Consider the following 109,870-nt stretch of genomic DNA (forward strand, 5'->3'; position numbering starts at 1 on the left):
AAATGTAAAATGTCTCAGTACTTTCTATATTGATTACATGTTGAAATAATATTTTAGATATAGTTTGTTAAATGAAATATTTAAAAGTTAAATTCAACTTCTTTTTACTTTTTTAACGTGGCAACCAGAAAATCTGAAGTTAAAGTATATGGCTCATTATCTATGGGGCAGTGCTGATCCAGGTAGTTCAGTATAGCTAAGAAAGCCATCAGAGATTTCAGAGACCCCAAACAAAAGCCAAGAGCTTAGAGTTATTTTAACTATTCTCTGACAATTACTGATCCAATATATTTCTCATTCAGTAGAGACAGAGGTAGATGAAGAGAGAATTGCCTCAGGAACTGGGAAGTTTAAATTTGGAAAGTCTCTTGTTTGTATCCACTTGTCAGTCTAAAATCTATGGAGCATATTCCTGTTCAATACCTGGCTGCCTGGTGAGTACAGCCCACCTCAGAGCTGTTTATGTGCATAGCATTTAGGCAGCACAGTGATATTGCAGATCCTAGGGACCTATGACCAAAGTATTTAAGTTCAGTACTTATTTCCTTAACTACTGGAAGGCCCTGAGCTATAGCGCTGTACAGCTATACATCTCAGTCTAAGGGGTGGAGGTAAGAGGGGAGCAGAGGAGGGCAATATCTCCTGTCTACTGCTTTTACTAACTTTCTCTCCACTGGGTTGGAGTGTGGTAGACAAGTGCTCCCCTCCATTCTGCCATCCTATTTCCTGTTGATACTCTCAATCATGCAGGTATGTAGGTCTGGGGCCTCTCTCAAGTTCTGACAAAGACAAACAATTTCTTTCTTATTTTTCATTGCTTGTGTTTCCATTTGATTTGTAAATAATGAAAATATAATTTAAAAAATGTAAACCACCAAAACAAAAATTCTGTATACTGATTATAACCATAAGGACTTAAATTAATGTAGGCATACATCTTTTAACCCGGAGTTACTGTGTACCTTTGTTCCCGAATGCTACATACCTATAAGTATATTTCAGTCTATACCCCATTTCTACTGTAATAACCTCACACCATTTCCCTTCTCCAGTTTCCTTTCTCCTTCCCCCTGTGCATTTTATATAAGAATAGCCAGCATTAAGTACTGCTAGGCATTTAATATGTGGTATCATAAATTCATGTAACAGTTCTATGACAAAGGTAAAATTATCTCCCTTTAACAGCTGAGAAAACTGAGTTCCGAAACGATAGTAATTAGCCCATGAAAATGCTAGGCATTTAGATTGGAAACAGGGAATTAATAAATCATGGTGCATACACAATGGTGCTCTGTAAACATTAACAATGATGATGGATTTATTTCTGCATGTATGATCAACTAATTTTTGACAAAGGCACCCAAAATACACAATGGAGAAAAGGTAGTCTATTCAACAAATGGTGTGGGAAAACTGGATATCCACATGCAAAAGAATGAAATTGGACCCTTATCTTACACCACACACAAAATTAATACAAAATGTATTAAAAACTTAAACGTAAGACCTGAAACCATAAAACTCCAAGAAAACATAGGCCAAAAGCTCCATGAGATTGATCTTGGCAATGACTTTTTGGATTTGACACGAAAAGCACAAGCATCAAAAGCAAAAATAAACAAGTAGGACTACATCAAACTAAAAAGCTTCTGCACAGTAAAGGAATCCATCAACAAAACAAAAAGGCAAACTATGGAATGGGAGAAAATATTCGGAATGGGAGGCAATATTAACCCCTTATGAGATATTAAAAATATTGGGGCCAGCCCCGTGGCCGAGTGGCTAAGTTCGCATGCTCCGCTTCGGCAGCCCAGGGTTTCCACGGTTCGGATCCTGGGCGCGGACATGGCACCGCTCATCAGGCCATGTTGAGGCGGCGTCCCACATGCCACAACTAAAATATACAACTACGTACTGGGGGGATTTGGGGAGAAAAAGCAAAAAAAAAAAAAAGAATATTGACAACAGTTGTTAGCTCAGGTGCCAATCTTTAAAAAAAATATATGATTTATGTATCTCATAAGGGGTTAATATCCAAAATATACAGGGAACTAATACAACCCAAAGCAAAAAAACAAATACAATTTAAAAATGGGCAAAGAACCTCAAAAGACTTTTCTCAAAAGAAGACAAATGGCCAGCACATACGTGAAAAGATGTTCATTCAGCATCACTAATTATAAGGGAAATACAAATCAAAACTACAAAAAGTTCATAGAGGTATCACCTCACACCTGTTAGGATGACTATTATCCAAAAGTCAAAAGATAAGTGTGGCCAGGACGTGGAGAAAAGGAAACCCTTGTACACTTTTGGTAGGACTGTAAGTTAGTACATCCATTATGGAAAACAGTATGCAGGTTCCTCAAAAAATTAAAAACAGAACTGCCAAATGACCCAGCAATCCCATTTCTGGGTATATATCCAAAGGAAATAAAATCAGGATCTCGAACAGATATCTACACTCCTCTGTTCACTGCAGCATTATTCATAGTAGCGAAGATATGGAAACAAACTTAGTGCCTGCAGACAGATGGATAAAGAAAATACGGGTATATATACAATGGAGTATTATTCACCTTTAACAAAGAAGGAAATCCTGCCATTTACAACAACATGGATGAACCTTGAGGACATTAAGCTGAGAGAAATAAGCCAGACACAGAAAGACAGATATCATATGACTTGACTTATATGTCAACTCTGAAAAAAGTTGAACTCACAGTAACAGAGAGAATGGTGGTTACCAGAGGCTGGGGGATGAGGGAAAGGGGAGATATTTATCAAAGGGTATAAATTTCAGTTATAAGTTCTGAAGACCTAATATACAGCATGGTAACTACACTTACTAAAAATGTACTGTATACTTGAAATTTGCAAGAGAGTAGATCTCAAGTGTTCTCACCATACATGCCAAAAAATGGTTACTATGTGAGATGATGGATATGTTAATTAGCTTGATTGTGGTAATCATTTCACAATGTATAAATATATCAAAACATCACGTTGTGCACCTTAAATACACACAATTTTGTCAATCTACCTCAATAAAGCTGGGGGGAGAAAAAAATGATGGGGAAAAATACATAATGAGTAGGTTATAAAACCCCCAAGGTAAAAATACAGTCATTTTCAAACACTGACACATTGAAAGATAGTCACCAAATTGTTAACTGATTAGGGGTGGCCCTATGGCCGAGTGGTTAAGTTCGTGTGCTCCGCTTTGGCAGCCCAGGGTTCTGCCAGTTTGGATCCTGGGCATGGACATGGCACCACTCATCAGGTCACACTGAGGTGGTGTCCCACATAGCACAACCAGAAGGACCTACAACTAGAATATACAACTATGTACTGGGGGGGCTTCAGGGAGAAAGAAAAGAAGGGAAAAAAAAGATGATTTGCAACAGATGTGGGCTTAGGTGCCAATTAAAAAAAAAAAACAATGATTGCATCTGGAAGTCTACTATATGTGAGCTTCTTTCTGAAGAGAATGGTGAATACAGATGAGACTACCAGTGGCACGCCTGAGGTATAAGGAGGAAATAACTGACAAAAGTAAATATTTAAATGTTCCTTATTTTTTTATTATGAAATAGCTTAAATATATGGAAAAATACAAAGAATAAGAACCTACCTATAAACCCACAACCAGCTTTATCGATTTATAAGAATTGGCCATATCTGCTTATTTTTTAAAGAAATAAATGATTAAAAGATTATCTCCCTTTGCATCTTTTCCTCATTTTTCTCCCTCCCCAGAGGTCACCACTGTTCTGAATTAGATGACAATTTCCATGAATGTTATTACACTACTTCTATATGGTATTTAGCCATGGAAAATGTACACAGCATCGATTTGCATGTCATTAAACTTTATATAAATAAGTGGTATCATATCATACAAAACACTCTCTGGTTCAGTTTCATTAGTATTGTTTTTAAGATTTATCCATGTTGATAGAAGTGTCTCTAGTTCATTCATTTTAACTTGGGTTCTAATATATTCACCCTCATGGTTATTTTGATTGCTTTAAAATTCATTCTCACAAACAAAGCTGAAGTGGACTTTCCTGTACATCTCTCTGAACACAGGAGGAAAGACTCTGTAGAAGTTTAGGTGTGGAATTGCTAGGTCAAAGAGTATGCACATCTTCAATGTCACCAGATATTGCCAAATTATCCTAAACACAACTACTTCCAATAGTACTGTATTAACACCCCCAAATCCATCCTTTCTCTACTGATATGATCCATCTTTATCATATGCAAAATTTCTACACATAGATCAGATTCAATCATTTTCTTGCTGTTCTTAAGAATTCACACTTCACAGATGAACTTCGGAACAAAGTTGTTAGGTTCAAGGGCAAAAAGGCCCACTGAGGAATTTTGGTTTGAATTGCAATGAATTTGTGAATTAGGAATAACTGATAATTATCTTGCAGCTCTTCAACCTAGGCTATATAATACTCCTCAACTTTTTTTTATTACTCTTCAGTTTTCTGGATCTAGAAAATCTGTTGTTTTATATTTAAGTACAAGCATACCTCATAAATATTGCGGGTTCGGTTCCAGACCACCACAATAAGGCAAATATTGCAATAAAGCAAGTCACATGAAATTTTTGGTTTTCCAGTGCATATAAAAATTATGTTTACACTACACTGTAATCTATTAAGCATGCAATAACATTATGTCTGAAAAAAATGTACATACCTTCATTTAAAAACACTTTACTGCTAAAAAATGCTAACCAGCATCTGAGCCTTCAGCAAGTTGTAATCTTTTTGCTGATGGAGGGTCTCATAAAAAATGCAATATCTGCAAAGCACAACAAAACGAAGCACAACAAAATGAGGTATGCCTGTATTAACTATCTCAGCCTCTGGAGCTTAACTCCATGAAGACAGGGTCTTTGATCACCATTGTCTCCTCATGCCTAAAACAGTGTCTGGCAAATAGCAGCTACTCAAAATCACTGAATGAATGAAAACCTATATGTATATATTTGTCTGCAGTTTTCTTCCCTCGATCCCCTTTTGGTTTCAATTTTACAAAAACTGAATAAAAAATTTATAAACTTTATATTTTTTCTATGGTATGGAACAGTTTAAATCCGTTTGACATTTCCTAGATTCACTCATATGATTACCTAGGCCTGGTGCCTTTTTATGGGACAGTATGAATTTCCATGTTTATTGGTTTTTTGGAGTTAATTGTGATATGCTCTATTCATTTCTTGATCTAAATATAAGTTCTGTATTCTTCTCAGTGAATCCTCATTTTAATTGGTTTATTCAATTGATTCTCTTTAGAAACTTCCTAAAACTCATTATAAGTGTTATTAATTCTACTACTTGTGTCTATATTGATTACTCACCTAGAATACAAAGGCTCTCACTTACGTTCTAAAATTTTTAGGTTTTCTCAATTCTGACCTGCTGCTTCCCAGGGATGTTCTTTGTCCACTAAGGAATCTTGTTTTAGCTGTAAGGAGTACGAGTTAATATATGCTGAGCATGTAGAACAGTGCCTGGTGCATAGTAGGCACTCAATACATACGAGCTATTATTATTTATAATGATAGCTGCTATATTTGATGCACTATGTGAAGTACTTTACATGCAAATTTCTTACTTAATATGCATCAATCTACAAGACACTATTTCATTTAATACTCACATTTCTATAATACAGTATCCTTTATTATCCCTATTTTAAAAATTAAAAAACCCCTGAGGTTTGGAAAAGTCAAGCAAATTACTCAAAGTCACACAATGCCACAGCAGTGGTAGAGCTAGGATTTTCCAAATCTAAGCTCTCAGTCCTGGGAAGTGCCTAGTGCCCACAGAGGGAGACTGGAATAAAACAAGGCTGAAAGGTATATAAGACCAGATAATGAAGTACCTCACAGGTAATTTTAAAAGACTGTGGATGTTAGCTTAAGAACAATAGTAAGCCAAAAAAGTTTTAACTGGAGGCAATGATGTATGTATTCTTACACTTCAAAAAGATCAGCGTCGTGGGAAATTAATTTAACAGGACTAAAAGTTGATACAGGAAGACCTGTTAGAAAGTTATAGCAGTGATCTGGGTGAGATGAATTTTAGATTAGGGTGACAACATTAGAGATGGAGAAAAAGTATAAATTCTGGAAATATTGATGAGATAGGGTCTACAGGACTTGATGATTGACTGGATTGGGTGGTGAGAGTGACTCCCCAAGATGGATTCTCTGATGATGAGCAAGGTGTGCATGCTGCCTGAAGGTTTTCTTGCATTCCTTACATTCATAGGGCCTCTCTCCAGTATGAATTCTCTGATGTTGGGCAAGGGATCCACAGTAACTAAAAGCCTTCCCACAAACATTACATTCGTAAGGTTTCTCTCCAGTATGAACTCTCTGATGTTGAGTAAGGGATGAGTCATTGCTAAAAGCCTTCCCACATTTAATACATTCATAGGGTTTCTCTCCAGTATGAACTCTTTGATGCTGAGCAAGGTAGGCAATCTGGCTGAATGCTTTCCTACATTCCTGACATTTATAAGGTTTTTCTCCAGTATGAATTCTTTGATGTTGAGCAAGGTGTGAATTCTGGCTGAAGGCCTTCCCACATTCCTTACATTCATAGGGTCTCTCTCCAGTATGTATTCTCTGATGTACAGTAAGGTATGCACGAAGGCTAAATGCTTTCCCACAGACATTACATTCATAAGGTTTCTCACCAGTATGAACTCTCTGGTGTTGAGCAATGGATGATCTATTGCTAAATGCTTTCCCGCATTCAATACATTCATAGGGTTTCTCTCCAGTATGAACTCTCTGATGTTGAGCAAGGTAGGCAAACTGGCTGAAGGCTTTCCTACATACCTTGCATTCATAAGGTTTTTCTCCAGTATGAACTCTCAGATGTTGAACTAGGTGTGCATTCTGACTGAAGGCTTTCCTACATTCCTTACATTCATAGGGCTTCTCTCCAGTATGAATCCTCTGGTGCTGAACAAGATTTGATCTCTGGCTGAAGGCTTTCCCACAGTCTACACATTTATAGGGTTTCTCTCCAGTATGAATTCTTTGATGAAGAGTAAGGGATGAGCTCTGGCTGAAAACTTTTTCACAGTCATTACATTTCAAAAGTTTCTTCTCTGTATACATACTCTTGGGCTTAAAAGCCATTAAATTTTTTTTAAAGCTTTTCTTATGTGTATTATGTTTATGTACTTTCTCCTCTTTGGGAATTATTTCTTGTGTATGAAGCAGTGTGTTTGGATGGAAAGTTCCCCAAGATTTGTTATATTCTCGTCCTCTTTTATCAATAAGGGCTTCTTCACGAGTGATTGTCTCTTCCTTGAAACATGCCTTCTGAATCAATGGTTGCCTCTCAAAACGGGCCTCACATTTCCATTCTTCTCTCAAACTGGAGTAGTCAAGGCCACAGGTTGTAAGTTTTTCTATTATCTTCTGAGATGATTGTGCATCATAAATGTCCTGCTTTGGGGTTAATTCTTCAGTCTCACACACCGATTCCCAGCCTGAAAAACAATAAGAAAAAAATGTCTCCTCTCTGATGTACCAGAAGGTACATTTACGAATGTACATTCATAAAGTGAAGTATGTGAATTTAATAGCAAATAAAACCCACAAGAACATTGGCTTTCATAGTTGTGAAGTGTACAAGAACAGAAATTGAAAATAGGTCAGACACAAACTTGAGGAGGAATGATCAGAACTATAAGAAAATCAGTAGGTAAATCTCAAGTCAAGAAGGAATTATGGAAGGGGGTGGACTCAGCTATAATTTTGTGCATAAATGAATAATACAGGCACTGCAATAACCTCCATTCTTCTAGTTGCTTCTTTCAAGAAGATTCACTGAGCCTTGTGCTGTTCTAGATGCTTTTGATATCACAGTAAACAAAACAAAGATCCTTACACCTTCATGGACCTTACTTCTTGGGAGAGACAGGAAATACACGCTTAATAAGTAAATTTTATCATATGTTAGAAGGTACTAAGTGCTACAGAAAAAGAAAAGCAAAGTAAAAGAGATCAGGAGTGTTGGTGAAGTCCAAAGTAGGAATTATTAATAAGTTAACATTTAAGCTAAGATTTGAAGGAAATGAAGAAGTTAGTCACTTAGATATTTGGAGAAAGAGCATTCTAGGCAGAAGAAATAGCCTAAAAGTTTGATTTGTTAGATGAATAGCCAGAAGACGAGCGTAGCTGGAGAGGAGTGAGTAGTAGGGGATGAAGTCAGGAGGCAAAGGATAACCAGATTATTTAAGCTTCTTAAGGAATTTGGCTTTTACTCTGAGTGGGATGGAGAGCTACTGAAGTGTTTTGAGTAGAGGAGTGATATCTAGTTATGGTTTAATGAAAATACTGGAAGGTAGGGGCAAGGGGAGAAGCAAAGGGACCTACTGTTGTAGTAATCCAGGTGAGAGATGATGACGATTCAAACTAGAGAGATATCAATGAAGGTATAGCAAGGGAGTGAGATTCTAGGTGTATTTTGTAGGAAAAAACAAGAAAATATTCTGACAGATTAGATATGGAATGGAACAGAAATGATGAGACAATTATGCCTTCCAAGTTTATGGTCTGAGCAACAGAAAGATGGAACAGGCATCAACAGTGATGGGAACAGCAGGTTTAGGTGGTGAGGTAGGGAAGATGCGGAGTTCAGTTTTGAACATAATAAACTTAAGGTATCCTTAGACTTTGAAATGGAAATGTTGAGAAGGCAGATGGACACATAAGACTGAGTTTAAGAGAGAGCTCTGGACTAGAGATTTTAAATTGGGAGTTCCCAGCATATAGATGTACTTAAGGAGGCTATATTACCAAGAGAATGAGTGTGGATAAAGAGAAGAGAAAGGAGCCAGGAACGAACCCTAGAGCACTCCAACATTAAGATATTTGGGAAAAGAGAAGAAAGCAAAAGAGATTAAGAAGGAATAAATGTAAACAACAAAAAAAATCAGGACTGAGAACATTAATACCATGTGATATTAAATTAACGGTTATAATAAAAATCAACTTGTTTGATGATTTATACTGAAAAGAATAAAATACACTACCAAAATTACACAAATACTATTGGAATACATTAGTCAATAAAAGTCACAAAAATAATTAATACTAAGAACAATGGCTAATAAAAGTAACCATTAAAAAGAATTATGTATATGTTATGACTTGCAAAACACCACAAATGAATCATTAGATAAATAAGAGGCACACAATACAAAGTAGAGGCTTTCGGGGAGATATACTATTTGTACATCTTTATTTTTTTCAAATAAGAATGTAGTATGTTGCAATTTTAGAACCAATTTTATTTTACTTTTTTTTTTTTTTAAAGATTGGCACCTGGGCTAACAACTGTTGCCAATCTTTTTTTTTTTTTCTGCTTTATCTCCCCAAACCCCCCCGTACATAGTTGTATATCTTAGTTGCAGGTCCTTCTAGTTGTGGGATGTGGGACGCCACCTCAACATGGCCTGACAAGCGGTGCCATGTCCACACCCAGGATCCGAACCCTGGGCTGCTGCAGCAGAGTGCGAGAACTTAACCACTTGGCCACGGAGCCAGCCCCATAGAACCAATTTTAAAAAGCAATAGAAGGAAGCATAAAGAAAATAACCTCAGAAGATACCTTTAACGTTGACAACAAAAACAAAGAGGGAAAACACCCTAGAAATAAACTTTACAAGAAATGAGCAAAAGCTTTACAGTTCTAATGAGGGGCCCACCTCAAAAAATTTGAATAAAGGGAGAAAATGCACACTTTGCTTTCACATATAAAGAATCAACAATGTAAAGCCATTAATTCTCACTAAATTTATCTATTTTTCATTCAATTATAATCAGAGCCTCATTGTGATTTTTTTAAAGAACTGTGTAATAAAGAATTTAGCAGGCCTTTGTCTCTGGTTCCCAGGAGGTAACCTCTAAACTCATGGAAGGAGTGTCTTTGTTATTCATAGTGAGCCCCTTGGACCACACCTGACAGTTTATACTAATAAGGTGACTCATTATGCACCCTGAGATATTTTTTGCTAATGAGATGACTCAGATGGAGGCTAGCCATGCCAGAAAGACCAAATGATTAGAGGGTTGGAGCTTTGAGCCATCATGATATCAGCCTGACTTTTGGAAAGGGAAGGAGTGCTGGAGATTGAGTCACATTGGGTAATGTTTCACTCAATCATGCCTACATAATAAAACAAACAAAAACACTCTGGACACTGAAGCTCAAGAGAGCTGCCTGGTTGGCAGTGTTCTTTTGAATACTAAGATAAAATGGACAAATTCTAAGAAACACACAATCTACCAAGACTGAATCATAAAGAAACAGAAAATGTGAACAGACCCATAACTAGTAAGGCAATTAAATCAGTAATCAAAAACCTCCCAACAAAGAAGAGGCTAGAACCACACAGTATCAGTGGTGAATTCTATCACACATTTGAAGAAGAATTAACACCAATTCTCCTCAAACTCTTCCAAAAAACTGAAGAGGAGGGAAGATTTCCAAACTCATTCTACAAGGCAAGCATTACCCTGATACCAAAGCCAGACCAAGACAGTATATGAAAACTAAAGACCAATATCCTTTATGAATATTGATGTAAAAATCCTCAACAAAATACTAGCAAACTGAATTCAACAGCACATTCTAAGGATTATACACCATGACCAAGTGGGATTTATTCCTGGAAGGCAAGGATAGTTCAATGAAAACCAATGTAATATACTACATTAACAGAATGAAGCAAAGAAAACTATATCATCATTTCACTTGATGCAGAAAAAGCATATGACAAAATTCAACACCCTTTCATGATAAAAACACTCAACAAACTAGGAATAGAAGGAAATTACTTCAGCCTAATAAAAGCAATATACTAAAACCCCATAGCTAACATCATATTCAATGATGAAAGACTGAGAGCTTTCCTGTAAGATCACAAACGAAACAAGGAGACCTGCTTTCACCACTTCTAGTCAATATGGTACTGGACACTCTAGCCAGAGCAATTATGCAAGAAAAACAAATTTAAAACATCCCAATTAGAAAGGAACAAGTAAAATTACCTGTTCGTAAATGACATGATCTTATACACAGAAACCCTAAAGACTCCACACAAAAAAAACCTGTTAGAACTAATAAACAAATTCAGCAAAGTAGCAGGATACAAAGTTCGCACACAAATCAGTTGCATTTCTAAACACTAACAGTGAACAAACTGAAAAGAAAATTAAGAAAACAATTCCATTTACAATAGCATCAAAAAATAAAATACTTAAGAATTAACCAAAGAGGTGAAAGACACATACAATGAAAACTACAAAACACCACTGAAAGAAATTAAAGATGACATAAATGCAGGCATACCTCGCTTTATTGCGCTTTGCAGATACTGCGCTTTTTACAAGACCCTCCACCAGCAAAAAGATTACGACTCCCTGAAGGCTCAGATATGATGGTTAGCATTTTTTAGCAATAAAGTATTTTTAAATTAAGGTATATACATTGTTTCTTTAGATATAATGCTATTCCACACTTAATAGACAACAGTGAAACATAAACATAACTTTTATATGCACTAGGAAACCAAAAAATTTATGTGACTTGCTTTATTACGATATTCACTTTACTGTGATTGTCTGGAACTGACCCCACGATACCTCTAAGGTATGCTTGTAAATGGAGACATGCCATGTTCGTGGATCAGAAGGGTTAATATTGTTAAGATGTCCATACTACCTAAAGCTACCTACAGATTCAAGGCAATACCTCTCAAAATCCCAAAGATGTTTTTCAAAAACCAGAAACATTGATCCTAAAATGTACATGGAATCTCAATGGACCCTAAATAGCCAAAATAATCTCAAAAAGGAAGAACAAAGTTGGAGGTCTCACACTTCCTGATTTCAAAACTTACTACAAAGCAATAGTAATCAAAAAAGTGTGGTACTGGCATAAAGAGAGACATACAGACCAATGGAAGAGAAAACAGAGAGCCTAGAAATAAACCCTCACACATACAATCAAATGATTTTTGACTAGGATGCAAGAGCTTTCAATAGGGAAAGAACAACTTTTCAACAAATTGTGCTGGGAAAATTGGATATCCACATGCAAAACAATAAAGTTAGACCCTTATTTTACACCGTACACAAAATTTAACCCAAAATGGATCAAAGACCTAAATGTTAAGACCTAAATATTCCAGAAGCAAACACAGAGAAAATCTTCATGACACTGGATTTGGCAATGATTTTTTATGATGATACCAAAAGCATAGGCAACAAAAGAAAAAGTAGACAAATTGGACTTCAAGAAAATCAAAAACTTTTGTGCACTGGAGGACACAATCAACAGAGTGAAAAGGCAACCCACAGAATGGGAGAAAATATTTATAAATGACAAATCTGAAAAGGGGTTAATATCCAGAATAATTAAAAAACTACAACTCAACAAAAACACAATTAAAAATAGGTAAAAGACTTGAATAGACATTTCTCCAAAGAAGATATGCAAATGGAGAACCACCACATGAAAAGATGCTCAACTTCACTAATCATTAGGGAAATGCAAATCAAAACCATGAGACACCACTTTATAGCCATGAGGATGGCTACTATTAAAAAAAAAGAAAAGAAGTGTTGGTGAAAATTTGAAGAAATTGTAACCCTTGTGCACTATTGGTGGGAATATAAAATGGTAGAGCTGCTGTGGCAAACAGTATGGTAGTTCCTCAAAAAATTAAAAATAGCATTAGCCTAAGAACCAGTAATTCCACTTCTGAGTATATACCCAAAAGAACTGAAAGCAAGGTCTCAAGGAGATATTAGTACACCCATGTTCATAGCAGCATTATTCACAACAGCCAAAAGATGGAAGCAACCAAACTGCCCATCATTAGACAGATGGATAAACAAAATGTGGTATATACATAAAATGGAATATTATTCAGCTTTAAAAAAGGTGGAAATTCTGACACATGCTACAACATGAACGAACCTTGAGGACATTATCCTAAGGGAAATAAGCCAGTCACAAAAAGATAAACTGTATGATTCCACTTATATGAGATACCTAGAGTAGTGAAATTCATAGACAGAAAATGGAATGGTGGTTGCCAGGACAGGGGGAAGGGGAGAATGGTGAATTATTGTTTAATGGGTACACAGTTTCCATTTCACAAGATGAAGAGTTCTGTGGAAGGATGCTGGTGACAGCAGCACAACAATATCAATGTAATTAATGCTGCTCAACTATATACTTAAAAATGGTTAAGAGAGTAGATTTTATTACATGTATTTTACCATAATTAAAAAAATTTTTAGTCTGTTTTTAACACAAGAAAAAGAATACAATCCTTAATAAGGAACAAACTTTACAAATAAGCAAAAAGGACAAACAGTCCATTAAAAATAGGGAAATGATACAAAAAGACAACTTTAAAAATAACTTTAGGGGCCAGCCCAGTGGCTGAGTGGTTAAGTTCGTGCACTCTGCTTTGGCAGCCCAGGGTTCACTGGTTCAGATCCTGGGTGTGGACTTACATACTGTTCATCAAGCCATGCTGTGGTGGCATCCCACATACAAAATAGAGGAAGCTTGCCACAGATGTTAGCTGTGGCAACAACAAACAATTGTGGCAAGGACCCACAATCTTTGTCAAGCAAAAACAGGAAGATTGGCAAGAGATGTTAGCTGAGGGCCAATCTTCCTCACACACACACACAAAACTTTAAAAATGGGTAATAAATGCATGTAACAATGACAACCTCATCTATTCAAAGAAATGTAAATCAGGAAAATACACTGTGATATTATATTTAATCTATCACGTTATCAAAAGGTGTGGATGTATTCTTTCTCATTCAGAGGGAATGTATATGGGTATAAAATTAGAGGGAGCAACACAGCAGTGAGTAGCCAGATCCTTTCAGTAGTGCATGGGATCCCTATCCAGCAATACAGCAGATTAGTAATAAAGACAAACCTGCCTGGTTAAAAATAAACTTAAGGGGCCAGCCCAGTGGCCGAGTGGTTAAGTTTGTGGGCTCTGCTTCAGCAGCCCAGGGTTTCGCTGGCTCAGATCCTGGGCGCGGACACGACACTGCTCATCAGGCCATGCTGAGGTGGTGTCCCACATGCCACAACTAGAAGGACCCACAATTAGAAATATACAACTATGTACTGAGTGGCTTTGGGGAGAAAAAGGAAAAATAAAAAATAAAATAAACTTAAAATGTTGTATAAAATATAGAAAATATATTTTTAGATGCGCTGCAAAGCTGGTAAGAAATTAAGGTAAACTTCCAGAGTCAAAAAGACTCCAGAAGGCACTTTCAAGTAAGTAAGGGAGGACTGAAGCTAGGAGCATCAATTTATCCCTGGAGAGTAAGAAGGTCTTAGGGACATCTAACTGGAGTTTTAGGAAGAAAATACAGAGAATAGGGGAGTGGCACTATGTGAAGAAACAACCACTGATAATTACACATAACCCACTAACGACTAGAATGTCAGACACAAAAATCATAATAAATCCCAACTAGAGCAGCTAAAATGAAGTTTACATTTAGATACATCATAGTGAAAATATAAAATAACAAGGACAAAAGAAAGACATTTCCAAAAGTAGCAAGGAAGACAATATTAATGAGAACTGACCTCTCAATAGCAACAACAGAAGCCAGAAAAGAACGGGAATGATATCTTTAAAGTGCTGATAAAAATAATAACCATCAATTTATGATTGTATATATAAAAAAAGGTTCTTGCATCATAGCAAAATAAATTACAAAACAAATGAGCACAGTAATAATAACAAAACAGCTTATAGAAATACTATATCTATTGATAAAGGATTTGATTCAGGAAAAAGTTTTGGGACATAGGAAAGAACTGTGAACAAATAAAATGAAATGTGGGTAAATCTAAATAGCACTTACTAAACAAAATAATGGTCTAATTTTATAACCTCATGAAACAAAACATTAGTTTATGGGAGTAAAAGAAATAAGAACTGAAATGAGGTTAAGTGAAGTTAAACTATTCCAGGGTTCTTACATTTTCAAAGGGAGGAAAATAAAGATAAAGATTAACTTTAGATTTTGGTAAGGTGATTATAAATGTTAAATTTTCTAAGATAACCAATACAAGCATAGAAACAGACTGTATAACTTTCAAATTAGCAGATGGAGAAAAAGTCAAGAAACAAGAAAAAATGGAAAAAGGAGAATTTATAAAAGAAAATAGGATGGTAGCAATAAATCTAATCCTATTAGTAATACCAAAAAGAAGTAACTGACTACCATCATTTAGTTAAAAGATATAGATTATCAGACTGGACTAAAAAATGTTTAGTTATATACTGTTTACAAGAGACATAAAAAGCAAGAGAGTGAAGGGGTGGAAAAAACTATACCAAATAAATATTAACCAAAAAAGGCTAATATAGCTATATTAACACTAAGCAAAATAGTTAAGGGAAGAATCACCACTAGGTTTAAAGAGGATAATAACAATATATGGAAGAATTCACCAGAAAGACAAAACAATTCCAAAAATATATGACCTAATAAAACACTGTCAGAATATAAAGAACCAGTGGTCAGAATTACAAAAACATGTATGTATTCACCATTAGGGAAGAAGTTTTTAACGTCTCCCTGTAATTGACTCAAAGAGATTTTTTAAAAAATCAATAGAGACACAAAAGATTTGACCAGTAAAATTAATGAAGTTAGTCCAATGAACATATATCAAATGCTGAACTCCACAACCAGAAAACAGATGTTATTTTCCAGGACACACAGCATATTCACCAAAATTAACCCCTAAGACAGAAAACAAGTTTCAAAGAATGTCAAAGAATATGTATTAAACAGACAACATCCTCTAACCACAATGTAGTTAAACGAAACAAAAAACTTGAATTTGGAACTTAAAACTTCCAAATAATTCATAGGTCACGAAGAAATGAATAGAAAGTAGAAAATGCTTAGATATACATGATAAGAAAAATACTACATATCAAAACATGCAGAATATACTCCTAATACAGTCTTAAATGCTTATAATAGAAAAGAGAAAGCCTCAAAAACAATGAATTATCTAATTTTAAAAGTTAAAAAGAGAGAATAGCATACATAAATGTAAGAGGAACGAAATAATAAAGAGGAGAAATACATGAAATTTTTTAAAAAGACAGAGAGGATCAGTGAAGTGAAAAATGTCTGAAAACAACTAAAAATTGCTAAACCCCTGGAAAGATCTGTTTCTCCCTTTTTGGAAGGAAAAAGAGGTCATAATTACGTATACTAGCAACTTTAGATAAGAGAAAACAATGGACAACTTTACCTTGTAAATTTGAAAACTTATATGAGAAGTATAATTTTTTAGAAAAAATACCATAACTCAATGACTACAGAGAAATGGAAAACATACAATCTTCTTCTTTTTTTTTTTTTTTTTTTAAAGATTTTATTTTTTCCTTTTTCTCCCCAAAGCCCCCCGGTACATAGTTGTGTATTCTTCGTTGTGGGTTCTTCTAGTTGTGGCAAGTGGGACGCTGCCTCAGCGTGGTCTGATGAGCAGTGCCATGTCCGCGCCCAGGATTCGAACTAACGAAACACTGGGCCGCCTGCAGCGGAGCGCGCGAACTTAACCACTCGGCCACGGGGCCAGCCCCGAAAACATACAATCTTCTAACAACAGAAATTGAATTATTAGTTTAAATTCTTTTCACAAGAAAAATCCTAGGCCAAGATGAACACAGTTCTACCAAATATTCAAAAGACAAATAATTTTCACTTTACACAAATTCTTCTAAGGAAGAAAAAGAAGAATATTTACCAACAGATTTTACGAGGCTAGGACAACCGTGATTCCAAGATCTGACAAGATAAGTACATGAAGGAAAAACTGAAGGCTAACCTCACTGATAAACACAGATGCAAAAAACTTAAAAATATTACAAATGGCAGCCAGTTATGAATGGAAAAGATATAGTGGGCCGGCGGCATGGCCACGTGGTTAAGTTCACGTGCTCTGCTTTGGCAGCCCAGGATTTCGCCGGTTCGAATCTTGGGCACGGACATGGCACTGCTCATCAAGCCATGCTGAGGCGGCATCCCACAACTAGAAGGACCCACAACTTAAAAAAAAATACACAACTATGTACCAGGGGGCTTTGGGAGAAAAAGGAAAAGTAAAATCTTTAAAAAAAAGAAAAGAAAAAGATATATAGATGGGTTTTCTCAGGAATACAAGGTTGGTTCAACATTAAAAACCTAATATGTAAATCACATTAACAAATGAAAAACTAAAAACCATCTAATCATCTACAGATACAGACAACCATTTGATAAAACTCAAAAGCTTTCTACGATCAAAACTCTAGCAAACAGTCATGAAAGGGTATCTATCAAAAACCTTTAATTATCAGAATTATTAACAACAAAATATTAAAGCACTTTCACTGAGACCAGAAGTGGACACGAATGCCACTATCACTACTTCCATTCACACTATACTGGAGATCTCAGCGCAAAAGGAAAAAGAAATTCAGAGTACAGAAATTTAAAATGAAGAAATTGCCATTATTCACAGATACGCCTGCCCACAGAAAAAACTCCAAAGAAATCTAAAAATTACTAGCATTAATGGGAGACCTTGGCAACATTGCTGGATATAAGGTCAATGTATAAAAGGTAACTTCATTTCTATATATGAGCAACAAATGGAAAACACAGACAACATTTAACAGCAACAAAACTAAGATGCCTAGGAATTAATCTAACAGAAGACATGCATGGTCTTTATGGAGAAAATTATAAAACATACTGAAGGAAATTTAAAAATCTAAACAAATGGAGAGAGAAACCTGTTTACAAACAGAAAAATTTCCAAAATTGATATATAAAATAAAATTTGAATCGAAAGCTAATAGCTCTTCATTGTTTTCTGGTGGAAACTGACAAGCTGACCCTAAACTTTATTCAGATGGTCAAAGGGCAAACAAGAAATTCTAAAGAACATAAACAAGGTATAGGGACTTGCCCTAATAGACAGATAACTGAGTTATAATAAACTATTTTAATTAAGCCAGTGTGGTACTGACATGAGGAAACAGAGATCGATGAAATGGAACAGAGCTCAAAATCAGACCCATAAATTTACTATAACCTGATATATTAAGAGGTAACACTCGAACAATGAGCAAAAGAGAGCTCATTTCTTCAAAAAATGTCTGGGACATCTGGTTTTTCATAAAGCACAGAAATTAAATTCTTACTTCAATCTCAAAAATCAATTTTGATTGGATTATGGCCCTAAATATAAAAGGAAAACCTTTAGAAGACAATTTGAGGATATCTATAGGACTTCAGCATACAGAAAGGTTTCTTAAAACAAAATGAAAAATATAAACTACAAATGTATATATAAAAGATGACCTTGCTAAAAATGGGCAAAAGACTTGAGCCAGAACTTCACAGAAGAGGAAATCCAATGGCCATTACAAATATGAAAAGATGCCTGATTTCTTTAGCTATCGCGGACATTCAGATGGCAAGGAAAAGGAGGTAATATTTCATTCACACCAAGTTGGCAAAAGTTTTTTCAATTTGTCGATTCTGTGTGTGGAGCAATAAGTGTTCTCACACACTGCTGTTAGAAATGTAAATTAGCACAAGCACTTTGGAGAGTAAAATAGCATTATCTAGTAAATCCCTAGCTATATTCTCTACATGAACTCCAGCACACGTGCACCAGTAGTCACATATAATAAGGTTATAGCAGTAACATGTATAACAGCATAAAACTGAAGCAACTCAAGTGACCTTCAATGGATAAACTGTGGTTTACACAGTGGAATATGCTACACTTTAGCAGGAAAAAAAATTCAATGAACCACAGCTACTAAAATCAACGTGGATGAATCTCAGGAATATGATTTGGAGTTAAAAAAGTCAAAATTACACGTACAATATGATCCCATGCACAAAAAGCTGAAAATATGCAAATATAAGTATTTTGTTTAGGGATACATGACCCAACTATAAGGAAAAGCCAAGAAATGACAAGCAAAATTGTAGGCTAATGGTGACCCAGGGAAAGGTGGGGATCGGCCATCAGGCAGGGGCCCTCAAGGGCCTAAAATGACTGACAATTTTCTATTTCATAAGCTAAGAAGTAGGTACATGGGCTTTTGTTCTATTATTATTTAAACTACATTTATATGCTAAAATACATTTATGTGCGTATGATTTATTTAATAATTAATAAATAAAATTTAATCATATATTCTTTGACACTACAGTTCCACGTAATTTTTTCTTAGAAAATTGCACAAGGACAAAAAAGACTGGGGAGAGGGAGTGGGGGGGTTGACAGAGGTGTTTACCCTAACCCCAATCTTCTTCTGAACTTTAGTCCTGCATTGACCTTAATGCTTTCTACGTCTGTCTGAAAATCCTTCCTATATGACAAAGCTAAACTCTGAATCTCTTCTCCTTCAAATGTTTTCCAGCTTCTGACCTGTGTTTTTGTTAAAAACCATCATCTCCCGAGTTACCCAGACACCTCTGCCTCTCACTTCTTTCTCTGAGCTCCCTCTATGTCAGCTTTCTTTTCACATACGCCATTTACAGCTATATAGGATCTGCTACTAGCCTTTCAGTTGTTTGCTTATTTATATAGATGTATATATATATTATATACACCCAGAATCTTGCAAGTGCTCTGTTTAAAGTACCAATTCGATGAATGTTGATTAAAGGAATGGAAAAATGAATGAACTAACCATTAAAGAAAAATGAGGCATTTGGACATACACTCCTACCACTACTGCCAAGCGTCACTTAACGCCGGGGATACATCCTGAGATGTACATCGATAGGTGATTTCATCGTTGTAAGAACCTCACAGAGTGTACTTACACAAACCTAGATGGTACAGCTTACTGCACCTCTACTGCACTAATCTCACAGGACCGTCATCACAGATGCGGTCCATCATTGACTGAAACATCACTATGCAGCACATGACTATAATAACAGCAGCTAACAGCTAGTGAGTTCATAACATGAGATACAAACTAATCAAAGCACTTTAAAAGCATTACCCTATTTTACAGGTGACAAAACAAAAGCACAGAGAGGTTAAGTAACTTGCCCAAAATTTTACTGCACATAAGTGTCAAGATTTCACGGTGGTACTCCAGTTACAGCTGTCTGTAGAGCTCAGAAGTTTATCAGATTAGCAAAAGATTTTTTAAAGACTGGAAGACGCTTATGAAACTGGAAAGGAACGGGACTCAGAGAATAGATAAATGAGTTATTAGAAAGGAGGGGGCAAAGTGTGAAAGGGGAGAGAGTTAAAAATAACAAATTTGGGAGAACATTCTAAAAGGTCCACAGTTTCTACTAATACCTAGAACATTTGAGAAGACCATGCCAACAAAGAAGAGTGAAGAGGTGATACCTTTGAGTCAAGCTGAGCTGTCACCTGCAAAGGTTTCTCCTGCCCATTTCCTCTTCACTCACCTGAGCACAAGCCTTTTGCCAGCTCTCTCTTCACCATCCAGGGCTCTTTCCCTTGTTCCAACAACAATATCACACTTGGCTTAGAAAAGCAAAGTCCTGCACAGAAGTAAAGAAACAGAATTTGGTCATGTTGTGGATATCCCAGAACTCACATCCAATCCTCTGATCATAAGGGAAGATGGAGCTCACAAGAAGCCAGAAAAAATGTGGAAAAGACAGGTATTCAAAGGACAGGGAAGCTGAAGCTTCTGACGTAGATTACTAACAGACCTATCCGTTGCTAACACTACAAATATTAAACCATTACTTTGGCAGACATTCAGCCAAGAATTGTAGATGCTATCCAAAAATTACAATGGCGATAGACAGAAAGAGCCCCTGTGCACAGAAGCTCAATTATGCAAGGAGAAGATGTCCTTACCCAGTGATACCAAGATCCTGTAGTTCTCCAACATCACGTTACTGTACAGATGCCTTTGGGAAGAATTTAGACAATCCCACTCCTCTTGGGAGAAGTCTACGGCCACATCTCTGAAGGTCACCAATTCCTGAAATGAAACAAATAAACAAAGTGAAATGACCTCATCTCTCACCATACTCACCTCCTTCATCCTGCCCCAGGCACACTGGCCTCCTGCTGATACTACATCCTCGCATTTGTCAAGTACCTTGCCCCTCAGGGCTTTTACTTCTGAGATCATTCTGTGTAAAAACAGCAATGCTCCTACCCCACTTCCCTATTCTCCTAACCTTGCTTTATTTTTCTCCACAGCACTCAATTGTTATTTATAGCCCACTCCCCAACCTCCACTGAGATGTAAGCTCCACGAAGGCAGAGTACGTTTTTGTTTTGGTCACTGCCATGTCCCCAGTTATGGATCAGTATCAGGCACACGTGAGGCATTCAAATATTTGCCAAATAAACTTAAGTAATAAATGAGTCGCTTGAAAAGTTCAAGAAGCTATAAGAGGATTAAAAATGAGACCAGAGGGGCCAGCCCCGTGGCTGAGTGGTTGAGTTCGCGTGCTCCGCTTTGGTGGCCGGGGTTTCGCCTGTTCGGATCCTGGCGCAGACATGGCACTGCTTATCAAGCCATGCTCAGGCGGCGTCCTACATGCCACAACTAGAAGGACCCACAACTAAAAACGCACAATTATGTACCGGGGGACTTTGGGGAGAAAAAAAGCAGGGAAAAAAAAAAAAAGGTGTTTTTCAACACTCAGTAACCTTTTTTCTTATTTAATTATATGAAGTTTTGTGAATCTCTCCCTCCCTGCCCTAGCAATAACATCCCTCATATGCTGCAAAAACGTTCCTTTTTAGAGTTTGGTTCATACGGTGTATATGCTTCCAAAATGTTTAAAATTTTCTTATATAAGCCTTAGCTTATATATATATATATATATATAATAACTGTATATTTTTATATATGACATACACATTTTTCAACTGATTCTTTGACTTAAGTTAATTTACACCATCAATGAAAACAATTACAATGTCACTATAAGGAGCTTAAATTCTAACCTTAAAATATCTGACCTCTAACAAATGACAATAATACTTAGTTTCAAAATCCATTCATAATTACAGTCAAACCAGTCTGAAGCATAACAAAGCTCCCTCCACCTTTATGCCCTTACAGAAACATGGCTCCCAGCTGAGAGGACTACTTTCCCCGAAGCCCCGGCACTTGCCGACTGCCTTATTTCCCACCTCCCTTGTACCACAGCACTGGAGCTGAGGCAGGTGACCTCTCTGCACCTTATGCTTGTTTCCAGACTATGCTCCTCTCTCCTCCCTAAAAGACACCTATCTCCTGAAGTCAGACTATATCATCACTATCCCTCCTTGTTTCAGTTATCTACCAACGCCAGGAAGATACCAATTCTCCGTCACTCCTTGCACACTTCAGCACCTGGCTCACTGTCACTCTCTCCAATGACGCTGCTATCATAATCTTTGGTCATTTCAAGATCCATATAAATAATCCTCCCAACAACCTGGCCTCTCAGTTCTCCAACCCCCTCTCCTCCAATATGTTGTCCTCCACACTTCTACAGTCATCTGCTCCCATGGTCATGCCCTAGACCTTGTCATTACCAGGAAGTACCAAACCCGCCATAATCTCAACTCTCCCACTCTGACTTCCACCTCCTACTCTAACTTTTGCCCTCTGTTACCCCAATTAGGATAATTCTTTGAACCTTCAGAACCTACAAACCACTGATCTTACCACATTCTCACTGCTTCTTATTCCTGCACCCCCTCACTTCCTAGCACAACCATTATGCATACATCCTCAACTTCCCTACCCTCTCTCACTTAACTGTATTCACCTAGGTAAACCACAGCCATCTCTCAGCATACTCTAGTTAAGTACCCTGAACAGCTAACTTTGCTGTAGAAAATCATACCAACCATGCTAATTGGTCTCACTTTAGATTCATGAGCACTAAGCTCAAGTGGGCCAAAATGCTACCTACATGATACATTTCTCTAGTCCATTCATTACACCACTCTCCTATATGACCATTTGCTACTTTCCCTTCACGATACTTCTACTCCATCCTTACTCTCAGCTGATGACCTTGCTTTCCGTTTCACTGAAAAAACAAAAGTCATTCTAAGAAAATTTCCACAAACTCCCACAACATTTACACATCTACCTGCTTCTGTGCCCATATCCTCTAACTTGTTCCTACTACTATCAAGGAGCAGCCCACTTTCCCAGCAAAGGCCAGTGCCTCCACTTGTACATTAGATCTCAGCTCCTCTCACCTAGGCAAGCACAGTGTTCCAGCAATTCCCTCCTCTCTCCTCTTCATCTTCAAATTTCCTTCTACTGAATCTCATCAGCCTATCAACATATATTCATCTTTAAAAAACCTTGTTGACCAGTTTCTCCTTCAGTTATCACCCATTTCCCTTCTTCCCTTATAGCTAAATTATTTGAAAGAGTCATCTATACTTTCTATTATTTCTATCCCCACCGTGAATAGGAATGACATAATACGATATGTGTAACAGATCACTTTGGCTGCTCTGCTCAGAATAGACTAAGAGAGTAAGAGTGGAAGTAGAAAGACAAGTTAGGAGAGTACAGCAGAAATAATCCAGGTGAGAGATGACAGTTCAGACCAGAACGGAAGCAGTGGTGGTAGTAAAAAAAGTGCTCAGATGCTGGATAATTTTTGAAGGCAGAATAAACAGAACCTCCTGATGGAAGACTTAGCATGAGCAACTGAGCTTGGGGAGGATGTGAGTTTCCTAATCGGTTTCCCTGTTTCTATCTTTGTCCCATTTGTTTTATTCTCAATAGTAGCCAGAGCGATCCCACTAAAATGAGAATTAGATCACGTCATTCCTATGCCCCCAAACTTCCAATGGCTCATTTCAATCAGTGTGAGATGTTTGAGTTTGAGGTATCTATCACATAAGAAAATGAAGATGCTGAGTAGGCGGACAGATATACAAGTCGAGAGTTCAGGAGAGAGGTCTGGGCTGCATACAATTTGGTAGCTGTTGGCATATCGATGGTACCTAAAGCCATAAGATAGGATGAGATCACGAAAGGAGTGAGTGTAGACAGAGCAGAGGACCAAGGACTAAGCCCTCTTACCTACTAGGTGCTTAATAAAAATTTGTTACATAAATGCACAATGTTTGGGCAGAGACTAGAATGAATAAGTTGGTCTGTATCTGGTAGAACAGCATTCCAGGTAGAGGGAACAGCAAGTTCAAGGCCATCAGTTAAGAACATACTCAACCCACTACGAGGAAGCTGGCATGGCTGGAACTGAGAGGGTGAGTTACAGATAGGGTGAGAAAAATTAGATAAGGTCAGAGGGATAGTCAGGGACCAGATTATGTAGGGCCTTGCAGGCCAAGGCAAGGACTTAAGCATTTATCCTGAATGACGTACGAATCCACTGGAAAGTTTTAAGAAGCAACATGACTGGTTACCCAGAAAAGTTTCAGCAGAAGGAAAGTTAATGTCTGCCTTGTTTGGATAAACAGGAAAATATTTCAGAAAAGAGAAAACACCAGCCTACCTGGTACATGGCTTTCAGAAGTCCAACCGCCATTCTTTCCTCCTCTTGGCTCTTCTCTTGGGAAATGGCAATGTCCTTAGATGACTGAGATGGAGAAGAGAACATGAGAAAACAGGCTTTCCTTGCAGCATCCAGAATCACCAGCCTATAATTTTTCGGCTTCACTTTCCTCCTGTTAAAGAGAGGAGCATCCTCTCCAGTAGAGAAAAAGCATAATGGAGACCTAGGAATTTGTCTGCATACGATTTAACCCGTGCCTAAATCACTTCCTAATTTATTATTACAACAATACATTTTCTAGATTTTACAAATAATAACTCCCAGGAATGTAATCATTTACAATAAAGACACACAACTAATAAATAACAGCACCAAGATCAAATAAAGGTCCTTCCGACTCCACAGTCTTTCTCCTGTCCAATGTATCAGCGGTTCTGAAACTTGGTCGCACACTGTCATCACTCCGCTAGCTTTAAGCTACACACGGTTTCACTCAGTCTTCCCGACCCCGGCCCCAATACTCAACAATTCTGAAAAACTACAGCGCCAACCACCGTCTTACACACATCACAGTCAGCGGCCACGGGTATGCTCAAAGTCTCACACGGTCACCGGCTCCCATACCCCCAAGCCTCAAATACTAGGTGTCACAACCGACGGTCTCACACACCTCAGTCACAAAGAGGCCGAGGGCTCGGCAACACCGCCACCCACAGTCTCACACACTGCAGCAGCATCGACTCACTCGCACCCACAGTCACACAGATACGTGAACACGCACATCGGGTGACAGTCTCACAGTGCACGGCATCAACCACGGCGTCACACGTAGAGTCACACAGAGGGCCCGGCGGGCCGGCGTTCAGGCGACCCACAGGCCACTCCTCAGCCCGCTCCCTACCTGCAGGACTGAACTGCTGGCAGATCCCCGCCCCGCCCCGAAGGCTCCGGCAATCTCCACTCCGGCCCACCTCCAGTCCTAGCAGTCGGATGGGCTCCAGCCCCCGTGGGCCCGGAAAGAAGCGACTGGGCCTCCGGAGGACACAAAGGGGCCACCGGCCCGGCGCTCGCAGAGGCCACTGGGAAATGTAGTCCTGCCCAGAAAACGCCGCCGCTGGGGGTTCGTAACGCCGGCCTCTCGCTGGCCCTGCAGGAGCCCAGAAGTCCGGAATCTTCTCAGCTCCGAGCCTGCGTCCGCCACAGGCACGGGGCCGAGCCGGACGCTTGCCGGTTGAGACCAAGTGCGCAGGCACAAGCGCTCGGCCCAGCTCCCTTAGCAACCGGGGCGGAGAACTTCCAGGCGCGGGGCAGCCGCAGGGGGCGGGGTCTGCGTGCGGACGCTGGTGCACGCGCGCCTACGCAAAGTGGGTGGGGGGCGCGTTTCTAGCGGAGCGGAGGTATCCGAAAAAGGGGGCGGGGCGTAGGGTGCGCAGGTGCGCATTAGACTTCCGCCCAGTCCCGCCTCCCCCGGTGAGTTCCAGGTTCCGGACTGGTTTACCTCGAAGACGGACGGGGGCGGGGCAGAGAGTGTCGCTCTCTGCGTGTGGTTCTTGTTTTTGTGTTTTGGCGGTGGTGGGTGAGAGTGTGTCCCCTTTTCCTAAAATGGCTCTTCTGCAGGTATCTTCAAAGTTCCGTTACTCCCTACATTCAGATACAGATGTCGCACCTCCAAAGAGGGCCTGCCCATCACACCTCTCCCCTGGGGCTCCATGGCTTCTTAATCTGACTCTATATCCCCTTAGAACAGTAGTGTTTACATTTTAAGTTTTTGTTTATTATCTCCTCACAACAAGCTTCTGTCACCTGTGATTTTGTGAGTTGCTGCGTGACCCTTTGATTCTGTGATTGTATGTGTATTTTTGTGAGAGTAACTATGTAAAATTCTTCTGTGCGTTGGAGTGTGCATGCTGCGATCCTGTGACCACGTGTGTGCTTCTGTGTTTGACATTTGTGATGTTAACTGGGAGAATGTGCTACGATAGAAAGGGAATGACTGGTGGAGAGTGGAGTAGGAGTGTGATAGTGCGTGGGACACGTTGAGGATTAGACTAATGGATGTGGGTTTCTGTGGGGAATTCTGCCCTGTGGTATCTGATTAGAAAGCTCCTAACTATATGCCAGATGTTGTTTCCGGTGCTGGGATAGACACAGAGAAAATCAACTTAAAAATAGTGAATAGAATATCAGTGAGGGGAAGGGCGACTTCAAGAGGCCTAATATATGTGCAATTGGATAACAAATAGAAATCTGGATCTACACAAAAGAATGAAGACTGCCAGAGATGGTAACTACAGGGTACACATGTAAGACTTTCTTATTATATAAATCTTACCAAAAGATAAAGTACTGTTTAAATAAAAATAAAAAACAATGTAGTTAGGGTTTTTATATCTATCTATCTATACATGTATAGAAGCAAATTGTATGACAACAATAGCACAAAGACCAGGAGAAGAGAAGGAAATGGAAACAAACTATTGTAAGGTTCCTATAGTCTATGTGAAGTAATATGATATCTCTTGAACAAACACTGTGATAAGTAAAAGATGTACATTCTAAGCCTTAAAGCAACCACTAAACTAACAAGAGTTATAGCTAATAATACAACAAGTGAAGTAAAATGGAATCATAAAAAATACTCAGTCCAGGGGCTAGCCAGTGGCCTAGTGGTCAAGTTGGGCATGCTCCACTTAGGTGGCCCAAGTTTGCAGGTTCAGATCCAGGGCATGGACCTACACCACTCACCAGCCATGCTGTGGCATTGACCCACATATAAAATAGAGGAAGATGGGCACAGATGTTAGCTCAGGGCTAATCTTCCTCAGCAAAAAAACAAACAAACAAACAAAACCAAAATTCAATCCAAAAGAAGTCAGAAAGTGCAAAAGGGAACAAATAACAGATGGGAAACAAATCACAAAATGGAAGGTTTATATCAATAATAAGATTAAATATAAGTGATCTGAACATCCCAATTAAGAGGCATTGAATGTTAGATGGGATAAAAAAGCAGGACTCAACCAAATGCTGCCTATGAGAAATTCACTTTAAATATACCTATACCAATAGGTTAAAAGTACAAGGATGGAAACAGATACACTATGCTAATGCTGTGTAAAGAAAGCTGGAATGACCTTGGATTTGGCAATGGATTTTTAGATATATCTGACACCAAAAGCATAAGCAACCAAAGAAAAAACAGATAAACTGGACTTCATCAATATTAAAAACTTTTGTACACAAAGCACATTATCAAGAAAGTAAAAAGACAACCTACAGAATGGGTGAAAATATTTGTGAATCATTTATCTGATGAGGGTTTAATGTCCAGAATACATAAAGAACTCGTAAAACTCAACAACAAAAAGACAAAGAACCCATTCAATAATAAGCAAGGACTTGAACATGTTTCTCTGAAGAAGATATACAAATGGCCAATAAACACATAAAATGATGCTCGACATCATTAGTAATTAGGGAAATGCAAATAAAACCACGAGATACCACTTTACACCCACTAGAATGGGTATTATCAAAACAACTGAAAATAGCAAGTGTTGATGAGGATGTGTAGAACTTGGAACCCTTGTACAACAACAGTGTGAAGATAAAATGGTGCAGCTGCTATGGAAAACAGTTTGGCAGCTCCACAAAAAGCACAGCATAGAATTACCATATAACCCAGCAATTTCACTCTTGGGTTTACACTCAAAGGAATTGAAAGCAGGGACTTGAACAGATACTTGTATTCCAATGTTCATTGCAGCATTATTCAAAATAGCCAAAAAGTAGAAACAACCTAAGTGTCCATCGACAGGTGAATGGATAAACAAAATGTTCTATATTTACACAAAATGGAATATTATTCAGCCATAAAAAGGAATAAAGTTCTCATACATGCTGCATCATAGATGAACCTTGAAAAAATTATGCAAAGTGAAGTAAGCCATACATAAAAGGACAAATATTGTATTATTCTGCTTATATGAAATATCTGGATTAGGCAAATTCATAGAGAAAGAAAATAGGGTGGCGGTTACCAGGGGCTGGGAAGATGGAGGAATTGGGAGTTATTGCTTAGTGGTTACAAAGTATCCATTTGGGATGATGAAAAGTTTTGGAAATAGATAGTGGTGGTGATTGCACGACATTGTGAATGTATTTAATGCCACTGAATTGTACACGTAAAAACTGTTAAAATGGCAAATTTTATGTTATATATATTTTACAATAATATAAAAATTTAATAATGTAATATACCAAAAATCATTGAATCATACTATAAATGGGTAAATTGTATGGTGGTGAATTTTATCTCAATAAAGCTGTTTTTTTAAAAAAAGCTGGAGTGGCTGTATTAATATCTACAAGTAGATTTCAGAGCAAAAACATATTACAGGATAAAGAGGATCGTTTCATAATAATAAAGTGGTCAGTTCTTCAAGGTGAAATAATCGTAAATGTTTAGGCACCTAATAATAGCATCAAAATACAAGAAACAAAAATTGATAAAACCAGAAGGAGAAAGAGACAAGTCCACAATTATAAGTTATAGATTCCAGTACCACTCTCAGTAATTATTAGAACAAGTAGATAGAAAATCAGTTAAAATACAGAAGCTTTTAAAAACACTATCATTTAACCTAATAATTGATATTTATAAAGCACTGCAATCAACAACAGCAAAAAATACTTTTTTCAAATGCACATGGAACATTTACAAAGATAGAACATAGTCTGTGCTGCAAAACAAGCCTCTTTCCACAATGAAATTAAATTAGAAATCAATAACTGAAAGATATCTGGATAATTACCCAATATTTAGAAACATACACATTTCTAAATAACCCATGGACTAAAGAAGAAATCAAAAAGGAAATTAGTATTTTGAACCTAAAGAAAATCAAAACACATTGTATAAAAATCATGGGATGCCACTAAAGCAGTATTCAGGGGGAAATATATAGAATTAAATACCTATATGAGCAAAGAAGAAAGTCTCAAAACAATAACTTCATTTTCTACTTCAAGAAACTAGAGAAAGAAGAGTAAACTAAACAGAGTGTAAGCAAAACAAAGGAAATAAAGATGAGAACAGAAATCAATGAAATAGAAAACAGAAATCAATGAAGCAGAAGCTAATTATTTCAGATTGATAAAGATTATAGCTCTGGCCAGAATGATCAGGAAAGAAAGGGTGATAGCACACACTACCCACATCAGGAGTGAGAGAGATGACATCACTACAGAGTCTACAAATATTAAAAGGATAACAAAGTATATCATAGCAACTTAAATCCAATACATTAAACAAATTAGTGAAATAGATTTCTTGACAAACACAAATTATCAAGATGTATTAAAGAAGTAGTCAACCTGAATAGCCCTGTATCTACAAAATAAATTGAATTTGTAACTAAAACCTTCCTACAAAAAACCACCAGGCCCAGATGTCTTCACTGGGAAATTCTATTAAACATTTCTACTTAATTTTAATTTCTATTAAATATTTAAGGAAGAAATTATAACAATGCTATATAAAGTCTTCTAGAATAGTGAAAAGAGGGAAATTCTTCCCAACTCATTCTATGAGTTATCTAGACAGAAACATTACTCCCCCTAAAACTGCAGACCAATATCCCTCATGAACCTATTTGCCAAAAATTCTTAATAAAATTTTAGCAAATTGAATCCAACAATATATAAAAATGATAAGGCATAATGGCCAAGCAGTGTTTATCCCAGGAATATAAGATTGGTTTAAGATTTGAAGCCCAGAGTAATTCAACATATTAAGAAACTAAAAGAGAAAAACATTATTACCATATCAATGGATGCAGAAAAAGCATTTGACAAAAATCAATATCCATTCCTGATAAGTATACTTAGCAAACTAGAAAAAGAAAAAATATTTCTCAACCCAACGAAGGCCATCTACCAAAACCCTTCAGCTACCATCTCACTTAATACAAAACTGAATACCTTCCCTCCAACATCAGGTGCACAGCAAAGATATCCACTTTGACAGCAAAGTCCCCACTTCCAGTCAATCTTGTATGGAAGGTTTTAGCCAGTGAAATCAGGAAAGAAAAAGAAATAAATAGCATACAGATTTGATAGTGTAATGAAGAGTCTGATTCCATTTTTAGATGTTTGGTTATGTATAGTTGCTTTTTTAAAAAAAATTTTATTTAAACAACAAGATGCTTGACTTGAACGTAAAGCTATCTAGGATTCATTTCTTTTAATTTATCCCTACTCAAAGACAGATTGCCCTACATATAACAGCTATGTACAAAAAACAGTTATAAAATTGCCCTTGGTTTTACAATGATAAATAAAAACATTAAAACTCTCCAACTGAACAAGGTATGCAAGGATTCTTATGTTGTTCTTTTTTGTTAAACTGAGAGCAAAATAAGTTACCAGAATATAAAGATAAGAGCTGAAGGAGCATGCCACTAATAGAAAGGGAGTATTTTCACAGAACCAGTATTTTTCCCCATCCCATCTCCATTTGATGTCAATCAAAACATACCATTGGCTATTTAAAGCAATGTTTTGAAAAAGCAGTATGCTTGTGCACATACACCAGTTACTTTATGTACAATGAAGGAATGGGGAAAGGCAAAATGAAAGACTAGAGAAAACTATACTGTAGTAGTCAGGATGTGGTGGAACCAAATAGTGTTTTTCTAAGTGAGAATGTCTTCTTGGTCTAGAGGACAGAGTTCTGGAGTAAAGTAGCATGTTCCTTTTTTAGCAGACACCTTCTGTCTGCTGCTGGAACACATCCATTGTATCTTCATCCCCCATTTCCAACTGAGCAGGTGTGTTTGTTTCATCGATTGGCTCCCCATCAAAGTGGACTCTGATCTGCCTCATTGACAAACCCTGCCATTCACAATAGGCTGTCATTAGTTTATTCAGTGGCGTACGCCTCTTAATCTTAAACTGCACCACAGGGCCCTCCTGCTCCTCCACCCTCAAATTATTACAGTTGTTGTTGTCAGTTTTGACTCCTTCCTTGGGCTTTTCCTCAGCCGTGGAGAGGGCCTGAATTTCCTCAGCTGCTGTTTCACCAGGTTTGCACGGAAAGAGCACACAAACAGTACTAGGAGCAGCCGCAGAAGCTGCTCACAGCTTTTAAGCTTCACTCCTTCTTCTTTCTCTTATGCCCCATATCTGGGCAAGCTCAGGTGCTCCCTCCCTTGGCACAAGCAGAAGATTTAAACCAAGTAAGCATCTGCCATAAACACTCCATGCCAACGTCTTTTCCTTGCTGTTGCAAACCATTTGCAGACTTTCTAGGGAAGCCTGCCCTGCTTTCCCTAGAAAACTTCATTGTGTGGATAATAAAACTTTTCATACTCTCTTGGGTGTGTGTGTGTGTGTGTGTGTGTGTGTGTGTGTGTGTGTCTGCGCGCGCGCGCGCGCGGTGCATCGTCAGTCTCAACGTCCCAAGCAAATTTTGGGTGGGGGTCCATCCTGTACCTGCAGATTGGAATAGGAATAGGTACCACTATTCACAATAGACAGGAATAGGTACCACTGTCTTTTTTCACAGATGACATGATCATCTATGTAGAAAATCCAATGGAAACTCTAAAACTCTAGTAGAAATACTAAGTGAGTTTAGCAAGGTAACAGACCACAAGGTACAAAAATCACTGGTAGTCTATATATTGGCAATGAATGATTGAAAATTGAAATTAAAAAAAAATACCACTTACAATAGCATCAAAAACTCTGAAATACTTAGGGGTAAATCTGACAGAAGATTGCATTACCTGTACATTAAAAACTACAAAATATTACTGAGAGAAATTAAAGAAGACCTAAGTAAATGGAGATATATACTGTGTTCAAGAGTCATGAGATTCACTATTTGAAAGATGTCGACTCTCCCCAAATTGACCTGTATACTCAACACAATCTCAATCAAAATCCCAGATAGGTGCTTTTCTTTGGTATAAATTGCCAAATTCCTTCTAAAACTTTCCTAGATGCTTACCCGAAAGAAATGAAAATTTATGTTCACACAAAAAAACTATACATGAATTTGCATAGCAGCTTTAGTTATATGAGCCAAAAGCTGGAAACAACCCATATGTCCTCCAATGAGTGAATGGCTAAACCAACTGTGGTATATCCACATGAAATACTACTCAGCAAGAAAAGGAATGAATTATTTACACATGTAACAAGATGTATGAATATCTAGGGAATTATGCTGAGTGAAAAAGCCAATACTCAAATTACACACTTTATGATTCCATTTATGTAATATTCTTGAAAGGAAAAATTATAGAGATGGAGAACAGATTAGAGTTGCCAGGCTTTAAGGAAGGGGCTGGGGGGAAGAGGGAAGTGGGTGTGGCCCTAAATGGACAACATGAAGGATCCTTGTGATGATGGAAATATTCTAAATTTTTACTGTATCAATGTCAATACCCAGGTTGCAATACTGTATATAGTTTTGCAAGATGTTACCATTGGGGGAAACTGGATAAAGGGTACATGGATGTCTCTAAATTATTTCTTACAACTGCATGAAAATCTAGAATTATCTCAAAATAAAAAGTTAAATTTTTTAAAGAGCTAGGTCAAAAAGAAAACAAATTCTAAGGTGGTAGACCAAAATCCAACTACATTTAATGTAAATTCACTAAACATGTCAAATTAAAGAGTAAGATTGTCATATTTATTTAAAATAATGCTGTTTAATGAGACATACTCATTATATATAAATAGAAAAGTTAAAAGTAAAAGAGCAGAGAAAGATAAACCATCTACTAGCCAAAAGGATGGTGAAGATATAGTAATATCGAAATAGAATAAGACAAAAAGTAATATTATAAATCAAGAGTAAATTCCATTATTGCCTATTAGATCAATCCAACAAGAAGCTATCACAACTCTAAATACGTATCATCCATTAAGAGAGCTTCAAAATATAGAAAGCAAAGCTTAACAGAAATAAAAGGAGAAATAGACATCTACAAGTATAAAAAGTGAAATCAGGAAGGTGGATGGACATAGAACAAACTCTGTTCTTGTCTCATTTCTGAACAGAATGATTAGCAGAAAGAATTCTTACAGTAGACAGAAAAATATGTACTGTTGGTAAAGACACATGACAAATAAGCAAAACTTAGATGGAAGACATGTTCTACGTGGTGTTTGATGGGGAGTTTCTTGTCCCTTCCCGGACAAAGATTCACACTACTCTGAAACAGTGATCATTATCATTTAGTGAAAGGAAGGCTGGGAAGAGAAGACTAAGTTCTACCGCATCCTAGAGATAACTCAGTCCTCGGGGCTCGTGTAGGTTGATGGAAGCTTAGGAGCCAGAAGCCCTTGTGATACCTTCAACGACTACAAGTTCCTGGTATTTCACATGCCGTGGTCTGTAGCTTTTTGTTCTCTTTGCCAACACACCATAGCACAAAAGCGTACACTAGTGTTTTCATAGATGCTTTCTCCATTTTAGTCTCTATTGCAATGAGTCTTCAACTGTGTCAATTGTTTTTTAATTCTTCTGAAGTCGGAGCAGAACCCATATGAAATGCCGAAGAAAGAATCAGGTCTTTTAGGGCAGGAGGGACACATAGTCTAGTTTGCTAGATCCTAAGGTATTTGCTCCTGGTTACTTCTCCACTTTCCCACTTACATTTTTCATTCCTGATGTTGAGGCAACGTTGAATTCTTGACGTGAACTTTCATTTAATGGCTCAATGTCTTCGCCATCTTCAACAATATCTTTCTAAATTCCCTGTATCACCTTTGTCCATATAACATACACCCGATGTGGAGTAAAACAGTGTAAAAAAGCCTGGGTGTGGGTGTTTTCAGTAATACAGACTCACAAATGCCTATAATTTCTCCCAGTTAATATTTTGGAGACTTGTTTTGGTTTACTGACTTAACTTTATAAGTTTCAATATTGTAACAGGGGCGAGTCAGAAAAGCAGAAATACACACAAAGAATTGACACAAGTACGCTGTCTCTGACAAAACTGCAGGGTCAGAATCAAACGGGCACAACATACGACGTGACCATGGTCACACAAATAGCCGCAAATTCGCACGACCCCAAGAGTCACTGGACCACAGAATCTCTCGTCCCCGTAAAACTCCCCAGCCCAAATTCCACAGCCAAAATCTCCCACATAGGGTCACACAATGCCACTCCTCCGCTGAAGTCCAGTCCCCGGGGCAGCCCGGGCCAGACGGAACTAAACCAACTCTGCGTTGCTTCCTTCACTCATCAGGTACCATAACCCTGGAAACCCGAAGATTCCAGCCAACTGCAGGGAGAAAGCGACTTTCGGCAGAAAACAGACGTGGGCCGCGAGGGCCTCTGGGAAATGTAGTCCGGGGTAGGAAAGGCGCGGACCTTGTCGGAGTCTTCTCAGCGCCAGCTTGCACTCCCTGCTCCGAGGGCCGGGCTCTAGGGAGGCCGCTGCGGCAGAACTCTAAGCTGAGCGTCCTGGGCAGATCCGGGCGCCCTTGCCCGCCGCGGTCGCTTACTCCCGCCGCTCGCAAACAGGAAGGCGAGTCCCGCCCGGTGAGCCGCGGGGGCCGCTGGGAAGTGTTGTCCTGCGCCTAACGGACCGAGGCTTGTGCTGCCTCAGCGGCTGCCGGCGCTGACCCCGGGGTGCCCCTTCCTCCGCCCGCGCCGGCTGTGCCACTCGGGGGGCGTTGAAGTGTGGACTTGGGGCCTGTGTCCGCGGCTCGGCGGTGAGTTCTCGGGAAGCCGCGAGCTCCCAGGCCGGGACTCTTTGTGCTGGGTGGGAGCGGGGCCTGCGGAGCCGGCGGCTGTGGTGTTGGAGGAGGATGCCGGGCGGGCTGTGCCCCTCGGGTGGTGCCCGAGGCCGTGGGCGTGTGGCGTGAGGTGCCTGTATTTGCCAGACATTTGTCTGTGGCTCAGTGTGGCCGTGGGATGGTGTGTGTAAGCGGATTTTGTGGATGTGCTTTTCCTTTATGTTTCGGTACGAACGTGGGTGCGAGCTTGCATCACGGCGGGGTCGCGAGTGAATGAGAACCCCCGTGATTGGAAGAGAGGGTACGGCTGTGTGTGTAGATTGTGAGACTGTATCCGTGCTTCCTTCCTTCGGTTATGGTCATTGGAAGTATGTTTTTATGTTTGACATCAATAGCCCCAGCACTTTATTTTAATATTTGGTTATTTTAAATCTTATTTTCGTGTATTAGCCACGTTGTTTTGTGTGCATACAGACTTCTTGCTCCTTGCCCCCAACTCCCTGCCCCAAATCGCAAAATGCAGAAAAGCTCAAGGAAGACCAAAATCATTCGTAATTCTATCAGCTACTATCAAAATTGACTTCCCATGTTTTAACCCCTCCCTCTTTGAATACCTACACATGCATTCTTGTGTTATTATTTATGTGCATAATAGCTTAAAAATTGTAGTCAGACTATACATACCGTTCTGTAACCCAGCTTTGTCATTTAACGATACGCAATTACTATCTTTCCATTTAAACAATTACAGATCTATGTCATCATTTTAAAGCTTTTCATAGAAAACATTTTAATGCATTTACCCACGTTGATGGGTAATTTGATTCTTTCCAACTTCTTGCCACTATAAAAAATGTGTTTATCAGCGACTATTTGGCACATGTTTCCTAGTGCAATTTCCTAATTTATGTTTTTGTTGGGGGCCAGGATCCTGGAAGTGAAACTGATAGGTCAAAATATATGCACTATAAAGGCTCCCTATCTATCCAATTACTCTCCTGTAAATTCCCAATAATCTACAGTATTATTGGCATAGTATGAGACTGCCTGTATTCATACACCCTTGATAACAATGGATATCATTAATACTAGTAATCTTTGTTAACCTCATAGATGTAAAATAATTTCTTTAATTTTCAGTTGCTTGATTACTATTAAAGACAAGCATTTAAAAAATCTTTTTTGTGAATTGTTTTCTGAAGTGTTTTTCTAAAGCAGTGTTCTATTTTCAGATTTCTTTTCCAGAGTTCTTCACATATTAAGGATTCATTCATCCACGCGCCAGTTATTGAATGCTGTCTGCGTGACGGGAACAATTCTAGATGCTTGGGACGTAGCATTGAACAAAAGAGAGAAACTCCTTGCTGTCATGGTACTTTGTCGTGGGCCAGATAATAAATGAGGTAAGTAATTTAAATATAACATATATTAAGTAGTGAAAAATTCTGAGAGAAAACGTAAAGCAGGAAGATATATAGAGTTGGGATGGGAGTTGGAGTTTTAGATGGGGTAGCCAGAGAGGCATCCTGAAAATGTAATAATAAAGATGTGACAGAAGTATAGGAACTAGTTATGCATGTAATTGAGAGAAGGTTATTCCAAGCAGAGAGAACGACAGTTATAAAGGCCCTGAGGTGGGAACATGCCTGGAACAATGAAGAGGCTGGTGGTTGAAGTAGAGCAAACGAGTAGGAGAGCTGTGAGAGAGGAGAGAAGAATGGTGAGTAGACGGAAGGAGGGCAGATCAGGTTGGGCCTTATGGGCCATGTTGATGATCTTAGCTTTTACTCTGAATGAGATGGGAAGCTGTTGGAGAGTTTTGAGCATGGGAGTGATATGTGCTTACAATTTAGGAGGATTGCTTTGGCTGCTCTGATGAGAGGACTGCAGGAAGAAAAATGGAGGAGGAGGGTGGGGGCAAAGGCAGAAGCAGAGAGACCAATCAAGAGACTATTGCAATAATCTAGGGAAAAGATGTTGGCGACCTGGACCAGAGTGGTAAAAATGGTGAGTAGTAGTCATGTACCAGATGTAATTTAAAGGTGGAGCTGACATAATTTGCTGACAGAACTGATGTGGAGTGTAAGTGTGACAGGATGACACGATATTTTTTACCTGAGCAACCTGAAGAATGGAGTTGTCACTAACTGAGAAGGGAAAGAAAGTAGGAAGCACTGACTTGGGGCGTAGGGAGATAGTGAGACTTCAGTTTGGACTATATTATGTGAAGTGTGGGATGCTCACTAGACATTTAGGTGCAGATATTAAGTTGGCAGTGGGATATTCAAGTCTGAAGTTTAAGAGAAAGATCTAAGATCTAGGCTAGAGACATAACATTTGGGAATTATCAGCATATAAATGGATTTTTTTTTAAAGATTTTATTTTTCCTTTTTTTCCCAAAGCCCCCCGGTACATAGTTGTGTATTTTTAGTTGTGGGTCCTTCTAGTTGTGGCATGTGGGATGCCGCCTCAGCATGGCCTGATGAGCGGTGCCATGTCCGTGCCCAGGATCTGAACTGGTGAAACCCTGGGCCGCCAAAGCAGAGTGCGCGAACTTAACCACTCGGCCACAGGGCCAGTCCCCATATAAATGATGTTTAAAGCCCATAGACTGATAAGATCACTTAGAGGGTAGAGTAGATAGAAAAATGTAGAGGTAAAGGACTTATCTCTGGGTCACTCCAACATTACAAAGTCTGGTAAGTGAGAAGGAACCAGCAAAAGAGATTGAAAGGGACTAGCTAGAGTGGTTGGAAGAAAACTAGATGAGTGTGATAACCTGGAAACCATGAGAAGAATGGTTTTAACAAGAACTGTGTCAGATGCTACTGATAGGCCAAGTAAAATGAGGACAGAGAAAGGAACATTGAATTTAACAACGTGAAAGTCATTGGTGACCCTGAAGAGTGGAGTATGGGGCCAAAGAGAGAACTGGAGAAGAAAAATTGGACATACCAAGTATAGACAGCTCTATAAGTTTTTCTGTAAATGGAAGGAGTAAAATGGAATGGTAGATGGAGTTAGGAGGTATATGGTAACTCTGTATACTGATTGAAATGATTCAATAGAGAGCGAAACTTGATGCAGGAGCGAAAGGGGAGGAATACTGTAGACATGTCCTTAAATAACAAGAGCAAATGTTAGGGGTTTGAGGAAAGAGGAAAAGAATAAAATAATCACTTAGGAAAGTGGGACAGAGAATAGAGTAGAGAAATATAATATGATTTCCAGGCAGCACCGAAGACCCACTTGATGTTAGTTTTCGTGAATTTAGAGTGAGCCTATTCCACGTGGTGGTTCGATTTTTCTCCCACAGTGTTCATCTGTGCAGTTGTAGCCACAGACAGGGAGAGTTGGGTTTAACCAAAGTGTTGCTTGCAAGAGATAAGTAGGAATAGTGTGAGAGAGGCAGGGGAGTCTAAATTGACAGGGATTAATTATATTGATTGTGGATTTTAGGCCAGGTAAGTTGGAAAATGAGGATAAGAAGCGGGTGAGGAATGGTAAAAAAAAAAATTGGCAGAATGAAGGAGTGCAAGTTCCTGATGGGGTTGCAAGACTGTTGGGTTGAAGTACTAGCGGAAGTAAGGTAGAGAGAAAGAAGGATATTTTTCCCTTTAGTTGTAAAATGTTTTCAAAATACAACAATCCCTCTTTTTACCACCGTACTGGTTTTAAAAAACATGGATGATTTCAGCTTTATTTCAGTAGGGGTTACAAAATGATGATATTAGAGTTTTATCATTCCTTCTTCAATTACTACCTGGAATATTTTCCTAAAGAGAAAAATTTCCCTCATCAACTCTGGTTATTTTGAAGTACAGTTTGTACAGGGAAGGCAGAATAAATTGATTCTTTCCCTCTTATAGGTTTTCAGGCTATTGAATTGGTTCCCTAGCATTTCCCAATGAGTTCTTGTTATTATTGCTATTACATAGCCATGGATTTTAACATGTTTGATATGTTTCAAGCTATTGTAGTTATTTTCTTTTTGAAGCTCAAATATTCCCATTTTTGGTTATCTCTTCAAGATGGCTTCAGAGTCTTTTTATCACATTCCCAGAAGTCTGTGAGAGTGTACAACATTTCTAGTGTGACAGGTTATTTCAGGATCATTTCGAACATTTCTGACCCTGGGCATGGCATCAGGCATTTCCCTACAGTGGCCTGATTCCTTTTATTGAGAAATGGTATTTTGAGACCACAATTACAGTGCTTATTGCTGCTGGCACAGTCATTGTTTTTAGGCTTTTGTGTGTGTGTGTAGAGAGCTAGGAAATATATTTAAAAAAAATTTTTAACAGCTTGATTGAGATATAATTCACATACCATACATTTTACACATTTAAAGTGTACAATTCAATGTTTTTTTAAAAAAATAGATTCACAGGGTTGTGTCCCCATGACCATAATACAATTTTAGAGCATTTTTGTCCCCCCAAAAGGAATGTCATACCCATTAGCAGTCAATCTCATATTCCCCTCCCTCCCCCCAGTTTAATAATCAACCACTAATCTGCTTTCTGTATCTATAAATTTGCCTATTCCAGACATTTCATATAAATGAAATCATACTATATGTGGTCTTTTGTGACTGACTTCTTTCACTTGGCATGTTTTCAAGATTCATTAAGTTAGCAGGAATTATTTTTAGCAGAATAGGCTTCATCAGTTCAAACTGCTATTTCCAGTCTAAAAAATTTTAAATTACAGGGCCTTTACTTTGGTTTTATTTTTGTATTTTTTTTGTTCATCTATCCATCCATCTATAGATGTGTATATGCATATATAAATAAGATAGTGTCAGAGCAATATTATCAATACTTAGAATATTCCTACTGCAAGTAATTTAACATTTCTTTATGGATCTGTTGTCCTTAGCATATAGCCCTCTAGGGAAGAACAGTCCAATTATTGTGCTTTGTAGTAACTAGAACTAATTTCTCTGTGTGGTTAAGCCACAAGTGTGATATATAATTAGGTTCATTTGTTTCATTTTGATTTTGATTTTTAGGTATAGCTTTTGTTTTAACATTTGTTTTAATTTTGTCTTATAATTGTGTAAAATATTTAGGTAGCTAGAAAATCAAATATACAAAACAAAGTATATTAAAGTATATGCAAAACAAATATACAAAACATTTTTATTCTATTTGTATCTCTACCACCTTATTCCTTCTCTACTCCTATTACTAACTGTTTTTTAGCATTTTTTAGTTTTAGGGGAGTTATATTCCATTTTTTAATAGAAGTAAATGTGTTTTTGTGTATAAATTCATGTCACTTTTCTTAGATAAATTGTAGCTTACTATCCATGTCTTTCCTCCTCTCACTTTTTTCAGCTCTTTCATCTTAAATTTGAAGGTTGGTTTGACAAGTTGAATGAAAAAAACCTCTTGGGATTTGTGATTGCAATTATATTAATTTTATAGATACTGTTGGGAAAACTGGCATCCTTACCATGTTGACTTTTCCTGTTTTTAAGCATGGTATTTATTTAGAACCACTTTTTTAAACTTCAATAAACTGAATACGTTTTCTTGATTAGGCTCTCACACAGCTGTTGGTCGAATTATTCCTAGTGGCTTAGAGTTTTTGTTTCTTTTGTGAATTGTATTCACCTATTCAGGTTAGTTAGAATGCCACACGGGTCTCCTACCATGTTCAAGTTGCCTCTCTCCTGGTTAAGTGTTCACTTCATTGTTGTAACATTTCACTATCTCCCAGGGTTCCTGTAAGGTTGATTCTGACAGGTTTTGCCAGATTTTTCAGTTTCTGGGGAGAGATAGACCCCTAGAGTTCCCTACTTTTCCATTTTTACTGATGTCACTCCCATCTCTTTGCTTTTAACCTATCTGAGTGCTTATATTTAAAGTGAGTTTCTTGTAGACACATATTGTTGGGTGTTGATGTTTTTATCCATTCTGCAATCTATTTTTCAACTGGTATGTATAGACCATTTATACTTCATGTGATTATTTATGTAATTGGATTAACATCAACCATCTTCATAACTGTTTTCTATTTGTTCCGTTTGCTCTTTCTTTTTTCCCCTTCCTTTTTCTAACTTCTCTGGTTTTCATTGAGTATTTTATATGCTTTCATTTTATCTCAGTTTTACTGTATCATTTATGCTTTTCAAAAATTTTAGTGTTGCTTTAGAGTTTATAATACATATTTTTAACTAATCTGAGTTCACTTTCCAAAAATGCTATGTTGCCAGGACTTTATAACAGATTTTCCAATTCTTCCCTCCCATTCCTTGTGACATTGTGTCATTCATTTCACTTATCCATGTGCTGTAATTACCCAATGCATTGTTATAATTATTGCTTTAAATAGACATTTATCTTTTAGATCAATTAAGAATAAAAGAACCAGATGATGTTATTTTACCTTTATTATTCCTTCTCTGATGCTCTTCCTTCCTTTATATAGATCTAAGTTTCTGACCTATATCATTTTTCCTCACTTTTAACATTTCTTGCAAGATAGGTCTATTGGTGATGAATTCTTTCAGTTTTTGCTTATTTGAGAAAGTCTTTATTTCTCCTTCACTTTTGAAGGATAATTTCCCTGGATAGAGAATTCTAGGTTGGTAGATTTTTTCTTTTAACATTTTAAATATTTCACTCTACGCTCTTCTTGCTTGTATGGTTTCTGACGAGAATTCTGCTGTAATTCTTATCCTTGTTGCTTTAGAGGTAAGGTGTTATTTCTCTCTGGTTTCTTTGCATATTTTTCTCTTTTTTGATTTTCTTCAGTTCGAGTATGATATGCCTACATGTGGCTTTTTGGTATTTATCCTGCTTGGTGTTCTCTGAGCATCCTGGGTCTGTGGTCTGATGTCTGTCGTTAATTTGGAAGATTCATGGCCATTATTACTTAAAACATTTCTTCTGTTTCGCTTAGTTGTTCTTTTGGTATTCCGGTTATGGATATGTTATACCTTTTGATGTCGTCCCATAGTTTGGATGTTCTCTTCTATTTTGTTTTTTATTCTTTTTTTTTTTGCATTTCAGTTTGGGGGGTTTCTGTTGACCTATCTTCAAATTCACTGATTGTTTCCTCAGCTATTTTGAATCTAGTGATGAACCCATTGAAGGCATTCTTCATTTCTGTTAATGTATTTTTTTTTAATTTTATTTTTGTTTGGTACTTTTTTTATTACAGTAACAGTGGTTTATAACATTATGTAAATTTCAAGTGTACATCATTATATTTTGATTTCTGTGTAGATTACTTCATGTTCACCACCCAAAGACTAATTACCATCCATCACCATACACATATGCCTAATCACCCCTTTTCTGTCCTCCCTCCTCCCTTTCCTCTGGTAACCACCAGTACGATCTCTTTCTCTGTGTGTTTGTTTGTTGTTGTTTTTATCTTCTATTTATGAGTGAGATCATACAGTATTTGACTTTCTCCCTGACTTATTTCACTTAGCATGATACCCTCAAGATCCATCCATGTTGTCACAAATGGCCAGATTTCATAGATTTTTATGGCTGAATAGTATTCCATTGTGTATATTTACCACATCTTCTTTATCCACTCATCCCTTAATGGGCACCTAGGTTGCTTCTAAGTCTTGGCTATTGTGAATAATTCTGCAGTGAACATAGGGGTGCATGTATCTTTACACATTCATGTTTTCATGTTCTTTGAATAAATACCCAGCAGTGGAATAGCTGGATCCTATGGTAGTGCTGTTCTTGTTTTCTTGAGGAATCTCCGTACTGTTTTCCATAGTGGCTGCTCCAGTTAGCACTCCATCCAGCAGTGTATGAGAGTTCCCTTTTCTCCACACCCTTTCCAACACCTATTTCCTGTCCTGTTAATTATAGCCATGCTGATGGGCATGAGGCGATAACTCATTGTAGTTTCAATTTGCATTTCCCTAATAGTTAATGATATTGAACATCTTTTAGTGTGCCTATTGGCCATTGGTATATCATCTTTGGAGAAATGTCTGTTCAGATCTTTTGCCCATTTTTAAATTGGGTTGTTAGTTTTATTATTGTTGAGATGTATGAGTTCTTTATATATTTTGGATATTAACCCCTTATTAGATATATGGTTTGCAAGTATCTTCTCCCAATTGTTAGATTGTCTTTTGGTTTTCTTGATGGTTTCCTTTGCTGTGCTTTTGGTTTGATGTAGTCCCATTTGTTTATTTTTTCTGTTGTTTCCCTTGCCTGGTCAGACATGGTACTTGAAAATATGCTGCTAAGACCAATGTGGAAGAGCGTACTGCCTTTTTTTTTTCCCTAGGAGTTTCATGGTTTCAGTTCTTGCATTTAAGTCTTTAATCCACTTTGAGTTAATTTTTGTGTATGGTGTAATATAATGGTCTACTTTCATTCTTTTGCATGTGGCTGTCCAGTTTTCCCACATTATTAATTGAAGAGACTTTGCTTTCTCCGTTATACCTTCTTGGCTCCCTTGTCGAAAATTAGCTGTCCATAGATGTATGGGTTTATTTCTGGGTTCTCAATTCTGTTCTATTTATCTGTGTGTCTGTTTTTGTTACTATAGCTTTGTAGTATATTTTGAAATCAGGGAGTGTTAGACCTCCAGCATTGTTCTTTTTTCTCAGGATTTCTTTCGCTGTTCAGGGTCTTTTGTTGTTCTGTATAAATTTTAGGATTCTCTGTTCTATATCTGTGAAAAATGTCATCGGATCTTTCGTAGTGATTGCATTGAATGTGTAGATTGCTTTAGGAAGTATGGACATTTTAACTATGTTAATACTTCCAATCCAAGAGCATAGAATATCTTTCCATTTCTTTTTGTCTTCTTCAGTTTGTTCCAACGTTTTATAGTTTTCAGTGTACAGATTTTCACCTCTTTGATAAAGTTTATTCCTAGGTATTTTATTCTTTTTGTTGCAATTGTAAATGGGATTGTATTCTTAATTTCTCTTTCTGCTACTTCCTTGTTAGTATATACAAACACGACTGATTTTTGTATGGTGAGATCATATCCTGCAACTTTACTGTATTCATTATTTCTAAAAGAGTTTTGGTGGATTCTTTAGGGTTTTCTGTATATAAAATCGTGTCACCTGCAAATAGTGACAGTTTCTCTTCTTCCTTTCCAATTTGGATCCCGTTTACTTCTTTTTCTTGCCTAATTACTCTGGCTAAGACTTCCAATACTATGTTAAGTAAGAGTGGTGAAAGTGGGCATCCTTGTCTGGCTCCTATTCTTAGGGGGATAGTTTTCAGTTTTTCTCCATTGAGAATGATATTAGCTATGGGTTTGTTATATATGGCCTCTATTTTGTTGAGGTCCTTTCCTTCTATACCCATTTTTATCATAAATGGATGCTCTATCTTATCAAATGCTTTCTCCTCATCTATTGAGAGGATTGTGTGATTTTTATTCTTTATTTTGTGGTATATCACATTGATTGATTTGTGGATGTTGAACCATCCTGCATCCCTGGAGTAAATCTCACGTGATCATGGTGTATGATCTTTTTAATGTATTGTTGTATTCGATTTGCTAGTATTTTGTTGAGGAGTTTTGCATCTATGTTCATCAGTGATGTTGGCCTGTAACTTTCTTTTTTTGTGTTGTCCTTGTCTGGTTTTGATATCAGGGTAATGTTGGCTTCATAGAATGAGTCAGGAAGCTTCCCCTCCCCTTGAATTATTTGGAAGAGTTTCAGAAGGATAGGTATTAAGTCTTCTTTGATACTTCTTTTTTTTTGAGGAAGATTAGCCCTGAGCTGACTACTGCCAGTCCTCCTCTTTTTGCTGAGGAAGCCTGGCCCTGAGCTAACGTCCATGCCCATCTTCCTCTACTTTATGTGTAGGACGCCTAGTACAGCATGGCGTGCCAAGTGGTGCCATGTCCGCACCCAGGATCCGAACCGGCAAACCCCAGGCTGCTGAGAAGCGGAATGTGTGTGCTTAACCACTGCACCACCGGGCCAGCCCCTAAGTCTTCTTTGAATGTTTGGTAGAATTCATGAGGGAAGCTGTCTGGTCCTGGACTTTTGTTTTTTGGGAGGTTTTTGATTACTGTTTCACTTTCCTTACTGATGATTGGTCTACTCAAATTCTCTGTTTCTTTTTGATTCAGTTTTGAAAGGTTGTATGATTCTAAGAATTTATCCATTTCTTCTTGATTATCTAATTTGTTGGTATATACCTTTTTGTAGTATTCTCTTAAAAACTTTGTATTTCTGAGGCGTCTGTTGCAATTTCTTCTCTTTCATTTCTGATTTTGTTTATTTGAGCCTTCTCTCATTTTTCTTGGTGAGTCTAGCTAAAAGTTTGTCAATTTCCTTTATATTTTCAAAGAACCAGCTCTCAGTTTCATTGATTTTTTTTCCTTTTTTTTTAGTCTCTATTTCATTTATTTCTGCTCTGATTTTTATTGTTTCCTTCCTTCTACTGATTTGGGGCTGGTTTGTTCTTCTTTTTCCAGTTCCTTTAGGTACACTGTTAGATTGTTTATTTGAAATACCATGTGCATTTGAAAAGTATGTGTATTCTGTGGTTTTTGGATGGAATGTTCTGTATATATCTACTAAGTCCATCTGGTCTAATGTGTCATTTAAGGCCAGTGTTTCCTTATTGATCATCTGTTTGGATGATCTATCCATTAGTCTAAGTGCAGTGTTAAAGTGGAGTGTTTACTGCCTATTTCTCCTTTTATGTCTGTTAATAATTGCTTTATATATTTAGGTACTCCTCTGTTAATGTAGTTTTGATTGCTAGCATTCCTTTTGATTCTTTCTTATAGTTTCTATTTCTCAGCTCATCTTACCCATCTGTTCTCCTAATTTTTCCATTAGAGCCCTCAACATATTAATCATAGTTATTTTAAATTCACTGCACAAACTTTTACTGCACCCTTTCATATGCAAGTGATTGTACTAGGCCATGAAGAAGCCATGTAAGTGGTCCCTGCCATAAGTGGTTCATAGTCCTAGGGAGACAAATGAACAGATTCTATTGCAGAATGATAAATGCCACAAATCAGGTAAGCCCATGGGATATAGGAGTAAGATAGATCAAAATAGAAGGGTATCCCAATCAAGGGATAAAGTAGTTCTTAATTAGACTTCTTTAAGGACAAGAAGGCATTGGTCAAATGAAAGATGGAGCTGATCAGTAATCAGGAGATGGTTTTCAGGTAGGGGACAGTCATATGCAGTGGCTTTTAAGGGAGCAAGTGTTCTGTATTTTTTAAGAAATACATAGTTATAAATAGCATACCTGCCCCCCCCCCCCCCCCCCCCCCCCCCCGAATTTAAACGTATTGCCAAATGGAGTGGTAGGACCTGGAATCCAGGGACACATGGGAATAGTGGAGAGAAGTTTGGGTGGTAGTGAAAAGAAAATATTCAGTTATTCACCAGGGAGCCATATCCCCAAGTGTGTAAGTTAGCTCAGGCTGTATAGAGAATTGCTTTGGGAAATGCAGCCAGGGGTAGGGCTCTAAATGATTTTTGGGTTTTTGGCAAAATTTGGATTCAGTCAGGCATAGATGATGATGATGATGATGATGATAATGATAATGATAATGGTGGTGATGGTGTTGTAGATGCCCAAGTTATGTGTATTTTCACTGTATTAGAGCTCATTTCAGGAGAGAATTATGCATAGTACTTTAGAAACTGAGCAAATTGATATACCTCACAGTAAGTTCTTTGCAAAGGAGAAAGAAAAATAACATTTGCTATGAATAGAACATCTAGTCTGAGAATTTGTTTCTAAGGTATTTCCCTGATTAGTCTGCTTAACTTTGAATTCCTCCAATATACTATATTCTCTTTTCCCTGAGGCCTTGCCAACTGCTATTGCTTTGCCTATAACAGTTCTCCACCTACTACTCCAACATAGCTAATTTACTTAACTTTAAGATACCGTCTTAATCCTAACTTCATGTGGGAGACATTTTTGAGCCCCGTGCCAAAATAAGCTGGCGGACTTTTGCTGTGTGCCTTCCAAACATAGCATTTCTCAAAAGTTTATTGTAATGGAGGGACTTTGGGTTTCTACTCAGGGACATAGAGAGCTGGAAAGAGGTTGGCTTATGCCCTTACAAGGAAAAAACTGGAAAAATGACAAATTAAGAACTTTTTTTGAGCCCATCAGGGAACTGAATTTACAGGGCAACCAAGTAACCTAAAATCTGAGGAAAAACAGATGCCTTCTGGGAGAAAGAGGACTTGAGGCTTCATTCACCTGGGGTAGACACTGCCAGACACCATGTAAGCCAGTAAGAAGACACAACTAGCAAGAGTGTAAAACCACTGAGGGAGTTGCAAATTTGAGGAGTTTTCAGACTCTTGTAGGCTTTTTTTCCAGGAATCCCATTGGATGCTCATAGGGACGATGGAGGAGAGTCCTGAGAAATTTTTCCTTGTAGTGCTGGCTTGGGGAGCAGAATAGCAGCCCAGACCCATTTCCCTATTTTTCCTACAGTACAAAAACTTTAATCTGCATAGTGAAGAGCGACAAAAACTGTCACCTTAGGGCACAAGTTGAAACCTATTGCAGTTTAGGAAAGGGAATTGACAAAAGCTCTACCTTTGGGAATGGGGAAGGAGTATGTGCTAGGCCTAGTACTACAGCTGGAGGAGAAGCAAGAGCACTTGTGAATGCCACATCCCTGTGACCCATGGACATAGTACCTGCCTAAGGCTAAGGCTTAGTGAGAACATAAGAAACCTCTTTTCTCCACCACTCACCTATCTCCCAACTAGGATAACAAGCATCAAATAGAAATAATAATGGAATACACTTGAGAGACCTGCAAGAGAGATTCTCTCTGGGGAGCAGCACAAATGGAATACCCAAAGCCAAGGGAGAAACATAACATTGAGAAAACAAGCCTAGCAAACCAACCCATACCTTAAACATAGAGGAATTTGAAGCCTGAGGTGTACCAAATGTAGCCATAACAGTGACAAACCTCAGACTCCACCCAACTGCTGACTAGATTAGCACAAACCCCACACTGAAAACCTAGGACAGAGAAAGGCATGCTCATTTCTAAGCATAAGAAGTGCTTAATTTTGTATCTGCTGTAGTACCTAAGATGTCCAACTTTCAACAAAAATTCTGAGATATGTGAAAAGGCAAGGAAAAAAACACTTCAAAGAAACAAAGCAATCATCAGAACCAGACTTAGATATGATATAGATGTTGGAAGAACCTAATGGGAGTTTAAAATAATCATGACTAAAAGGTAATGGATCAGATGGGTAATTTCAGCACAGAGGTGGAAACAATAAGAAAGAATCAAATAGAAATGCTGGAAATCAAAATTATGCATGTATATAGTCTCATATATACATAACTGGAATCCCAAAGAAGAGAAAAGATGAGGAAGAAAAAATATTTGAAGAAATAACGGCTGAGACTTTTCCAAAATTAGTGACATCAAACCATAGATCCAACAAACTCAGAGACCACCAAGCAGGATAAAAACAAACAAAAAACACATTTAGGCATATCATATTTAAACTGCTGAAAAACAGAGATGAAGAAAATCTTGAAGGCAACAAGAGAAAATGAAACAGTAGCTACTGAAGAACAAGGAAAGATTCACATGCAGCAGACATCTCATCAGATACCACACAAGCAAGAAGATGATGGAGACACATTTTTAAAGTGCTGAAAGAAAACTGTCAATCCAGGATTCTCTACCTAGAAAAAATATCCATCAGGGGCTGGCCCTGTGGCCAAGTGGTTAAGTTCACTCTCGTGCTCTGCTTCAGCGGCCCAGGGTTTTGCCAGTTCGAATCCTGGGCGGCATCCCACATGCCACAACCAGAAGGACCCACAACTAGAAATACACAACTATGTACTGGGGGGCTTTGGGAGGAAAAGTAAAAGTAAAAATCTTTTTAAAAAATTCATCAAAAATGAAGAATAAAGACTTTCTCAGACAATAAAAAACTAAGAGAATTCATTGCCAACAGACCTTCGCTATAGGAAATTCTTAAAGGAAGTTCTTTAGGTAGAAGTAATATGATATCAGTTAAACTTGGATCTGCACAAAGAAATGAAGAGCATCGGAATTGGAATCAATGCAGGTAAAATAAGATTCATTTTCTTATTTTTAATTGCTCTAAAAGATAAATTATCTAAAGTAAATATTGTAGCTACCTATTGTGTGTTTATTGCATAGGTAAAAGTGAAAAATATGATGGTAGCACAAAGAATGGGAGGGAGGAATTTAGAATGTATTGTTGTAAGATGCTTATACCATAAGTGAAGCCATGAAGCCTTATTTGGAGGTAGGCTCAGATTAATAAGAAATGTATACTGTAAAACCTAGGCAAACCACTGAAGTATCTTTTCAAAAGAGGTATAAATAATAATTCAATAGAGGAAACAAAACAGAATCATAAAATAATTGAAGTGCTCAGTTAAACCAAGCAGAGGCAGGAAACGGAGCAAAGCAGAACAAATGGAGCAAATAGGAAACAGCTAAGAAGATGGTAGATATTAATCCAAGTATATCAATAATTATTTTAAATGTCATTGATGTAAATATAGCAGTTAAAAGTGAAGATGGAGTTTATCACATTGGATAAAAGATACTCTAAATACTATTTACAAGAAACCCTTTTTAAATATAAAGATAGATATATTAAACATAAATTATAGAGGAAAATATACCACAGAAATACAAATCAAAAGAAAGATGGAGTAGCAATTTTAATATTAGACAAAGTAGACAAGAATAAGGAATATTATCAGGGATGAAGAGAGACATTACATAGTGATAAATGATAAAGAGGTCAGTTCTCTAAAAAGACATAATTGCTAACTGCATATGCAGCTAGCAACAGAGCTTCAAAATATATGAGGCAAAAGCTGATAGAACTAAAAGGAGAAATAGACAAGTGCACAGTTATAGTTGGGGACTTCAAAGCTCCTCTCAATAATTGATGAAACATGGAGGCAGAAAATCAGTAAGGTTATAAAAGACCTAGAAAACATTTATCAACTAACATTGAGGTATTCAGTGTCAATTTTTCGGTGTTCAAATGTTAGTGACAGGTATAGAACACCCCACCCAACAACAGCAGAATACATATCTTCCTCAAGTGCTCATGGACATTCACCAAGATAGATCGTATTCTGGGCCATAAAAAACTTCAGCAACTTCAAAACAATAGAAGTCATTCAAAGTATGTTGTCAGACCATAGCAGAATAAAACAAGAAATCAAGAACAGAAAGAGATGTGGGAAGGTCTTCAAATACTTGAAATTAAACAACACGTTTCTTAATGGCCTATGGGTCAAATAGGAACTCTCACAAGAAATTTAAAAACACTTTGAATGAAAATACAACATATTACAATGTGTGGTGTGCAGCTAAATCAGTACTTGGAGGGAAATACATAGCATTAAATACTATAAATGATTAGAAAAGAAAGAGCTTGAATCAGTACTACGCTTCCACCTTAAGACATGAGAGAAAAAAAGAGCATATTAAACCCAAAGCAAATAGAAAGAAGGGGAATGAATGGACAGATTTTTTTTAAAAACACAAACTACCAAAATTTATTCAATAATAAATAACCTGAATAATTGTATATCTATTAATGAAATTTAATTTCTGGTTAAAAACCTTCTGAAAAGTAAACTCCACAGCCAGATAACTTCACAGGTGAAATAGCAAACATCTATGGAAGAAATTATAACGATTCCATACAACACTTCCAGAAAATAGAAGAGGAAGAATACTTGCCTACTCATTGTATGAGGCCAGCCTTATACTGATACCAAAACCAGGCAAAGACATTTCAAGAAGACGACAGACCAATATTTCTTATGGACTTAGAAACAAAAATCCTCAATATTGAGTTGAAAAATCGAATCTAGCAATATATAAACAGGATATATCATGACCAAATGGGGTTTATCTTGGGAATGCATTATGAATTTCAAGTTCATTATTTGAAAATCAGTTACTGTAATTCACCATAATAAGAGGCTGAAGAAGAACCATATCCTCATCTCACTAGATGCAGAAAAAACTTGACAAAATTCAATATTTATTCATGGAAAACAAACCTCTCTTGGGGCTGGCCCGGTGGTGTAGTGGTTAAGTTTGTGTGCTCTGCTTCAGTGGCCTGGGGTTTGCAGGTTCAGATCCTGGGCGCCGACCTAGCACTGCTTGTCAAGCCACACTGTGGTGGCATCCCACATAAAATAGAGGAATATTGGCACAAATGCTAGCTCAGGGCCAATCTTCCTCACACACACAAAAAGAAAACCCCAGAAAAAACCAACTCTCAGCAAATTAGGAATAGAAAGGAATGTCCTTTACTAAAGGTTATCTTAAGAGACAAAACAAAGCAAAAACAAACTAAAAAACACCCTATAGCTAACATTGTAGTTAATGGTGAGATACTAAATGTTTTACCCCTAAGACTGGGAACAAGGCAAGGATGTCCTCTCTTACCACCATTATTCACCGCAGTCCCAAGTGCTAAGTCCTAGCCAATGCGGTAAAGCAAAAGAAAGACATAAAAGACATGCAAACTGGAAAGGAAGAAATACAACTGTTTCTATTTGAAGACAATGTGATCTTCTAAGTAGAAAACCCCAAAGAATCTACAAAAAAGCTCCTAGAATTATTGAGTAATTTTAACATAGTTCCAGCCTACATAATCAGTATAAAGTTTATTCATTTTTATATTTGAGTAATCAATAATTGGAATTTGAAATAAAATTTTAAAATACCATTTTATTACCCCACCTAATAATAAAATACTTAGAATTAAATTTTACAAAATATGTACAAGGACTGTTTGTTGAAAATGGAAAAAAAACCCTGGTAAAAGAAAGAAAAAAATAATGGAGCAATATACTGCATTCATGGGTTGGAAAACTCATGTTTTCATATCCCCTCAATTTTATCTACAGATTAAACACAATCCCAGTCAAATTCTTAGCAATCTTTTTTGTAGATATCACAAAACTGATCCTAAAATGTGTAGGGAAAGGCAAAGAAATAGAGTGGCCAAAACAGTTCTGAAGTAGAACAGAGTTAGAAGATTCACGGTACCAGCTTCAATATTTACTTTAAAGCTTCAATAATAAAGACAGTATGATACTTATTGGTGAAAAGATAGACACAGATCAGTGGAATAAAATAGAGGGCCCAGAAATAGTGTCACACAAATATGGTCAGCTTTATTTTTATAAAAATGAAAAGCAATTTAGTGGAAAAAGGGTGGTCTTTTCTGCAAATGGTTCTGGACAATTTGATGTCCATATGCAAAAAATAGGAACCTTGACACACACATCACACCTTTACAAATATTAACTGAAAATGGAGCATAGACATAAGTATCAAACCTAAAACTTCTAGGACAAAACATAGAGGAAAATCTGCATGACCTCTGTAAGACAAAGAACATGACCTTGTGTGACAAAAAGCATGATCCGTTCCATTTTGGATTCCACCTTCATTCTCATTGAATTTATAAAAATTTACATACAATAGAATTCATCCTTTGTTCTGGATAGTTTTATGGATTTTGACAATTTCATGTATTCACCAGCAGAGTACCATATATAAAAGTTTAGTAACCCCAGATTTTCCAGGGTGAGTCTACTTTGTAGTCACTGCCTCCCCGACCCCGGTCCCTGGTGGCCACTGCTCTGTATTCTGTTCCTACAGTTTTATCTTTCCCAGGATATTGTTTAAATGGAATCATGCAATATGTTGGCTTTGGGTCTGGCTTTGTTCACTTAGCAACATGTATTTAAGATTTACCCATGTTGTGTGAATCAACAGTTCACACCTTTTTACCACAGAGTAGTATTCATTATATCGACGGACCACAGTTTGTTTATATATTCACCTTGCTCAGAGATGAGGTGAGGCTGAGGAAAGGACATGGGTGAGGGGAGGGAGATGGGCACTGCAGTGAAAGTTGCTGAGGGAGCAAGAACCACACCTGGGGAAATGCGGTTATTTCCCCTTAAACATGCAAACATGTCCCTCCACTTTATTACATCTCCTCATTGGGTCATTCTGATTTGAGTCCTGTATCATTTTACCACCAAACTTGATGTTTTTATTTAGAATGATTATTTCAGTTGAATCTAGTAGTAGCTTAAGCAATAAAGGCATTTATTATCTCCCTTAACAGGAGGATTGGAGGTTGATTCCAAACTGTTTCCATGGCTACTTCATGTCATCAAACCTAGGCTGCTTCTGTCTTTTGTTCCATCACCTCTAGCAGGTCACTTTTTGTTCTCATGCTTGTTACCTCAAGGTATAGACTTGATTGCCAAATATCCAAGCATCATATCCATGTTCAAGACAAGAAAGAGGGTTGAGCTTTATTCTCATGTCTATCCTTTTTTTTTTTAAACAGAAAACAAAAATTTTCCATAACCCTTCCCCCAGTAGACATCTTTTTTTTATTTTTATTTTTTTTTATTGAGTTAATGATAGGTTACAATCTTGTGAAATTTCAGTTGTACATTAGTGTTTGTCATTCGTGTTGTAGGTGCACCACTTCACCGTTTGTGCCCACCCCCCACCCCACCTTTCCCCTGGTATCCACTAAACTGTTCTTAGTCCACATTTTTAAATTCCTCATATGAGTGGAGTCATACACAGATTATCCTTCTCTAGCTGGCTTATTTCACTTAACATAATTCCCTCAAGGTCCATCCATGTTATTGCAAATGGAATGATTTTGTTCTGTTTTGCAGCTGAGTAGTATTCCATTGTATATATGTACCACATCTTCTTTATCCGTTCATCTGTTGATGGGCACTTAGGTTGCTTCCACGTCTTGGCTATTGTAAATAATGCTGCAGTGAACATTGGGGTGCGTAGGACTTTTGGGATTGCTGACTTCAAGCTCTTTGGATAAATACCCAGTAGTGGGATGGCTGGATCGTATGGTAGTTCTATTTTTAATTTTTTGAGAAATCTCCATACTGTTTTCCATAGTGACTGCACCAGTTTGCATTCCCACCAGCAGTGTATGAGGGTTCCTTTTTCTCCACAACCTCTCCAACATTTGTTATTATTAGTTTCAGATATTTTTGTCATTCTAATGGGTGTAAGGTGATATCTTAGTGTAGTTTTGATTTGCATTTCCCTGATGATCAGTGATGATGAGCATGTTTTCATGTGCCTATTGGCCGTCCGTATATCTTCTTTGGAGAAATGTCTGTTCATGCCTCCAGCCCATTTTTTGATTGGGTTGTTTGATTTTTTTGTTGTTGAGTTGTGGGAGTTCTTTACATATTGTGGATATTAAGCCTTTGTCAGATATATGACTTGCAAATATTTTTTCCCAGTTAGTGGGTTGTTTTTTTGTTTCAATCCTGTTTTCATTTGCGTTGAAGAAGCTCTTTAGTCTGATGAACTCCCATTTGTTTATTGTTTCTATTGTTTCCCTTCTCTGAGAAGGCATGGTGTCCGAAAAGATCCTTTTAATACTGATGTCAAAGAGTGTACTGCGTACGTTTTCTTCTAGAAGCCTTATGGTTTCAGATCTCACCTTTAGGTCTTTGATCCATTTTGAGTTTATTTTGGTGAATGGTGAAAAAGAATGGTCAATTTTCATTTCTTTACGTGTGGCTTTCCAGTTTTCCCAGCACCATTTGTTGAAAAGACTTTCTTTTCTCCATTGTATGCCCTCAGCTCCTTTGTCGAAGATTAGCTGTCCATAGATGTGTGGTTTTATTTCTGAGCTTTCAATTCTGTTCCGTTGATCTGTGCACCTGTTTTTGTACCAGTACCATGCTGTTTTGATTACTGTAGCTTTGTAGTATGTTTTGAAGTCAGGGAGTGTGATGCCTCCCGTTTTGTTCTTTTTTCTCAGGATTGCTTTAGAAATTCGGGGTCTTCTGTTGCCCCATATGAATTTTAGGATTCTTTGTTCTAATTCTGTAAAGAATGTCATTGGGACTCTGATTGGGATGGCGTTGAATCTGTAGATTGCTTTAGGTAGAATGGACATTTTAACTATGTTTATTCTTCCAATCCATGTACATGGAATGTCTTTCCATCTCCTTATGTCGTCATCCAATTCTCTCAGAAAGGCCTTGTAATTTTCATTATATAGGTCCTTCACTTCCTTAGTTAAATTTACCCCAAGGTATTTTATTCTTTTTGTTGTGATTGTGAATGGTATTGTGTTCTTGAGTTATTTTTCTGTTAGTTCGTTATTGGAGTATAGAAATGCTACTGAGTTATGCAAATTGATTTTGTACCCTGCAACTTTGCTGTAGTTGTTGATTACTTCTAAGAGTTTTCTGATGGATTCTTTGGGGTTTTCTATACATAAGATCATGTCGTCTGCAAACAGTGAGAGTTTCACTTCTTCCGTCCCGATTTGGATTCCTTTTATTCCTTGTTCTTGCCTGATTGCTCTGGCCAGGACCTCCAGTACTATGTTAAATAAGAGTGGTGATAGAGGGCATCCTTGTCTCATTCCTGTTTTCAGGGGGATGGCGTTCAGTTTTTGCCCATTGAGTGTGATGTTGGCTATGGGTTTGTCATATATGGCCTTTATTGTGTTGAGGTAGTTTCCTTCCATGCCCATTTTGTTCAGAGTTTTTATCATAAACGGCTGTTGGATCTTGTCAAATGCCTTCTCTGCATCTATTGAGATGATCATGTGGTTTTTATTCCTCAGTGTGTTGATGTGGTGTATCACGCTGATTGATTTGCAGATGTTGAACCATCCCTGTGTCCCTGGTATGAATCCCACCTGATCATGATGTATGATCCTTTTGATGAATTGCTGAATTCTGGTTGCCAAAATTTTGTTTAGAACTTTTGCATCTATATTCATCAGTGATATTGGCCTGTAGTTCTCTTTTTTTGTGGTGTCCTTGTCAGGTTTTGGTATCAGCGTGATGTTGGCCTCATAGAATGTATTAGGAAGTGTTCCATCTTCCCTAATTTTTTGGAATAGCTTAAAAAGGATAGGTATTAAATCCTCTCTGACAGTTTGGTAGAATTCCCCAGGAAAGCCATCCTGGGGTTTTATTCTTTGGGATGTTTTCGATTGCTGTTTCAACCTCTTTCCTTGTGATTGGTCTGTTCAAATTGTCTGCCTCTTCTTGATTGAGCTTTGGGAGATTGTAGGAGTCCAAGAATTTATCCATTTCCTCTAGGTTATCCATTCCGTTGGCATATAGTTTTTCGTAGTATTCTCTTATACTCCGTTGTATTTCTGCAGAGTCTGTTGTTATTTCTCCTCGCTCATGTCTGATTTTGTTTATTTGAGCTTTCTCCATTTTTTTCTTTGTAAGTCTGGCTAGGGGTTTGTCAGTTTTATTTATCTTCTCAAAAAACCAGCACTTTGTTTCATTGATCCTTTCTACCGCCTTTTTCGTTTCAATAGTATTTATTTCTGCTCTGATTTTTATTAATTCTCTCCTGCTGACTTTGGGCTTTATTTGTTCTTTTTCCTCTAGTTTAGTTAGGTGTAGTTTAAGATTGCTTATTTGGGATTTTTCTTGTTTTTTAAGATGTGCCTGTATTGCAATGAGTTTTCCTCTTAATACAGCTTTTGCTGTATCCCATATGAGTTGGTATGGCATGCTATCATTTTCATTTGTTTCCAGGTGGTTTTTGACTTCTTCTTTAATTTCTTTAATGATCCATTGCTTGTTCAGTAGTGTGTTGTTTAGTCTCTACATCTTTGTGCCTTTCTCAGCTTTTTTCTTGTAATTAATTTCTAGCCTTATAGCATTATGATTGGAAAAGATGCTTGTTATTATTTCAATTTTTTTAAATTTGTAGAGGCTTGCCTTATTTCCCAACATATGGTCTATCCTTGAGAATGTTCCATGTGCACTTGAGAAGAATGTGTATTCAGCTCTTTCAGGGTGGAGTGATCTATATATGTCTATTAAGTCCAATTGTTTTAGTTTTTCATTTAGCTCCACTATTTCCTTGTTGATTTTCTGTCTGGATGATCTGTCCATTGATGTGAGTGGGGTGTTGAGGTCCCCTACTATTATTGTGTTGTTTTTAACATCCTCCTTTAGGTCTGTTAATAGTTGCTTTATGAATCTTGGTACTCCTGTGTTGGGTGCATAGATATTTATAAGCGTTATTTCTTCTTGATGAAGTGTCCCTTTGATCATTATATATTGTCCCTCTGTGTCTCTCTTTACCTGTCTTATTTTGAAATCCACTTTGTCTGATTTAAGAATTGCAACACCTGCCTTTTTTTGCTTGCTATTAGCTTGAAGTATTCTCCTCCACCCCTTCACTCTTAGCCTGTGTTTGACCTTGGGGCTGAGGTGTGTTTCCTGGAGGCAACAAATTGTGGATCTCATTCTTTAATCCATTTTGCCACTCTGTGTCTTTTTATTGGAGAGTTCAATCCGTTTACATTGAGAGTGATTATTGATGCATGTGGACTTAATGCTGTCAATCTGTCGCTCATTATCTTGTTTTCCTGCGTTTCTTTTCCTGTGTGCTTTAGCCTACACATTTAATACTGTAGTTTCTTATGCTGGGTTTCTTAGATTTTTCCTTATTTATGATTTGTGACTCTGTTCTGTATTCTATTTTAGTGTCTACCCTGAAGTTTGTATTTAGAATCTCGTGTATAATATAGTCTATTCTCTGGTGGTCTCTTACTTACTTGACCAATACTGATTTAGACCCTTTGCTCTTCCTCTCCTAAATAATTATTTTCATTTCTTATTCCAGCTCGTGTTATGAATTTGTAGTTAGAGTGAGAACATCGTCCTTGTTTTGGTAGTTTCCTTACCTTTACCCTAATGCTATAGTTGAATATTTGCTATCCTGTTCTGGTTCTATCCATCGGTCTCCCTAGTCTGTGGATTGTGGCCCTTCTCTCCCTTTTTTCTTTTTTCAGGTATGAGAGCCTTCTTGAGGATTTCTTGTAATGGAGGGCTTTTAGTTACAAAGTCCCTTAACTTTTGTTTGTCTGGAAAAGATTTAATTTCTCCCTCATATCTGAAGGAAATTCTTGCTGGATAGAGTATTCTTGGCTGAAGATTTTTATCTTTTAAAGCTTTCAATATGTCACTCCATTGTCTCCTAGCTTGTAAGGTTTCTGTAGAGAAATCCACCGAAAGTCTGATAGGGGCTCCTTTGTAGGTTCTCTTCTTTTTTCTTACTTCCCTGAGTATTGTTTCTTTATCTTTCTTTCTTCCGATTGTACTACTATGTGCCTTGCAGTAGGTCTTTTTACATTGATAAATCTAGGAGATCTGAAAGCTTCCTCTACACACATTTCTCTGTCAATCCCTAGATTTGGGAAGTTCTCTTCAGTAATTTCGTTAAGCACACTTTCTGTTCCATTTTCCTTTTCCATGTTCTCGGGAATTCCTATGATCCTTAAGTTCTTACTCCTCATTGAATCCACTATCTCTCGGAGATTTTCCTCGTTTTTTTTCATTCTTAGGTCTCTTTCTTCCTCTCTCTGGAGCCATTCAGCCTGTCTATCTTCAATTATGTTAATTTGCTCTTCTATGGTGTCTACACGGGCATTGAGGGAATCCGTATTCTGTTTTATCTGGTCCATTGTGTTTTTCATCTCTAGTAATTTTGTTTGATTCTTCTTTATGATTTCAATCTCTTTTGTGAAGTAACTCCAGAACTCATTGGCTTGTTTCTCTATCTTTCTGTCTACTTCATTGAGTTTTTTGATTATAGCTGCTCTGAACTCATTATCACTTAGTTTACCTAATTCCAAGTCCTCAGGACTTAATTCTGTGTTTTTATTGTTTTCCTTCTGGTCTGGGGCTTTTATAAATTGCTGGATGGTAGAGGAGCGGTTTTTTCACATGGTGGTAGAATTCTGTTGCAGTTACAGCCTGTCGCCACTAGATGGAGGTCGAGTGCCTGCGCATTCTGAGTTCTCCGCCTTCGGGCAAGATGGTGGCGCCAGTGGCTTTGCCGGGAGGGAGGGGCTGCTGTTCTTGTACACTGATCTGGATTCAGGTCAGTTCTATTCTCTGGTCTCCCGAGGCCCTGGGTTTATGGGCTCCCCGCGCATGGAAGCTTTCCCCCCGTCAGTGGGTTTCCACTGAATCAGCGGCAGGAGTCCTGGATGATCCCCCGGTTGTGCAGCCCCTCCCCCACTCTTTCCCGGACCGCGCAGCAGCAATCGCAGACTCTAGGGGAGGGAGCGATGTTCTCTCCTACTGTTCCAGCGCCTCCGAGGCCATCCGCAGGTTTATGTTCTCTGCCTTCTTGGCATTGTAGGTCTCTAACGTGTTGGCATTAGACTTATTCTCTGAAATTCAGTTTTTCCAATCCTTTGTTGTATTTTGGAGGGGAGAGAATCCCAGGTCAGCTCACCCCGCCATTTTGCTCTGCCCCTTCTCCTTCCCAGTAGACATCATCTTCACTCCTGTTGACCAATACTCCGTCACACTGTAACTCTTAGCTGTGAGGGATGCTGGGAAGGTGAGTACCTGGCAGCTGAGTGGAATGGGATTATCCTCATTGACCTAGGTCAGTCGTGATTCATCCTTGGGAGAAGGTACATTGCCATGATGATAAAATTGGGATTCAGTTTTCAAGGAATAGTGTGTAGGCAATGGCTATTTTTAGACAGTAACATTATCTGCCACATTTGGCCTCTAGTCATATGCTGGTTCTCCATCCTTAGGAATGTATCACCTCTCCTTTACAGAATTTCACAGTCCTGGTGCTGAGGAGCTACTTAGAGACCATCTTATTCTGCTGTCCTCTTAAAGGATCACTGTCCAGGGCGACAGTGCTTGTTAGTGGCAGAGAGAGGACTGGAAGGCAAATCTCTTTGCTCCCAGGTCGCTGTTCTTTCCCACCGTGATCCATCTGGCCTAAAGTTTCTTTTAAAAGAGCCTTAGGAGAAAACTTCAAATGTGTGACCATTAAAACAAACAAACAACAACCAAAAAAAAGCAGGACAGTAAATTAATAGATAAATTTTTCTCTATCAAATTAAAACTGGGAAGTGGGCTGAGCATGGGGTGGGGAGACATCTGTGTTGCTACTTACACACTGTGGTATTGTTTGAATCTATTGCAATGGTATGTGTTTTCTTGATTAAATGTGTATTTTGGTAAAAATAATATGTGAATGTTGGTTTAAAAAAATCGAATAGTGCTGCTAGTGCTACTAGACTTGTCGTAATAATAAGAAAAACTATAGCTGTTTCTTTTTCCCCCATCACTAATTCCTGTTCCCAGAAAGAACCACTTTCAACCCTTAACTGCGACTTGATTTATTTATTCAATTTTCTAAGTCACATGTTTATCCTGCTATCATTTGGCACTTTTCAAATTTAGGCTTTCTTTTTTTCACTATGGAAAATAAGATTTAACTCTCTTACCACCACCAATATCTCTGACACACATCACTCACACACACAAACTTCTTACTCCTTCCTTGAAATACAATTGTGTCACCATTTTGGATAAATTTCCATTTTATTTACTTAATATATCTTTTTAAATGTCTCAGTACAATAAAATACCTTAGGTGTTTTGCGTTTTCACAATTTTCTTGGTTATGTGCTTTCCTGAAGCTACGTGTCTTCTTGCTACATGTGAACTATTCATTCTCTGATACAGAGCTATTGATAAATTCATGGGATGTTTCCCACATAGGCACTCAGATTTCTTTTTTTTTAATAGTGGCACCTGAGCTAATAACTGTTGCCAATCTTTTTTTTTTTTTTCCTTTCCTGCTTTTTCTCCCCAAATCCCCCCGGTACATAGTTGTATATCTTAGTTGTGGGTCCTTCTAGCTGCGGCATGTGGGACACCACCTCAGCGTGGCCTGATGAGCGGTGCCATGTCCATGTCGAGGATCTGAACCAAGGAAACCCTGGGCCACCAAAGTGGAGTGCATGAACTTAACCACTCGGCCATGGGGCCAGCCCCTGTACTCCTATTTCTGTCCACCTTATGCCTAAGCTCCACATGAGCATACCAGTCATCCTTTACCTATTAGCACCTCTGTGGTCTGAATATTCTTGGCTTTTCTGATGGATCCAAGTATCATTTTGCTACAGGGTGACCTTTAATTTACCTTGTGGGTGCAGGTTTCTGAAACCACAAAGCACCCTGGTCTAATGGCTTTTATTCTCTTCTCCAGCGCTGCCTTCTCAGGCCCTGTCCATTCCCAAAAAGAAGAGGAAATGACTGAGTCCCAGGTAAATTTTTAATAGTGTATTTGTTACCTGCCTTATTCTACAGTGCAGTTTAAGGTGATTGGAGTAATCCATACAGTAAATTGGAAAATCCTATATAGATAAAACATACTTTCAAAGCAAATAGAGTTGGAAGATTAAGACCAGGGAAGAGTTGAAATATAGTTATGCAGAAATGCATTCATTCAGAGAGATTAAAGCTGGGCTTCACTTTCAATTTCAATAATTTCATTATTATATTGGTAAAGCAAACCAGAGCAGAAATTCATTGCATAATTGGCATTGTACTTAAGGATAAAATATTGCTACTCACAGCAATATGGAAAATCTCACAAACACGTGGAGTGAAAGAAGCCAGAAATAAAAGAGTTCATTCTATATGGATCCATTTGTATGAAGTTTGAAAACTAGGAAAACTAATCTATGAGAGAAGTCAGAATAGTGGTTACCCCTGAAGGAGTATTTGCTGGGAAAGAACATGAGAGAATCATCTGGAGTGCTGAAAATGTTTTGTATTTTGACCTGGGTGGTGGGTACACAAATATATAAATGTATAAAAATGTGTCATTTTATACTTAATTAATACATTTTGCCTCATTATTCTATGCGTGTCATACCTCATTTTTTTAAAAACAAAAACTAGCATATCTGAAGAAATAAAGAGATGTCTTTCTGTCAAATGACCTTACATAATTATATTTTTTAATGGGCATTTGGTATAGATTGGGCTACAATCTAAAGTAATAATTTCTTGTAAATTCTTATAATTTTAGTCCACTAGAATGTGAACAGGGAGAATGTTTTATTTGGTTTATCGCTGTATCTCCAGCCCCTAGAACAATGCCTGCAATACATGGTTTTTCTGAATACTTGTCATTTTAATACATTGAATCCATGGCTCCTTATTTCTTCTTTATTTTACTCTTAGAATAAGTAATATCTGCCTCCTCTTCAAGGATATTTCCTTTTCCTCAGAAATTCATCCTTTTTCTTTACACATACTTTAAAATCTTTCTCTTTCAGATTTATCCTGCACTCTTAGCTATTGAACATATCTCATTTTACCACCTTTCTACCCTCAGCTCAAAGCTTTGGTATACTAAGATGCACCTTTCTTTGACCATGTGTCCCTATCTAGCAGCTTTTCTATATCTCTAGTTTTTTCCTCAAACTCAGTTAATTTTCAAAGTGAATACACCTGTGTAACCAGCACAAGCAGTTGATCAAGAAATACAACATTACCCTAACACCCGTTCAACTCCTTGTGTACTTTTGCAAGTCATAAGTCCCACCCCAAGGGTAGCCACTCTTCAACTTCTATCCCCATAGATTACTTCTACCTATCTTTTAACTTTATATAATGTATGTATTCTGTATGTGGCTTCTTTTGCTTAATACTTTGTCAGATTCATGTTGAATTCTTGCAGGTAGTTGTAGTTCATTTAATTGAATTGCTGTATATTAGTTATGTGAATAAACCACAACTTTATCTATTCTATTATTGATTGGCATTTAGGTAGTTTTTATTTTGGGACAATTACAAATATTGTTGCTATGAACTTTCTTGTTGCACAAATGTACACATTCCTTTGTATATATGCCAAAGTAGAATTGCTGAGTCGTAGGTTATTCATAAGAGCAGCTTTTATTGATACTGCCAGACAGTTTTCCAAAGTAGTTGTCCAAAATTACACTCTTAATAGCGTATGAGAGCTCCAGTTACTCCAAGACAACCATCTCGAGTGTATTTTCTATGCTCACTAGCCTGCCTTTTTTTATAATACCAAACTCATAGGCAATAAAAGAGAAGCTCAACTAAATTTGCATTCAGAAAAATTACATTTTCCTTTTTGATACAATCACCATAAATAAAGTAAATTGGCAAAACTTGGCAACAATTTTAGTAATACATATGGCAGACCCAGTCTGGTATTTAAATACATATTTACAAACCAAATTAAAATCTAGTAGGAAACTGTGTACAGGAGGTGAAAAAGAAATTCACGATTGAAAAAATAAAAGAGAACAAATGCCCAAGAAAATTGCAAATAATAATAAAACTACTGTCTATTGTTAATCAAAGCTTTACATGGATTGCCTTATATAATCGTCATAAGGAGTCTGTTTTCCTTTTTTTTTTCACGAGTGAGGAAGCAAGCACAGAAAGATTTGAGAAACTGGCTCGAGGGCAGAGGGGAAGGATGTGGTGGAATCAGGCTTCAGTCCCAGGCAGTATGACTGTGAAGCCTCTAATCTTAACCGCTGTCTCTGTGTCTCACTCATTAATGAAATGCAAATAAAATGATTTTTTAAAAAAATCATCAGATTAGTCCAGTTTTTAAAAAGTTCATCGTGTCTCGAATCTGATCACTTGTCAACATTTCCATAGATCTTGCTGTAACTCAGGCCGTATCGTTTCTTACCTGGAAGTACTTCAGTAACTGCCTACTAGTCTCCCTGCATCCATTCTTGTCATTCTCCATGGAACAACCAAAGCAATCATTTAAAACCTAAGGCATTCGCTTCTCTGCTTAAAACCATCTAATGGCTTCCCATTACACTTGGAATAAAATTCAGATTCCTTACTGTCCGTTACAAAACCCTACATGATATGCCTTCTGCCTGTGTCTTTACCATGATCTCATGCTACACCCTCCCTCATTCACTGTCTTTCAGTGATGCTACCATATTTCTCCTGTTGGAACAGACCAAGTTTCAGGAACTTTGAACATGCTATTAAAGCTACTAGAAAAGATCAATATCCCAGGTCAAACAGTCAGGCGTCTCTTACGCAGCCTTTTTGTTCTCTTCAGGTCTTCAATTGATTGGATGAGGCCCACTCATATTAGGGCGGACAATTTGCTTTACTCAGTCTGCTGATTTAAATGTTAATCTCATGTAGAACACCCTCACAGACACATTCAGAATAATGTTTAGCCAGACTGTGGCCCAGTGTTTATGTGTTTATCTGTTTAACACATAAAATTAACCATCACACTATCTTATCTGACATATTCACGTGTTTATGTTTTCATTTGTTTCTCCCAAGTAGAGTGTAAGTTCCAAGAGGGCTAGAACTTAGGTCTTTCTTACTGCTGTATTTTTAGGACCTAAACCAGTGCTGGGCACATCTGGTAACTCAGTAACATATTGACTAAAAACCCGTAACTCCAGGGCTCAAATAAGAATTATTTTCTCGTGCTCCTCAGTGACAATTAACATTCATAATGAAAACCTCAAGTCCTATAAGACCCTCGAATCACCTCTGAGTTATCAAAAAAAGGTTCAATCATTTAATCCTTCTGTTCCATTGTTTTAACATATAGTGAAAATATGTTGTGTGAAATAGGAGATGTACGAGGTGTTGCTGACCGAGACTACATTAAAAGAACTTGACACACTCTACCTAGGTGTTGAAGAAGAAGGAGGAATCAAAACTTACTGCCACAGTTCCATTTTTGGAAAAAGGTGGTTAATGTTGCTGTTAACCCAGATGGGAAAGTTAATAGCAGATGCTGAGTATGATATTATTCCTCACAAGCCTACTATGGAATAGGTAATGTTTCCTGAGATAGTGAACTATCAGAGGCAAACTCCCAACTGGATTCTAGGCAGTAAATAAATGTATGATAATTAGAAAACCACAATTTTCTACTAGAGAGTTCTCTAAGTTCTCAGTCTGTCAAAAAATCCAGGATTCTTTAAAGAATCTCCTCATTTTCCTAGCTGTTCCCTTTTCTTTTGAGAATGATTAAATATTCAAAGAAGATTTAAGAGAACATCTATTCCAACGTTTTCATTTAACAGATGGGAAGCTCTTGACCCAGAGAAATTTTAAACATTGTTTAAGTAAAGCCAGGAAATGCAGTTAAAAAAAAAGGAAAAATCTATGCGTTACTGTCAGGTAAGATAAAATTCAAGACAGTAAGCTTTAAACAAACAAAAAGCACAGTGCTTTAAAATGATGATGAGTGCAGCAGCAGATAAGAAAGATAAATAGTTAGGACTACTTCTGTACCAAATAAACTGCAGCAAATTCATATAAGGAACACCGTGAAAAATAAGAAATGTGTCAATAGAGGCCTTTCATTGGTCTGTCTTAGCTCATGATAGGCGGATCACGTAGACAACAAAATGAATGTAACTACCAATAATAATTTGATAGAGCTAATTAATGAACAGCTTATAGCCTGGAAATAGTTAATATCTCTTATTTAGATATGGAATAAACTAAGAAACTGACCATATATTAGGCCTGAATAGAATTCAGTAAATTTCAAAAGTATAAACTATACATGTTCCACAATGCAATTAAATAGGAAGATAATGATAAAAGATTCAAAAAGAAAAACTTCCAGAAGACACTTTTTAAAGTATCATAAGCAACTCAGCTTAAGGAGGACATAAAGATTTGTTACAGAACATCTAAAAAGAAAAATCAATGCACAGAAAACCTATAGGCTGAATAATAAAGTTAATAAACATAAAATGAACAAAATATATAGCTCTAGAAATTAGAAACAAAATGAGAAAATAGAAGAAGGAATTGGTGAGAATAAAATTCAAGTCAGTGAGTTAGAACGCAGAAAAGGAGAGCTAATGCAGAGCTGCTGTTTCATGTCTCTCTCTGTCTTCTCTTTTTCTTTCTTTCCTTCTTTATTGGTTTAAAATCTAGGAAGAGAGAGGGAGAAGTAGAATAAATAGCCGGAATTAGCGTATGTTAATATTTTGTCACTTTGCTTCAATTTTTTTCAATAAAATAATTAGAATAGTGCAGATACTCTGTCCCCAGAGGCACTCACTCTCATGAATATTAAGTATGTCCGTAGAGTCCATGGTTTTATATTTTTACCACACAGATTTGTATGTATAAACATTACATAATGCTGCTGTGTTTTAGGATTTTAAATAACTGGGAACTTAATGGGCTTACAGTCTTGCACCTCCCTTTTTCTCCACTCTGCATTATGTTTTCAGGACAATTCATGTTAGTATATGTATTCCTGACTTTGTCCTTTTCTATTGTTTTATTTGTTTTCTTATGTCACTATCACTCTATCTTAATTATCATATCTTTATTATAATAAATCTTGATATCTGATTAATGCAAATGATTCCTCCATCTTTGTTTTTCTTCAACATTGCTTTAGCTATTTGTGGCTATTTATACTTCCTTATAAATTTTAGAATTAGTCCATTTTCACAGTTGAAACTGCTGAGATTTTTATTTTGAATTGGATTATGTTTACAAGGATGTCATCTGCAAATAGTTTTCTTCATTTTGAATCCTCATGCCCCCTTTTTTTGTTATTTGAATTGCTAAACATTCAGTATATTGTGCAATAGTTGTGGTGGTGGCAGTCATCTTTGTCTCATTCTCTGTCTTAGGGGTACACTTTCAATCATTCGTGAGTATGATATTTGCTGTAGGTTTTTTTTGTTAATAATCTTCCAGATGACGGAAATTTCCTTTTATTCCTAGACTGCTAAGAGTGTTTATCATAAATTGGTGTTAAATTTTGTCAAGTACTTTCTTTTATATACGATCTTGATCAAACAATTTTCTCCTTTTTTCTATTAATGTGGTAAATTACAATGATCAATTTTTGAGTGTTAAACTAACCCTGTAACCTTGGTTGGGGGGCAGTTGGGTACTTTTTTTCTTCCTGGAGAGTTAATACATTAATTTAATTTATAATAAGGTATACATGACAGACACCAGGACTTTCTTGAAAGCAGATTTTTGTTAGGTTGACTTCTGGCATTAAAAGGTAAGGTGGAGGGGCCTGAATAAAATTCAGAAAATTTCAAAAGTATAAACTATACATGTTCCACAATGCAATTAAATAGGAAGATAATGATAAAAGATTCAAAAAGAAAAACTTCTTTTTAGGCGCTGGGGCCTAGTGGTTAAGTTTGGTGCACTGGCTTTGGCAGCCAAGGTTCGCAGGTTCAGATCCCTGGCAGGGACCTACACCACTCGTCAGCTGTGCTGTGGCAGTGACCTGCGTAGAAAACAGAGGAAGATTGGCACAGATGTTAGCTCAGGGCTAATCTTCCTCAAGCGAAAAAAAAAGAGGAAGACTGGTGACAGATGTTAGCTCAGGGTGAATCTTCCTTAGCGGAAAAAAAAAGTTAAGGTGGAGCCAAGATATAAGTGTCTTGTAAGCACTTATTATTTTATTTAGCAGATTTCCTGCAGTGCCTACCACAAGTGCGCAGTGAATGCTGTTTTGGACAAGATGTTCAAAATTATGACTTGTCCAAGGCAGTGCTGTTTTATTAAAGTAAATTTTGTGATTATAAATTCTTTAGAGAATTTGAACATTGTCTGAAAGTCACTTACTTCTTCATGTCATACATACTCCCTAATTTTTTGTCCCTTAACTTTATGTTTTTAATGATTTTATGTGTGTAAGGATCACAGAATTATTCATACTACACTGAGCTGTGCATTGAAAATATAGTGTATTTTTTAAATTTTTTCTGATATCCCTTATGAGTTCTGATTACTAGAATGAAAAAAAAAAAGCTACTTTTAATGCAGTCTGGTTCAAAACTTAGTCCAATCCGTAAATTGTTTCTTTGAATAATTACTCAGTCATTAAGATCCCCTCCATACCCCAGTCCTCTCTAAGGTGGTGTCTGAGACATGGAAGAAGAGCTTCATAGCTTTGGGAGGAAGGGATCTCCTATGATCCTCCGTGGATATGTGCTGGCTGCTTTCAGTACTAATGAATGTAGTTTAGCTTGTTTCTTTTTCTGGGCATTCTGTAGCTGGTGAATTTGTGGTACACTTCTCAGCTCAGTCATGGTCCAAGGGCCTCTCCCTTCACCTGGCTTCCTTTGGGTCTTGCTGCCTCCATAATCTTCTCTGAGTCTGTCATGTCCTCCCAAGAGTGCCAGGGTTCCATATAGCCCGCAGCCTGTGGGGTCACCTTGCCTTCTGCAAGCGTCCTGTTACTCCCTACTCAGTATGTATGCTATATGGGAACCAAGGGCTACAGTGAAGTCCTTCTCCCGACTTGACCATGGCGCTTTGCCCTCTTAACTCACTGCCTCTCTTTCATGCCACGTTAATGTGCTGGAGTGGGGAGTTCTGAGCAAACATTTCACGGCCTACCTCCCTATCTCCATAGCCTTTCTTCTTTATCCTCCAGGGCGAAGGAGATGATCTTCCCCTGCCATCTGACCCTCTGTCTTTCTTCTTTCAGTAAAGCTAAAATGGAGAAGGGGCATGAGGAATAAGGAAACATACATTAAAAAAGCATTTCCTAACTAGTATACTGGGCACACATGTTTGGAGTCTTTGAGTGCTGACTTTAGGCCCAAGGTAATATAAAATATGGCCCCAGAAGGTCTCGAGATATTCTTGATGACAAAGGACATCCATCCAGAAGTAAGAAAAGTAGCCCTAGAGGAAGAACATCACATCGTCTTGTTCTTTTGTTGCTATGTTAAGTTTTCATCTGCAAATAAAAAGTTCATTTCTTCAGAAACATAGAGCAGAATGCCTAGGAAAATAAAACTGAATTGACAAGCCTACTGTGTGCTCTGCATTCTGCTTAGTGCTTTACTTGAGCTCTTCATTTTTTCGTGAGGATTTGAATTAATGTTTGCTGTCATTTCCTTTCAGCCTGAGGAACTTCTTTTATTATTTCTTGTGAGGCCAGTCTGCTAGCAATGAATTCTCTATTTTTGTTTATCTGGGAATAAATTTCACTTATTTTTAGATGAAATTCACAGGACATAAAATTAATCATTTTAAAGTCAGCAATTCAGTGGTATTCACAATGCTGTTCACAATGTTGTGCAGCCACAATCTCTGTCTAGTTCCAAAATATTTTCATCACCCCAAAGTAAAACCCCATACCCATTAAGCATCGACTCCTCCATTCCCCTCTCCTCCCAGCCCTGGCAACCACAAATCTACATTCTGTCTCTATGGATTAACCTATTCCATACATTTCATATAATAGAATCATAAAATGTATGACCTTTTGTGTTTGGCTTCTTTAACTTAGTATAGTCATCTTCATTTTTGAAAGATAACTTTACCAGATATAGGATTATTAGTGTTTTTTCTTTCAGCACTTGGAATATGTTGTCTCATTGCCATTTGGCCTCCCTTGTTTCTGATGAAAAGTCAGCTGTTAATTTTCTTGTGGCTGCCTTGTAGATAATGGATTGGTTTTCTCTTGCTGCTTTTAAGATTTTCTCTTTATCTTTACTTTCAGCATTTTGATTATGATGTGTTTAGGTTTGTAACTCTGTGTTTATCCTGCTTAGGGTTCATTGAGTGTCTTGGATATATATATTAGTGTTTTTAAATCAAATTCAGGAAGTTTTCAACCATAATTTCTTTGAATATTTTTCTGTCCTTTCTCTCCTTCTGGTACTCACATTATGCATGTGTTGATACACTTATTGCTGTCTTAGATTTCTCTGCATCTCTGCTCATTTTTCTTCATTCTTTTTTCTTTCTTTTCTTCACATTGCATAGTTTCTGTTAATCTGTTGATCTTTAAGCTTACTGATTCTTTCTTCTGCCAACTCAGACCATCATGAAGCTGCAAGAAAGTCTCAGCCAGGCCAATGGAGAGTTGCTGACCAAAGCTTTCCGATTAGAGGAGTCCCACATCAAGTAGAAATGGTCCAGGCGCTCATACTCTCACTGTGCTTAGTCTTTGGCTGGAAGTAGCTTGGGAATAGCATGGTCTCAGCATGAACTCAAGAGTAGAACCAAAGATGGAGCAGCTGGAGGATGTTTACCAACTATGCTTCTCACAGCTGGTTTTCTTGAAGGGGATCTAAGAGCACACTTCCATGACTGCCACAAAGGTGGTACTTTGAAATGTTCTCTTTTTGGTGTGAACATTTTTATATGTCTATATGGATTTACCTAGTGTTATTAACTGCCTGTGACAGAAATCTCAGATAACAGGACAGAATTTTGTTTCTCTCTCATACAGAAGTTCAGGTACCAACAAACTGTGCTAGTCCTAAATCTCCAATGCGTAGAGAACCAGGACCCTTCTATTTCGTTTCTCTACCTAATTGTCCTCTAATAGGTGCCTTCTACCTCTTTGTCCCAAATGACTATCTTTGCCCTAGCCATTGTGTTTCCTTAGCAGTCCACAGGAAGGGGGAAGCTGGGGAAAAAGGTATACTTCATCCCTTTCAGCCCACTTACTGCTAGTTGTACATAATACTCCTGCTTTCATCTCATTGACTAGAACCTTGGACATGTAAAAATCTCTAGTTTCCAAGGAGTTAAAGAATGATTATTTATTCCAGGAGGCCATGTGCCCAGTCAAAACTTTGGGAAAGGGGGAGCATAAATACTGGGGTAGAGGAGTAATAGTCTGTGCTACAGTATCACATTCTTCTGGATTTCTTTCTTTTCTTTTTAGATCAATGTTGTTCTCCTATTTCTTTTTAAATTATTCATTCCATTGAGATTTTTCATTGAGATTCAGTTTGTTTCAGTATTTATTCCTAATTTTGTATTTCTTTGAATTTCTTTTTCTTCATTAAACATTCGCCTAATTCATTATTTATAGTTAAAATATCAACTTTTAAATATGGAGATTTATGTATCTAAGTTCTAGATTTCTCATTTTTAGGTTATTTATGCTTTCACATTTACTAAATTATTTTTATTAAGTATTTTATTCGTTTATTTTAATGATTTCTTTTTGGATTCTCTCACTCTTGAGCTGGGTGCAATTAGGGTTTTCTTGCCAAATCTGTGGTGTTGGTTTTTAAAATTTATTTACTAGTTTATTGATCCATCTTCCTGAGAAAATATAACTTCCTGAGGAGAAATCTGAGGCTGAAGCAGTATTGGAAAGAATTCATCTTATGTGCTCTTGTCTTTCAGTATAACTGAAACCTAGTAAAACCATTATACTAGGACCAGTTTTCTGCATTGTTTTCTCCTTAGCCCTACTTCCTCTCCAAGTGCTTTTGTCCAAGCTTATTTTGGTCTTTTAAGGGAAAGTCCCAACAACCTCCTGGATTTTCAGGAGTTGTTTAATAATGCTTTGCTTTTTTTTAGGTATGCTTTTTTGGTGAGGAAGATTGGCCCTGAGCTAACATATGTTGCCAATCTTCCTCTTTTTTTTCCCCTCCCCAAAGGCCCAGTACAGAAGTTGTCTACCCTAGTTGTAAGTCCTTCTAGTTCTTCTATGTGGGATGCTACCACAGCATGACTTGATGAGCGGTATGTAGGTTGGCACCTGGGAACCAAACCGGCAAACCCTGGGCTGCTGAAGTGGAGTGTGCAAAGTTAACAGGTAGTCTACTGGGCTGGCCCCAACTCTTTGCCTTTGGTTTCTTTTTTTTCCCACCTTTACTGAGATAAAATTTACATATAACACTGTGTTAGTTTAATGTATACAACCTGTTGATTTGATATATATTACAAAACGATTAGCACCATAGCATTAGCTAACACCTCCATCTTGTCACATAATTACCATTTCTTTTTTTTTTTTGAGGAAGATTAGCCCTGAGCTAACATCTGCTGCCAATCCTCCTCTTTTTGCTGAGGAAGACTGGCCGTGAGCTAACATCCATGGCTGTCTTCCTCTATTTTATATGTGGGATACCTGCCACAGCATGGCTTGAGAAACGGTTGTGTAGGTCCGCACCTGGAATCCGAACTGTGAACCCCGGGCTCCTGAAGCAGAATGTGTGAACTTAATCACTGCACCACCAGGCTGGCCCCCATTTCTTTTTTGTGATGAGAACATTTAAGATCTACTCTCTTAGCAACTTTCAAGTATATAATATAGTACTGTTAACTATAATCACCATGCTGTACATTAGATCTCTAGAAATTATTCATATTATAACTGGAAGTTTATACCCATTGACCAGCATCTCCCCGTTTCCCCCACCCCCATCCCCTGGCAACCATCATTCTACTCTCATTTCTATGCGTTTGGCTTTTTAAGATTCCACATGTAAGTGAGGTCATACAGTATTTGTCTTTCTCTGACTTATTTCACTTAGCATAATGCCCTCAAGGTCTACCCATCTTATCACTAATGGCGAGATTTCCTTCTTTCTTGTTGCTGAATAATATTCTGTTGTATATCTTCTTTATCTTTTCATTCATAGACACATACTTAGGTTGTTTCCGTATCTTGGCTGTTGTGAATAATTGTGCACTCAACATGGGAGTGCAGATATTTCTTCCAGATCCTGATTTCATTTCCTTTAGATGTATACCTAGAAGTGGGATTGCTGGATCTATTTTTAATTTTTTGAGCAACCCCCATAGCGTTTTGCATAGTGACTGTACCAATTTACATACCACCAACAGTGCACAAGGGTTCTCTTTTCTCCACATCCTCATCAACGCTTTTCTGTTGTCTTTTTGATGATAGCCATTCTAACGGGTGTGAGATGGTATCTCATTGTGATTTTGAGATAATCATCAATTCTCTGATGATTAGTGATGTCAAACATCTTTTCATGTACTTGCTGGCCATTTGTATGTCTTCTTTGAAAAAATCAGGTCGTCTGTCCATTTTTTAATCAGATTGTTTTTTTGCTCTTGAGTTATATGAGTTTTTTAGATATTTTGGATATTAACCCCTTATCAGATATATGGTTTGCAAATAATTTCTCCCATTCCATTGACTGCCTTCTCATTTTGTTGATTGTTTCTTTTGCTGTGCAGAAGCTTTTTAGTTTGCTGTGGTGGCACTTATTTCTGCTTTTGTCACTTGGGCTTTTGGTGTCATATCCAAAAAATCACTGCCAAGACCAATGTCAAGGAGCTGTTTCCCTCTGTTTTCTTCTGGGAGTTTTACAGTCTCAGGTCTTACTTATAAATCTTTAACCCATTTTGAGTTAGTTTTAGTGAGTGGTATAAGCTAGGGGTCCAATTTATTCTTCTGCATGTGATTATCCAGTTTTCCCAGTACCATTTATTAAAATGGCTGTCCTTTTCCCATTGAGTCTACTTGAGTCCCTTGTCAAATATTAGTTGACCATATATGCGTGGATTTATTTCTGGGCTCTCTGTTCTATTCCATTGATCTATGTGTCTGTTTTTATGCCAGTACCATACTGTTTTGATAACTAGCTTTGTACTATACTTTGAAATCAGGAAAGGTGATACCTCCAGCTTTGTTCTTCTTTTTCAGGATTGTTTTGGGTATTTGGAATCTTTTGTGGTTCTGTGTAAATTTTAGGACTTTTTTTTCTATTTTTGTGGAAAAAATCCATGGGAAGTCTCTTAGGAGTTGCATTGAATCTATAGATGGCTTTGGGAAGTATGGACATTTTAGCAGTATTAATTCTTCCAATCCATGAACACAGGATATCTTTACATTTGTCTGTGTCTTCTTCCATTAGTGTCTTATAGTTTTCATCGTACAGATCTTTTGCTTCCTTGGTTGAATTTATTCCTAAGTATTTTATTGTTTTTGGTGCTATTGTGAATGGGATTATTTTCTTTATTTCTTTTACAGATATTTCGTTGTTAATATATGGATGCAACTGATTTCTGTATGTTGATTTTGTGTCCTGCAGCTTTACTGAATTTGTTGATTAGTTCTAACAGTTTTTGGTGGAGTCTTTAGGATTTTCTATATATAAGATCATATCATCCGCAAACAAAAACAGTTTTACTTCTTTTCTGACTTGGATGCCTTTTATTTCTTTTTCTTGCCTGATTGCTCTGGTTGGGACTTCCAGTACTATGTTGAATAGGAGTGCTGAGAGTCTTGTTCCTGATTTTAGAGGAAAAATTTTGAGTCTTTCACCATGAGTATGATGTTAGCCATGGGCTTGTCATAGATGTCATTTATTACATTGAAGTGTGTTATTCAATTTGTTGAGAGTTTTTCTCATGAAATGATGTTGGGTTTTTTCAACATGCTTTTTCTGTATCTGTTGAGATGATCATATGATTTTATCCTGCATTCTGATGATGTTGTATATCACATTTATTGATTTGCATATGTTGAAACATCCTTGCATCCCAAGAATAAATCCCACTTGATCATGATGTATGATCCTTTTAACATGCTGTTGAATTTGGTTCACTAATATTTTGCTGAGAATTTGCATCTATATTCATTTAGGGATATTGACCTATAGTCTGCTTGTAGTGTCCTTGTCTGGTTTGGGGATCAGGGTAATGCTGGCGTCATAAAATGAGCTTGGGAGTGTTCCCTCCACTTGAGTATTTTGGAAGAGTTTCAGAAAGATTGGTGAGCATTCTTCAGATGTTTGGTGGAATTCACCAGGGAAACCATCTGGTCCTGGGCTTTTCTTTGGTGGGACATTTTTGATTACTAATCCAATCTTTTTACTTGTTATTGGTCCAGATTTTCTGTTTCTTCATGAATCAGTCTTGGTAGGTTATCTTTTTCTAGGAATTTATCCATTTTTTTCTAGGTTATCCAATTTGTTGGCATATAATTGTTCATACTAATCTCTTATGACTCTTTGTATTTCTGTGGTATCAATTGTAATGTCTCCTCTTTCATTTCATTTCTTATTTTATTTATTTAACTCCTCTCTCTTTTTTTTAGTCAGTCTAGCTAAAGGTTTGTAAATATTATTTATCTTTCAAAAAACAGTCCTTAATTTGGTTGATCTTTTCTATTGTTTTTCTGGTTTTTATTTCATTTATTTCTGCTCTGGCCTTTGTTATTTCCTTCCTTCTGCTAACTTGGACTTAGTTTGTTCTTCTTTTTCTAGTTACTTGAAGTAAAGTTATATTGTTTATTTGAGATCTTTTTTCTTAATGTAGACATTTATCGCTATTCCCTCTTAGTATTACTTTTGCTACATTCCATAGATTTTGGTATGTTGTGTTTTCGTTTTCATTTGTTTCAAGATATATTTTAATTTCCCTTTTGATGTCTTCTTCTTGAGCGGGGGGGTGCAGAGATTGCCCTGAGCTAACTACTGCCAATCCTCTTTTTGCTGAGGAAGACTGGCCCTGAGCTAACATCCATGCCCATCTTCCTCTGCTTTATATGTGGGATGCCTACCACAGCATGGCTTTTGCCAAGCGGTGCCTTGTCCTCACCTGGGATCTGAACCGGCGAACTCCGGGCTGCGGAGAAGCGCAACTGCGAATTTAACCTCTGCACCACTGGGCCAGCCCCTTGATGTCTTCTTTGACCCATTGGTTGTTGGAGTGTGTTGTTTAATTTCCACGTATTTGTGAATTTTCCAGCTTTCCTCTTGTTATTGGTTTCCAGTATCCAGAAAAGATACTTGGTATGATTTCAGTCTTTGATTTGCTAAGACTTGTTTTGTGACTTACCAAGTCATCTTTCCTGGAGAATGTTCTATATATACTTGGAAAGAATATGTATTCTATTGCTTTGGGGTGAAATATTCTGCATATGTCTTTTAGGTCCATTTGGTCAATCAAGTGTTTCCTTATTTGATTTTCTGTCTGGATGATTTATCCATGGTTAAAAGTGGGATTGAAGTCCCCTACTATTATTGTATGTTGTCTTTTTCTCCCTTCAGATCTGTTAGTATTTGCTTATTACTTAGGTCCTGCAATGTTGGGTGCATATATAATTATGATTGTTATATCTTCTTGATGAGTTGACCCCTTTATCATTTTATAATGACCTTGTCTCTTGTTACAGTTTTTGCTTAACATCTACTTTTTCTGTTGTAAGTGTAGCTACCTCTGTTCTCTTTTAGTTTCCAATTGCATGGGTACCTTTTTTTAAAAAACAATTATTTTATTGAGATCATATTGGTTTATAACATTGTGTAATTTCAGGTGTACATTATTATATATCAATTTCTATATAGACTGTATCATGCTCACCACCAAGAGTCTAGTTTTTATCTGTCACCATACGTATATGCCCCTTTACCTCTTTCATCCACCCCTCCCCCTTCCCCTCTGGTAACCATTAGTCTGTTCTCCTTATCCATATGTTTGTCTTCCACATATGAGTGAAATCATACAATGTTTGTCTTTCTCTGTCTGGCTTATTTCGTTTGACATAATACCCTGAAGTTCCATCCATGTTGTTGCAAATGGGATGGTTTTGTCTTTTTTTTTATGGCTGAGTAGTATTCCGTTGTATATATATACCACATCTTTATCCATTCATCAGTTGATGGGCACTTGGATTGCTTCCATGCCTTGGCTATTGTGAATAATGCTGCAGTGAACATAGGGGTGCATAAGCCTCTTTGATTGTTGATTTCAAGTTCTTTGGATAAATACACAGTAGTGGGATAGCTGGATCATATGGTATTTCTATTTTCAGTATTTTGAGAAACCTCCATACTGTTTTCCATAGTGGCTGCACCAGTTTGCATTCCACTAGCAGTGTATGAGGGTTCCATTTTCTCCAAATCCTCTCCAACATTTGTTATTTTTTGTCTTGTTAATTATAGCCATTCTGATGAGTGTCAGGTGATATCTCATTGTAGTTTTGATTTGCATTCCCCTAATGATTAGTGATGTTGAACATCTTTTCATGTGCCTGTTGACCATCTATGTATTTTCTTTCGAAAAATTTCTGTTCATATCCTCTGCCCATTTTCTGATCGGGTTCGTTTTTTCTTGAGTTGTATGAGTTTTTTATATATTTTGGAAATTAACCCCTTGTCAGATATATGGTTTGCAAATATTTTTTCCCAGTTGGTGGGTTGTTTTTTCTTTTGTTCATGATTTCCTTTGTCTTGCAGAAGCTTTTTAGTCTCATGTAGTCCCATTTGTCTATTTTTTCTTTTGTTTCCCTTGCCTGAGTAGACATGGCATTCAAGAAGATACTGCTAAGACTGATGTCAAAAAGTGTACTGCCTGTATTTTCTTCTATGAGTTTTATGGTTTCAGGTCTTACATTCAAGTCTTCAATCCATTTTGAGTTGATTTTTGTGTATGGTGTAAGATAAACGTCTACTTTCATCCTCATTTATTGAAGAGACTATCCTTTCTCTGTTGTATGTTCTTGGCTCCTTTGTCAAAGATTAGCTGTCCATAGATGTGTGGTTTTATTTCTGGGCTTTCAATTCTGTTCCATTGATCTGTTTGTTTTTGTGTCAGCACCATGCTGTTTTGATTCCTATAGCTTTTTAGTATATTTTGAAGAAAATTTTCTCAGGATTGCTTTGGCTATTTGGGGTCTTTTGTTCTATATAAATTTTAGAAATCTTTGTTCTATTTCTGTGAAGAATGTCATTGGGATTCTGATTGGGATTGCATTGAATCTGTAGATTGTCTTAGGTAATATGGACATTTTAACTATGTTTATTCTTCCAATCCATAAGCATGGACTATCTTTCCATTTCTTTATGTCTTCTTTGATTTCTTTCAGTAATGTCTTACAGTTTTCATTATATAGGTCTTTCACCTCCTTGGTTAAATTTATTCCTAGACAGTTTATTCTTTTATTGTGACTGTAAATGTGATTGTATTCTTGACTTCTCTTTCTGCTGGTTGCATGGAGTATCTTTTACCTTCCCTTCACTGTGAGCCTATATATATGTCCTTAAAGCTGAAGTGAGTCTCTGGTATACAACATACTGGTTGGTCTTATTTTTTTATTCATCCAGCTACTCTGTGACTTTTGATTAGAGAATTCAGTCTATTTACATTTGCAGTATTTATTGATAGGTAAAGACTTAGGTCATCTTGTTCATTGTTTTCTAGCTATTTTGTAGTCCTCTCATTCCTTTCTTCCTCTCTTGCTGTCTTCTTTTGTGAGTGAATTCTTTTATGTGGTGGTGTGCTCTGATTCTTTTCTCTTTTTCTTTTGTGTATCTACTGTAGGTTTTGCTTTGTGGTTACCATGAGGCTTACATAAAACATTGTATAGATAGAACATTCTGTTTTCCACTGGTAGCTTAACAACTTTGATCACATACAAAAACTCTACCATTTTACTCCCTTTTTTATGTTTTTGATGTCACAATTTACCTCTTTTTATATTATGTATTTTTTAACAAATTATTGTAGCTATAGTTATTTTTAATACTCTTGTCCTTTAACCTTTATACTAGAGTTAGGTGGTTAATACAGCATCATATTACAGTTATTTTTTGAATTTGACTATATACTTACCTTTTCTAGTATGTTGTATATTTGTATGTTTACATGTTACTAATTAGCCTCCTTTCATTTCAGCTTGAAGAACTCCTTTCAGCATTTCTTGTAAGGTAGGTCTAGTGGTGATGACCTGCCTCAGCTTTCGTTTGTAGGGAAAGTCTTTCTCTCTCCTTCGCTTCTGAAGGACAACTTTGGTGGATAGTATATTCTTGGTTTGCAGCTTTTTTTTCTTTCAGTGCTTTGAATATATCATCCCATTCTCTTGTGGCCTGTAAGGTTTCTGCCAAAAATTCTGTTAGCCTAATAGGGGTTCTCTGTAAGTTACAAGCTTCTTTTCTCTTGCTGCTTTTAAGATGCTGTCTTTGTCTTGGATTTTTGACAGTTTTATTTTAATGTGTCTTGGAGAGGATTTCTTTAAATTGAGTTTGTTTGGTGACTTATGAGCTTGATGAACTTAGATATTAAAATCTCTCCACATATTTGGGAAGTTCTCAGGCATTATTTCTTTAAATATGCTTTCTGCCCCTTTTCTCTCTCTCCTTATTCTGAGATCTCTATAATGTGAATATATTTCATTTGGTGGTGTGCCATAATTCTCATAGGCTTCCTTCAGTCTTTTCTCCTCTGACTGGATAATTCATAGTTCCTGTTTTCTAATCACAAGTTCTTTCTTCTGTTTGATCCGTTCTGCTGTTGATGCTCTCTATGGCATTTTTCATTTCATTCATTGTATTCCTCAGCTCCAGAATTTTTGTTTGGTTCTTTTTTTGATTTCTCTCTGTTAAGCTTCTCATTTTGTTCATGTACTGTTTTCCTGATCTTATTGAATTGTGTTTCTGTGTTTTCTTGTGGCTCTTTGAGTTTCCTTAAAACAGCTATCTTGAATTCTTTACTGGGTAAATCACAGATCTCCAAGTCTCTGGGATCAGTTACTCGAAGATTATTGTGATCGTTTTGTGGTATCATGTTTCCTTGATTTTCTGTCTTCCTTGAAGTTTTGCATTGCTGTCTTTGCATTTGACATAGCAGTCACCTCCTTCAGTCTTTATTAACTACTTTCAGGAGAGAAATAACTCCCATCAGTCCTGCTGGTGATTCTGAGGCTTTCTCAGAGCTTCAGTGGATCCACCCGCTCCACTCTTCTTGCTCTCTTGTAGCAGATTTTTTTTTTTAAAGATTTTATTTTTTCCTTTTTCTCCCCAAAGCCCCCCAGTACATAGTTGTACATTCTTCGTTGTGGGTTCTTCTAGTTGTGGCATGTGGGACGCTGCCTCAGCATGGTCCGATGAGCAGTGCCACGTCCGCACCCAGGATTCGAACCAACGAAACACTGGACCGCCTGCAGCGGAGTGCACGAACTCAACCACTCGGCCACGGGGCCAGCCCCTCTTGTAGCAGATTTTTAAAGTTTGTATTCCTTCCCTGTTCCTGCAATACACCAGGCAGGGTGCTTGCTGACAGCCTCCCTTTTGTTTTCCCAAAGGTGGTGGTAGAGCTCACGTTTGTGGTCTTTCTCTGGCCTGCAAATTCATGCTGACTCTCTCAACATGCTCACTAGCCATCTGCTAAAGCTCACTCTCACCACGACCATTAGGAGTGCACACAGGGCCCCAGCTACGGGGTAGGGGTCTGGGTGTGTGTCAAGCCTGCAGAGCTCTGGGGGTGCTGTGGGGCAGTTGGGGGTATCTACAAGTAAAGTGTACCCAGCAGGCTTCTTGATAGAGTCTACAACGCAGTTAGTGGGATCTGCATCCCTTTAATGCCCTATGAAAGTCCTATTTGCCCCCCTCGCAGAGTCTTCCCACCCCCCCAGTCATACAGTTCAGAATCCTGTACTCTGGGTGGGGCGAGAGAGAAATGAGCCTCTTTGGCACTGTCCTGCACAGCTAGGAAGCCAGGTGCTCACTCACACACTCTCTCTTTCCTCCATGGATGAGATCACAGGCCAAGAAGATCTCTCAAGGTGAGATCTTCCTAAGCTGTGCTGCCTCAGGGGACAGGTGAGGTGAGTAAAATGTAAGACCATTCATCTTACCCTCTCTGATGAGTTCAAGCTCGTATTTTTAGTCTCAGCGATGTGCTGAAACTTCTCTGCTGAAGACCTGAACTTCCACAAAGGCTCTGTCATTCATGGGTGATTGTCAAAGATGGTTTTTTTCCAGGGGCTCCTGCACCACAACCAAGAGGGGCTAGAGTCAGTTCATGGGTTGCTGCAGGGTCTGCAGCCAGGACTGAAGTCTGTCTGCCTATTACCCAGCATATGGGTGGTTGAGACTCCTTAGCACAGTGGGTAAGGGTAGTTTCCTTGGCATATGGTGCTGGATCCCACAGCTCCCATGAAGGCACTTTTGTCCATGGATGGATGCCAAATTGTGGTGACGGGGGGACACAAATAAGGGATGTCTTATTCAACCATAATCTTTGTTTTCTTAAACCTATTTATTTCAAAGACCTTGATCTTCAGAGAAAAGGGTTCCAAAAGAGGATTCCTCATCAGTCCCACAGCCTACTCTGAACCGTTAGTGTTAGTAAGTGTTCATGTTCATAGGGTCCTTTTAGGACCTGGAAATAAATTCTTAGAGACGTTGATTGTGAATTAACTCTTGGTGATTTCTTTTTATCTCACTCCATCTCTTGTAGAAATTCCTCAAAGGGTAGGAAATATGGACAGCTCTCTTTGTTCTAGTACCATTGAAGTTTTTTTTCTTATGTTTATATACTTTTGGGCATTTCAGTTTTTAACTGGGAAAAGTGCATTATATTTCAATATTCAAATCACATTGCTTTGAAGAAATTTGTCACCATCATGTTATTTCTGAAACTTATTCTAAAGCTTTCTTGATACTGTTTTCTCATAGCTCTGGTTGTAATTCTAATTCAGACCATTAGAAAAACTTACTAATGAATCTTTTTCTTTGTCTGTTGGTATTTGTATGATTCTGTCATCTGTCTGGCTCTTCATCTGTCTAGTTGAAGAAAGCCCTCATCTTTCAAGATACATGAACTCTAAGCATTCATATCCCTTTTTCATGTCTGTAGACACTTATTATAGGCTTATAAGTAATAAATCCTCATTTCATTCTGGATTTATCCCAATCTAGTGAACAGTATGTCCAACTGCTAAATCAATGTATATCTCCAGTTGGATATCCTACTGTACTTCAAATTTTGCTATCGTTTTCTCCCTGCTTCTGCTTCCATCCAAATCTTGTTTTCATTTTTCCTGCCTCAGCGAATCACAGGCATCTAGTGAGTTCCCAAACCAGTTAACTTGAGTACAGTTTATACTCCCCCATTTCCACACGCAGTATAAATTGGTGCCCAAGATCTCTTTAACCATGGTCATTATTAAAGATATTGCTTGCTAATTCAGTGAATGAACATAAACTAACAGGATGTTGCTAATATGAGGTTTTTTTCTTTTAGAAAATAACAAAACCAGGTAAATTTTTTTCTGACTTCTTACCTTTGCATACCATGAGAACACAGTTCAATATGTTTTGTCCATATCATCTAAGATGGATGACTTCAGATTGAGTAGGAGTGTTTTGTTACAGGGAACAGTGACATTCAAAGATGTGGCTATTGACTTCACCCAGGAAGAATGGCAGCAATTGGATCCTGCTCAAAGGAACCTGTACCGGAATGTGATGCTAGAAAACTATAACAACTTAATCACAGTGGGTAAGGGTAGTTTCCTATATAACTCAAATTCTGAGATTAAAGTACCTTTTTTCCCCCACTTTTCTGAAATGTGTGGAACCTTTAAGTGTTAGAGTGAATTTGCCTTTAGATGCCTTTGCTCACTTGAATGAGCAGCTTTCAAAACAAAACGTCATCTGTTATGTTTCAGGGGGCAGCATCTCCAGAAAACATACGTTTCTTGTCCTTTAGAAAACCAGTTTCCCTGGGCCAGCCTCAATTCTTGAATGATTCTTTGTTTTAGTATTTATGCCAAAATCGTATGTCACTTCTCTTTGACAGGCTGTCCATTCACCAAACCTGATGTGATTTTCAAGTTGGAGCAAGAAGAAGAACCATGGGTGGAGGAAGATGTGGATGTGTTAAGGAGACACTGGCCAGGTTAGTGGGAGGGAACCAGACAGGTGAAGAGGGGCCAGACCCTCTGATGGTTAATCCATGAGTAATTGATCTCTCTGAAATCTTCTTCAAAGATGTTTTCCTAAAGACTGTAGACTTTTATGGTGACAATTGTTGTGAATTCTTTATAAACGTAAGATGTCATTTCTAGATAACATTCTTAGCTTTTATCCTTAGAACTTCTTTCCACAGAACTTAAAGGATCAGTTGGCCTTTTCACCTGTGTGCTAGATATCAACATTTCCTAATTCATTTCCAGCTTTACTTTGATAATCTTTCTGCTTTTAGCATCTTCGGTGTCTCTGCCCACCTTTTCACATAGGATTCTTTCTTTTTGCATTCAGATATTCATGGAATTGTAGTTGTTCAAATAAACCTATTGACATTTATAGTCCTTTACTCTCCACTTTCTTTTCTTCCTTCCATTGTAAATGCCTTAGCATCGTGTTTTGTGCCCATAGTCATACTTCCCACTGTAATGTTTAGCTTTTGCTCTCATACTTCCCCAGTAATGGCTACAACCCTTTTACTTCAAGAAAAGTTTTACAGTCAGAGCTCCTTTTCTGTTAGCTCCCATATTCTGCTACATTGTCATGTATATATGCACGCATGTTTGTGTATACATGGATGTATGTGTGTATATATACATACACATATATACGTATATATGCATACACATACATACATGTATTTCTAATTTGATAGCTATTGCCAGGTCCTTTTTTGCCCTCCAAGGAGTTTGTAACAATTTATATTTGTACTAACAATTTCTACCAACATAGTCTGTTAGCATTTTTTAAATCTTTGCCAATTTGATAGGTGAAATATAACTTATAGTTTGAATTTGCACTTCCTTTATTGTGAGTGAAGACAAGCATCTTTTCATATGTTTTAAATCTATCTTTCTTTCTTTATGAACAGTTTGTATCTTTTGCTTGTTTTTTCTGTTGAGTTCTTAATTTCTGTGAACTCTTAACATATTAATGTTATTAGCCCTTTGTTATATGTTTTTCCATTATTTTTTTGCAGTTGGTCATTCCTCTTTGAAGTACTTTTATTCACTTTGAGTTTTTCTTTTTTTAAGATTTTATTTTTTCCTTTTTCTCCCCAAAGCCCCCCAGTACATAGTTGTATATTCTTCGTTGTGGGTCCTTCTAGTTGTGGCATGTGGGATGCTGCCCCAGCGTGGTTTGATGAGCAGTGCCATGTCCGCGCCCAGGATTCGAACCAATGAAACACTGGGCCGCCTGCAGCCGAGCATGCGAACTTAACCACTCGGCCACGGGGCCAGCCCCTCACCTTGAGTTTTTTTAATGTTCCTGTAGTTAAAATAATAATCTTTTCTTATAGGAGATTATCATGATTTTTTTTCCCTTTTATGTATATGGGTGAATTATGTTTACATATTTCTTAATAATGACTCATCCTCACGTTTGCTATGAATTTAAATAATTGTTCTAACTTTTTCAGGCTTTGAAGACAATGTTATGCTGGTTTCATAAATAGAATTTGGAAGCTTTCCTTCATGTTCTGGGACACTTAGAATAGCGTTGGTGTATAACTCCCTTAAAATTCTGGTTTATCTTCCCTGTTGAGCTATTTGAACCCTGTGGATTATTGAGGGAAGGTTCTTTGACACCTTTTTTTCTTTGTTCCTTTTATAACTGTTCTGTGTAGATGTTTTTTCTCTTTTTGCACTAGTTTTTTATAATGTTATATTTTTCCAGAAAATTATCCATTTAATCCTGGTTTTAAAATTAATTTTCACAGAGTTGAACAATGTAATTTCTACAAATATTTAAATTTCCTCTGTGTCTGTAAAAGTTTATCATATATTGATGTTCCAGGGTCATCTGTTATATTTAACAATTCGTTTCATCTGTATTTTCAAATCTGTTGTTATAAAATTACCCTAGTGTTCTGTTCTTAAGTCTTTCATTAATTCTGCAAATTTCTCAGCCCGCATTATCACATATTGGCTCTCCTTCATTTTCTCTGCATTCTACTTCTGGGACTCCTATTAGATAGATACTAGACCTACTTGTTTTTTCCTCCACATTGTTTTTCATTTCCTTTGCTATTTTCTACCACCCTATCTCTCTGTGTTGCCGTCTCAGTAATTATTTCAGCTATATCTTCCAGTTTACTAACTCTCTTCAACTGTATTTATTCATCTTTTTCACTCATCCACTTTTTAAAAAATTCTCAGTAGTAGTATTTTGTATTTTTAGAAATTTCTCTCTCTCTTTTCTTTTTACTTTGTTTGTTTTTTGTTTTCATGTCATTCTTGTCCTTCCTAATAATTTCTGTGGCTTGTTCAGGTTTGTTTTTATCTTTTGCTTCTTTAAAAATACTCTGCATAGCTCTTCTGTATTTTGTATCTGACAATTCCAGTATTTTAAGTCCTCAGGTTTAAATATCTTGTTTTTGTTGACTCATTTATTGTACCTGCTTCTTCGCCTGCTTGATGATTGCTGATTTGAATTCAAATTTTTTAAATCTTAATTTACAATGATTTTTTTTGGTGAGGAACATTGGCCCTAAGCTGTTGCCAATCATCCTCTGTTTGCTTGAGGAAGATTGTCGCTGAGCTAACATCTGTGGCAGTCTTCCTCTGTTTTGTCTGTGGGATGTCACCAGAGCATGGCTTGAGGAGCATTGTGTAGGTCTTTACCCACAATCCAAACCTGTGAACCTCAGGCCACTGAAGCAGAGTGCACAAACTTAACTACTATGCCACTGGGCTGGCCCCCAATTTGAATAATTGTATTGTCCTCACTTAAAGTTGCTGTCTTCTGAAGATGATTTGCATGTGCTCCTGGTGGGTGTAAACAGGCATTAGCAAGTGAGGACCAGCTGAACATCTTTTGGAGGTCCTGGCTTTTTGTAGGAACTTCAGTTTTGAGCTTCGCTTCCGTATTGCTGACCTGGGACTTGTACTTCAGGTAACAGGGCTTTTGTTTGGATAGGTACTCAGGTCAGACTCATCCTCCAGCTTGCTTTGTAATTCCCTCTCTCAGACCTGGTTTTGGCTAATAGTTGTTTATTTTTGTTTTATTTTTTTGTATATGATGCTCAGCTGTGGTTGGTGCACAGTATTGAGGTGTTCTTGGAGATTTATGCTCCCAGCGATGCATCATAATTTCTCTTTTATCCATTTTCTTTTTGTTTTGCAATGTGAGGTTACTCTACCATAATTTTCAATAATAAAGTCCTATCTAGTCTTTCTCTCTTTTTCCACACTTGCATGGTCTCCTTCATTTCAGTTGGTTTTATTTTTCTCTTCCATTTCTTTCCTTGGTTCTGCCAGTTAATTTTTAATTTATATTTTGAGCTCTTGATTTATAGATGCTATAAACTTAATTTTCATTGTTTTTTATTCGTGTCAATACATCTAGTCAAGATTTTAATTTACTATGTGCCATAATTGTTCATTTTGTCTGCTTTTTAATATAATGTTTCTTTTTTCTTTCTCTTATAATGCTTTTCATAGATCTGATTCCAGCACCTTTCCATTTTTGAGTGAGAATAGTTCTTCCTTGACCTGCTTTAAAGAAGGATGATGTTGGGGAAGGAAAATGAGTGTTCTGATCTAGAGCAGAGATCAGCAAACTATGGCCTGTAGTCCAGCCACTTGTTTGTAAATAAAGTTTTATTGGAACACAGCCACACCTAATCATTGACATCTTGTCTATGACTGCTTTCACATTACAGCAGCAAAGTTGAATAGTTGTGTCAAAGGCTATATGACCTACAAAGCCTAAAACTTTTATTATCTGATCCTTTAAGAAAAAGTTTGCCAACCCTTGATGTAATGAATGCATCTGTGCTTCACATTGAAGCCCTTTATTCTGCACGACTGTGTGTGTGTAAGTATGTTTAGACTTTATTTCTTCTCATCCCAAAAATAAGCTGTAAGTCTTCTCATAGCTGAAACTTGTGCTCTCACCCCAACAAACTTCTTCCTAAGAAGATAGTATGTCAGAGTGTTTCCTTGTTCAGTCCTGGCTTCCCTGACATATCTTGGGATATCAGGTCTACACTCCCAAACTTCAATGTTGTAATCATGGGGTAATTAATTCTGCTCTTCAAGGTGTGACATCCATCTTGACAGTCAGCTGCTTGCTCTGCCCAAGATCAGCATGATTCAGCTGTCTCCTTTTACTTCCGTTCTGCCCCTTTTCCAGCCTGCACTGTATTTGTCAACACTAACTCTTTATAATTGGGGTTACAGCACCCCCCAGGATCATTGAAGAATCAGTGACTTTTCATTCTCATTGTTTGTAGAGAAGAAAAGAGATCAGTTACTTTTTCATTCCACCATCTTAAAACATGAGGTCCTTTCTGTCACATTTTGACCTTCCCCTTGGAATTCTTTTTCACTTCTGCTTGGATGTTACCTTGACAACCTAATCTTACCTTCTCCCTCAGCATCTTTTGCTTTTCCTTGAACTGAGGTGACCCAAAAGTTTAGCACTCTGCCTTCTTTTATGCATTTATAATCTGCAGCCATGTCTCTCACTTTATCTGCTTTACAGCTTCACAGGACTTTTCCTCTTACTTTATTCTCAGTCTAACAGAGAGAGAAAATTCTCCATTTTCCCATCTTGGATCTAAGCAGCACCAGAGGACTGACTGTCTCACCTTTCAGTATGTAGACTTTCACTTCCTTTCTCTGTGACTGAGCCAGTTCCTTTCTCTCTATTTCTCTGCCTGGGGTCACTGATTCTAGAGCCTTTCTGCTTCCATTTCTTAAGAGGGTAATCTCCCATCTTTTCTAGGGTAGAGGTGTGGTCTTCATTCGTTTATACCTTTTTATTTCTATATCTCATATTAGTGTGGTTTGGGGTAGCATCAAAGATAAATTCATGTATTTATCATGCCATATTTAAGCTCAATTTCTCAATCTGTGTTTTCTCCTCCACTCTCTATACTTACTTTCTCTCCAGTCATGCTAGGTAGGCTCTTCCAGTTTTATCTCACAACTCTTTCATCCAATTTTTCCTTCCTTTGTTTGTTCTCATTTTATTACTTCAGCGTTAGAAAATTTATTTACTTTTAAAAATACATAATACATGCTTGTAGTACAAATTTTTTAAAGTACAAAAGGATATATATTGAAAAGTAATTCTTCTTCTCTTACCCATTTCCCCTTTATGGTGGCAACCCCAGCATCATTTTCCTTTGAGTTATTACTCACTTTTATTTTCAAACATTTTTATCGAAACCACTCTAAGTTGATAGGTTAAGTAGTGAATAATTGTCACCTTTGCTGTTCAGTGTTCTTTTCCAAGAATGTGATATGCCTTTTGTCTTAGCTTCCTAGAGCTACTGTAACAAAGTACCACAAACTGGGTGGCTTAGAACAACAGAAATTTATTCTCACAGTTCTGAAGGCTAGAAATACTAAATCAAGGTCTTAACAAGGCCACGCTCCCTCTGAAACCTGTAAGAGAAGGACCCTTCCTAGCCTCTTTCAGCCTGTGGTAGCCCCAGACATGCCTTGGCTTGTAGCCACATGACTCGAGTCTGTCTTTGTCTTCACATAGTGTTCTCCCCATGCTTCTGTCTCTTCATGTGACATTCTTTTTATAGCATCAGTCATATTAGATTAGAGGCTTACCCGACCCCAGTATGACTTCATCTTAACTCATTGTGTCTGCAGTGACCCTGTTTCCAAATAACTTCACATTCTGAGGTCCAGGGGGTTAGCACTTCAACAGATCTTTTAGAGATGGCACACAGTTCAACCCATAACACCCTTCCATTTGTTCAAATCTCTATGTGCATTTTAAAGTTTTCTTCTAATTTTTTGGCATTTCTTATTAAATTTATTCCTAGATTTTTCATGTTTTTTGTTGCCATTGTAAGTGTAATCTTCTGTTATATTTTCTAAATAGTTGTTTGTATATATGAAGGTTTTTGAAACTGAATTTTAACTTACTATACATAGTGAATTAATTTCTTTTTATGATTTTTCAAAAAGGTGACTTGATTTAAATAGTTTTATTGCTGATAAATAATGCTAATTTTACTTTTCCTTTCCAAGTTTCTATACCTCTGATTTCTTTCTCTTACTTAATGCACTATCCAGCACTGTAATAATAGTGGTGATAAGCACTCATCTTCTTTTTATTCCTAACTGTACTGTGAGTGCTTTGGGATTTTTCTCAAGTTAAATGAGTGTCTGTCTATTCCTATTTTATAAAGGGTTTTTTTTATGGAAAATAGATGTTGAGTTTTATCATCTTTTTAATATCTTTGGAGATGATTGATTTTTCACTTTTGACCTATTAATATAGTTACTTACAGTAGTAGATTTTTCTACTATTGAAACATACTTATATTCCTAGGAGAAATCTACTTATATTCCTGGGGGAAAAACATACTTACATTCCTGGGTCATTTTGATATTGTATGTAGAATTTTTGCATTGATAGTCATAAGTGAAATTGGTGGCTGGTTTGCTTTTTTAATAGTCATCTTTCTCAGGTTTTGATATTAATATTTTGTTTGTTTCACCCCCCGAAATAAGGAATTCTCTTTTTTTCCTTTAAAAAATCTTATATAGCATCAGAGCTGTCCCTAATGTGTTTGTTAAAATTCCCATGTGACTGTCTCTGGGCCTTTTCTATTTGTTTTGTTTTTAGGGGACTGCTTTTCATATTTTTCTGTTTATTTTGTGGAAATTGGTCTATATAGGTTTTCTACATCTTAATAGTTACTTTTGGTAATTTACATTTTCCAGAAAATTGCTTGTGAAAACAGTTTATAAAAGTGTGTTTCAATAGAGTCTTACAAAACAGTTCTATGATTTTTTTTAACTTCCTGTTTTTGTTTTTTCTCTGTCATTATTGCTTCTTTCTTTATTTGTACATTCTTCGTTCTCCCTTTTACCCAGCAACTTATCTGTTTTCTTTCAGATCTCATTTAAAGCAATCAAAACTATTTGTATTCATAAATATCTGTGTCTATTCATATTTCCTTTCCTGGAATCTCCTAAAGCTTAGGAAATAGGACATATATGTGCCTCGAATTTGCTTAATAATGGGAAACTAGGCCTTAAGCCAAGAATCAATCCCATAATAGCATGCTTTTTGAAATTTTCTTGATATTTTAATATTGGGAAAAGTTACAAGTGACATTTATTTGCAATCTGTTTTAGGAGAAATATGGGGAATTGAGGAGCATCAGAAAATCCAGGACAGACTTTTGACACAACTTGAAGATAAATTCACAAAACCACTGACTGAAGAAAAAGTCAATGAATGTCATAAGAAATTTGCAAATGCATTTACTCTGAATTCAGACTTTTTTCCTTCCAGTCATAATCTGTATGGCTATGACTTATTTGGAAAGTGTTTAGAACATAATAATTTTGTCTATTGTAATAATGAGAGAATCCTTAAATATAATGAACCTGTGAAATCATTTGGCAATAGCTCATCCCATCTTGTAGTAACCCCGTTTAAGTGTAATCATTGTGGAAAAGGATTCAGCCAAACCTTGGATCTCATCAGACACCTGAGAATTCATACTGGAGAAAAACCCTATGAATGTAAAAAATGTAAAAAAGCCTTCAGCCACAAGGAAAAACTCGTTAAACATCATAAAATTCACAGTAGGGAGCAGTCTTATGAATGTAATGAATGTGGGAAAGCTTTCATTAAAATGTCAAATCTTATTAGGCATCAAAGAATTCATACTGGAGAGAAACCCTATGCATGTAAGGAATGTGGGAAATCCTTCAGCCAGAAATCAAATCTCATTGATCATGAAAAAATTCATACTGGAGAGAAACCTTATGAATGTAATGAATGTGGAAAAGCATTCAGCCAGAAGCAGAGCCTCATTGCACATCAGAAAGTTCATACTGGGGAAAAACCTTATGCATGTAACGAATGTGGTAAAGCCTTCCCTCGAATTGCCTCCCTTGCTCTTCACATGAGAAGCCACACAGGAGAAAAACCTTATAAATGTGATAAATGTGGAAAAGCCTTCTCTCAGTTTTCCATGCTTATTATACATGTGAGAATTCACACAGGTGAGAAACCCTATGAATGCAATGAATGTGGAAAGTCCTTTTCTCAAAGCTCAGCCCTTACTGTACATATGAGAAGTCATACTGGTGAGAAACCCTATGAATGTAAGGAATGTAGAAAAGCCTTCAGCCACAAAAAAAACTTCATTACCCACCAGAAGATTCATACTAGAGAGAAACCTTATGAATGTAATGAATGTGGGAAAGCCTTCATTCAGATGTCAAATCTTGTTAGACACCAGAGAATTCACACTGGAGAAAAACCCTATATATGTAAGGAATGTGGCAAAGCCTTTAGCCAGAAATCAAATCTCATTGCTCATGAAAAGATTCATTCTGGAGAGAAACCCTATGAATGTAATGAATGTGGTAAAGCCTTCAGCCAAAAGCAAAACTTTATTACACATCAGAAAGTTCACACTGGAGAGAAACCTTATGATTGTAATGAATGTGGTAAAGCCTTCTCTCAAATTGCATCCCTTACTCTTCATCTGAGAAGTCACACAGGGGAAAAGCCTTATGAATGTGATAAATGTGGGAAAGCCTTCTCTCAGTGCTCGTTGCTCAATTTACATATGAGAAGTCATACAGGTGAGAAGCCCTATGTATGTAATGAATGTGGAAAAGCTTTCTCTCAAAGAACTTCCCTTATTGTACACATGAGAGGTCATACAGGTGAGAAACCCTATGAATGTAATAAATGTGGAAAAGCCTTCTCCCAAAGTTCATCCCTTACTATACATATACGAGGTCATACAGGTGAGAAACCCTTTGACTGTAGTAAATGTGGAAAAGCCTTCTCTCAAATCTCATCTCTTACACTTCATATGAGAAAACATACAGGTGAGAAGCCTTATCATTGTAATGAGTGTGGTAAGGCTTTCAGCCAAAAGTCACACCTTGTTAGACACCAGAGAATTCATACTCATTAGAAATAGAAACCCCATGAATATTGTGAATATGGAAAAGCCTTCAGAAGGAATTAGTACCTCCTTGCACATTACATAATCAGTTCTAGAGGAAAAAACTATGAATGTGGGAAAGTCTTTCAAAGAAGTCACACATTTGTGAAACATGAGAATTCTTACAGAGCTGACAAATTGTATAATGCAAAGCTGGTCATCAAAAACCTTCAGCAGACATCTTATCGATGATATTTATTCAGCATTCTCATTAAAATCTGAAACAAAGTATCTGCTGTCAGCATATCAGCATACTTGAGCTTCTAGCCAATGTATTAAGCAAGAAAAAATTGTGAAGAAAGATAAACTATAAAATAACCTTTTATATGAGAAGTAGTTTATTAGAAAATGTGTTGATATAAAATATCTAAGAATAAACACAACAATGAATTTTGAGAGAGAGATATATAAAGTTATAAAACATTTTGAAGGGCACAAAAGAACACCTGAATCACTGAGAAAAATGACATTGTCTGAAAAGATTTGACATTTTAAAAAACATAAATTCTCTCACACACCTTTGAGTTTAAGTTTAAAGTACTTCCACTCAAAGTTTTCACTAGTTAGTTATAGTTTAAGAATTTCACAAACATTCAGTGTTTCACATAGGAATGTAAAGAAGCACAAATAGCTGGAAAAAATGTTAAAAACAAAAGAGAAGACACAGTTTACTAGATATTACATACTTGATTTAAAGCTAGTGTCATTTAAACAATGTTCTTGATGAGTAAATCAATCAGTGGAAACAAATTGAGGTTAGGAGGAAGGAGACATGGGAATTTTGTGTATGATACTGCTATTGAGATCATTGCAGAAAGCATAGCCTGTTCAATTAATGGAAGATTCATGTGAGCAAAATGTTAGTGCTCTACTTTATGCCATACAAAAGTAAAATTCAAGTAGATTGAAGACCAGAATATAGAAAGCAAAATTCTAAAACTATGATGGAAATAGAATATTAATTTAGAGTAACAGGATTTCTCTAAAAACACATGAATATGGAACAATCCATTCTAGTTTGGTGTATTGGCTTCAGAGGCACCCACATATGTGTGCAGAGATATATCTCTATCACTATGTTCACTGCATCATGGTTTGTATTACTCTAAATTGGACATAACATATTTCTATTAGTAGAGAAATAGGTTAGTTGATGTAATTATTTCTATGGTAGAATACAGTTTTAGAGGGGAGATACAAATTATTACATGGATAGATCACAATATATAATATTGAGAGAAAACAGCAAAATGTACAATGAAACATGATATAACGTTTGTATAAATTTAATAATGCAAAGAACAGTACTGTGTATTGATCCTGGATCCATATATGACATTGGTTGCCTTTTAGGAACTGGGAAAGGTCTGGAGGGAGTTGTTATATTTATCTGTAATATTTCTTTAATAAAAGAAAAAGCAAATATGACAGTGGTAACAAATCTTGTCAAAATTATGTTGATTTTAAAATATTCTTGCCTTTATTTTTGTCTTTCTATAAAATAAGAATCAGATGGGTGGAGGAAATCTGGACCTATAGAAACAATTTTAAAATTTATTCTTATTTTTGATAAGATACTAATATTTATGGAAAGTTATCTTTACTAATACACAAACCAAACCTGAATTAAAATAATAATTTGCTTCTGATAATGTTAATTAGGATAATAAAAATCAGCAGTATATAGCATTTGTTTGAGGTCAATTTTTAAATTTAATTTTTATTTCAAATACAAGTTCTTCCCTGGTTGAAAGCAGTGAAGAAACAAAAGAAATTCTCAATTGTTGAGATAATATTTTTTAGCCAATTAAAGAATACAATTTAATAGATTTTAATATATTCACAGGGTTGTACATCCATCACCACAATCAATTTTAGAACACTTTCATTCCCCCCAAAAGTAACCCTCTTCCTTTAGCCATCACTACCCAATTCCCCCATCCCCCATATCTCTGTTCTGTCTTGATGGATTTGCCTATTCTGGACGTTTCATATAAATAGAATCATACAATATGTGGTCCTTTGTGAGTGGCTTCTTTCACTGAACGTGTTTTCAAGGTTCATCCATATTGTAGCATGTATCAGTATTTCATTTATTTTTATTTTTATTTATTTTATTCTTAATATTTTTATTTTTTACTTTTTTCTGATTTATCTCTATATTGTGGTAACATTGGTTTATAACATAAATTTCAGGTGTACATTACTATATAATTACTATCCATCACCATACAAATAATCACCCCTTTCACCTGCTTCCATCTGCTCTTCCCCTTGGGTAACCACCAATCCAATTTTTGTCTCTAGATGTTTGTTTGTTGTTGTTTTTATCTTCTACTTATGAGTGAGATCGTACAGTATTTGACTTTCTCCCTTTGACTTATTTCACTTAGTATGATATCCTCAGGGTCCATTAATGTTGTTACAAATGGCAAAATTTTATCCTTTTTATGGCTGAGTAGTATTCCCTTGTGTATATATACACCATCTTCTTTATCCATTTGCCCCTCGATGGACACCTAGGTTGCATCCAAGTGTTGGTTATTGTGAATAATGCTGCAATGAACATAGGGGTGCATATATCTCTGGAAATTCATGTTTTCATGTTCTTTGGATAAATATCCAGCAGTGGAGTAGCTGGATCATATGGTAGTTCTATTCTTAATTTTTTGAGGAATCTCCATACTGTTTTGCTTAGTGGCTGCACCAGTTAGCACTCCCACCAGCAGTGTATGAGGGTTCCCTTTTCTCCACATCCTCTCCACCACTTATTTCCTGTCTTGTTAATTATACCCATTCTGATGGGTGTGAGGTGATATCTCATTGTAGTTTTGATTTGCATTTCCCTGATAATTAATTAGTGATGTCAAACATCTTCTCATGTGCCTGTTGGCCATCTGTGTATCTTTGAAGAATTGTCTGTTCAGATCTTTGGTCCATTTTTTAATTGGGTTGTCAGTTATTTTGTTGTTGAATTGAATGACTTCTGTATATATTTTAGATATCAACCCCTTATCAGATATATGGTTTGCAAATATCTTCTCCCAGTTGTTAGGTTGTATTTTCATTTTGTTGATGGTTTCCTTTGCTGTGCAGAAGCTTTTTAGTTTGATGTACTTCCATTTGTTTTTCTATTGTTTCCCTTACCTGGTCAGACATGGTACTTGAAAATATGCTAAGATCGATGTTGAAGAGTGTACTGCCTCTGTTTTCTTCTAGAAGTTTCATGGTTTGAGATCTTACATTCAAGTCTTTAATCCATTTGGAGTTAATTTTTGTGTATGGTGTAAGATAATGGTCTACTTTCATTCTTTTGCATGTGGTTGTCCAGGTTTCCCAACATCATTTATGGAAGAGACTTTGCTTTCTCCATTAAACCTGATCTCAACTGAGGTCCTTTAATTCCCCAACTTTATTGTCTAACTGTCTTAAATATTTTCTCTATATACCTTAAGAACTACATGAGACAGTGTTGTCATTTTTGCCTCAACCATCTAATATAATTTAGGAAGCTCAACAGGAGAAAGAAAGTCCATTAAACGTACCCATATTTTCACTCTTTCTGTTGTTCTTTCCTCATTCCTGATGTTCCACCTTTCCTTACTTTATCATTTATCTTATGCTTAAAGAACTTCCTGCAGTCATTCTTTTAGAGTAGATCTCCTGACAACAAATTCTCTTAGTTTTCCTTCATCTGAATATGGCTTCATTTCACCTTCTTCCCTAAAGGGTATTTTTTGCTGGTATAGAATTCTGGGTTGACTGTTCTTTCAGCACTTGAAAAACGTGCCACTTCCTCTGGCTTTCATGTTTCCTGATAAGAAGTCTCTGACATTTGAATCATTGTTCCTCTATAGGTAATGTGTCTTTTCTCTATAGCTGCTTTCAAGGACGTTTTTCTTGTCTTTAGTTTTCTAAAGTCTGATTATGATGTGTCTTGACATGAATTTCTTTGAGTTTATCCTGTTTGGGGTTTGCTCAGCTTCTTGAATCTGTGGGCTTATGTTTACTGCCAAAGTTGGGGAATTTTCTGCCATTATTTATTTAAATGCTTTGTCAGCCTCACACTTTCTTCTTTCCTTCTAAGACTCAGCATATTTTTCCCTCCTGTTCTATCTTTAAGTTCACTGATTCTTTCCTCTGTCCTCTCCATTCTACTCTTGAGCACATCCTTCGAATCTTATATTTTGGTTACTGTATTTTTCTGTTCAAAATATTTCATTGTGTTCTTCATATTCTCCCTTTCTTTGCTAAGATTTTGGGTTTTTTTTATTTGTTTCAAGTATGTGCATAATTTGTTCATTGAAGCATTTTTATGATTGCTCTTTTAAATTCCTTGTCAGATGAGTCTAGTCATCTTGGTGTTGATGAGTCTTGACTGTCTTTTCTCATTCAGTGTAAGATTTTCCTGTTTCTTGATATGATAAATGATTTTCAATTGTATCCTACACATTTTGGATGCTGTGTTGTGAGACTCTAGATCCTATTTAACCTTTCTTTTTGCAGGCAGTCACCCTGTTTAGGTGTAGCTTGAAGGTTCAGGTGGGGGTGGATGTTCAGTGCCCTGTCGGGCTCCACTGACTCCACCCAAGCAAAAGTGAAGCACTGACACCCACCTCATTTTCACTGGGTAGAAATGGAAGTTCAGCTCCCCATCCAGCCCAGCTGAAACAGGAGTGGAGAGGATGAAGGAGGGGAAACAGAGTGCTGACTAGCACCACCTTTTTTCTAGAGTTTGTTGGGTGGGGATAGAAGTTCAGCTCCCCATTGTGCCCTGATAACATGGAACAGGGTGAGAAGCGATTGCTGAGAAGCACTGCCTGGAACCACCTAGTTCTACCTCATTGCCTCTGGGCAGGTGTGGAAGTTCATCCTGGCTGATACTACCCTATCGGTGAAGCAGAGAGCTAACTTACCTCACCTCACTGCCACTGGGTGTGGCCCTAATGAGTCATTACTTTTTTCCCTTATTTTTAGTGTTGTAATATAATCTGGACACAAATCTTTCGTCATTTATTTTTATCCTAAAAATGTTGCTTTTGTTTTCATTTTTTTCAGATGCACAAACATTTTAAAGTTCGATATGAAAATTACCTAGTCTATGATACATTTTGAGTTCATTTTTTAATATGGTGTAAGATTTAGGTTGAGATTCTTTTTTTTGGCCTACAATTTCTAATTGTTTCAACACTATTTGTTGAAAACATTATCCTTTCTCTATTGGATTGTTTTGTACTTTTGTAAAAAAAAAAATCAGGTGGACTACTTGTGTGAGTCTATTTCTGAACACTATTCTGTTCCATTGACTTATGTGTCTATCCCTCTACCAATATCACACTGTCTTGATCACTGTAGCTAGACAGTGATTCCTCTCAATTTATTCTTTTTCAAAATTGCTTTATCCTAATTCCTTTGCTTTTCCATATAAACTTTGGATCACCCAGTCTATTTTTTCAAAAATCCTGCTTAGATTTTTATAGGAATTGCATTAAGCCTTTATATCATTTGGGAGAAAACTGAAATCTTAACTATGTTGAGCCTTCTAATCCATAAACACAATGTCTCTTCATTTATTTAGATCTTTTTTTATTTCTTTGATCTGTGCTTTGTAGTATTCAGCTCCTGTACATACACTGTTAGATTTAAACCTAAGTTTCACATGGGCGGGGGGTGGGGCAGATATTTGTTTGTAGATTCCTTTTGATTCTTTATGTAGAAAATGATGTCAACTGCAAATAGGGACAGTTTTTTATTTTGTCCTTTTCAATCTGCATGCATTCTATTTACTTTTCAGGTCTTATTTCACTGGCTGAATCTTCCAGTATGATGTGCTGGTGAGAGAAGACATCCTTGCCTTCTTCCTAATCTTAAGAGGTTTTCCTTTTTCCTCTGGGATGATTGAGCAGTTAGCTTCTGGAATGGGATTTTAAAGCTGAATACTGGAAGAAAGTTAGGTGATCATTAAAGGCCAAAATATAAGAGAAGAAGCAACAAAAACAGCTGAAGCAATAATACTAAAGAGAGAAATTAGTTTGGCCCATTACTGGACTATTTGTGATCTTTACAGAAAAATCCCATCATTCTTTTCTTGCAGCAGCCTGAGTTCTAAAGAATCTATTGGAGACTGATAATTTAGAAGGAACTTTGCTCTCTTAAGCCAACAGCATGAAGGATCAGTGATAAATACTGTGGGATATAACCAGCAATTACTTCCTTGAACCACAGTTGAAAAAATACTGAGCAAAATGAGTCCAAGTAAGAAGCTCTTTATCAATTTTATTTTCTCATGAGCCATGCACACCATCCAAGAAGGTCTCCTCACGTGTAAGTTCCACAACACCATTATTAGGGGTACTATGGCACATATACAAACTGACCATTGAAGTCAGCCTTGTGAATTTTGCTGATCTAGCCTATTGGGTACACAAGGAAACATGAATTGAAGCAGTGAGGGGTGAAGTAGGAATCAGTTTTAGGTCTAATCTATAGTATGAAAAGAACATAGGGAATTTCAAGAAAATTCTGACAGCATAATAGAGTGGTGGTAGAATATATATGTGTTTTTTTAATTGAAATAACCAGAGACACAACCAAGCTGAGTTGTGTTAGGATTTGAATCTCTTGAACAAAAGATATACAAATGGCCAACAGGTACAGGAAAAGATACTCAACATCACTAATCATTAGGGAAATGCAAATCAAGACCACAATGAGAGGTCACCTCACACCTGTTAGAATGGCTATCATCAAAAAGACAGACAAATGCTGGCAAGGATGTGGAGAAAAGGGTACATTTATGTCCTGTTGGTGGGAATGTAAATTGGTGCAGTCACTATGGAGAACAGCATGGAGGTTCCTCAAAAAATTAAAAACAGAATTACCATATGATCCAGCCATTCCATTTCTGGGAATATATTTGAAGAAAACAAAAACACTATGTCAAAGAGATACCTGCACCCCCACGTTCACTGCAGCATTATTCACAATAGCCAAGACATGGAAACAACCTAAATGTCCACCAACAGATGAATGGATAAAGAAGTTGTGGTATATATATCTATATATACCACAATGGAATATTATTCAGCCATAAATAAGAAGGAAGTCCTGCCATTTGCAACAACATGGATGGAACTTGAGGGCATTTTGCTAAGTGAAATCAGACAGAGAAATACAAATACTGTATGATATCATTTATATGTGGCATCCAAAAAACAAAAGCAAAAAAACCCAAACTCATAGAAAAAGAGATCAGATTTGTGGTTACCAGATGTGAGGGGTGGAGAGAGAGAGAAGTGGATGAAGGTGGTCAAAAGGTACAAACTCCAATTAAGATAGTATATCTAAGAGTTCTCAGCACAAGAAAAGAACCCTTTTTTTCTCTTTTTCTTTTCTTTTTGTACCTATATGAGATGATGAATGTTAACAAAATTTATTGTGGTAATCATTTCACAGTATGTGGAAGTCAAATCATTATGCTGTACACCTTAAACTTACACAATGTGGTCTGATAATTATATATCAGGAAAACTGGGGGGGAGGGGGAAGAATTCTAGTTAATGATCCAGGTGAGTCTAGACCTTTTTAGGAGATGCTTTTAAGTTTTAATTCAGCTTGATTTCCCTGTTCTTTCTTTACCAAAATCAAATAAAAATCCAACCAGAAGACAAAAAACAAAAACAAACAGGAGATTTGCAAATATTTTCTCCTATTCTGTATGTTCCCTTTTCACTTTCTTGATAAAGTCCTTTCATAGAGAAAAGTTCATCATTTTTATGAACTCTAATTTATCTTTTCTTTTGTTTCTTGTGCTTTTGGTGTCAACTCTGAAAGTCCATTGACAAATCGAAGGTCAGGAAGATGTACCCCATGTTTTCTTCTAAGACTTTTATACTTTTACCTCTTAAATTTAGGTCATTGGTGAATTTCAAGTTAATTTTTGTATATGCAATGAGGTAGGGGTCCATCTTTATTCTTTGATGTAGTTAGCCAGTGGTCTCAGCACCATTTCTTGAAGAAACTATTTGTTCCCTATTGAATGGTCTTGGCACCCTTGTCAAAAATTACTTGGCTATAGATGTGTGGGTTTATTTTTGGACTCTCAATTCTATCCCGTTGGTCCATATGTCTACCCTTATGTTAGTACCACACTATTTTAATTATGGTAGCTTTGAAGTAAGTTTTGAAATTGGGAAGTGAGAGAGTCTTCCAACTTTTGTTTTTCTTTTTCAATGTTGTTTTGACTATTTGGTGCCCCTTGAAATTCCACATGAATTTGAGAGTCAGTTTTTGCAACCTGCAAAAAAAAGACTACTGAAATTTTGATAGGCACTGCATTGAATCTGTAGATTGCTTTGGGAAGTATTGCCATCTTACCAGTTGTTATGAACTGAATTGCATGCCCCCAAATTCTTATTTGGAAGGCCTAACCCACAATGTGACTGTATTTGGAGACAAGGCCTTTAAGGAGTCAATTAAGGTTAAGTGAAGTCATAAAGGTGGGGCCCTAATTCAGTAGGAATAGGGTTCTTTTAAGAAGAGGAAGAAACACCAGGAATGTGCATGTACAGAGAAAAGGCCACATGAGAACACATGAAGAAAACAGCCATCTGCAAGTCAAGGAGAGAGGCCTCAGGAGAAATCAAGCCTGTGGACACCTTGATCTTGGAGATCCAGCCTCCAGAACCGTGAGAAACAAATTTCTGCTGTTTAAGCCCCCCAGTCTGTGGCATTTTGTCATGGCGGCCCGAGCAGACAATATAACAATATTACATCTTCCAATCATGAAAATGGATGTCTTTCCATTTAATTATGTCTTTTGTTCAGCAACATTTTATAGTTTTCAGTCTACAAGTCTTTCACTTCCTTGGTTATATTTATTCCTAGGTATTTTATTCTTTTGTATGCTATTATAAATAGAACTATTTTCTTAATTTCCTTTTTGGATTGTTAATTGCTAGTGTATAGAAACAAACTGATTTTTGTGTGCTTATCCCATACTCTGTAATTTTCCTAAATTTGTTTATTAGCTCTAGTGTTTTTATATGGCTACTTTGGAATTTTCTATGTATGGAATCATGTCTCTGCAAATAGAGACAGTTTTACTTCATCCTTTCCAATTAGGATGCCTTTTATTTATTTTTATTGACTAATTTCTCTGACTAGGACTTCCAGTATAATGTTGAATACCAGTGGTGAAACATTCTTGTCTTGTTCCTGATGTTAGGGAAAAAGCTTTCAGACTTTTATCATTGGGGATGATGTTAGCTGTGGGTTTTTCATAAATGTCCCTTATCATGATAAGGAAATTCCCTTCTATTCCTAGTTTGATGAGCATTTTTATCTTGAAAGAGTGTTGAATATTTTCAAATGTTTTTTCTGCACCAATTGTGATTATCATGTGGGTTTTTCCCCCTTTGTTCTATTAATGTAGTGTATTACATTGATTTATTTTCTTATGTTGAACCAACTTTGTATTCCTGGGATAAATCCCACTTGATCATGCTGTATATAATCCTTTTAATGTATTGTTGGATTCGGTTTGCTAATATTTTTTTCTGCTTTTTCTCCCCAAATCCCCCCAGTATATAGTTGTATATTTTAGTTGTAGGTCCCTCTAGCTGTGGCATGTGGGACGCCACCTTAACGTGGCCTGACAAGCAGTGCCATGTCCTCACCTGGGATCCAAACCAGCGAAACCCCAGGTGGCCGAAGCAGAGCACACGAACTTAACTATTCAGCCACGGGGCCAGCCCCTCAGTTTGCTATTTTGTTGAGGATTTTTGTATCTCTACCCACAAAACATATTCATCTTTCATTTCTAGTGGTATCTTTGTCTGGCTTTGTTATCAGGATTATGCTGGCCTCGTAGAATGTGTTAGAAATTATTCCCCCCCCCTTCTATTTTTGGAAGAGTTTGAATAGGATTGGTTTTATTTCTTCTTTAAATGTTTGAATTCACTGGTGAAGCCATCTAGTCCTGGGCTTTTCTTATTTGGAGGTTTTGAACTACTAGTTCAATATCTTTACTTGTTCTAAGTCTGTTAAGATTTTCTATTTCTGTTTGAATCAATTTTGGTAATTTGTGTGTGTTGAGAGGTTTGTATATTTAATTTAGATTATTTAATTTGTTGGTGTACAATTGTTTGTATTATTCTGTCATAATCCTTTTAATTTCTGTAAGGTTGGTAAAGTCCCCACTTTCATTTCTGATTTTATTTATATATTCTCTTTTATTTTCCTAAACAGTTTATCTAAAGTTTGTCAATTTTGTTGAGTTTTTTAAAGAACGAACTTTTGGTTTCATTGATTATTTTTTTCCGTTTATTGTTTCTCTCTGCTTTCATTGGTATTTTCCTCTTTCTGCTGGCTTTGGGTTTAGTTTGCTCCTCTTCTTCTAGTTCCTTAAGGTGTAAAGTTAGGTTGAGATTGTCTTCTTTTTTAATGTAGGCATTTACAGCTAAAAATTTCTCTCTGAGCAGTGCTTTTTATTGCCTCTCATAAGTTTTGGTGTGTTGTGTTTCCATTTTCCTTTATCTCAAAGTATTTTCTAATTTCTCCAGTAATTTCTTCTTTGACCATTTGGTTGTTTAAGAGTGGTAGTTTAATTGCCACATATTTGTGAATTTTTCAGTTTTCCTTCTGTTATTTATTTCTAACCTCATTCCATTTTGGTCAGGGAAGATACTTTGTGTGCTTTCAATTGTTTTAAAAGAGAATGGCTTTATGGCCTAACACGTGGTCTATCCTGGAGAAGGTTCCATGTGCAGATACAAGATACAAGAATGTGTATCTGCTTTGTTGGGTGGAGTGTTCCAAATCTGTCTGTTAAGGCCAGTTGGTTTTTAGTGTTGTTCAAGTCCTCCAGTTACCTATGGATCTCCTGTCTAAAGATTTTATCTATTATTGAAAGTGAGATATTTAAGTCTCCAACTATTGTTGTAAAACTATTTTTCTGTTCAGTTATGTCCATGTTTACTTCATATATTTTGAGGCTCTGTTGTTTGGTGCTTACATAATTTACTTTCTTGATGCATTGACCCTTTTATCAATATATAATTTCCTCTTTGTCTCTTGTAACAATTTAGACCTAAAACTCATTTTGTATATTATTATAGCCACTCCAGATTTCTTTTGGCTGCTATTTGCATGGAATATCTTTTTCCATCATTTAACTTTGAGCCTATTTGTGTCTCTGGGTATAAGACGACTCTCTTGTGAGCAGCATATAGTTGCATCAAGTTTTTTATTTTTTTAATTCATTCTGCTTCCTCTGTTAATTTGTAAGTTTAATTCATTTATATTTAAAGTGATTACTGATCATTCAGGAGTTGCTGCTGCTTTGCTACTTGTTTACTTGTTTTCTATACATCTTATATGATTTTTGTTTCTCAATTTTTCTAATAATGCCTTTTTCTAGTCTACCAGTTTTATTCCATTTTTATTTATTTTTTAGTTATTTTATTAGTGGTTATTATGAGGATTACAGTTAACACCCTAAATTTATACCAATCTAGTTTGAATTGATACCACCTTAGTTCAGTAACACATTAACTCTGCTTCTATTCAGCTCCATCTCAAACTTTCATGTTTTAACTTCACAAATTACAGCTTTATACATCATATGCCCATTGACATAGATTTATAGTATGCATTTGTCTTTTTAATCACATAGAAAACAAAAAGAGAGTTACAAACCAGAAGTACAATAATACTAGCTTTTATGTATACACCGATGAAGTTCCCTCTATCAGTGATCTTTATTTCTTTGTATGGCTTTGAGTTAGTGTCTCATGTCCTTTTATTTCAGCCTTAAGAACTCCCTTTAGTCTTTCTTACAGGGCAGGTCTAATAGAGACAAATTCTCTTAGCTTTCGTTTATCTGGAAACATATTAATTTTTCCTTCATTTTTGAAGGACTGTTTTGCCAATTTTGAATTCTTTCTTTTTCCTCCCCAAAGCCCTAGTACTTGGTTGTAAATCCTAGTTGTAAGTTGTTCTAGTTCTTCTGTGTGAGCTGCCACAACATGGCAACTGACAGAGGGGTGGTGTGGTTCTGCAACAGGGAAGAAAACCCAGGCGGCCGAAGGAGTGCCAAACTTTAACCACCATGCCATCATGGCTGGCTCCAAATTTTGAATTCTTGGTTCGCAGGGTTTTTTGTCCCCAGCACTTTACATTTTTCATCCCATTGCCTTCTGGCCCTCATGGTTTCTGATGTGAAATCAGCAGTTAATCTTATTGAGCATCCCTTGTCTGTGACAAGTCTCTGCTCTATTGCTGATTTCAAGATTTAAGATTTTTCTCTTTGTCTTTTGATAATTTTATTATACAGGCATACCTCAGAGATATTGCATGTTTGACTCTAGACTACCACAATACAGTGAATATTGCAATAAAGCAAGTTACATGAATTTTTTGCTTTCCCAGTGTATATAAAAGTTATGTTTACACTATGCTGTAGTCTATTAAGTGTGCAATAGCATTAAGTCTGAAAAAAACAATGTACATACCCTAATTAAAAAATACTTTATTGCTAAAAAATGCTAGAAATGCTCATCTGAGCTTTCAGTGAGTCAAAATCTTTTTGCTGGTGGAGGGTCTTGTAAAAACCACAATATCTGCAAACCGCAATAAAATGAGGTGTGCCCCAGTGTGGATCTCTGAGTTTATCTTGTTTTAGTTCATTGAGCTTCTTGGATGTGTAGTTTCATGTCTTTCATCAAATTTGGGCCATCTGCTATGACTCACTCATGTGGCTGGCAGTTGATGCTGGCTGTTGACTAGGATCTCAGTGGAGGCAGTTGACAGGAACACCTATACATGGCCTCAGTGTTACTTCAGCTCCTCACAGTATGATGGGTTCCAAAATAGATCATCCCAATAGTGAGTGTTCTAAGACAAACAGGAGAAGCTCCAGGCTTCTTATGACCTAGGCTCAGAAGTTCCAGAAAATTACTTCTGCATATTCTGAAGTATTCTGCATATTCTGTTGGTCAAGAAGACCACTAAGAGCATCCCAGATTCAAGAGGTGATGAATTAGATATCTCTTCACAATGGGAAAAATGTCAAATGATTTGCAGCCAATTTTTAATCCACCATAAATATCCTATTGATTTCAAGAGAGTCAAGTTTCCAGAGCAAACAAGTGACAGCAAAGAGCTGTCAAGGATAGGTTTCTCATCTCTTGTATGGGAAGGACAGGATTTGAGGACATCCTATACCTGTACAGTTGGAAGAAAGGCCCTGCATTAAAGACAGAGATACAGGGAACTCAGAGCTGAAAAGGAACAAGGACCCTGCCTCCTCAGGATAAAAGAAAAAAGCGTTTACCCCAGTGATGCTCCTTGGGATGTGAAGGGGGAAAAATACAATTATCTCAGGTGCAGAAAAGTAATTTGATTGAATTTACGGACTAGTGACTGAAAAAAACCCTCTAACAAATTAGGACTAAAAAGGATCTTTCTTAATTATATGTAACTTATACACCAAAATCCCATCACACAATGTAGTTCATAATGAAGAAACTTTTGACAAGAAGGACTACTACTACTGCTGCTGTTTAACATGTTACTAGAATTCCTCAACAATGCTCTAGGACAAGAAAAATAAGATGTGGGAGGACTGGAAAGTAAGGAATAAAATTGTCAACATTTGAAGAAATTAAGATCACCTACTTAGAAAATCCAACCAAATCAACATGCAAACTATTATTCAATTATGAGAGTTTGACTAGTTTTCTAGATTCAAGATCATTTTATTGGAAACAATAGCATTTCTCTACACTAGCAATAAGTATCTAGGAATTAACACAGAACACACAAGACCTCTATGGAAAAACTTTTAAACTCTTAAAGGAGAAGTTTTGAATAAATGTGAAGATATTCTGATGTTCTTGGATCAGGTGACAAAATAAAGATATCCATTTTCTCCAAATTGATATGTAAATTCAATGAGATGCCAAATAAAATTCCAGTATGAATTTTTAATCTATTTTACCACTTTATCCTAAAACCTATTTAGAGGAATGAAATCCATGAATAGCTAAGTCAACTTTGAAAAAGAATATTAAGTGACTTGCCTTACCAGATTAAAACACACTACAGAGCTAAAGTAATAAAAATAACATTGTGCTGGCATAAGATCAGACAAATAGACTGTGCGGTAAAGAATTTAACCTCGCCAAAAAAGAGGCCTGATCTTTTCCCTTGGCATTTGGGAGGTAATATCTAAGCCCTTGAAATGTCATGCCTGATGGGAATGTCTTTTACTTGGGTGCCTTGGATCACACAGGATAGTCTAAGAATGTGATTTAGAGTCAGGGCTGGTCAGACCAGATAGTAACAGTGTAATCTAGGGTGGGAGTTTGGGGCATGTGGTATCAGTCAACTTCTGTAACGGCTGGAGACAGGAGACTGAGATCAGCCACACAGACAACCAATGATGCCTACATGCTGGAACCTCAATACAAACTCAAGACCAAGGCTCAGGTGGGCTTCCCTGGGTGGCAATACTCGGTGTATTGTTATACATCGATACTGTCCTAACTCCATAGGGACAACATTTGGTACTTTTCCTGGAGTCTTCCCTATGCATTTCTTCCCTTGACTGATTTTAATCTATATCCTTTCCCTGTAACAAACCATAACCATGTAGCCTTCATGAGTTCTGGGAGTTCTTCTAGCAAATTATCAAGACTGAGGGTAGTTTTGGGAACCTCTCAAACTTGCAATTAGCATCAGAAGTGAGGGTGATTTTATGTGGACTCTTCACTCTAAACAGTTGTTAACTTTCACACAAAGCAATGGAACAGAATAGAGAAATACACTCTTTAGCAGTGAGGAAATGATAAACTATTAGAAAATAATATTAGAAAACCAACTCATTACATAAGAAAAATAAAAGTGGGTTACTACCTTGTGCCACATACAAATAAGGATTCCAGGTGGAATAAAAACCTAATTGTGAAAGATAAAACTAATGGGAGAAAATCTTGTAGAATCTTTTTGTGACCTGAGTTGGAGAGACCTTATAACAAGATCCAACAAAGCACAAATAAGAAGTAAAGAAGAATTTTAAAGATGGCTTTTACTACACCAAATTAATGTTTAAGTAAAGGACCCCAAAGTTACCAGAAAAAATGATAGGCTGAGAGAAGTTATTGCAACGTCTAACATTAATACATAACTATCAAATGGACTATTAACTAGAATATACAACGAAACCACAAAAATCAAAAAGAAAAAAGTAGATACCCTCAATTAAAAAAATGAGAAAAGGATATGAAAAGTCATTTCACAGAATGGGAAAACCAAATAGTTAACAAGTCAAAGAAATGATGTTCAAACTTTTTAATAGATAAAATTTAAACAAGACACCAAGTTATACATATGTGATTGTGAAAAGTGAGAAAGCTGGATAATGCCAAGTGTTGGTAGTGGTCTAAGAGGAACTCTTACACACTACTGGCGAGAATAATTAAGTATAAGTGAACCCTAGGATACAGCAATCCCATTCCTGGGTACATACCCCAGAGAAAATTTCACATTTCCATAGGAGATATGTAAAAGAACTTTAATCAAACCTTGTTTGCTGTGCTGTTGAAGGGGTGGTGTTTGATGATGGGATTGGAGGCCATCTAGCATCCATCACTGAGGGAATGGGCAAATGAAATTTGATGGAATGTTATGGAGCAGTTCGAATAAAAGAACTGAACATGGTTTTTGCAACAGTGAAAGAAGTTAAGAAATGTCTATGGTGCAATATTGTTTGTGTAAACTAAAAATAAAAACAAAAAATAACATTTATTTTTTACAAGGAGACGCAAACTTAAGGACACAGTGAGTTTGAGGGGATTAGAGATGGAGATAAAAAGGAATTGTGTGCGCCTGAGTTCTAATAAAAATTACATCTGTGTATTTTTTAATATGTTACAAACAGTATGTATAATCTCAAGGAAAAGATTTTAAATAGAAAAAGTCACTCTGATAAATGCTTTTAATGTAATAGAAGCCTTTGGGAGAGCAGAAGGACCTGACCTAGCTCTGGGGAGGGCCTGCAGCCTTCCCTGAGAAATATAGACAGGTTAAACAAACGCCAGGAGAACTGGGAAGAGAGTGACAGATAGTTTAATTTTAGGTAAAGGGAACCTCATGTGCAGTCTCACAGAAGAGGCAGGATGAGTGGGGATTGTGCAGACTGCAAGAAAATCATATGGAGTCCAGAGAGAGCAGCTTAGGTAATCAGAGGCCGTTTGGCAGGTGTGGGGGCCGAGGGTATATGGGAATTCCCTGTACCTTCCTTTTAATTTTGCTGTGCACCTAAAACTGCTCTAAGAAAATAAAGTCTTTTTAAAAAATCTACTTATGCTTTTTAAAAACGTTCTTATTGTAAAATATTTCAAATATACAAAGGAGAGCAATGAATAAGCACAAAATCATCACCTATGTTTAATGACTGTTCACATAGTGTAATATTTATGCCTATTTTGTTGAACTACTTTAGATATGACATTTCAGCTCGAAATATTTCAGGTTACACCTGTAAAATATGGCACCTAACAAAATGGCACCACACCAAACAAAATTAACAATAAGTCCTTTACATCATCTAATATCCTGTCTATACTCAATTGTAACTAATTGTTGAGCAGTTAAATATAATTTATGGCTGCACAGAGTTCTATGATATGCACAAACCATAAATTACTCGGCTATGCATTCATTGTAGGGCACTGATTTAGGGCAAGATTATTGTAAACACCCTTGCTAGTCCTTATAGTCTTGGGATTCTAGTCCAGGGGTTCTTAACACTTCGGGGATTGTAAGGACTGAATTTTTTTTTTTTTAAGATTTTATTTTTCTTTTTTCTCCCCAAATCCCCCCGGTACATAGCTGTGTATTTTTAGTTGTGGGTCCTTCTAGTTGTGGCATGTGGGATGCTGCCTCAGCATGGCCTGATGAGTGCTGCGATGTCTGTGCCCAGGATCCAAACTGGCGAAACCCTGGGCCACTGAAGCAGTGTGCGCAAACTTAACCACTTGGCCACAGGACTGGCCCCCGGACTAAATTTTTATCTACTCAAAATTCCTATGTTGAAATCTAATCCCCAATACAATGGTATTTAGAGGTGGGGTCTTTAGGAGGTAATTAGGTCATGAAGGTAGAGCCCTCAGGAATGGGACCGGTGCCCTTATAAGGCAATGAAGGGAGCAGAGCACTCTCTTCGGTCCACGTGAGGCTAGAAGGAGAAGTTGCCAGTCTGCAATTCAGAAGAGGGTCCTGGCCAGAACCCAACCATGCTAGCAACCTGATCTGACTTCCAGCCTCCAGAACTGTGAGCAATAAATGTTATGGTATTTTGTTATAACAGCCTGACTGAGATGGGTTATATATTTCTTTGGGAATCTAAGTCAAGTTTTGGATCTGATCCCTAGAAAAATATACCTAGGCCCCAATATGCAACATCGTACATACAACTTCTGAGAGTTCAAGGACCTCTGGGAACCTTTCCAGGGAGTCCCCACACTTCAAGTCAAGGAGATCAGCTCCTTACTCGTGACTGTCCATGGGCCACACTACACTGATGAACAGAGAGCTGCTAAGGCTGACCCAGAACTGCACATACATGGTCATTACTCAAACTGCTTCAACTTTAAACTGGACCCTTCAGGAACAACAAACCCTGTGCTTCATCTCCCATCAGTTTCCTGCCAAATCCCTACCCTGTTAACCCACATCTCTGTGCTAAAGGCCCCAATCACAAGCCTTCTAAATTCCTCCTAAAGCAGGTGGCCCGTCAGGTCTCTCAGAACTATCTCTGTTCTGGTCTTAAAAACTACTATTTAGGGGCCGGCCCCGTGGCACAGCAGTTAAGTTTGGCATGCCCCACTTCAGTGGCCCAAGTGCATGGGTTTGGATCCTGGGTGTGGACCTACACCACTCATCAGCCATGCTGTGGCAGCAACCCACATATAAACGGGAAGAAGACTGCCACAGATGTCAGCTCAGCGCTAATCTTCGTCAGCAAACAAAGCAAAACAAAACTACTATTTATGATGTAATGTTACTGTATTTCATCAAATTGAAGGCAATACTGGTTGAAAAAAAGGCATCCCAATTTCAGAAATGTTAAAATGCAAAGAGAATGGTCCATCT

At 37.1% G+C, this 109,870-nt stretch overlaps 2 protein-coding genes and 1 pseudogene across 12 annotated transcripts; 1 reads left to right on the forward strand and 2 right to left on the reverse strand.

The window, feature by feature from the left end:
• Window positions 1-1,289: 1,289 nt before the first annotated feature.
• On the reverse strand, window positions 1,290-26,078 carry ZNF570 (zinc finger protein 570). Of its 8 annotated transcripts, none has more exons than XM_023651331.2 (5): window positions 25,530-26,078; window positions 24,629-24,712; window positions 20,994-21,120; window positions 20,573-20,668; window positions 1,290-7,533 (listed from the first exon to the last, which is right to left on the reverse strand). In XM_023651331.2, exons 2-5 carry the CDS (start codon window positions 24,659-24,661, stop codon window positions 6,176-6,178), a joined length of 1,614 nt encoding a protein of 537 aa, XP_023507099.2. In that variant the 5' UTR covers window positions 24,662-24,712; window positions 25,530-26,078; the 3' UTR covers window positions 1,290-6,175. The 8 variants fall into 8 exon arrangements, with proteins under 8 accessions (XP_023507099.2, XP_070080383.1, XP_023507097.2 ...); XM_070224282.1 differs by lacking the exon at window positions 25,530-26,078 and adding an exon at window positions 25,299-25,412; XM_023651329.2 differs by having other exon boundaries at window positions 3,563-7,533; window positions 24,629-24,800; window positions 25,530-25,963.
• Window positions 26,079-31,239: 5,161 nt separating this feature from the next.
• LOC111775404 (small ubiquitin-related modifier 2 pseudogene) lies at window positions 31,240-32,202 on the reverse strand (annotated as a pseudogene).
• Window positions 32,203-34,902: 2,700 nt separating this feature from the next.
• LOC106780877 (zinc finger protein 569) lies at window positions 34,903-93,155 on the forward strand. 4 transcript variants are annotated; one of them, XM_070224171.1, is made up of 7 exons: window positions 35,001-35,371; window positions 36,628-36,798; window positions 61,497-61,554; window positions 78,689-78,720; window positions 82,168-82,294; window positions 82,595-82,693; window positions 89,877-93,155. In XM_070224171.1, the coding sequence occupies exons 5-7, from the start codon at window positions 82,261-82,263 to the stop codon at window positions 91,682-91,684; spliced, it is 1,941 nt and encodes a 646-aa protein (XP_070080272.1). In that variant the 5' UTR covers window positions 35,001-35,371; window positions 36,628-36,798; window positions 61,497-61,554; window positions 78,689-78,720; window positions 82,168-82,260; the 3' UTR covers window positions 91,685-93,155. The 4 variants fall into 4 exon arrangements, with proteins under 4 accessions (XP_014588542.3, XP_070080274.1, XP_070080272.1 ...); XM_014733056.3 differs by lacking the exon at window positions 78,689-78,720 and having other exon boundaries at window positions 34,903-35,371; XM_070224173.1 differs by lacking the exons at window positions 61,497-61,554; window positions 78,689-78,720 and having other exon boundaries at window positions 34,903-35,371.
• Window positions 93,156-109,870: the final 16,715 nt, after the last annotated feature.

Source organism: Equus caballus, chromosome 10 (assembly GCF_041296265.1).
Source record: "Equus caballus isolate H_3958 breed thoroughbred chromosome 10, TB-T2T, whole genome shotgun sequence".
NCBI classification, from domain to species: Eukaryota; Metazoa; Chordata; class Mammalia; order Perissodactyla; family Equidae; genus Equus; species Equus caballus.

What these genes read in the sequence shown, in the direction of transcription:
- LOC106780877 (XM_014733056.3), top strand. An exon ending in AGGAAATGACTGAGTCCCAG is followed by an intron (nt 61,555 to 82,167) that starts GTAAATTTTTAA and finishes GTTTTGTTACAG; the next exon opens with GGAACAGTGACATTCAAAGA. An exon ending in GTTAAGGAGACACTGGCCAG is followed by an intron (nt 82,694 to 89,876) that starts GTTAGTGGGAGG and finishes AATCTGTTTTAG; the next exon opens with GAGAAATATGGGGAATTGAG.
- ZNF570 (XM_023651329.2), bottom strand. Translation starts at nt 24,733, where the DNA reads ATGTTCTCTTCTCCATCTCAGTCATCTAAGGACATTGCCATTTCCCAA. An exon ending in TTCTGAAAGCCATGTACCAG is followed by an intron (nt 21,121 to 24,628) that starts GTAGGCTGGTGT and finishes GTTTCATTTCAG; the next exon opens with GAATTGGTGACCTTCAGAGA. An exon ending in GGCAAAAGGCTTGTGCTCAG is followed by an intron (nt 7,534 to 20,572) that starts GTGAGTGAAGAG and finishes ATTGTTTTTCAG; the next exon opens with GCTGGGAATCGGTGTGTGAG.